We start from the raw sequence: 144179 nt of genomic DNA, 5'->3' as shown, positions 1-144179 counted from the left end.
AGGAGGACGGAGGGAGGTGCCTGGAAAAAAAATCTTTGGGTAGAGCCCTGGCAGGATCCAGACTCTCACTTTCAAGGATTTTTAAGACCAAGTCTAGATCCCATGATGGAGATTGTATTAGTTTCCTATAGCTGCTGTAAGACCCTACCACCAAATTGGTGGCTTAAAAGAACATTTATGCATATCCTCATCCTCCAAGATTTTTGTTCAGACTCCTAGACTATAAAGAAGTCTTCCAGATGATTCTGTTGCAGGTACCTGTAGAACACATTTACGAGACACATTATTGAGTGCTGATGGGCAGATTGACCTTTAGGCTTTCACCAGTCTTTGGAAACAAAACTTTCTAATTTAAAAAATATATGTCTTCCTTAAGAATAATTTTGAAAATAGCAATTAAGATTTCAAAAGCATAGGTCAGAATTATGCAGCATGGCTTTGCAGTTATCAGAAGCTGTGATAGGCACAGCTACTGCAATATGTGAGATAACACAAGGTGAACAGTGATTAATTACGTTTAAGAGAGGCTGGAATCAATAGGTCAGTTATAATGGCTATTCTCGCCATAATTACTGAGTTAGCATATGATTTACTGTTACTGGATAAATAAAGAAGAAGACAGTCCTTAAATGTTTAGGCAAATGTGTATGTGAAAAGAGGGTAAAACATAGGACCAGCTAAAGAGTAAATACAGTAGAAGATTTATCCAAGGACTGTTTTTTCTCAGAGAGATTTTGTTGCATCATTGTGATACCAATTGTTTTGAAAGCAAAAGCAAACTTGAAGCTTCTCACTTAATATACCACATACCTACACTTGTAAGTGAATTTTTTGAGTAGGATTAGCACTTGGTAAAAAATCTGAAAACTACTTGACCAGTGATTTGTATTGAAAAGGATCTTTTGCACTGAAAGGGATCTGATTTGACACAACAAAGACAGTGAAGGCAATAGGTTAGAACATTTTGAAAGAATGGACAAGATTGGCATGAGAAACATTTATCATCTCTGTTCCGGAATCTTCTACAGTTTGAAAAAGATTTTGTATTGATTGTTATAGAGGACAAGCAGTGAGAAATGAAATCACTGCTGCTGCTGCTGCTGCTGCTAAGTCGCTTCAGTTGTGTCTGACTCTGTGCGACAGCATAGACGGCAGCCCACCAGGCTCCCCCATCCCTGGGATTCTCCAGGCAAGAACACTGGAGTGGATTGCCATTTCCTTCTCCAATGCAGGAAAGTGAAAAGTGAAAGGGAAGTTGCTCAGTCGTGTCCAACTCTTCTCGACCCTATGGACTGCAGCCTACCAGGCTCCTCTGTCCATGGGATTTTCCAGGCAAGAGAACTGGAGTGGGGTGCCATTGCCTTCTCCGAATGAAATCACTATGTTGAGGCAAATTACATAAAGTCAGACTCCAAGAAGGTTGTTCAGGAATAGTTTTTTTTTTTTTTTTTTAATATTTATTTATTTGGCTGAGCCGGGTCTTGGTTGCGGCATGTGGAATCTAGTTCCCTGACCAGGGCTTGAACCCATGCCCCCTGCACTGGGAGCACAGTCTCAACTGCTGGACCACCAGGGAAGTCCCCAGGAATAGTTGTTTTTAAAAAGATGATAGTAGCAATCTGAATGGCAACCTCAGAACCTCAAGAAACAAAAGAGGGGTGCCTTTTATTTGTTTTACATACAGGACACTGTGAATGATTAACTGTTTATAATGAAACAGAGGGGAGGATATTTGAGGAGAAACTAGGTAGCTTTGAAGATACCCCACATTTGAATGCTGCTCTACTCGAAGTCCTCTTATTTAAAGTGGTCAGAACAGACCTGTAAGCTGAACAGCTCTATGTTAGGAATCATAAAATGTACATGTCATAAGCTTGACACTCACTTGCCAATCCTTTGCTGTAGGGGTCATGCCTTCTCCTTCTAGTGCAGGTCTGATTGGAATTTGTCCTACTTATGTCACGAGATGGTGTATACGTTGGCTGTGCCACACAGCATGGGGGATCTTAGTTCCCCAACCAGGATTCGAACCTGTGTCCCCTATACTGGAAGTGTGGAGCCCTAACCACTGGACTCCCAGGGGATTCTCAGTGTTAGGTGTTGAGTGGGGTTTTCTCCAGCTTTTTTTTTTTCTGAATCTTCAAATTAAGCACCCTAGCTGAAAGCAAAAGGCATGAAGTGGGCCACACCTTAAATTTACAGAAGTGACCATAAGTCTAGCTGGCCATTTGCCTCCAAGACTATGGAGAAGAGCGTACTGGCTCTTTTATCCTCTCCTCCCTAGCTTTTATCTACTAGCTTTTACCCACTTCTCCCTCGGCCTTGCTGCATTCAAATGGAAGACTGGAAAGAGGAAAGAGGTGAACTTTGGGAGAAGAGTAGTACTCAGGAAGAGAGGTGATCCCCTCTTCTCCCTGTGAGGGGAGGCAATACCCTGAATAATTGGGGAACATTTGCTGGAAAGAAGGCTGACCTGACATTCCTGGGTTGGACATCTGCTCAGCTTACTGACCTGCCCTGCTGAGACCCAGGTTGGGGGGGGGGCGGGGTGTGCATCAAGGAGTGATAAAAAGGGCAATCCTCTTGGAACTACTCGTGAACGTGGAAGACGGATTTTGATTGTTCCCAACGGAGGTATTTTGGTTTGAGACCATACTCAAACAAGATCTGTTCAGATCCTCATCCCTCTGTCCATGTTCAGCCTTTAAAGGCTTAGTTATGCCAGTAATGATGACCAACTGGGCTGAGAAGCACATCTTGCTGGGGAAAGGGACAGTGTCTATTTCTCCTCTCTTCTTTTTCCCATCCTCTCTCTCACCAGAGGGATAAATGGGGAGAACGGCAGGGAAATTGGAGAACCACAGAGAATAAAGAAGAAAATTTCAAAAGATTGAAGTTATAACAGGACTGCTTTAAAAACTGGAGTTAGATAGTTTTAAGGACCAAAAGTGATTAAGAAGCTTAACCATAAAAATGAAACTCCCAAAGGGGTGGCCATAGCACAGTTGGTGGCAGTTATTCCAAAATGAAAACTATTTCGCATTTGTATCCAACGAATAGAAAGTTTCACTTTAAAAAAACATACTTGAATAATCTACTCCCATAATGCATAGCCTTTTATTTCCAGTGGTGTTTTTTCCTTTTTCCCTTCAGTGAGAATTTAGACTCCAGGGATGCAATCTCAGTAAGGCATCCTGTGAAACTGTTTTGCTCCACCCACTCCATCTTTTCCCACCCATGTCTAATTTGGCAGCAATTTTGGAAACAATTTGCATTTATTGAGTTTTTTCCAAAGGGATTCAAGTTTTCATAACAACAGTGTTCTTCTTACACTAACTCCTTTGGTTCATGTAATATTTTAGTTGAATCAAAGAATTAGGAAAACAAGTAAAATGGCATAAACAAACTTGGGAACTGACACAACTGATTCTTTGGAGGTAGACGATCTGAATGGAGCGAGCAGAAGTGATGGGCATATTAGAGATGCTTTCCCCCTGACTCCTCTCCAGCATGTCTGCTCACTTGATCCTCCAGGTCAGACTAACTGGCCCATGGCACAGAGGGTGCTCACAGCTAGTGGGCTTCTACTGCATGTTTTAAAGCTGTGAGAGAAAACATTTTGAACTCCAGTAGGGACATCTGGGGCTTCCTTGGGTAAATGTAAACTATTTCCTTTAACTCATTAAGTATCCGCACTCTCTCTGCTTGGAAAGAATGCTTATTTGATGTAAATGACTCACTGCTGATGATTGCCAAGGTAAAATGCATAAAAACTCCCTGAATGTAAGCAGCAGGAAACACCACCCCACTCTAAGCAATAGAAAAGAACACCATCCCTCTCCAGAGATCCTTCAGTATCGCCCACCTCTGTTTTCAACTGCATTTTCTGCAGATTTCAAGCCCAGATTTAATCAACCTCAGGCAGTATGCAATAATATGTTAATGTCTCATTTTGTCTGCATTGATCTCTCTAGTAAAGAGAGCTGATATTAAGAGGGCATATTCAGATGCATGCCTATTATTTCTAGTCCCCATTCAAGAGTTTCCTCATTAGAGCTATTATCTTAATTTTACCTAGAATAGCTGTTTGTTGTCTCTAGGAATTTGGTTTCTTTTCCACTTCCCATTCTGTGGGAGTGACAGAAATCTAATCTCAGTGAATTCAAGGGTTTCCTCCAAAGCACACTTTTTCTGAGACTGAAGATTCTTCAATATCAAGGAAATGAAAATAGGAAAAATCTGATCCTGAAGTTCTTCTGTCCTGACTTTTCCTCGTCAGCAGATCTGCTACTTGTGGCTCATTGTTTAGGACATGGGGATTATTTTGCCCCATTATCACTCCACTGGGGTACAAAGATGGCACCTCCCTGTGAGGCTGCTGGAGCATCACCTGCCTGGACTCACCAAAATACTATTTCCTGTCTACACCAGGGGCAAACTTGCCAGCAGGGCTGCAGACACTTTGATTCCTATGTCTTCAAAGTATATGTAAAAACTAGGAAGACATTTGGCTTTCTTGGTCCAAGCAGAATTAGCCACTTTAAGTCACTTAGTTTTTGCAGCATTCATTCATCCAAAAATGTGTTCTATGCATACTATATGCCAGGCACTACACAACTCAGTGTGTTTCTGCTGACCTAAAGATGTGCTCACCTTTCCCTTTAAGATATGACAGCTATGAGAGACATCTTTCTCTGACCATTTCAAGAAGGGCAATGAGCTTAAAAACCAAGTCCAAGGTGCGGATTCTCTGGATGACAGTTTGCAGAACTAGACTGGAGTCTCAGTTCCACTGATTATGTTGAATTCTTTGTAAAGGGAAAAAAAGAGTTCTTTGTCATTTACCTTTGTGTTTCCCTGCTGCCACCCGCCTCCCACCCTGTCATGGTACCTAACACAGTTTTTGCTGCACATGGCAAATAATCAACAAAAAAGTTTTAAGTGAGTATAACTGAATATTTTATATGCCACTCTGTTTTCATAAAATTTGAAATATGCCATGCATTTTACTGGAGCAAGATAAAGCTCAGAAATATAGCTTCCTAGCTTTGTGCCATAACTACTGTTTCAAGATAATCAGGCTGTTGGTTTTGACAAATGCTTAAATAATTATATTCTAAAAATGCTGAGGCAGCTTCCAAAACTGACAAAAGCATTATGACTATTTTTTGAAAAATCAGAGCTTTCTGAATGAGACATGTAAAGAGAAAGTAACTTTTCCTGGAAGGAAGTAATTGTCCTGTCACTAAAAATGTGACCATTAAATGCTGACTTGAATTAACCAGTAAAGAAATGCCTTAATCTGCAGTCAGTAATCCTCATGCAGCCCATCTGCAATTCCAGTTATCATTATCTTCATGACCCCCCAATCTGCAGATACTCAAGAACTGCTTTGTCTATCAGCCAGGTAACATTCAAGATGTGGTTGCCATTGTGTATTCATGATGTGTAGCCTACATATGCATCTTAGTTATCTGCATAGCAAATTACCCCAAAACTTAGTGACTGATTACAACAGTGTTTATTACATGAAGCATTTTGTAAATCAGGAGATCAGGCATGGCTCAGCTGAGTCCTCTTTTTCCAGAACTCTCAGAAGCTGCAATCGAGGTATCTTCTGGGGCTGTAACTTTCTTAAGGCTCAGCAGGGTTAGATCTGCTTTCAAGGTCACTCAGGTGATATTGATTGGATTCAGTTTCCCATGGGCTATTCACCTGAGGTCTTGGTGTTCTTCATGAGCCATTGGCCAGAGATTTCCCTTGGTTCCTTGCCTAGTTGTCTCCAGATAGGGCAGCCCCTGATACGACAGGAGGCTTTACTAGAGTGAGAAAGCAAGAGTGAGAGACAGAGTCAGACAACCAGAAACAAGTTGGTCTTTTGTAACCTAATCTCAGAAGTGTCATCCCATCACTTTGCTGAATTCAGTTCATTAGAAGCAAGTCATTAGGTCCAGGCCATACTCAAGGGGAGGGTACTATACAAGGGTGTGAATACCAGAAGGTGACGATCATTGGGAGCCATTTTAGAAGCTGTCTCCCTCATTGCCTGTAACTATGGAACTTAATTTATTCCTAGGGCTATGACTAGCCTCAGCAATCCCTTGACATTTCAGTCAACAAACCATTTTTAAGGACAATATAAGAAAAGAAGATGATCCTAGTTAGCTGAAAATATTTTGTCCACACCTCTGGTAGTAGAATGGACATTATGGGCTTGGGAGAAAATTCAGAGATACTAGTATAACACACTTTGAAGAAATGCTTCAGCAACAATGCTGTTTTGCCTGTGTTCTCTTCTGGCAGTTTTAGGTGTCATGTCTTTTATATATATGTATATATATTTCTTTAATTTATTATTATTATTATTATTATTATTTTACTTTACAATACTGTATTGGTTTTGCCATACATCAATATGAATCCACCATGGGTGTACATAAGTTCCCACTCTTGAACCCCCCTCCCACCTCCCTCCCCATACCATCCCTCTGGGTTATCCCAGTGCACCAGCCCCAAGCATCCTGTATCCTGCATCAAACCTAGACTGGCAATTCGTTTCTTATATGATATTATACATGTTTCAATGCCATTCTCCCAAATCATCCCGCCCTCTCCCTCTCCCACAGAGTCCAAAAGTCTGTTCTGTACATCTGCGTCTCTTTTGCTGTCTCGCATACAGGGTTATCGTTACCATCTTTTAAATCTTTAAACCATTTTGAGTTTATTTTTGTGTATGACATGAGGGTGTGTTCTAACTTCATTTATTTACATGGGGCTGTCCAGCTTTCCCAACACCACTTGCTGAAGTGACTGTCATTTCTCCATTGTATATTCTTTCCTCCTTTGTTGAAGATTCACTGTAAGTGTGTAGGTTTATTTCCAGGCTCTCTATTCTGTTCCATTGATCTGTAGCTCTATTTTTATTCCAATAGTATGCTGTTTTGATTACTGTAGCCTTGCAGTATTGTCTGAAGTCTGGGAGGGTTATCCTCCAGGTTTGTTCTTTTTCCTCAGGATTGCTTTGGCAATTCTAGGTCTTTTATGGTTCCATATAAATTTTAGGATTATCTGTTCTAGTTCTGTAAAAATGTCCTGGGTAATTGATAGGGATCGAATTAAATCTGTAGATTGATTTGGATAGTGTAGCAACAGTGCTGTTGATGGGACAATGCTATGTGGGGAAAGGTGAACATGAATACTTCTGAACAGCAAATGACTTAGAAAATCTAGACCTTGAATGGGAAAAGGTTTTGGGAATATCTCAACCAATTTATTTCCTGTATATTTTTTCATTTTATGAACACACATTAGTAATATGTGATTAAACCCCATGCCTAAAACAACTCTTTCAATAAACTTAAAATTAAAAGCTAAATAATATTGAAAGCAGTACATCAGAGTTTAATTGGCAACATTTTTTTTCTTTATACTGTTATATGAAATAATTTCCTACAATTAAAGGCATCTTAAATTCAATGAGTCAAGAAACAATTACAGTGTACCATGATAAGTTAAAAAACCTGAGGTAAGTTTTCCCTGCCTATGGATTCTCTCACCATGCCAGGGAGTCTGCAGTCTAGCCAAGATATGTCTTCAGTGGATCACTCATCTGGACATTAATGTATTTCATTTGAAGTTCAATAAAAGTGAACAACTAAAACTTCTGAAACACTAGGGGAAAATTGTTAAAGATGATTTAAACAGACTCATATATTGTGCAATGGAAAGGAAGACTTGAAGGATAAGTGTATCCCGTCAGGCACAGTAGAAGTATTGAATAATTTTCATCAAAGTGAGATAACTTTTTGAAAGTCCCAGCTGTGGTTCCCAGTCTGCATTCATAGACCCCAAGAGTTAGGAATTATTGTACAGGGCCTGTGAACCCATATACACTTAAAACGTTTTATGTAGAATGGCTAAATAATATCTCAGACATTTTTTAAACCACTATTTTCCAAATGTATTAAAGGTGTTTTGTTTTTAATTAAATACACATAATTTTCAAGTAATTTTTGACATCATCCTAACATTTTTTATTGTGGTTTATTTAAGCAACAAGCATTAGAAAGATAACTATTATCCAGGATGGAAAAGAATCCATGAAATTTTTACAATGAAAATATAAGCCTCTATGACAAAAATTCTGGGAGCCACTGTCCTCAGGCTTCTTGAGTTGCAAACCTAAACATGTTCAAAAATGATTCATTTTCTGTGTCCCCATACCCTTAGGAAATCATTTATTTCCACATTACTGGATAAAGACCTCTCTCTTGCTATCACCCTTTCTATTTAAAATTTTATACCCATAGATAAAACTTGTCACCATTACCCTAAGAATGTTGGTTTAATTTTTTTCAATTTAAATGGTTGAGTCACAGTGCAATAATGATTGTATTATACAGTGAAGAAGCCAGAATACCAAAAATTAGCCAAGACAGTGAAACTGTTAGTGCTCTGTCACAGCCAAAAGGATTCATTTGTTTACCACTAGAGATTAAATTTATAATTCAGGTGTATACTTGAAAAAAAGAGAAAATTTTAGTAGGTATACTCTTATTAACATGTTTTCTATTCATAAGAGACTTCAAGTGTCTCTTGGTATGAGATCTAGGGTTAAGAAAAAATTAAAATACATGCTCATATTGTTCTACACATAGCTTGGGCACAGTTGCCATTTATTTGTAGGTTCAAGATCAAGAGAGTGATTCAATTTAAGCATAAATTGAATAAAGCAGGCTTGAAGACCATGTCCTACTGATATAAGACAAACTAAAAGACACTTTCCTCCACCCTGTTCATCTGATACTTTTCTCAAATATCCGCTTGCTAAGGAAAACAGAAGTAAGGAGCTCTATTTTCAACTGGCTATTCAGGTATAAAAAGTTAGGCATAAAAAAATAGGTCCAGGTAGGTGGCCAATCCATTATTTAAGTCATTAAACAACAAATATTTACTGAGTGACTTGTATGCTTCCAACACTAGGGTAATGCTGGGCAGATAGCAGTGAATGATACCTGATGCCCCCACTTTCAAGAAGCTTGGAATCTATTGGGGATTCACAATGAAATAAACTATTAGGTTGGTGCAAAAGTAATTGTGATTTTACATTGTTGAATTTGCCATTTGATATTGAAATACATTCTTTAAAAACGTGGTTATGTTATGCATCATTTTAATGAGCATTTCTCATTTTATGTGTTTTTGCTAATGACTTAATACTTGCTGTTTATTTTATATTTAGACTAGGGAAATGATGTTAGACAAAAAGCAAATTCAAGTGATTTTTTTATTTTTCAGTTCAGTTCAGTCACTCAGTCATGTCCAACTCTTTTTCAAAAATATAAATTTGTTTATTTTAATTGGAGGTAAATTACTTTACAATATTGTATTGGTTTTGCCATACATCAACATGAATCTGCCACAGGTATACACGTGTTCCCCATCCTGAACCCCTCCTCCCTCCTCCCTCCCCATTTGAGACCCCATGGACTGCAGCACACCAGGCTTCCCTGTCCACCATCAACTCTCAGAGCTTGCTCAAACTCATGTCCATTGAGTCGGTGATGCCATCCAACCATCTCATCCTCTGTCATCCCCTTCTCCTCCCACCTCCTTCAATCTTTCCCAGCATCAGGGTCTTTTCCAGTGAGTCAGTTCTTCCCATTAGGTGGCCAAAGTATTGGAGTTTCAGCTTCAGCATCAGTCCTTCCAATGAAAATTCAGGACTGATTTCCTTTAGGATTGACTCTCATCTCCTTTGTTACCAGTTCTGAGCCAAATGCATTGCTGATGTTGCAAACTGTCTCTGATGCTTTATGACCCATTTTGAACTTGAATAAAAAAATCACTCAAGGGGCTTCCCTGTGGCTTAGCTGGTAAAAAATCTGCCTGCAGTGTGAGAGACCTGGGTTCGATCCCTGGGTTGGGAAGATCCCCCGGAGAACGAAAAGGCTACCCACTCCAGGATTCTGGCCTGGAGAATTCCATGGACTGTATAGTCCATGGGGTTGCAAAGAGCGGGACACAATTAAGCAACTTTCACTTTTTATTTTTACATTTTATTTATTAATTTTAGCTGTGCTGAGGCTTTGATGCTTCTCAGGCTTTTCTTTAGTTTTGGAGAGTGGGGGCTAGTCTCTAGTTGCAGTGCTTAGGCTTCTGGTTGCAGTGGCTTCTTTTGTGTGGAGAACGTGCTCTAGGGCATGCAAGCTTCAGTAGTTGTGGCTCCTGGGCTCCAGAGCACAGGCTCAATAGTTATGGCCTGTAGGCTTTGTTGCCCTGAGGCATGTGGGACCCTCCTGGACCAGGGAATGAACCCATGTCCCCTGATGGGCAGGCAGATTCTTTACCACTGAGCCACCAGAGAAGACCCTTGAGCAATTATTTTACTTGAGTACAAAATAGGTCCTAAAGCAGCAGAGGCAGCTTGTAACATCAACAATGCATTTGGCCCAGAACTGGTAACAAACGTACAGTGGTGGTTCAAGAAGTTTTGCAAAGAAGACGAGAGCCCCGAGCATGCACACAGTGGCCAGCTACTGGAAGTTGACAATGACCAGTTAAGAGCCATCATCAAAGCTGATCCTCTTACAACTACATGAGAAGTTGCTGAAGAACTCAAAGTAGGTGATTCTATCATCATTCAACATTTCAAGCAAACTGGAAAGATGAAAAAGCTTGATAAGTGGTGCCTCATGAGCTGACTGGAAAAAAAAAGTCGTCCTTTTGAAGTGTCATCTTTTCTTATCCTACACAACAACAAACCAGTACTTGATCAGATTGTGATGTGAGACAAAAAGTGGTTTTTATACAACTGGTGATGATCAACTCAGTCATTGGACCAAGAAGATGCTCCAAAGCACTTCTGAAAGCCGAACTTACACCAGAAAAAGGTCTCAGGGTCACTACTTGGTGGTCTGCTGCAGTCTGATCCACTCTAGCTTTCTGAATCCTGGCGAGACCATTACACCTAGAAGTATGGCCAGTAAATTGATGAGATACACCAAAAACTGCCATGCTTGCAGCCAGCGCCCAAGTTTTCTCATTGACAATGCCCAGTCTGCACATGGCACAGCCAATGCTTCAGAAGTTGAATGAATTGGGCTACAAAGTTTTGCCTCATCAACTACTCACCTGACCTCTTACCAACTGACAACTGCTTCTTCAAGCATCTTGATAACTTTTTGCAGGGAAAACACTTCTACAACTATCAGGTAGAAACTGCTTTCCAAGAATTTGTTGAATCCTGAAGAAAAAGTGTGTTGATTGTAATAGTTCCTATGTTGATTAATAAAGATGCATTTGAGCCTAGTTATAATGATTTTAAATTCCCAGTCCAAAACCACAATTACTAATAATTACAAATTAGTGTCAATGGCACTACCAAAAGGGTTCATCAAGGATACTTTGGAACCATAGGAGAGGCTCCCAACCCAAAGATAACAAATTAAGGAAGACTTCTCAGGGAAAATTAACCCACCAGCTGGTGGGGTGATGGGTGAGGATGGGGTAGAGTAGTGTTCAAAATGGAGGGAAAATCATGAGACACAGCATGGGTGAGATTGGGGAACTGAAAGTAAAAGCTCAGTATATTGCTGTTGGAGAAGACTCTTGAGAGTCCCTTGGCCTGCAAGGAGATCAAACCACTCAATGCTAAAGGAAACCAGTCCTGAATATTCATTGGAAGGACTGATGTTGAATCTGAAACTCCAATACTTTGGCCACATGATGTGAAGAACGGACTCATTGGAAAAGACCTTGAGGCTGGGAAAGATGGAAGGCAGGAGAAGAAGGGGACGACAGATGAGATGGTTGGATGGCATCATCAACACGATGGACATACGTTTGAGCAAGCTCCAAGAATTGGTGATGGACAGGGAAGCCTGGTGTGCTACAGTCCATGGGGTTGTGAAGAGTCAGACACGACTGATCAACTGAATTGAACTGATTACTGTTACATGAAATAGGAAATAAAACACCCAAAAGACTTTACTGGCTTTTGTGTTAACCTATTTATGGAGCGTGGACCTGCCCATCAGAACAAGACCCAGTTTCCCCCTCAGTCAGTCTCTCCCATAAGGAAGCTTTGATAAGCCTCTTATCCTTATCCATCAGAGGGCAGACAGAATGAAAACCATAATCACAGAAAACTAATCAAACTGATCACATGGACCACAGACTTTTCCAACTCATTGAAACTATGAGCCATGCCGTGTAGGGCCACCCAAGACAGACGGGTCATGGTAGAGAGTTCTGACAAGAAGTGGTCCACTGAAAAAGGGAATGGCAAACCACTTCAGTATTCTTGCCTTGAGAACCCCATGAACAGTATGAAAAGGCAAAAAGACAGGACAAGGAAGATGAACTCCCAAGGTTGGTAGGTGCCCAATAGGCTACTGGATAAGAGTGGAGAAATAACTCCAGAAAGAATGAAGAGACAGAGCCAAAGTGAAAACAACCCCCAGTTGTGGATGTGACTGGTGATGTAAGTAAAATCTGATGCTGTGAAGAACAATATTGTGTAGGAATCTGGAATGTTAGGTCTATGAATCAAGGTAAATTGGAAGTGGTCAAACAGGAGATGGCAAGAGTGAACATCAACATCTTAGGGATTAGTGAAATAAAATGGACTACAGTGGGTGAATTTAACTCAGATGACCATTATATCTACTACTGTGGGCAAGAATCCCTTAGAAGAAATGGAGCAAGCAGCCCTCATAGTCAACAAAAGAGTCTGAAATGCAGTACTTGGATTCAATCTCAAAAACAACAAAATGATCTCTGTTCATTTCCAAGGCAAACCATCCAATATCACAGTAATCCAAGTCTATGCCCCAACCAGTAATACTAACAAAGCTGAAGCTGAACAGTTCTATGAAGACCTACAACAGCTTATAGAACTAACACCCCCAAAAGCTGTCCTTTTCACTATAGGGCACTGGAATGCAAAAGTAGGAAGTCAAGAGATACTTGGAGTAACAGGCAAATTTGGCCTTGGAGTACAAAATGAAGCAGGGCAAAGGCTAATAGAGTTTTGCAAGAGAACGCACTGGTCATAGCAAACACCCTCTTCCAACAACACAAGAGAAGACTCTACACATGGACATCACCAGATGGTCAACACCAAAATCAGATTGATTATATTCTTTGCAGCAGAAGATAGAGAAGCTCTACACAGTCAGCAAAGTCAAGACCGGGGAGCTGACTGTGGCTCAGATCATGAACTCCTTATTGCCAAATTCAGACTTAAATTGAAGAAAGTAGGGAAAACCAATAGACCATTCGGGTATGATCTAAATCAAATCCCTTACAGTTATACAGTGGAAGTGACAAATAGATTCAAGTGATTAGATCTGATAGAGTGTCTGATGAACTATGGACAGAGGTTTGTGACATTGTTCAGGAGGTCAAGACCATCCCCAACAAAAAGAAATGGAAAAAGGCAAAATGGTTGTCTGAGGAGGCCTTATAAAGAGCTGAGGAAAGAAGAGAAGCTAAAGGCAAAGGAGAAAAGGAAAGATATACCCATTTGAATGCAGAGTTCCAAAGAATAGCAAAGAGAGATAAGAAAGCCTTCTTCAGTGATCAATGCAAAGAAATAGAGGAAAACAATAGAATGGGAAAGACTAGAGATCTCTTTGAGAAAATTAGAAATACCAAGGGAACATTCATGCAAAGATGGGCTCAATAAAGGACAGAAATGGTATGGACCTAACAGATGCAGAAGATATTAAGAAGAGGTGGCAAGAATACACAGAAGAACTATACAAAAATGATATTAATAACCCAGATAACTCACCTAGAGACAGATATCCTGGAACACAAAGTGGGCCTTACGAAGCATCACTACAAAGAAAGCAGTGGAGGTGATGGAATTCCAGTTGAGCTAATTCAAATCCTGAAAGATGATGCTGTGAAAGTGCTGCACTCAAAATGCCAGCAAATTTGGAAAACTCAGCAGTGGCCACAGGACTGGAAAAGGTCAGTTTTCATTCCAGTCCCAAAGAAAGGCAATGCCAAAGAATGTTCAAACTAATGCACATTTGCACTTATCTCACATGCTATCAAAATAATGCTTAAAATTCTCCAAGCCAGGCTTCAATAGTACGTGAGCTGTGAACTTCCAGATGTTCAAGCTGGATTTAGAAAAGGCAGAGGAACCAGATATCAAATTGTCAACATCTGCTGGATCATCAAAAAAGCAAGAGTTCCAGAAAAACATCTACTTCTGCTTTATTGACTATGCCAAAGCCTTTGACTGTGTGGATCACAATCAACTGTGGAAAATTCTTCAAGAGATGGGAATACCAGACCACCTGACCTGCCTCTCGAGAAACCTGTATGCAGGTCAGGAAGCAACAGTTAGAACTGGACATGGAACAACAGACTGGTTCCAAATAGGAAACGGAGTACCTCAAGGCTGTATATTGTCACCCTCTTTATTTAACTTATATGCAGAGTACATCATGAGAAATGCTGGGCTGGATGAAGCACAAGGGGGAATCAAGATTGCTGGGGGAAATATCAATAACCTAAGATACACAGATGACACCACCCTTATGGCAGAAAGTTAGGAAGAACTAGAGTCTCTTGATGAAAGTGAAAGAGGAGAGTGAAAAAGTAGTCTTAAAACTCAACATTCAGAAACTAAGATCATGTCATCTGGTGCCATCACTTCATGGCAAATAGATGAAGAAACAGTGGAAACAGTGACAGACTTTATTTCTGGGGCTCCAAAATCACTGCAGATGGTGCCTGCAGCCATGAAATTAAAAGATGCTTGCTCCTTGGAAGAAAAGCTGTGACCTACCTAGACAGCATATTAAAAAACAGAGACATTACTTTGCCAGTGAAGGTCCATCTAGTCAAAGCTATGGTTTTTCCAGTAGTCATGTATGGATGTGTGAGTTGGACTATGAAGAAAGCTGAGCACTGAAGAATTGATGCTTTTGAACTGTGGTGTTGGAGAAGACTCTTGAGGATCCCTTGGACTGCAGGGAGATCCAACCAGTCCTTTCTAAAGGAAATCAGTCCTGAATATTCATTGGAAGGACTGATACTGAAACTGAAACTCCCATACTTTGACCACCTGATGTGAAGAACTGAGTCATTGAAAAAGACCCTGATGCTGGGAAAGATTGAAGGCAGGAGGAGAAGGGGACAACAGAGGATGAGATGGTTGGATGGCATCACCAACGTGATGGATATTAGTTTGAATAATCTCCGGGAGTTGGTGATAGACGGGGAAGCCTGGCATGCTGCAGTCCATGGGCTCACAAAGAGTTGGACATGACTGAGCGACTGAACTGAAAAAACTGAAAAAGCATATAAAAAAGTGATATGGTCAGTGTGATATTTTACATACTGCAGAGACTGAAGTGAGGAATAACTTGAAGTAACACAGGGGTGACGAGTGTGGCAAACTTTGAATACATGAACGCTGTTAAAGAGCTACGCATATACTGTTTTGGATTGCAAGTTCGAGTGACTGACATGGCCCTCTACCAGCTAAAGGAAAGTATTCTTTGTTGAAATGCTGAGATGCCTCTATGGATTTTTCTTCTTACATTTTCTGAAATAAATTTGTGTATATATGCTTAAGTCAGTAATAAAATGTGATCCAGACTACAAATGTTTTTTGATACAACAAATTTCGGTAAGTCATTTAGGGCCTAAAATGAGATTAGACTATGGTCAGGGAACTCAATCTAATGTTAGAACATCCATCAGTGATGCTTTCATTCGGGATAACATGTCAACCTGTCAAGATATCTAGTTGATTGACATTTGTGTGGAGATTTCAAATTTCTTCTTTTCCTACCTCTGAGTCCCCACTTCTATCATTATATAGACTTTAAATTAAAAACCCAGCCAGAAATATGACACCTTTCAACAGTCTGCTGGCACATTATTTCAGTTTCTATTTGTCAATTCTAATTCAAATGTAGCAGAACAAACATTACACTGCCGAGCCCCAGATTTAGTCTGGTGCTAGGGGCTTCAGAAAGCGAGATCAGGCTATGGGTTGTCAGCAGATCATGTATTAAAGATGATCGTGTCAAAACCACATGTTCTGTGCTTCAAAGTTTTAACACTTGGAAGAATAATTCAACATATAAAGCATAAAAACTAATGATATGCTAGAGCTATTTGACATGTCTGTTAGGATTACAGTTAAATTATAACTAAGGGGTCACTAAGTCCAATTAGGATATATATTCCTAGAATTCAATCTTAGGATGTCATTTGCATAAACTGCAGTGTTAACTGAACCCTAGAAGTTTTGTACTGTGCTTGTCCTATTACCAAGAATGTTTAGATGGCTGATGCTGGGCTGCAAAGCACTGCTTTCTAGCTTTGAGGGTGGTACTTATTTTTCCTTTTTTCCTAAGGTGGTATTTATGATACATTGACCCCTGGAGGAGTAGGGGAAGAATCAGTGGAGAGATAGAGATAAGTTTCACTATCCCTTTCTTCCCATGCCCTCCTACCCAAACACACTGGCCAGACAAGCTACTTTTGAACCTCAGTAGAGAGGGAAATTGGGCACATAAGCCAAAAGAGTTGGGTTGATGAGTTTATAGGACCAGGCTGTTCCTGATCCGAGTTCAGTGGAAAGAGATGGAAAAGACATTCACCTCGCTTCAGCACTGGGAAGCCTCAGCAGCAGGCGACGGAGATCGTGTGATGGTGGTTAGGCCCAGCTGCAAAGCCTCAAAAGCATGAAGGGCCAGAGTGGCTGCAAGGGACGGGGCCATGGTGAGGCCAGAGCCTATCATGGTCAGCTTTGTAAAACACTGTCCTCAAAGCTCATCCCAGAGCATGTGGAGAGCCTTTGAAAAAGACAAAAGGGCTATGAGAAGCAAGAAATTGGGGTTTTACAGTTAATGTGACCACAGACTTCAGAGTCTGGAGTGACCTGGGATATTTAGGTTTTAAAAACGTAACTTCTATTTGAAAAGTAAGCATATAAACCTGGAACGCTATTATTTCCTATTGCAGTTGTTTAGTTGCTCAGTTGTGTCCAATTCTTTGTGACCCCGTGGACTGTAGCCCACCAGGCTCCTCTGTCCATGGGATTTCCCAGGCAAGAATACTGGAGTGGGTTGCCATTTCCTTCTCCAGGGGAATCTTCCTGATACTGGGGTCAAACCCACAGCTCCCGCCATGTCTCCTGCATTGGCAGGTGGATTCTTTACTGCTGAGCCAGTGGGGAAGCCACTAACATACCATGAAAAAAACATAGTGATTGGAAAAAAATGAATGGAAAAGGCAAAAACAATCTTCAGCGTAACCTATTGCAACAGCTCTTTAAAACTCATAGCATTATTGTCACAAATTGAAAAACACTAGGATGGGGCTGGTGGGGACAGGGGGAATGGAGATAGAAAAAGAAATGGAGAGCCCCTGGATGGATGAAAAGAGGGAGGCAGAGAGAGGTCCAGTCTCTGCCTCCTGGGGCTGCCCCACATGTCTAGGTTACCCCTCCCCAAGTGCCGCCTCCTAAAATGCCTTTGACACCCATCTCCATTTGTCTCAGAGGCAAGCTGTGCAGCGCTGGTCTAAATATCTTGTACAGATATTTAGATATCTGTAGATATCTAAATATCTGTACAGAACCTTTAGTTCTGTAGGTATTTGCTCAGATCATCAGCAGCTTTTCTTAGCCTCCAGTACAGTTCAGACGCTCAAAAGTTATCCATGCATGAGATGATATTGCAGTGTCATAAGTAATTCCACCAGCCAAACTGAACCCCTTGGATAGCAAAGTGTTTATTTAGCTTCTCTTCCTGGATGGAACTGAGCCCAGGGCTTAGAGCTGAGAATTTCCTCTTTGTACCAAAGTTAAAACACCTGGCTGGGAGGTGATTAGAAACTTTAAACCACTAAGCAAGAAAGTAAACAAGCTAAAGCAAGGATGAGATGGCTGGCTCAGACAGTCACTGAAGAATAGGTCTCTTGTCAGTATTCTTGGAGTGGCCGATCCTTTCTATGTTTGCTTTTTCCGTTCTCTACATTGTAAAGTTTTTCAACCTTGGCACTACAGATATTTGGGGCCAGATAATTCTTTGTTGTAGATGCTATCCTGAGCTCTGTAGGATGTTTAGATGTCTCTACCCACTGGATTCCAGTAGCAATCCTTCTCCGTACTTATCCAGAGTCAAAGGTATCTCCAGATATTGCCTAATGTCCTTAGGGGCCAAATAATCCACAGTTGAGAATCAGTGATCTAAAATTAAAGGTCTTTCTAACTGACAGTGTATGCTATATCAACAGCACACACAAAAACAAAAATGAAACAAAAACAAAAAATCTGCCAGTCAAGATGATTTATGGGATTTTTTTTTTTTAATAAGAGGCCAAATGCCAGCCTACTGATTTTGTCTCGGTGTTTGGTTTTTTTCCTGTTATTTTAGGAAAACAATCAGGTGCTGCTGCTGCTGCTGCTGCTAAGTCGCTTCAGTCGTGTCTGACTCTGTGCGACCCCATAGACGGCAGCCCACCAGGCTCCCCCGTCCCTGGGATTCTCCAGGCAAGAACACTGGAGTGGGTTGCCATTTCTTTCTCCAATGCATGAAAGTGAAAAGTGAAAGTGAAGTCGCTCAGTCATGTCCGACTCTTCTCAACCCCATGGACTGCAGCCTACCAGGCTCCTCTGTCCATGGGATTTTCCAGGCAAGAGTACTGGAGTGGGGTGCCATTGCCTTCTCCAAAGAATCAGGCAGAAAGAGAAAAAATGTTATATCCTGTGTTGAGCACCTAACATATCCACATATCTTACATGTGTATATTTAGTCCACATTGGGAGCATATAAACGCAGAAGAAAGTAATTGAAGTGGAGAAGAATTTGCCATTCTAAGATATGCCCCTTTGGCATAAAGATTATTTTGAGCCGACTTTTTTTCTTCTAAGAAACAGCAGACATAGGAAAAGCTCTGGAAAATTAGTAGAAGTTACTCTTTTGTTAGAGACATTTACATTGATAGGTATAAGAGAAATTTTCATTTATAAGAGTGTCTCCCTCTTTGTACCAGGAAGAGAAGAATGATTCTAAATCTCTAGAATCTCTTACTAATGGAGAAGGCACGGACTTAGATTTGTATACAACTTTGTCCTGTTTACTGAGCTCTTCTTAGTAAAACTGAGACCACCCCCAAAATATCTTTTGTCTTTAGCTGGAAATGGTATTTAAGTTGATGGCTTGGACCATTTTGAGGAGTCAATCTTCCTGGGTCTCTCCCTCATGTAAAAGAGGTATACATGTTATTAAATTTCTTTTGGTTTTTCCTCCTATTAATCTGTCTTTTATTACAGGGAGTCTCAACCAAGAACCTAGAAGAATAGAGGGAAAATTTTTTTTTTTCTCCTACAAAATCTTATAATTCTAAGAATCAACCTCCAAATTTGTACTGGATTTCTTAAGAATGAGCCAAGAAGGCATCTAATACTGTTTTAGAGCCCCAAAACTAATATACAGTGAGAATAAAATTGATCTTCAAAAAATTCATTAAAACTTGTTTTTCAACAGGATTTCCAATTCTCTCAAAATCTAAGAAACAACTCCCTTAGTGCATGGACTCTGTAGTATCAAAATGACCAGTGACTGGAGGTTTTTGACCAAACTACTGGACAGAGGGAAGGAAGAAGGGATGGAGATGAGACAGAGCTGTTAAGGCAGCCCAGTCCATCATTCAGTATCATGAGGTAAGAAGAAATTGTTTGGGAGCTACTTTTTACTATCATCAAAGTTTTAAAAATAAGACTTGACTTTTTTTTCTTGACTGTAAAGTTACAAAGTTTATTGTAGAAAATTCTGAAAACACACAAAAGAATGTCCCATTTTGAGATAATGACTATTAACTTTTTTCTGCTAGCCTTTTTCAGTGCATATGAAGTAAACAAAATTGAGTTTATACTAGAAATTTAGAAATAATATTTTTTAAAAAATAAAATGTTGACCAGTTTTTGACTTGACTTTGCATTATGAGAGTGTCTTCAAGTCACTGAATTTATTTGTTCGTTGATATTAATTCTTTTATTATTGAATAGTGGAGTTTGTTTTTCACTTCACTATTCAATAAGTAGTTTTGAGTGCCTGTGACACACCAGGCACTGTTCTCATGGCAGGAGATACAGCAGCAACCTGACGGGGCATATGTTCCAAAGTGTGACATAAGCAAATGGATAAACACTATATTTTGCATGTAAGATAGTGATAAGAAAAATGGAGAAAATGGAGAAAAATAAGACAGCAAATGGCCAAGACAACAGTTAGATGTGTGTTTATGGGGGCTGCATTTGCATTAAAAAGAGGTCAGAAAAGTCTTCAGTGAGAAAGTAGCATTTGAGCAAAACCCTGAAGGAGGTGAACAAGTTATTCTTAAGGATATTGGGGAGCTCACTCCAGGCCAAGAGAATAGAACAGCAGCCCAACTCTTCCAGGGACCACAAGAGCTGACAGAATGGGAAAGGGAAGGGAGGTGGGGGCTGAACAGGAGGAAGACTGTTCAAGGCCTGAGAGGAGTTTTAAGGGCTTGGGCTTTGATGGTGAATGAGATGGGAGACCTGCAGTCCAGGGATAACTTACCATCTAACTAATTTAGATACTGCTTGAGGAAGAGACTCACCCTATGTAGGGGGCAAAACCAAGAATAGAAAGCCTGGTTGGGATGCTACCTCAAGGATCTCGGGAAGGCCTGATGTAGGCTTAGGCATAGGCAGAGGTGGATTTTGGATTTATCTTGAAAGTCAAAACAACAGGATTCCAGAGGCATCAGATATGCAGAGTACAAGAAGAGAGTCAAGAATGACCCAAAGGGATTGGGGCTTGAGAATATTGCTCCAAATTATAACTTTAGGAAGTGCATAATTTATAACAATTCTTTTTAAAGTATTCTTATTACGTAAGCAGTTTCAAAATTAAAAAGGAAATAATGAGGGGGGACTTCCCTGGTGGTCCAATGGTTAAGACTCCATACTCCCAATGCAGCAGGCCCAGTTCTATCCCTGGTCAGAGAACTAGATCCCACATGCTGCAACTAAAATCAAAGATCCTGCGTGCTACAGCTAAGACTCAGAGCAGCCAAATAAATAAAATAACTAGATAAATATTTTTTTAAAAAATAATGAGAATAAGCACAAGAATGTCATCTTTATTTGAATGTAAGTTTGAAAACCAGAAATCAAAAGTGTAAGTTCAAAAAATCAAAAGCATCGAACCCCTTGGAAATGAAATATAATTCATCTTTAAAAGTAGATTAAAAGAAACAGTAGAAAATTCGAAACCAAAATCATCAAAATCTAAAGGGTGAGATGACTCTGGAAAGATTAGATAAAGAGTGCACAAAGAGAAGAAGGGGCACTAAGATTCCAGGCCTTGCCTCCCACGTCAAAGCAAGACTAGTGAGAGAACATTGTGCCCTTAGGGAACGCTAAATGTTTAACGTGGGCTGGGTTAAAGGAGGAAATGAAGGATAGGCAGGCTCCCATCACCAATGACACTATATGCTTTGCCACATATCCATATTGCATCCTGAATACAGATGAATACAGTAATACAGAACCACTATCACATTTCAAACTGGGAGAAATATTTAAATATTTCATGTTGATGTTGTAGAAACCAATGCAATACTGTAAAGCAATTATCCTTCTGTTAAAAGTAAATAAATAAAAAAAAATAAGCAAACACACGGTTCAGTTCAGTCACTCAGGCGTGTCTCACTCTTTGTGACCCCATGGACTGCAGCACATCAGGCCTCCCTGTCCATCACCAGCTCCCAGAGTTTACTCAAACTCATGTCCATTGAGTCGGTGATGCCATCCAAGCATCTCATCCTCTTTCCTCCCACCTTCAATCTTCCCCAGCATCCGGGACTTTTCCAATGAGTCCGTTCTTCGCATCAGGTGGCCAGTGTATTGGAGTTTCAGCTTCAGCTTCAGTCCTTCCCAAAGTTCAGGACTGATTTTCTTTACGATGGACTGGTTGGAGCTCCTTGCAGTCCAAGGGACTCTCAAGAGTCTTCTCCAACAACACAGTTCAAAAGCATCAATTCTTTGATGCTCAGCTTTCTTTTTAGTCCAACTCTCACATCCATACATGACTACTGGAAAAACCATAGCTTTGTTGGCAAAGTAATGTCTCTGTTTTTTAATATGCTGTCTAGGTTGGTCATAGCTTTTCTTCCAAGGAGCAAGCGTCTTTTAATTTCATGGCTGCAGTCACCATCTGTGTGATTTTCAAACACACACACACACACAGAAATTCAAAATAGGTCACATCTGCTTTGTTTTCCAGAAACATTTCCACTAATTTTGCTCAAACTTACTATCATCTAACCAATTTTTTTCTTACTGTCTCTAACACATTTTTGTAATGTATATAAATAATTTCAAATTAAATATAATCATTGCTGCATTATTTTGGTTGACTATTTACTCATTTCTTCCATTAAGGTTGAAGTAGATAGAGGGCAAGAACCCCCATTTTCAGTTTTTGGGAAATGACAAAATATATGTTTTGTCAGAAAGAGATAATATTCTTGCAGAGCCCCCATGTAGGTGTTCCTCAGTAAATTGCTCTGAGAATCCCAGTCATTACATGATTCTTTTCATGTGTGTGTGTGTGTGTGTGTGTGCTAAGTTGCTTCAGTCATGTCCAACTCTTTGCAACCCCATGGACTGTAGCCCACCAGACTCCTCTGTCCATGGAATTCTTCAGGCAAGAATACTGGAGTGGTATCAAACCCACATCTCTTAAGTCTCCTGCATTGGCAGGCAGGTTCTTTACCACTAGCGACACCTGGGAAGCCCGATTCTTTTCATAGGCATTTCATTTATTTGTTAAGGATACACTGATTTCCCAAGAAATTTTCATGAACGAAGACTTCCTTAATTAATTCTGAGTATGCCAAAACATTCATTAAATATCTCTGCTACTTCAAAGCCTTAGTTAATTAAGCTTCTCTCACAATATTATCCCCTTTCACACAAGTAGCCTCTTTAAAATGAATATGAATGCATTTGTTATTTACCTATCTTTCTGGCTCCTGGTTCTTCATATTGCTTTATTATCCTTTTCCTGCTTGCAGTGACAGTATTCTAACATTTTGATACATATTCTCCTTTGAATTCACAGCCGTGAATGTATGTGTGCCATTACGTACTCATGTGTATATGCAAATTAGGGGCTTTATGCCTGTGTACCAACCAGAATTAGTTCATTTCTTCCAGCTCAGCTATAGAGTTTACTGAAAACATGTTCAAGTTTGTCTTTTGGTGATTATCTTATGCTTGAACTAGCTCTCCTTATTTTCAATATAGAAAAATATACTGAATTACATAACCCCAGTTAACTCCAAAATGGACAAAGCAAGACAAGCTAGTAAGGACATGTAATGTTTTGGAAAGAAATGCCCAAATATCACTCCCAAAGTTCAGGTCACCAGAGGTCCCTGCCAAGTGATTTAACCTGGGTTGCATATAAAGCAGAACCTTCTCCATTGATAAGAATTTCTAGAAATTTAGTCATCCTTTTCCCCATACTGGTAGCTCAGCTGGTAAAGAATCCACCTGCAATACAGGAGACTCTGATTCGATTCCTGGGTTGGGAAGATCCGCTAGAGAAGGGATAGTCTACCCACCCCAGTATTCTTGGGCTTCCCTGGTGGCACAGTGGTAAAGAATCTGCCTGCAATACGGGAGACCTGGGTTTGATCCCTGGGCTGGGAAGATCCCGTGGAGACAGGAACAGCTACTCACTCCAGTATTCTTGCCTGGAGAATCCCCATGGACAGAGGAACCTGGCAGGCTACAGTCCATGGGGTCGCAAAGAGCCGGACACGACTGAGCGACTTTCATTTTCAGTTCCCCATACCGTATGGTCAGGCCCCCCAAGATGGTGGTGTTGTTTCGCTGTCTGTACATCCCCTGCTGGGCCAGTCCCTGCTTCATCTGCACCCTACTCACAGGACTGACAAGCTTCCTACATAGTTGCCCCAGCTGGTGATTGTTCTAACCTTTAGATCAAACATCTCTACCTGACAGCTTTTCGAAGGAGTGATGAGGGTCGTGGTTCTCGGCTGGTCTCCCTGGTAACTAGTGAGCCCACCTGACATCAATTCCTCTATAACTGCTGATCTACCCTTCCCCCAAAGCAAAACCAGCCGCCATGTCCTGCCCGCCGTCCACTGCACACTATGGGGTGTTGCTCCGGGACCTTGCTTCAGAAGACAGGTAGGGCTCCCCCATCCATTAAACCACGATGTCTCTGTCTCTAACTCTGGGCTCTTTAGTCTTGAAGCTGAGCAAATGCAGAGCATAGGTCTGTGGGGTGCAGCCAAACAGGTGCAGAGAGGGTGACACTGTTACAAATTGAGGTTTCCCTCCTAAATGTAAATATCTATAACAAAAGGGTAATTTCTACTCAGCTTTTTGTTGTAGGGCCCAGCAGTAAGACCAGAGAAGAATCACAGCATTGAAGATAAACGAAATGGGGCCAATATTGAATTCACAAATTGCTTGGTTATTGCAAACAACATAGGTTAGTCAAAGTAGGGAGAGTAGAAAAGTAACGAACCACTCAAAGAAGCCTGGGAAGGAGGTGTCTGGTCTGGCAACAAAGTGGGAAGTCACCCTCTGCTCTGACTGGGCCTCCGGCGGTATCTCTTTTTAAAGAATAACAGTTACCCCAAGGGAGGGAGTCTTGGCTCTATCAGTTGCTCCCTGTGTTCCAGTGATGTACATTGCCAAACAAATTTCTCTTCTAAAATTGCCACTCTTAGTTTATCAGACACTCACCGTCCTACAGCAGACGTTTTAAAAACAGCTAATATGGAAGTTTACACTGGTCACTATGAGTCCATTTTGAACTACTTAGCATAGCTTAATTGGAGAAGGCGATGGCACCCCACTGCAGTACTCTTGCCTGGAAAATGCCATGGATGGAGGAGCCTGGTAGGCTGCAGTCCATGGGGTCGCAAAGAGTCGGACCCGACTGAGCGACTTCACTTTCACTTTTCACTTTCCTGCATTGGAGAAGGAAATGGCAACCCACTCCAGTGTTCTTGCCTGGAGAATCCCAGGGACGGGGGAGCCTGGGGTCTATGGTCCGTAGGCTCACAAAGAGTCAGACATAACTGAGCAACTAAGCACTCATAGTACAAATACACAGCCAAGTGTACTTGTCTCCTCGAATTTTTTCCTTAACATTTTATTATGAAAAATTTGAAACACAAAAGTTTAAAGAGTAGTACAGTGAAGAACTGTATACCCACCACCTAGATTCTACAATTAATTTTATGCTCTATTTGGGCTTCCCTGGTGGCTCAAATGGTAAAGAATCTGCCTACAGTGCAGGAGACCTGGATTCAATCCCTGGATTGGGAAGATCCCCTGGGTTGGAAAGATCCCCTGGTGAAGGGAACAGCTAACCACTCCAGTATTCTGGCCTGGAGAATCCCTATGGACAGAGGAGCCTGGCAGGCTACAGTCCATGGGGTCACAAAGAGTTGGACACGACTGAATGGCTAAACACTGTTTGCCTTAGTACATACATATCCATCCATCGATCTACCCTGTTTTCTTGTTCATTTCATTTCAGAGGGGGCTTCCCTGATAGCTCAGTTGGTTAAGAATCCGCCTGCAATGCAGGAGACCCTGGTTTGATTCCTGGGTCAGGAACATCCGCTGGAGAAGGGATAGGCTACCCACTCCAGTATTCTTGGGCTTCCCTTCTGGCTCAGCTTGTAAAGAATCCGCCTGCAATGCAAGAGACCTGGGTTCAATCCCTGAGTTGGGAAGATCCCTTGGAGAAGGGAATGGCTACCCACTCCAGTATTCTGGCCTGGAGAATTCCATGGAGAAGTCCGTGGGGTCGCAAAAAGTCAGACACCACTGAGCGACTTTAACTTTCATTTCAGAAGAAATTACAGGTACCACTACATTTCAAACACTTCTAAGCATACACATCATTAACTCAGTCCTCAAGTTTTAATGCTAAAAGGAAGATTGACATGGAGAGAACAAGCATGCTCCTTCCTTTGTGAACTAGGACTGGCTGAGTGGTGCACACCATTTTCATTTAAAACAGTAGATAAATTTTAAAGGCTGCTTTTCTTTAAAATATGGTGATTTCCAAGGTTAGACAGTAGCCACCAAGATCCTTGGAAATTTGTATCTATTAAGATGAAGAGAAATAAATTCCCATAGCAGCACACAAACCAAGGGTAAGCTGACACCTGTAACCTCCAGATTCATTCTAGAAGGCATTTCCAGGCTGTAGAACAATCACTGCTTGCAAGCTGGATAGAAATAACTGGGGTGGTTTTGGTTTTTGATGAAAAGGGATAGCGGACTAGTGTAGATGATGCCTCTGGAGAAAACTAGTAAGCATCAATAAAGTAAGAATAGCCAGGACAGGTGACACTAGGGAAGATTCTGCAACTGTTTGTGTCCAAGGAAAATCAACTAAATATGGTCCATTCTGAATCACAGTACACTGATTTTTAGTTCCCCAAAAGGCTTCATAAGAAAGCAAAATATGAATTTTATAAAGTCTATGTTTAATTTTCAATAGAACATTTAACTTGACTTAATTACAATCTGGTTTAATTTTTTTTTTACAGCAGTGTTTCATTTTGAAAAAAATGTCATGTAAGCACTATGGGTAAAATTCCCCTGAAATTTAATTTATATCAAAGTTCGAGTGTATTTTTATAACATCTGGGATACACCTTAACTATATTATAGTTTTTTAATACTGAAAACAATAGGCTAAACTATCTTAGTTCAAAGCATTATCTCAAACACTCGAAGGAATTGTGTTTGTGGATTCTAAGATACAATTAAATATTGAAACCTGAAGTTTGAAGTTGTTTTTGTAGACTTGATATTTAATAAGCAGTATTTTTCTGCTTGAACAGACTCCAATTCAACATTGTGGAATTTCAAGTTAAGATCAGATCTATTCACAAATGCATAGATGAGTGCTTTCTAGACGGGTTGCTAGATTTAGCAAATTAAAATACATGATGCCCAGTGAAATTTGCATTTCAGATGAACAGTGGATCATTGCTTAGTATAAGTATAACCCACTGAGTTTCAGATAAATTTTTATGTATTTCTCAAATACTGCATGGCACACTTGTATTAAAAAAATACTCATTGTTTATCTGAAATTCAGATTTTACTGAGTGTCCTGTATTTTATCTGGCAACCTTATTTCTAGAAGGAGTTTTGAAGGCTTCCAAGAGATTCACATAAAAATCTTTCCCTGTGAGACCTTAATTCCTCCTATTGGTGGTTCCATCTTCATTAAGCTAAGTGTTGATCTCTTTTCTGAGGTGAGGAAAGAAAATTTTTTCCTATTAAAATTCATAATCGCCCTAGAAAGTGAAAGTGTTAGTTGCTCAGTTGTGTCCGACTCTGTGACCCCAGGGACTATAGCCCAGGAGGCTTTGTGACCCCATGGACTGTAGCCCACCAGGCTTCTCTGTCCATGGGATTTCCCAGGCAAGAATACTGAAGTGGGTTGCCATTTCCTCCTCCAAGAGATCTTCCTGACCCAGGGGTTGAACCTGTGTCTCCCCCATTGCAGGCAGGTTCTTTACCATCTGAGCCACCAGGGAAGCCCAAAATAGGCTTCCCTGACCCGTAATCAGACCCGGACTGTGGCGGTGAGAGTGCAGAATCCTAACCAGGGAATCATGCTATGCAATACTTAAAAAAACAAAAACACAATTCTATTATATTTTCTGATGTAGCATTATCTCCAAATAAAGTAAGTGAAAAAAGCAAGGTTCAGCAATGCATTTTCTCCAGGGAGGAAAACTGTATGTGCGGTGGTGGGAATTGCGATAAGAAGTCTGCTTTTTCATCGCACTGTTTTGTTATGTTGTACATTTTGAATTTTCTGTCATGTGCATATATTATTAACAAAGACAAATATGTGTAAATGAACAAAAATGTTTCTTCTCAAGCAAAATAGAACAAAACATCAACAGAACAAAACATCCCAAGAGATGCCTAACATTTGGTGGAAATTCTTATTAGGTTGGTGAAAAAGTATTAATAACTTCTTTGATTCTCTGTCTGGCCTTATCAGGTTACCTTAAGAGCTTTGGGAATATGGAAGTAAACTTAAAATCTTGCATGAATTGCATCCTGTTGAAATGTATCTGATTTTTTATAGTGGAGGAAAAAACCTCCTTTTTATAAAGTTGTAAATTTTATCTGCTTTTATGTATTTCATTATCCTCATTTTCAATCTATTCCTCCTCTCTGTTTTTCCTCACCATGAGCTTAAGTAAGCACACACACTTCTCTATTAGCATAACATGAGAAAGAGCCCCTTTGTGAATGACAGGAGACATAGTAATCTGTGATCATTTAAATTTCTCCATTCACATTTTCAGCACAGACTTCCATTATAAAATCAGTTTTCAAGCTACATGAAAAGGGGTGATTTTAAAGGAAAGACCAAGTCTGTAATTAACTCTAAGTAAAACCAATGGAACACACACATATATACATCATTAACAACATTTCAGACCAATTAAAAATACACTGAGGTGTTTGAATAAATCCACGAAAGCCCCAATTATGAGTTGATTCAACTTCTCAGTTTACATAATGCAACATAATTTTTTTTTTAATCTGAGCTTTCTACTGGGCTGTGGAGGGAGTTCAGTACCTCATAGTTCTGAACCATTTCCTCCCCTTCCTGGCTCTTGCCACGTTTCCTTTTCACCCATCTCTGGTAGCTCCTGACATCCTGCTTTTTCCTTGAAATCTTTCCCAGGTAACAAAAGGGCTGTTTGCTCCTCCTTCCCCAGCTGAACCTGCTCCTTCTCCTTGATGTATTTGGTTATCCTTTCACAATCATTTACTGAGTATCTGTTATGTGCCAGGGACTACTCTTTGTAGAAACAAAACCTCTTGTGCTGCTTATAGTCTAGTCTGGGGAGATTCGGTGGGGAAGGGGACAGGAGCAAAGGAATCAAAAACAAAAGGATGAGGTTATATTTTAGAAGGTGTAGTCTGGAAAGGTCTTTTTGATTTTCCAGAAGGATAGAATGAAGCCCCATAAATATCTAAGGAGAGAGTTCTAGACAGAGGAAACAGAAAATTCCATGACATGAGTCAGACATGCTGGGTATGTTGTAATATTGTTAAGGGTGCTAAGGTGACCAGAGCACAATGAGAAGGGGAGTGGAAGTAGAAAAAGAGATGGAGTTAGAGAGGTCGCAGGTGGCCAGATGATGAAGGACTGAGCAATGAGAAGGACTTCAGATTGTGCAAATACTCCCCAAGTTCAGATATTTGAGAGGACTCACCAGACTCCATAGAACAGCCACAGAAGGCTTTTACTTCAAGGTGAAAGCTAGGTGCAGCAAGAGAAAGAGGGTGCATGTAAGCCTTAGGGGTCCAGAGATATCCCATGGTCAATGTGGTACAACCAGAAGCCATGGAGATGAGAACATGAACATGGATACGAACCCTGGAGGTGTAACCACAGTCATCGTCAGACACTGAAAATGACACTCTGGGTTTCAGAGCAGGGGAGTAGAAAGAGCCCAAACCATGGAAACATGGTTTTGTTGCCATATCAAAGGAAAGTTTCCTACCTCCAGTCTTTTTGTTACAGAAAACCAATAAACTTGTTTTCTGCTTAAGCTATTATAGCAGAATTTTCTGTTGAACATACCACTAGTTGATAATAGGTATAACCCTTTTAAAGATGCTTGCTCCTTGGAAGAAAATCTACAACTAACCTAGACAGCATATTAAAAAGCAGAGACTACTTTGCCAACAAAGGTCCGTCTAGTCAAAGCTATGGTTTTTCCAGTAGTCATGTATGCATATGAGAGATGGACAGTAAAGAAACCTCATCACTGAAGAATTGATGCTTTTGAACTGTGATGTTGGAGAAGACTCTTGAGAGTCCCTTGGACTGCAAGGAGATCCAACCAGTCAATCCTAAAGAAAATCCATCCTGAATATTCACTGGAAGGGCTGAAGCTGAAGCTCTGGAACTTTGGTCACCTGATGCAAAGAACTGACTCATTTGAAAAGTCCCTGATGCTGGGAAGGATTGAAGGCAGGAGGAGAAGGGGAGAAGGCAGAGGATGAGATGGTTGGATGGCACCACCAACTCAATGGACATGAGTTTGAGTAAGTTCTGGGAGTTGGTGATGAACAGAGAGGCCTGGTGTACTGCAGTCCATGGGGTCACAAAGAGTTGGACACAGCTGAGCGACTGAACCCTTTAGTGTCTCCTGTTGACTGAGAAAAATGCACAACCTAAAAGTTGAGAGTTAAGTTTTATTTGGTGGACAAAGCTGAGGACTTAAGACCAGAACACAGCATCTCCAGTAACTCTGAAAGCCTGCTCTGAAGAGGCAAGGTGGGGAGTCAAGATATATAGGAATTTTTGCCACAAAGACCAGGTAGTCAGAACATCAAAAAATTACTGTTAATTAAAGAAAACCAGGGATCTCAAGGAACTTAGCACTCTTCTATGTATGAAAAGATGCAAGAGTCTGAGCTCACTGAAATCATTCCTTTGATATGTATGTCAGCCATCTGGGGCCAGTATCTTTTTCTTCTCATCCTGAGTCTCCTCAGGGCCACTGTCAGGGGGTGGAGTGTCTGTGATTTGATGGCGGGCATTCTGTTTCTGTCCTGAGTTCCCTCAGGGCTCTCTGTCAGAGCTGCTGTAATGTGATAGCTTGATGGCCGCAACATCCTTTGTTTACTGATACAGCAGGCAAGATTTTTCATTCACACTCCACAGAGTTCCACACGCCACAGTGAAGCTCACACTTTTTCAATTTAATTAATTAATTAATGCCTGTGCTGTGTCTCTGTTGCTTTCCTTGGGCTTTCTCCGCTTGCATTGTGTGGGCTTCTTATTGCAGTGACTTTGCTTGTTGTGGGCTCTGGGCACACAGGCTTCAGTAATTGCTGCACGTGCGGTTGTAGTTGCAGCTCTCAGACTCCGGGGCACAGGCTCAGCAGATGTGGCGCATGGGCTTAGTTGCCCCGTGGCCTGTGAAATCTTGCTGACCAGAGATCGAACCTGTGTCTCCTACACTGGCAGGCGGTTTCTTAACCACCGGACCACCAGGGAAGTGCCTGGGGTTTATTTATTATTGCAGCATAGCCCCCCATCCTAATATAGATTTCTGTAGCTGAAACCTTTCTACCACTTCATGCTTTTGAAATTTCTTTAATAAACCTTTTACTGCCCACCCTAAGTCACTTTTTTAAGGGCCTCAGTTGCACAGAATTGTAATCATTATTCTTGGCTTATAATTCATCAACATTTTTAGTCCAAATGTAGCTTTCTGTCTATCTCTCTAGCTGGCTATCATCTATTTTTTGAAAAAATAACATAATGAATACAGTAAACCCAACAACAAGTAAAATACCTGAAACATTACAAATAACTTATATCAAACTGTGCATCCTTTCCCAATTCCATAATTCAGCCTCCTCTCCAAATAAACAGAATTTGATATGTTTATCTTTTTCTTGTCATCAGTGTGTGTAGTTATATCATTTTATCACATGTATTTGTGATATATATAGTTTAAAATAAAACTAGCCTGTATTTTCATGTGTCTGATTATTAATGAGATGGGAATACCAGACCACCTGACCTGCCACTTGAGAAATCTGTATGCAGGTCAGGAAGCAACAGTTAGAATTGGACATGGAACAACAGACTGGTTTCAAATAGGAAAAGGAGTACGTCAAGGCTGTATATTGTCACCCGACTTATTTAACTTCTATGCAGAGTACATAATGAGAAATGCTGGGCTGAAAGAAGCACAAGCTGGAATCAAGATTGCTGGGAGAAATATCAATAACCTCAGATATGCAGATGATACTACACTTATGGCAGAAAGTGAAGAAGAATTAAAGAGCCTCTTGATGAAAGTGAAAGAGGAGAGTGAAAAAGTTGGCCTAAAGCTCAACATTCAGAAAACGAAGATCATGGCATCCGGTCCCATCACTTCATGGGAAATAGATGGGGAAACAGTGGAAACAGTGTCAGACTTTATTTTTGGGGGCTCCAAAATCACTGCAGATGGTGACTGCAGCCATGAAATTAAAAGATGCTTACTCCTTGGAAGGAAAGTTATGACCATCCTAGATAGCATATTGAAAAGCAGAGTCATTACTTTGCCAACAAAGGTCTGTCTAGTCAAGGCTATAGTTTTTCCAGTAGTCATGTATGGATGTGAGAGTTGGACTGTGAAGAAAGCTGAGCACTGAAGAATTGATGTTTTTGAACTGTGGTGTTGGAGAAGACTCTTGAGAGTCCCTTGGACTGCAAGGAGATCCAACCAGTCCATTCTGAAGGAGATCAGCCCTGGGATTTCTTTGGAAGGAATGATGCTAAAGCTGAAACTTCAGTACTTTGGCCATCTCATGCGAAGAGTTGACTCATTGGAAAAGACTCTGATGCTGGGAGGGACTAGGGGCAGGAGAAGAAGGGGACGACAGAGGATGAGATGGCTGGATGGCATCACTGACTCAATGGACGCGAGTCTGAGTGAACTCTGGGATTTGGTGATAGACAGGGAGGCCTGGCGTGCTGCGATTCATGGGGTCGCAAAGAGTCGGACACGACTGAGCGACTGAACTGAACTGATTATTAATGAGGTTGAACATTTCTTTATATGTTTGTTGACCATATGTGTTTCTTTTCCTGCAAAATAACTATTTGCCAATTTTTCCACTGGGTTATTTGTCTTTAAAATTGATCTGTAAAAGTACCTCATGTATACTAGGTACTAATTCTTTATGCATTATAAGTGTGACAGTTATCTAACCAATTTCAATTTTATCTTTTATACTTTAAGATGTCTTTTGATGAGTAGAAATTTTTAATTTTATCTCTGATAAATTTGGGAGTGGGGATTAAGGAACAGATTAGACTTCTTTGAAGGTATAAGCCCAATTATTACACTACTGCCGTTTGCACTTCAAACTGGCAAAGTAAAACGGAAGCTGACTAGTTTCAAAGTAACAGCACACATGCACATAGATATTTACATAGGCACACAGCAACAAATTTTTGCTAGTAAAAACTAGCTAGTAAAAACTTCCTTAAAATGGGTAGGCAGTTAAAAAAAAAAGAAACAGCATTCTTATAATGGTTGAAATCCACTGTTAAAAGAAACTAGACAGATTGTGTGATTAGAATGGAAAGTCTTTTTATTAAAGATAGTCAAAGTAAAGTTCAGCATAGTATACCAGCCTGGAATCAGAAAGTAGTTTCTTTTAGCTTGTTCCACGTTAGAGGATGAAAAGAATCAAAGAATGAAAAATACAGAGGATAGTTTGTACATTTTAAAGGAGCAAGTAAGTGTGGCTCATCAAAATGTAAGATGAAATGACTAGTATTATTTAGTTGGAAGCTTAAGAAATAGGATGTTTTCCTGGTTTTTAGACCACTGTATGACCCAAGATATTTTTCCTACAATGCTTAATGTTACCGATAGAGAAATTTCTAACTGAACAAAAAGAGCAGCTATAATCAATATCTCTCAATAATTCTATACAATGGTTTTAAGAAAAAGCCTTCTTCAAAAATGCTTGTCATTTTTTTTACTTTACAATATTGTATTGGCTTTTTTTAATGCCACATACTTGTAAAATCTTAAGAAGTTCTTATTGGCAGAAAACAAGATAGGATCATAAACTATATATTGTACATCAGCATAAAATAGTATATTTAGCATTTTATCTGACTACTTTTAATCCATTTATTTGTACTTTGGAAAGTTTGCATCCCTTCGTGTCTGATTGATGTACACTATCAATAAGAGGTGAATGTTTAAATTGATTATATACAGTGTTTATAGATGACTCCTCTAAAAACAGAGCATTGGATCTCAGCTTTGAAATGTACCCTCCCATTGCCCACAATCCCCTTGTGTAGGAGGAGGGAAAAGAGTGCTGGGGGATGTGGCCTTCTTTCCTTCTGGGCTCTTTGGTTGATCTAACCATTAAATTGATATCAGATAAACAGGAGGCGGGGGGGGGGGCAGATAAATTTTGTACCTGTGCAAGCTCCGTAAAACTAGGAAATCCAAAGAGCAGTCAGGTAGTAGAGACTTCTATAACATCCTGAGCTTTTGGGAGGTATAAGCCCTAAAGTAACCTTTTTACCAAGAAACTTGTCTGCTTAACAGAGCAACATTTGTTTTTCAAACATCTCTGCCTGCTTGTGAATGGCCTTGCTTCCCTTTGTATCCTCAGACCCAGGTCCCCTTTCCATTGTACATTTGGGCAGTTGTGGTGGTTTAGTTGCTAAGTTGTGTCTGACTCTTGTGACCCTATGGACCGTAGCCCACCAGCCTCCTCTGTCCATGGGATTTTCCAGGCACAAATACTGAAGTGGATTGCCATTTCCTTCTCCAGAGGATCTTTCTGACCCAGGGATTGAACCTAGGTCTTGTGCACTGCAGGCAGATTCTTTACCGACTGAGCTACCAGGTAATTTGGTGGCGGGGGAGATGGGGGGAGGTAAAGAACCGTTCCTGAATCTGCTGGGTTTTTATTGCCTTTAGTTCAAAGTAATCCTCACACCAAAGTGGCATATTTTGGGGCAACAAATTTAGCTCCCTTTCACAGAGAATTTCATAGTTAAAACTTCTAACATTTGCAGTGGCTTCTACTTGAGAATTAGATACTGCTTTTTGTTTGGAGAAGATAACTTTGATAAGTTACTTTGAGTTAAAGACAACCCTCACATTCCATATCCCCACATCTCTCTCTCTCTCTCTCTCTCTCTCTCTCTCTCTCTCTCTCTCTCTCTCTCTCTCGCACGCACGCACACCCCCCTCCCTCCCTCCCTCCCTTTCTGTACTCCTGAGAGGCAGAGCTGAATTGTTCTGGATCATAAGGTAAGAGAGAATCCAAGTTTCTGTGTACTCCTCTAGCGAGGTGCCTGGGAGTGGGAAAAACAGATGAAAAGTCTTAAAAGAGAGGGGCTGAGCATCTTAGCAGAAGCCAAGGAGGCAGAGAAGAGAGGCCTTTACAAGCCATTTTCACAAGTATAGCAAAAGCATATAATCCAGAGGCAAATGTATTTTTGTCTCCCATTAGCCTAGTGGTTCTCAGCAGAGTGAAGTTTGCCCCTCAGGGAACACTTAATCTCTAGAGACATTTTTGGCTCACAGCGGGAGGGATGCTCCTGACATCCAGTGGTTAGAGACTAAGGGTGCTGCTAAAGATGACACACTGCACAGGACAGCGCCCACGACAGAGTGACGTGGTCAGAATATCAGTGGTGCCAAAGTTGAGAAACACTTTATTCACCCCTTAAATATATGCTCCTGTGTGAAAAGAACTCCATAAATTTTCAGGTTGCTCTCGGGAAATACAAGCAGTCTCAGTCTAACACTGTACATGTCCATTTACTTGCAGAAATTAATACTCCAAATTTGCTTTCAAGTTAAGCTTCTTACCCAGTAATCAGAGAACTGTACTAGATGATGTGTTTATTTTGATTTCCAGCCCATCTCCAGACATTATGTGTGTGTGTGTGTGTGTGTGTGAGGCAAGAATACTGGAGTGGGTTGCCATTTCCTCCCCCAGGGCATCTTCCCGACCCAGGGATCAAACCCATGTCTCCTGCGTCTCCTGCATTGGCAGGCAGGTTCTTTACCACTGCGCCACCTGGGAAGACATTGATTTCTTGTCAGTTATTGTCTTTTTTGTTGTTTTCATCATTGTCATTGTTTTAGATTTTGCCTCTTTTAGGCAGGCGGTGCTGCAGAGTGGTTAAAGGGTTAGACAATAGAGGCTTAGACATAGCCTTCGTATGAAGCCCACCTCTGCCATTACCTACCTTAACCTCTCTTGGCCTCAGCTTCTCATCTGTAAAAGAAAAATAATAACCCTACTTCACAAAGCTACTTTAAAATTAAATGAGTAAGGCATATTTTTTTCAAAAGGAAAAAACTGAATTGATATTTTAGTAGTCTGTTTTATGAATTTCCGATCTAACAGTCATTATTAACTGCTTAGACCAGAGGACAGATTGTCTATATATCTGTGAAACTCATCCAAATTCCACATCTCTATCCTGTACACAGTTGGCAGAAATTATATTTAATTTTTTGAGTTCAGTATAGTCGACCACCTTCAGATGATACAATTCCAAAGAAAAAAAAGAAATAAAAATATATCTGACTCCCTAGTCTTTTACTTCCTTTTCTATGGAAGGAAGTAAAAAGTTTCTATAAGTTTTATAATTATTGCAAGTAAATACTAAAATAATAAAGTCATGTCACTGAAAAAAATATTTACAAGATTATAAAGTACATGGCTGAAGATGTTGTTCCTGACTGTATTTTCCATCAAGTCTGTTCGTTAATTGCAGACCTTCCACTCTTTTACTAGTAGCCATTTCCTTGCCCATGTGTTAGTATAATCTAGTTGTGATAGATGTAATGTTACCAAATGCAGGGTTCACTGAGTTGCTATACCAGGTTATATAGATTCGTTCCTCCACATACTTACATTTAGGACACCTTGACTTCAGGAATTTTAGTGAAAAGGGTCATCATCCCAGTTAGAGGAGTCTGTTCTTCAGTTTAAGATACTCGTGACCTTGAAGTGCTTACTCTCCAACTTCAGCTTAATTGACCCCCACACGCTGTATTGCTTTCCCCTCTTAGCAAATCTGTTCTTACCCTTAATTGCAACCAAATACTGCAACAGTCCCTAACTGGCCCATTCCATCTCCTGGTGCCCATTTGGCACCTACTTTAAATCCTTGCTTGAATAAAGCATGCCATGGCCTTTTCTTTGTATTGCTTTATAATTATAATCTGCTTGCTGCAAATGTATGACTTGTGTTTTTACAAAGCAATTCAGCATATTTACTGAGTCCTGAGAAAGGGGGTGTATTTGTTCTCCAAAACTAATGTAATAAAATTTCAAAAACTGAGTGGCTTTAAAAAAAAGTGATTGTTCCTGAAACCTTAAAAACCACTGTCTCTGGATTCTTCTTTGATTTGAAACTTAGAAAATGAAATATTAATACATGAAAAAGCCTGTGGATAGTAGTTCTTTGGTTACCACTTACTTTGAAAAATACGGTTGTCGAGGATTGCTTTGGGTCATCACTGAATGAATGACAGAGGAGCAGTGGGTCTGCAGTTTTTTCAATCAGATCTACTTGCATTAAATTCCATCAGGAGGAGAGAGCCTATTATGAAAGCAAAAAACACTTTTCTGTAAAGTCACATTTGCCCCTTTGCTCACTGCTTATTTTCCATGTTTATATGAGTGATAAAAGTCTGGTAATGACAAGATCACCTATATAGCACCATTTTCTTGGAAACACTTTATGTAATTGTTCCATTTTGAATTATGGCTGATTCTAAGAAAAGCACTTCTTTTATTCTTCAGCAACTAAAAGGAACCTGCTAAATGTTTCAGTTTTATCCATCTTCACCTAGGTGGTATTACTGAACTGAACTTGGCTGAACAGATGGATTCCACTCTTCCACCACACAGCAAAGCCAGTCTAATGACACCAGATTGTTTTGAAGAACAGGCAGCCAGGGCTCAAAACACCCAGATACTCCAATGGCTTCCAGGGAAAGGTTTGTATTTATTTATTTATTTGATATGGTTGATTTACAATAGTATAAAAGTTTCAGGTATATGACATAGTGGTTCATAATTTTTAAGAATTTGACTCCATTTATAGTTATACTGGCTGTATTCCCTGTGTTGCACAGTATATCCTAGTAGCTTATATATTTTATAGAGTAGTTTATACTCCTTAATCCCCTACTCCTACCTTGCCCCTCTAGGGAAGGGTTTTTTAAGGCAACATATTTGAGGTGCAGGTTGCAGCTTGTAGACTTTGTTCTTATTGGTTGGTGGTGAAGTTAACAACCTTCTGGTTCTAACTAGTTTGTGATCTGCATGCTTTTGGTTAGCATGTGGTCACAATCTGCCACCTGGGGAGGCAGGTCTTAATTTCTGCAATGGTATATGTATATTCTTTGAGGAAGAACTAGGGCTCTGTTTCACTGCTGAATGTTTGTTTAAGCTGTGGTTGCAGGAAAGGGGGACCCCTTCCAGAGCCCGAGAGAGGGCTCTTTTCCAGCACTCAGAAATGAGTTGTCTGAGGAGACACATATGCTGACAGAGCAGGAGACTGTGTTGGGAAGGGGTGCCCGGGCAGAGCGCAGCAGGGTGAGGGAACCCAGGGAATTGCTCTGCCGCGTGGCTCACTGTCTTAGGTTTTACAGGGATGGAGTGGGTCTTCAGGCTGATTCTGGTCAATCACTCTCACTCGGGGTCCTTGGTGGCACGCACATCGTTCAGCCAAGATGGATTTCAGTAAGAAGGATTTTGCGAGGTTGGCAAGACACAGGCACTGGCGGCTCCTCACTCCATTTGACCTTTCCCGAAGTGTTCTAGTTGGTGGTAGCTAGCTAGTTCTGCATTTCTTACCAGGACCTCCTGTTGTAAGATACTCATGCAAGTGGTTGCTGTCGTGCCTGACCAGGGTGTGTTGTTTCAGTCAGTGGTTCCCCTAATAGTATCATTACTTTCCTTTCTTGACTGCTTTTTGTTTCTGCATTCACTGACTTCTGTGCTTCTCATCAACTGGCTATAGATTGGATGTTTCAATGAACCCCTCCATCTTAGGATGCCAATAGCAAGTCCAGGTTGCACTTCTGACCAACTGGCCATAAATCACAGGTTACCATGACCCCTCCTCTGATTCAACTAATTTGCTAAAGTGACTCAGAGGAACATTTTACCTAATAGATCAACATTTTATAACAAAAGGATATAACTCAAGAACAGTGAGGTGGAAGAGATATATAGGGCAAGCTGTCACGGTCTGTGCACAGGTTGGAAAAAATTTCCAGAAATGAGACAGAATGAGAGGAAAATAAAGTTTATTGAAGTGGGAGATGCTGTTAGAACAGCGGGCTGGCTCAAGGGAGAGCTGAACCCTTTCTCAGGCTAGTAGATAATTTTTATAGCCTCATGACAGAGAAAATTCCTACAGGAATGGTGGCATTAGGTGATTGGTTAGGATGCTGTAGGTGGGTGGTGGTGGTGTTCATTTGCTCAGTTGTGTCCGACTGTTTGCAACCCCATGGACTGCAGCATGCCAGGCTTCTCTGTCCATCACCATCTCCCAGAGTTTGCACAAACTCATGTCTCTTGAGTCGATGATGGCCACCCAACCATCTCATCCTCTGTCACCCCCTTCTCCTGCCCTCGATCTTTCCCAGCATCAGGGTCTTTTCCAGTGAGTTAGCTCTTCGAATCAGGTGGCCAAAGTATTGGAGCTTCAGCTTCAGCATCAGTCCTTCCAATGAATATTTAGCACTGATTTTCTTTATAATTGACTTATTTGATCTCCTTGCTGTCCAAGGGACTCTCAAGAGTCTTCTCCAGCACCACAGTTCAAAAGCATCAGTTCTTAGGTACTCAGCCTTCTTTATGGTCCAACTCTCACATCCGTAAGTGACTACTGGAAAAACCATACCTTTAACTATATGGACCATTGTTGGGAAAGTGATGTCTCTGCTTTTTAATACACTGTCTAGGTTTGTCATAGTTTTTCTTCCAAGGAGCAAATGGGTTTTTTTGTTTGTTTGTTTAAAGCATCTTTTACTTTCATGGCTGCAATCACCATCTGCAGTGATTTGGGAGCCCAAGAAAATAAAGTCTGTCACTGTTTCCATTTTTTCCACAATCTATTTGCCATGAAGTGATGGGACCGGATGCCATGATCTTAGTTTTCTGAATGTTGAGTTTTAAGCCAACTTTTTCACTCTCCTCTTTCACTTTCATCAAGAGGCTTTTTAGTTCCTCTTCACTTTCTGCTGTAAGGGTGGTGTCATCTGCATATCTGAGGTTGTTGATATTTCTCCCAGCAATCTTGATTCCAGCTTGAGCTTCACCCAGCCTGGCATTTTGAATGATGTACTCTGCATGTAAGTTAACTAAGTAGGGTGACAATATACAGCCTTGATGTACTCCTTTCTCAATTTTGAGCCAGTCCATTGTTCCGTTTCTGGTTCTCACTGTTGCTTTTTGACCTGCATATAGGTTTCTCAGGAGACAGGTAAGGTGCTTTGGTATTCCCTTCTCTTTAAGAATTTTCCATAGCTTGTTGTGATCCACACAATCAAAGGCTTTAGCATAGTCAATGAAGCAGAAGTAGATGTTTTTTCCTGGAATTTCCTTGCTTTTTCTACAATCCAATGGATGTTGGCAATTTGATCTCTGGTTCCTGTGCTTTTTCTAAATCCAGCTTATACATCTGGAATTTCTCTATTCATGCAGTATTGAAACTTAGTTTGCAGGATTTTGAGCATTACCTTGCTAGCATTTGAAATAAGTGCAACTGTGTGGTAGTTTGAACATTCTTTGGCATTGCCCTTCTTTGGGATTGGAATGAACACTGACTTTTTCTAGTCCTGTGGCCACTGCTATTTTCCAGATTTGCTGACATATTGAGTGCAGCACTTTAACAGCATTATCTTTTAGGATTTGAAATAACTCAGCTAGAATTCCATCACCTCCACTAGCTTTGTAGTGATGCTTCCTAAGGCCCACTTGACTTCACACTCCAGGATATCTGGCTCTAGGTGAGTGATCACACCATCATGGTTATCTGGGTCATTAAGATCTTTTTGTACAGTTCTGTGTATTCTTGGCATCTCTGCTTAATATCTTGTGCTTCAGTTAGGTCCATGCCATTTCTGTCCTTTATGGTGCCTATCTTTGCATGAAATGTTCCCTTGGTATCTCTAATTTTCTTGAAGAGATCTCTAGTCTTTCCCATTCAATTTTTTTCTCTATTCTTTTGCATTGTTCACTTAAGAAGGCTTTCTTATCTCTCCTTGCTATTCTTTGGAACTGTGCATTCAGATGGATATATCTTTCCTTTTCTCTTTTGCCTTTCACATCTCTTCTTTTCTCAGCTATTTGTAAGACCTCCTCAGGCAATCATTTTGCCTTATTGTATTTCTTGGCATGGTTTTGGTTACCGCCTCTTATACAGTGTTACAAACCTCTGTCCATAGTTCTTCAGGCACTCTATTTATATCTAATCCCTTGAATGTATTGTCACTTCTACTATATAATCATAAAGGATTTGATTTATGTCATATCTGAATGGCCTAGGAGTTTCCATACTTTCTTAATATAAGTCTGAATTTTGCAATAAGGAGTTCATGATCTGAGCCACAGTTAGCTCCCGGTCTTGTTTTTGTTGACTGTATAGAGCGTCTCCATCTTTGGCTGCAAAGAATAAGCTCTGTTTGATTTTGGTATTGTGTAGAGTCATCTCCTTTGTTGTTGGAAGAGTGTGTTTACTATGACCAGTATGTTCTCTTGGCAAAACTCTGTTAGCCTTTGTCCTGCTTCATTTTGTACTCCAAGGCCAGACTTGCCTGTTACTCCAGATATCTCTTGACTTCCTACTTTTGCATTCCAGTCCCCTGTAATGAAAAGGACGTCTTTTTTTTGGTATTAGTTTTAGAAGGTCTTGTAGGTCTTCATAGAGCCATTCAACTTCATCTTCTTGGGCATTAGTGGTTGGAGCATAGACTTGGATTACTGTGATGTGGAATGGTTTACCTTGGACTCGAACTGAGATCATTCTGTTGTTTTTGAGATTGCACCCAATTACTGTATTTCAGACTCTTTTGTTGACTATGAGGGCTACTCCATTTCTTCTAAGGGATTGTTGCCTGCAGTAGTAGATATAGTGGGCATCTGAATTAAATTCGCCCATTCCCATCCATTTTAGTTCACTGATTCCTAAGATGTCGATGTTCACCCTTGCCTTCTCCTGTTTCACCACTTCCAATTTACCTTGATTCACGGGCCTAACATTCCAGGCTCTTATGCAATATTGTTGTTTACAGCACCAGACTTTACTTCCATCACCAGTCATATCCTCAACTGGGCTTTGTTTTTGCTTTGGCTCAGCCTCTTTATTCTTTCTGGAGCTATTTCTCCACTTTTCTCCAGTAGCATATTGGGTACCTACTGACCTGGGGGTTCATCCTTCAGTGTCATATCTTTTTGCCTTTTCATACTGTTCATGGGGTTCTCAAGGCAAGAATGCTGAAGTGATTTGCCATTCCCTTCTCCAGTGAACCACATTTTGTTAGAATTTTACCTAATGTGGGGTCAGGAAACTGGCCAGTTTAGATCTGGAGGCTCATGCTAACAGTTGCTGTGGGGCTTGGTCAGTTTCAGAGATTTTTGTTCCGTGACCCTGGTACAGGGCTCCACACCTGTGACCTTGACATAGGACACACAAAATACATAGGAATGAGTGGGATTTCCTCTCTAGGTGCTACTCTTCCAGCAGTTCCACGTGTTCACCAAAATAGACCCTCTCAGAGCCCCATCCTTTTTTGGGTTTTGATGGAGGGTTCATTGTCACAATTGATTAAATCATTAGCCATTGTGGATTGATTCAACCTCCAATCCTTCTCCCCTCCCCAAGGGTCAAGGGAAGTGAAAGTGTTAGTTTCTCAGTCGTGTCTGACTCTGTGACCCCATGGACTGTAGTCCACCAGGCTTCTCTGTCCATGGCATTCGAGAGGCAAGAATACTGCAGTGGATTGCTGTTCCCTTCTCCAGGGGATCTTCCTGATCCAGGGATCAAACCTGGGTCTCCAGCATTGTGGACAGATTCTTTACCTGAACCACCTGGGAATCCTAGAGTCAAGGGGATGGGACCCTCTAATCACAGGGTTGGCTCCACTGGCAACTAGTCCCCACCTCACTAACATAACAGAAGACCTTTGTTGCTCTCATTGCTTAGGAAATTCCAAGGGTTTTGGAAACTTTGAGCTGTGGATGAAGACCAAATATATATTGGAAATATATTTTTTAGGAAATTCCAAGGGTTTTGGAAACTTTGAGCTGTGGATGAAGACCAAATATATATTGGAAATATATTTTGGCCATCTGAATGAATCTATATTTCTTCTAAATCACAATATCACTCAGTTGCTCAGTTGTGTCTGACTCTTTGCTACCCCATAGACTGTAGCCTGCCAAGCTCCTCTCTCCATGGGATTTTCCAGGCAAGAATACTGGAGTGGGTTGCCATTTCCTCCTCCAGGGGATCTTCCTGACCCAGGGATCAAACCCACGTCTCCTGCATTGGCAGGCGGATTCTTTACCACTGTGCCACCTGGGAAGCCCCACATCACAATATCACAAATACCTACTAGCACAGGCAACAAAAGCAAAAATAAATAAGATCACATCAAATTAAAAACTTCTGTACAGCAAGGGAACCAACACCAAAATGAAAAGGCAACCTACAGAATGAGAAAAACTTTTGCAAACCATGTATCTGATGAATGGTTAGTTTTCAAAATATATTAAGAATGCCTACAACACAATGACAAAAAAAGTTTTAAATAAAAAATTCACTTTAGAATGAGCAAGAAAACTGAATATACATTTCTCTAAAGAAGACATAGATACAAAAAAGTGCTCAATATCACTAATCACCAGGGAAATGCAAATCAAAACCACAATGAAATATCACCTCCCACAGATTTAGAATGGCTGTTATCAAAATATGTTATAGTATTACATACAACAATTGTGGTGAGAATGTGGAGAAAACGGAACCCTTGTATACTGTTGTTGGAAATGTAAATTGGTACAGTCATTATGAAAAACACCATGGAGTTTCTGCTAAAAATTTAAAATAGAGCTACGATATGATCCAGCAGTCCCACTTCTGGTATATATCTAAAGGAAATAAAGTCACTATCCCAAAGAGATATCTGCACTCCCGTGTTCATTGTAGCATTTTTCACAGTTGCCCAAGATGTGGAAATAACCTAAATGTCCATTGATGGGTGAAGGAGTCAAAAAATACGCAATATACCTACAATAGAATATTATTCAGCTTTAAACGAGAAGGAAATCTTGCCATTTGCTGCAACATGAATCAACTTGGAGGACATCTTGCTAAGTGAAATTAGCTAGACATAGAAGGAAAAATGCCACATGATACCACTCCTATGAGGATTCTAGTCACACTCATAGAAGCATGATGGTGATTGCCAGGGGTTGAGGGGGAAAAGGGAGATATTAAAGAAAGAGCACAAAGTTTTGTTTATACAAGGTGAATAAATCCTAGAAATCTACTGTATAGCACTGTGCCCATAGCTAACAATATTGTATTGTATACTTAAAACTATACTAAGAGGGTGCATCTCATGTGTTCTTATCACAAAAAAATAATAATAATGAAGGCAGGAGAAAACTTCTGGAGGTTATGGATATGTTTATGGCATAGATTATGATGATGGTTTCATGGGTGTATGCTGCTGCTGCTAAGTCGCTTCAGTCGTGTCCGACTCTGTGCAACCCCATAAATGGCAGCCCACCAGGCTCCCCCGTCCCTGGGATTCTCTACGCAAGAACACTGGAGTGGGTTGCCATTTCCTTCTCCAATGCATGAAAGTGAAAAGTGAAGTCGCTCAGTCGTGTCCGACTCTTAGTGACCCCATGGACTGCAGCCCACCAGGCTCCTCCGTCCATGGGATTTTCCAGGTGAGAGTGCTGGAGTGGGGTGCCATTGCCTTCTCCTCATGGGTGTATACATATCTGCAAACTCATCAAGTTGTACATATTAAATATCTACAGCTTTTGGTATGTTAGTCATACTTAATAAAGGGTTTTTTAAGTCCAAAATCACTGCAGATGGTGACTGCAGCCATGAAATTAAAAGATGCTTACTCCTTGGAAGAAAAGTTATGACCAACCTAGAGAGCATATTCAAAGGCAGAGACATTACTTTGCCGACTAAGGTCCGTCTAGTCAAGGCTATGGTTTTTCCTGTGGTCATGTATGGAAGTAAGAATTGGACTATGAAGAAGGCTTAGCGCCAAAGAATTGATGCTTTTGAACTGTGGTGTTGGAGAAGACTCTTGAGAGTCAACCCTGGGGTTTCTTTGGAAGGAATGATGCTAAAGCTGAAACTCCAGTACTTTGGCCACCTCATGCAAAGAGTTTACGCTTTGGAAAAGACTCTGATGCTGGGAGGGATTGAGGGCAGGAGGAGAAGGGGACGACAGAGGATGAGATGGCTGGATGGCATCACTGACTTGATGGACGTGAGTCTGAGTGAACTCCGGGAGATGGTGATGGAAAGGGAGGCCTGGCGTGCTGCGATTAATGGGGTCGCAAAGAATCAGACATGACTGAGCGACTGAACTGAACTGAAGTGACTGAAAGAGCACAAAGGACACTGGACATTAGAAGGATAAGAAAAGAAGTGGCAGAACATGAGAACTGGACACAAAATGGAAGTGAGAGAATGCCGGAAACAAGTGGCACCTGTCGCTTTACCAAGGTGTGTCTTAAAGCAGGGACAAGAAACATGTCCAGTGTCAGAGTTTCCCAACTGATATCAGTGGATTTATTCTCATAAATCAGTGAATATACGAAGAACTTACAATTGGTTTCCCCATTTTACACATGAGGAAACTAAGAAAGGTTAAAGTCACAGGGTTGCTAAGTGGCAGAGTTAAAACTCAAACTCAAGCCTTCCAGAGGAATTTTTTCATTTCACTTAGGAGACTGAAACATAACATTGAATGTAAAATATTTAAGTAGGCACCTGTTGCTAATGGCTAATACCTCTATAGCAACAAATTTTCCCTAAGACAGCTGCTCCCTTGGTGATTTAATTTATGCTCTACCATTAGCCATCTCCATTAGAAAGAAAAATTGCCGACACTTTGAGCAGGGCAAGTCGAACAAAATCAAACCTCAGAGAAATTTTATGGTGCTAGAAGAGACATGAGTAATCCTCTAACACAGTAGACTCCTTTCGAAAATAAGGAGAGTCTTGTCAGAGACTTCCTTGCTCCTCAAAGTGTGGCCCCAGACCAGCAGCACCAGTATCACCTGGGAGCTTGTTAGAGATACAGACTCATCCCAGACCTAGTGAATCAGAACCCCCAGGGCCCACTAAAGTTGGAGCTCCACTGGGCTAAGTGAATTATCTCATAATTAACTTGTAAAAATGCAGCTCTTCTAATTTCTGAATTCAGTGCTTTTTCCATGATACCAAATGGCTAATAAATATTAACATTCCCTCTTGGACTTCCCTGGTGGTACAGTGGATAAGAATCTGCAGGGGACATGGGTTTGATCCCTGGTCTAGGAAGATCCCACATGCCACAGAGCTGCTAAGCCATATGCCACAACTACTGAAGCCCATGAGCCTAGAGCCTGTGCTCTGCAACAAGAGAAGCCACTGCGATGAGCAGCCCACACACTGCAGCTACACAGTAGGCCCTGCTTGCTGCAGCTAGAGAAAGCCCTCGCATAGCAACGAAGACTCAGTGCAAAAAAAGAAAAAGAAAATTCCCTCTCATTCTCCATTCACTATTTCCCTAGGCAGATCATAGCTGGAAAAGCATTTATTTTCTATTATACCAAGAATGTAACAACCTCCCCACCCCAATAATATTTTATAGAAAACTTTCTGTCTCATAAAATCCTTTAGATACTGGTTTTGAAGTAGACTGGAAGGCATTCTCCTCTGACCATGTCAATCCCTGATTTTTTCTCTCTTCTGGATTGACTGACTTGTCGATAAATCTGTTTGACTCTGAAAAGTAGTTACACTTTGGTCCCCACATTGGGGAATTATCATGAGAACAATCCTAAAGTTGGAAAGCCTTAAAGTTTCTGGACAAGAATTGCCAATCTGTCTCTTGAGGAAGCCTGTGCTCCCAAAGGTGAACCAGCTGGTCTGCCTTATTTCAGTAACTAGTGAAGTCTGTCTGAAGTTTGCCATGCAGACCTAGAATAATGTCTGTTTTGGAACTTTAGATGTTTCCATATGGCTCTTTTGGAGTAGGAAATGGCAACCCACTCCAGTATTCTTGCCTGGAAAATCCCATGGACAGGGGAGCCTAGAGGGCTATAGTCCATGAGGTCGCAAAGAGTGAGGCACATTTGAGCACACAGATACACACATACACTCTCTGTCTCTCTTTCTCTCCTTTGGTTGTTGTTTTATTACCGTGAACCATTTTAGATGAGTTGTTCTGTTCAGGTTTGGATGTTATCCCAGGGAAGTCTCATCTGTGGGCTCATGGTCAAGGGAGGAGAGAATTGTGTCAGGAGCCCCAGATCTGACCTTTATTTTGAAAGCTGGGGATTGACATTTGCTGAGAAGAGACTGCCTGGAATGAAGGTTTGTCTGCTTCTAGCTGCTCAGTGTGTCAGCCCAAAGAACACTGTTAAAGTTCTTTCTGATGAAGGTTCCTGCTGCTCCACACTTCACTGGGTTTTGGAGACTGCTCTTTGATAGACTCTTTAAGATCTGGAAGAAGAAGGCAAGTAGATCTGGCCTAGGCTCCTATCAAATTACTGCTTTTGCCCTGGGTCCCAGAGCATAGGAGATTGTGTGTGACCCTTTAAAAGTGAAGTCTCTGTTTCCCCCAGTCCTGTGGGACTCCTGCTGTTAAGCACTGCTGACCTTCAAAGCTGGCTTCTTTCAGGGCTCATCTTCCTGGTGCAGGACCTCGAGGCTGGGGAACCTGATGTGGGGCTCAGAACTCTCCTGTGGGAGAACCTCTGCAAGACAGTTATTCTCCAGTCTGTGGGCCACTCATGGGGGCTGGTGGTAATGGGATTTGATTATATCAAGTCTGCCCTTCCTCCTTCATATCTTTAGTTGTAGATCTTTTCTGGTAGTTTCCAGTCTTTTTCATCAACGGTTGTTCTCCAGAGACTTGTGATTTTGTTATCGAATTGAGTCATCTGGACTCTGCTCGAGCCCTGGCACAGCCAAGGCTCTCTGCCTCAGCAGGGAATGGGTCTTTTTTATGTTTGGGTTCAAGTAGGTGAAAAACCAATGCTGAGGTCGGCACAAAACTTTATTCAGTGGCCAGAGAATGGAGGAGGGGAACTAAGTTCACAGATCAACTTCTTACCCACCTGGTGAGAGAGACTTGATTTTAAAGAGTAAAGACAAAGGGAGGAGGAGTGAGATTAATAATGGGGAGACATGTGCATTATTTTACTGGGGAAGGGGCAGGGCTTTTTCAAGGGAGTAGGGTGTCACCTCCTCTTTATCCTTTTTTGATCCTTAATGTCTGGTCATGGCTGCTGGTGGGTGTGTCATTTAAAGTGCTAATGTAATCAAAGTGAAGTTGCTCAGTCGTGTCCAACTCTTTGCGACCCCATGGATTGTAGTCTGCCAGGCTCCTCTGTCCATGGGATTCTCTGGGCAAGAACACTGGAGTGGGTTGCTGCCGGGGTCCAGCCCCGGTGGATCCAGGGAATTTGAAGCGGGGACGGAGTTGGAGTCTGGGAAAGGACTATTTAATTAGAAATATAAAGAGATTAGAAAAGAATAGTGTAGTAGGAAAATTAGTGGAGAAAAGAGGCTGAATAACTTGGTTTACATGGAAAACTAATAAAACCTCGAGACAAGAGGTTTGCACCTACGTTAGGCCACCAGCACCCACTTGAATAGCGGAGGGTGCCCCGCCTTGGGCTCCCTCTCGCGTGGATCTTAGAAGCCAGGGCAAGTAAGTAGACTTGGTGAGCCTCCATGCTCCAGATGGGAATTTAGCCGGAAAAGGGGAGAAAAGAACGACATGGGGGAGGCCAGCATCAGTGCAAGACTCACAACTTTATTTTCAAAATCACCTTATATACCCCAAGTTGTACATAAAGAAATAATGGAATATGCGGAGTTATGCAGGGCAGCAGTCCTGACGCTCATTGAGACCAGGCTTTCTTTTTGCATACCTTCCTGTATACAAAGGTCTCAGGTGGTTTATATTATCTTCTGGCCAAGAGGCCTATTAACATTTTTATGGCTCTCTTCCTAGATAAATGTCTATCAACCAGAAAAACTTTTTTCCCTAGAAGAGTTTTTTCTTTACTCTGCATCACCCTCAAAGTGCTAAATAAAGTTACATTCCTGTAGAACAAAGGTGCAGTGGGTTATAACAAAGAAAGTACTTAACTCAAAGATCTAATGTTGCTAATACCAGGTCTACTACCTGTTTTTTCTATATACCAACTATATCTACAAATAAAAGATATGAAAATTTGGCAGCAAGTATTGGCTCAACAAATGAAACCTTTAATCAGTCCTATGCTAATGATTTTGACTCCTCAGAAGTCCCTACATTCCTAGGATGTTTTAAGCTTCCTGTGCCTCTCGCGGTCGGGAGGCCACAAACAATCACATGTGCAGCTGTAAGAGTCCAGCAGGCAGGCTAGAAACCCATCCGAGGGGTTTTTGGATTGAAACACTCTTATTATGCCCAGGAGATTTATTATCTAAAAGCTCTAAATTAACTTTTTCCAGAAAAAGGTGGTGGGGGAACAGCCCCCTGTTAATGACAGAAGAGTAGGTGGAAAGCATAACACAGTAAAGCAGGCAGACTCTGGTTTTGGGGGGTGGATGCTCAGGAAATTCCAGGGGGAACCCCTGAAGCCTGATCACACCCTTACATTTTGTCAGGCTTCCTTCCTCATGACCTTTGCCATGGGCAGGATTCCTTACGCTGGCTCCCGGCAGGTTGCTATTTCCTTCTCCTGGGGATCTTCCCTACCCAGGGATCGAACCCAGGTCTCCTGCACTGCAGGGAAACTCTTTACCCTCTGAGCCACCAGGGAAGCCCAGTGTAATCAAATTAGTGTATAATGAGACTCAGAGTCTGTTGGAGGTCAGATTCCTTGCCGTCTTGGTCCACCTGGTTTCATCTGGTTTTTGTTTTGCTTTCTTTCTTATCTCTAGACTGTTTAACTTAAAGATTTATGTTAACTTCTGCTAAAGGAGGTGGCAGGGGCATGTCAGGTTTTGAGTGAGGACTCTGGCTAAAGGTAGGGGTTGATTTTTGTGGGGAAGACCCGGAGCAGCTCAGGGACAGCAGTTCTGGTGTGCTTATGAGAGGAGGTGAGCCCAGGGTCTCTCTACTGTGCCATCATGGTCACTCTTGGGAAGTGTTCCCCTCCTTTTTCTCTTTTCCTTTGCACTTAGTCTAGTTACACTTGCTCGTAGGGTATAGGGGCCTTGTCCCTAGCACTTCAAACCAGAGTACCTCAGCTCACCAGGCCAGTGTGCAGAAACACTGTGCCCGGCCCTCCAGCCATTTTTTCCCTGAGACTCCTTAAAGCAGAACTATTTCTGTACCTTCACCATAATTCTTCTTATGGAAGATCTTTAAATTTTGACACTTTAAAAAACTAAAAACACTTCTGTTAAACACTCTTATGATTGAACAAACAAAACAGACAAAAATTGTAAACTAAATTCAGAAGCAGTAAGGCACGTAAAAATGAATCCTGAAATGATATCCAAGTAAATGCCCATGTATAATAGCTGAAACTTTCAACTAATTAGTTTGCTGACCTTGGGTGAGTTACTTATCTTCAATGGGGACAATAAGACGCCCAGCTTTACCATTTAAGATTTATTGTAATATGGTATATGTGAAATGTTCTCAAATACAGTAGAGAAGTTCTGGGTGCAAACTGTCTTATTAGTATTACAGTCCAAAAGCCATTGTATTCTCATTTATATAACATCTAGGTTATACCCGAGAGGTCAACCTAGGCTGCACCCATGTGCTTTGGAAGAATTGGACGATTCCCTGACACTGCAAACCACCGTTTTCTTTTCCTGTCACTAAATTTAAACTTATTTTAAAAGTCACATTTTTTTCATCTTTTTCATATTTTTATTAAAAAGTAGGCAATTAATGTCATGATCTTCTTGTGTATCATGCCAGGTTCACAATTTTATGCTTTTTCTACATATAGACATGTCCATAAAACAATATAATGTTTAAGTATGTTTTTTTTTGAACCCCCCTCCCACCTCCCTCCCCACAACATCCCTCTGGGTCATCCCCGTGCACCAGCTCCAAGCATGCTGTATCCTGCATTGGACATAGACTGGTGATTCGATTCTTACATGATAGTATACATGTTTCAATGCCATTCTCCCAAATCATCCCACCCTCTCCCTCCCCCTCTGAGTCCAAAAGTCCACTATACGCATCTGTGTCTTTTTGGCTGTCTTGCATACAGGGTCATCATTGCCATCTTTCTAAATTCCATATATATGTGTTAGTATACTGTATTGGTGTTTTTCTTTCTGGCTTACTTCACTCTGTATAATCGGCTCCAGTTTCATCCATCTCAACAGAACTGATTCAAATGTATTCTTTTTAATGGCTGCAATGAAGTCAAAGAAATAGAGCTATGGCTATCTTGTCTGGAAGTATAAAAATGTGACTTTTAAAGCTGCTGCTGCTGCTGCTAAGTCGCTTCAGTCATGTCCGACTCTGTGTGACCCCATAGATGGCTGCCCACTAGACTCCTCTGTCCCTGGGATTCTCCAGGCAAGAACACTGGAGTGGGTTGCCATTTCCTTCTCCAATGCATGAAAGTGAAGAGTGAAAGTGAAGTCGCTCAGTCATGTCCGACTCTTGGCGACCCCATGGACTGCGGCCTATCAGGCTCCTCCACCCATGGGATTTTCCAGGCAAGAATACTGGAGTGGGTTGCCATTGCCTTCTCTGGACTTCATTGCTAGTGCTACCTAATAAACACGTAAAAACACATTGAAGCCATTTTCTTCTCTTTTTGTATCATGCTTATATGGCAGATCCAAAGTGAATATGTCATTTCTTATGGAAACAGAAAACACGACTATAAACCTCCCTGTGGTTGACTCTGCACATCCTGCATCTTTGACAAAGAAAATTTGGATTATACAAATATTGTTTTTCTCACTTAGTGAGTACTACAAATGCTTGATTTATTGTGATTTTGAGTTAGAAGGAAGCTTAGTAACTATTTACTGTAATCCTCTCAGTTTACCATTGTGGGGACCGAGCCTCAGAAAAATAAGAATTATCCAAAGCTGCACAACTCGTTAGTGGCAGAGTCCAACTCAACTAATCCTACAGACCATGAAGGAAAGGAGCTTATTTTATTCTGCTGTGCTTCTTCTCAGTTCAGCTGTTTCTTTTTAATCAAGGATACTTTTCAGAAGGCTTGATCTCACCTAGGAGAATCTTCACTACTGATTCTTTTTTATTTCATTTTCCATTTTGGCTGTGCTGGGTCTTCTTTGCTGCATGCAGGCTTTCTCTAATTGGTTTGTGAGCTTCTCATTGTGGTGACTTCTCTTGTGGAGCATGAGGTCTAGACACGTGTTGCCTGAATTGGCAGGCAGATTGTTAATCACCAGGGAAGTCCACTGTGGATTCTTAATTTCTTTAGTGCTCATTGAATTGTACTAGGGCTTGCTTATCTTCCTAAGGCTTTAGTCTGGAATGCTTTTTTTTGCCACTTGTCTCTAGTAAATATTAATAGTAACTCATATTTCAAAATAACCCTTCTTTTTCTTCTCCTCAGCAACCAGTTCTTTAAATCTTACATGAAAACTTCAGGGGTATTTGTTACGAGTGGATGTTCCAGGGTCAGAGAACCCTGGATTGAAATCCTTAATCTGCTCTTGACTCTGTGATGGGGTAGTACTTGGAGCTATTGGCAGATTCCCTTTTCTGGTACTTCTTGACCTTTTCCTGCTTAAAGAGATGAATGTTTGTCAAAGGAAAGATATGATATAGCAAAAGAGCATAGAAAAAGCTTTTGAATTTCAAAAATTCAGGCTTTTGGCTACAGAGCCCTAAGCTTTGAAGGACCTCAAGGAGTAGGTAGACCATGATGATTTAAGGGTGAGATTTAAAATATTCCTGGGATCTTAAAGACCTGCTGTTGAGTGGGGAAAAAAAGGCCAGACACAAGAGTGTATGCTATATGATTCCACTGATGTGACATTCCAAATCAGGCTAAAACGAATTCATCTGTTAAAAATCAGAAAAGTGATTAGGGTGTGGATTTTTTTAAATATTTATTTTTATTTACTTACTTGGCTGTGATGGTTCTTAGCTGTGTCACACGGATCTCTGATCTTTGTTGCAGCATGTGGGATCTTTAGTTGTGCCATGTGAACTCTTAGTTGTGCTCTGTGGGATCTAGTTCCCCAACCAGTGATTGAACCCAGGTCGCTTGCATTGGGAGTACAGAGTCTTAGCCACTGGGCCACCAAGAAAGTCCCTAGGGGATTGATTGTAAAGGGGCACAAGGGAGCTTTCTGGGGTGATTGAAATGTTCTATATCTCAATATAGATGTGAGTTGAAAGTGAAAGTGTTAGGTGCTCAGTTGTGCAACTCTTTGTGACCCCATGGACTGTAGCCCTCCAGGCTCCTCTGTCCATGGGATTTCCCAGGCAAGAATACTGGAGTGGGTTGCCATGTCCTCCTCCAGAAGATCTTTCCCACTCAGGGATTGAAACTGGGTCTCCTGCATTGCAGGCAGATTCTTTACCATCTGAGCCACCAGGGAAGCCCCAGGTGTGAGTTACACAATTATAAACATTTGTCAAATCTTATTAAACTATATACTTATGATTTGTGTACTTTAATATATGTAAATTGTATCTCAACAAAAAAAAATTTAATGAAAGAATCCTCAGGACATGACTGAAAATATAGCTTGAGTACTGATGATGGATGTGTTCCCTGGAATGGGAAGTGTCTGTGTCTGAGTCCTATGCCTGCCCCTTCCTGAGGGACGGTTTGACAAAAGGGAAGGATGGAAACCACAAGATAGACTTGAGGAGTCTGAGAGCATAGGTATCATTGTGCTACTCTCCCAGGTAGAACCATGTAAAGTGGCAAAACCCCAGGTTTTGTTTTGTTTTTTTTTAAAGGCTACATGGAATGTCCGGGCAGATGCTACAAGAATAATAGAATGTTCTCTTTGCGATTAAGAGCAGCTGAAACATGTATTGAGAGCTAGGGCACCTGGAAAGACACTTGAAGGAGAGATGAGGCATCCTGCATGCAGCAGCCTATATGGACCAATAACTGAAGACCAAAGGGTGTGTGACCCTATGGATTGTAACCTGCCAGACTCCTCTATCCATGGGATTTCCCAGACAAGAATACTAGAGTAGGTATCCATTTCCTCCTCAAGAGTATCTTCCCAACCCAGGGATCGAACCCATGTCTTCTGCATTGGCAGCTGGATTCTTTACCACTGTGCCACCTGGGAAGCCCTGAAGACCAAGGGGACACAAGCATATCTCAGCAGATGCCAGCGGGATAGATGCTAACATGGGCGATCACATTCCCTTTCCCCACCAGCATCTTGACCACCGTGTAGTCCCCTTCCCCCACTAAAATAAGATGCAACCTTGATGAATAGAAAGGTCTGGCCACTTTAACACAACTGGGGACAACTCTGAAGGGCCATTTTGGCTCTAGAGCTCCTGGTTGGATGAGCCAAGGCTCTGGTTGCTTTTGCATTTCTGCTTCCTTCCCCTCTTCTTCCCTTCCCTTCCATAGGCAGTGGGTCCCAAGGGCACCCCTTAAAAAGCATCCTGCATCCCAAGCTCCATGTTAGAGTCTGCTTCCAAGGCAAATCGACCTTTGACAGTTATAAGAGATGTATCTTGGGCTAGAGGCTGCCAAACATCAAGTTGATCCTAACTGTAAAATTTTAAAAGCTACCATAATGGTCATGGACTTACCTTAAGCTTTACCTTGTAGGGTTAGGTTTAGATCAGAATGAATATAACCATCCATGGATGTTTTGACAGATAATTCTCCAAGGTGCTCTCACATTTCCACATGTCTTGTGGGCAGAGACCCTGACTGCCTTTATGCCAGACTGTTCTTTTCAAGGACAGTTGTGTACTCAATAGCCTTGGAAAATAGAATTAGTATTACCTCTGGAGGAGATAGTGAATTTGTTTCTTAACTAATATAATAAAGATAATATCTCTGGGGCAAAGGACACGCAAGTTTGCTTGCAGCCCATTATTTTAAAAATGGAGGTTTTGAAACTTGGGGGTTTTCAGCTGTGACACAAACCCACTGCATACACAACATCCACTTAGGTTGTTCTCTGTTGCCCCTGTGGGCCTGGGAGGGCAATCTGCTTGCTGTGCTGTGAGTAATATAGAAAGGATAGTTAGAAGCCCAAACCTCACCTTTTTTATAAACAGAAGCCAGTGTGAAACAGGTAGCTTGTTGCTGGGGCTAAATGAACCTGCTAAATGAACTCAAGAAGTAGATATATTTCTCCACCTATTGTGGGCATGATGGGGAAAATAAGACATGGCGGGAAAGAGAAACAGATGAAGATGGACCACAGGCAGGCCCCTGTCCTCCTATTTAGGTGTATCTAATAAAGGCAGGGCTCTAGCCACTGAAAGCACACATTAGAAGTATACTAAAAAGCAAAGATTAAAAATCTAGAGTAGAGGTTGGATTTTCAAAAATACAATATTAAAGAAAAGAGAAAAAAAGTCACAAGAATTATTAAAATATATATATATGAAGTTTGCTTTAAAAATATAGTATTTTTTTGAAAAGTAATAGTAGGTTATAAAAATGAAAATTAAAGGAGAAATAGAGGACTGTTTTCGAAGACAATGAGCTGCTTTTCTGGGTGCCTGCTGTCCTCTGCCAGCATTCAGAAGTTGTTTTGTGGAATTTACTCAGCGTTGAAATGTTCTTTTGATGAATTTGTGGGGGAGAAAGTGGTCTCCCCATCCTATTCCTCCGCCATCTTAGGACCGTGCCTCGAAAGCACACATTAGAAATAAACAAGTCTTCCCTTTAGCATCTTGTCAAGAACTGTTCAGGGTCTGACATTTCACCATGACTGCAAACTGACAAGTTAGCCAGCCACAGTTTCCTGGATGCTGGTAGAAAACATGAAACCCCTGGATCACAGATGAAGGCTTCTATTAATAAATGACACAGATTTTTCAACTCTGGCTGGAATTATTTAGACATATTTTGAAAAATATGATTGCCTGGGACCCAGCTCTATAAGTTCTGTACCTGGATATCAGAACTTTTTTTCTTTTTTTAAAGGCTCCACTGATGATCTTATAGTAAAACCAGAGCTGAAATACTTTAAGCTACATTCATATATCCAAATGCTCAGAATTTCTTCCTATGCCAAAACTGATAGCTCTCATGTCAAAACTTCAGACTGAGAGAAATATACATCCTTTCATTTTCATCGTCCACAACTTAGTGGTAAACCTCTGACAGAAGAAATAATATCATCTAACATTAGCATAGATGTTTCATAGATCAGAAAACATTTTCCCTTATTTTAGAGAGGAGAGGGTGGGACTGGGAGAACATAAGTGACTTGCTTGCGATAAGCCCAATGAGTTCATTACTGTGGACTCAAAGTTAACATGTACTAATGGGAGAGCTTTAGGTGCCAGTTGGGCTGCCCAAAGTGAAGAAACTATGACTTCCTATGAGGTGTGCAGTAAAGTGCCTCACATTTCCTTTCAGCCTTCCTCACACTTGTTCATTGTCTATCTTCCTGGGAGCTGTAAGCTTTGTGATGATGAGTTTATGCCTGTCTCATTCATAGTGGATCCCTAGCACAATTGCAGGCACATAGAATCTCAAATATATTCGGTCATTTACTCATTTCAGGGGCTTCCCAGGTGGTATAGTGGTAAAAAATCCAGCTGTCAATGCAGGAGGCACAAGAGATGCCCATTTGATCCCTGGGTTGGGAAGATCCCCTGAAGTAGGAAGTGACAACCAGTTCCAGTATCTTTGCCTGGAAAATTCCATGGACAGAGGAGCCTGGTGAGCTACAGTTCATGGGGTCTCAAAGAGCTGGACACGACTGAGCATGCACACTCATGCATCCTCATTTCATGCTTTCCCTGTAATTTCACAACTTTTAGTGCAATTGATCAAATAGCACCTTTCCTCTCTCAGAAGCCTTGTTCTTATTTATGAGAAAATAGCTTCAGAAAACTCTACCACACTATAAAAGATAGTTTGAACTTGGCTACTTGAACAGTTTCTTTCTTTGTTAGAATTTATTTATTTGGTTGCACTGGGTCTTTGTTGCTGCACACCAGCTCTCTCTAGTTGGGGCGAGGGGGGACTACTCTTCATTTCGATGCACAGGCTTCTCATTGTGGTGAGTTCTCTTGTTGCAGAGCACAGACTCCAAGTGTGCGGGCTTCAGTAGTTGCAGTACGTGGGCTCAGTAGTTGTGGCACTTGGGCTTAGTTGCGCCAGAGCAAGTGGGATCTTCCCAAACCAGGGCTGAACCTGTGTCCCCTGCATTGGCAGGTGGATTCTTAACCACTGGACCACCAGGAAAGCCCAACAATTTCTTTTTTTACCCCCTAGTTTTATTGAGGGAATATTGACAAGTAAAAATTGAATATACATATATATTGTGAAATGATTACTACCTCATGTAGTTCCAAAGCGTAATTCAAGTCCAGTGTTTCCTTGTCTTCTGTCTGGTTGATCTAACTGTTGTGAAAACGAAGTAGGAAAGTCCTCTAATATTATCACATTGCTCTCTGTTCCTTCGGTTATGTTGGTATTTGCTTAATGTATTTAGGTGCTTCAATGTTGGATGCATATATATGTAGAGTTGTTATATATACCTAATGGATTGACCCCTTCATCATTACATAATGACCTTATTTGTTCCTTGTTTCCTTTTTGGCCACACCTCATAGCTTGCTGGATCTTAGTTCCCCAACCAGTGATTGAACCCGTGACCTTGCAGTGGAAGTTTGGAGGCTTAACCACTTGACCACCAGGAAATTCCCTTATTTGTCCCTTGTTACAATTATTGACTTAAAGCCTATTTTGTCTTATATAAGTATAGGTAACTTTGCTCTCTTTTGGTTACCATTTGCAGCAAATATCTTTATCCCTTTATTTTCAGCCTATGTATGTCCTTAAAGCTGAAAGGAATATCTTGTAGGCAGCGTATGGTTGGGTATTGTTTTTTAATCCATTCAGTCACTTTTTTTTTTAAATTTTATTTATTTTTTTATTTTTTAAATTTTAAAATCTTTAATTCTTACATGCGTTCCCAAACATGAACCCCCCTCCCACCTCCCTCCCCATAACATCTCTCTGGGTCATCCCCATGCACCAGCTCCAAGCATGCTGTATCCTGCATCAGACATAGACTGGCGATTCAATTCTTACATGATAGTATACATGTTAGAATGTCATTCTCCCAAATCATCCCACCTTCTCCCTCCCTCTGAGTCCAAAAGTCCATTATACACATCTGTGTCTCTTTCCCTGTCTTGCATACAGGGTCGTCATTGCCATCTTCCTAAATTCCATATATATGTGTTAGTATACTGTATTGGTGTTTTTGTTTCTGGCTTACTTCACTCTGTATAATCGGCTCCAGTTTCATCCATCTCATCAGAACTGATTCAAATGAATTCTTTTTTACGGCTGAGTAATACTCCATTGTGTATATGTACCACAGCTTTCTTATCCATTCATCTGCTGATGGACATCTAGGTTGTTTCCATGTCCTAGCTATTATAAACAGTGCTGCGATGAACATTGGGGTACATGTGTCTCTTTCAATTCTGGTTTCCTCGGTGTGTATGCCCAGCAGTGGGATTGCTGGGTCATAAGGTAGTTCTATTTGCAATTTTTTAAGGAATCTCCACACTGTTCTCCATAGTGGCTGTACTAGTTTGCATTCCCACCAACAGTGTAGGAGGGTTCCCTTTTCTCCACACCCTCTCCAGCATTTATTGCTTGCAGATTTTTGGATCGCAGCCATTCTGACTGGTGTGAAGCAAAACCACAATGAGGTACCACTTCACACCAGTCAGAATGGCTGCAATCCATTCAGTCACTTTTGATTCAGTTCAGTTGCTCAGTCATGCTACCTCTTTGCAACTCCATGGACTACAACACGCCAGGCTTTCCTGTCCATCACCAACTCCTAGAGTTTACTCAAACTCATGTCCATCCAATCAGTGATGCCATCCAACCAGCTCATCCTCTGTCAGCTCCTTCTCCTCCTGCCTTCAGTCTTTCCCAGAATCAGGGTCTTTTCTAATGAGTCAGTTCTTTGCATCAGGTGGCCAAAGTATTGGAGTATCAGCTTTAGCATTAGTCCTTCCAATAAATATTCAGGACTGATTTCCTTTAGGATTGACTGGTTGGATCTCCTTGCAGTCCAAGGGACTCTCAAGAGTCTTCTCCAACACCCAGTTCAAAAGCATCAATTCTTTGGTGCTCAGCTTTCTTTATAGTCCAACTCTTGCATCCATACATAACTAGTGGAAAAACCATAGCCTTGACTAGACGGACCTTTGTTGGCAAAGTAATGTCTCTGCTTAGGGTTAGGGTTAGTATGCTGTCTAGGTTGGTCATAGCTTTACTTCCAAGGAGCAAGTGTCTTTTAATTTCATGGCTGCAGTCACCATCTGCAGTGATTTTGGAAAACCCCCAAATAAAGTATCTCACTGTTTCTGTTGTTTCCCCATCTATTTGCCATGAAGAGATTGGACCAGATGCCACGATCTTAGTTTTCTGAATGTTGAGTTTTAAGCCTACTTTTTCACTCTCCTCTTTCACTTTCATCAGAGGCTCTTTAGTTCCTCTTTACTTTCTGCCATAAGAGTGGTGTCATCTGCGTATGTGAGGTTATTGATATTTCTCCCAGCAATCTTGATTGCAGCTTGTGCTTCATCCAGCCTGACATTTCACCTGGTGTGCTCTGCATATAAGTTAAATAAGCAGGGTGATAATATACAGCCTTGACATACTCCTTTCCCAATTTGGAACAGTCTGTTGTTCCATGTGCAATTCTAACGGTTGCTTCCAGACCTGCATACGGATTTCTCAAGATGATCTGGTATTCCCACCTCTTGAAGAATTTTCCACAGTTTGTTGTGATGCATACAGTCAAAGGTTTGGCATAGTCAATAAAGCAGAAATAGATGTGTTTCTGGAACTCTCTTGCTTTTTCTGTGATCCAACAGGTGTTGGCAATTTGATCTCTGGTTTTTCTGCCTTTTCTAAAACCAGCTTGAACATCTGGAAGTTCACGGTTCACATACTGTTGAAGCCTGGTTTGGATAATTTTGAGCATTACTTTGCTAGCGCATGAGATGAGTGCAATCGTGCAGTAGTTTGAACATTCATTGACATTGCCCTCTTTGGGATTGGAATGAAAACTGACCTTTTCCAGTCCTGTGGCCACTGCTGAGTTTTCCAAATTTGCTGGCATATTGAGTGCAGCACTTTCACAGCATCATCTTTTAGGGTTTGAAATAGCTCCACTGGAATTCCATCACCTCCACTAGCTTTGCTTGTAGTGATGCTTCCTAAGGCCCACTTGACTTCATATTCCAAGATGTCTGGCTCTAGGTGAGTGATCACAACATTGTGATTATCTGGGTCATGAAGATCTTTTTTGTATAGTTCTTCTGTGTATTCTTGCCACGTCTTCTTAATATCTTCTGCTTCTGTTAGGTCCATACCATTTCTGTCCTTTATTGTGCCCATCTTTGCATGAAATGTTCCCTTGGTATCTCTAATTTTCTTGAGATCTCTAGTCTTTCCCATTCTATTGTTTTCCTCTATTTCTTTGCATTGATCACTGAGAAAGACTTTCTTATCTCTCCTTGCTATTCTTTGGAACTCTGCATTCAAATGGGTATATCTTTCCTTTACTGCTTTGCCTTTAGCTTCTCTTCTTTTCTCAGCTCTTTGTAAGGCCTCCTCAGACAGCCATTTTGCCTTTCTGCATTTCTTTTTTTGGAGGATGGTCTTGATTCCTGCCTCTTGTACAATGTCACGAACCTCTGTCCATAGTTCTTCAGGCACTCTGTCTATCAGATTGAATCCCTTGAATATATTTGTCACTTCCACTGTATAATCATAAGGGATTTGATTTAGGTCATACCTGAATGGTCTAGTGGCTATCCCTACTTTGTTCAATTCAAGTCTGAATTTGGCATTTTGGCATTTGTAGAGCTTCTCCATCATTGGCTGCAAAGAATATAATCAATCTGATTTCGATGTTGACCATCTGGTGATGTCCACGTGTAGAGTCTTCTCTTGTGTTGTTGGAAGAGGGTGTTTGCTATGACCAGTGTATTCTCTTGGCAAGACTCTATTAGCCTTTGCCTTGCTTCATTTTGTACTCCAAGGCCAAACTTGCCTGTTACTCCAAGTATTTCTTGACTTCCTACTTTTGCTTTCCAGTCCCCTATAATGAAAAGGACATCTTTTTTGGGTGTTAGTTCTAGAAGGTCTTGTAGGTTATCATAGAACCATTTAATTTCACCTTCTTCAGCATTACTGATTGGGACATAGACTTGGATTACTGTGATATTGAATAATTTGCCTTGGAACTGAACAGAGATCATTCTGTCATTTTTGAGATTGCACCCAAGAACTGTATTTCGGACTCTTTTGTTGACTATGAGGGCTACTCCATTTCTTCTAAGGGATTGTTGCCCACAGTAGTAGATATAATGGTTATCTGAATTAAATTTGTCCATTACAGTCCATTTTAGTTTACGGATTCCTAAAATGTCGACGTTCACTCTTGCAAGCTCCTGTCTGACCACTTCTAATTTACCTTAATTCATGGACCTTTCATTCCATGTTCCTATGCAGTATTGCTCTTTACAGCATCAGACTTCACTTCCATCACCAGTCACATCCACAACTGGGTGTTGTTATCGCTTTGGCTCTGTCTCTTCATTCTTTCTGGAGTTATTTCTCCACTCTGTTCCATGGGAGGGTATCAAAACTGATGTTCTGTGGAGGAATGGTGGCTGAAATCTTCTATTCTGACATCTTACTGATGTCACTGTCCTTCAACAATTTCTACTTGGAGCAAAATTAGAGACTTAGCTGAAATCTCCTATTCTGCCATCTGGCTGATGTCACTGTCCTTGAACAATTTCTGCTTGGATCAAAGTTAGAGACTTATGTTAGGCTTGTTGGATTTAGGTAAAGAACAAGGGCAGAAAGTAAATCAGCAGCTGTTGTGCCAGTGTCGGTAGGAGGAGATAAAGACAGTTACATCAGTGAATGATTGCTCTGCTGTGCTCCTATTGACATTTCAACATTTTCCAGTCAGGCACTTGTCATAGGAAAGAAAAAAATTAATTGGTGTCTTAAAGCTGGAAGATAACCTGTATAAGTCAGTATGTTCCCAGTGGCAGATGACTTAGAATTTGATTAAACATCTAAACAAGTCTTATGTCCAAATTCCTGTGCTCTGCATTTTAAAATATGATAAACATATCCAAACAGACAGTGCACATCTCTTACCACCTGCTTCAGTGTGGTGTTTTATAGCATTATTTTACATCGGGGGCATAATAAATAGTTCTGGATAAGGTTAGTGCTAGGGAACTTCTTTATGAGTGTTTTTAAAATTAATTTTAATTGGAGGATAATTACTTTACAGTATTTTGATGATTTTTGCCATACATTGACATGAATCGGCCACAGGTACACATGTGTCCCCTCATCCTGAACCCCCCTCCCACCTTCCTCCCCACTCCATTTGTGTGGTTGTCCCAGAGCATCAGCTTTGAGTGCTCTGCTTTATGCATTGAATTTGCACTGGTCATCTCTTTTACATATGGTAATAGATGGGGAAACAGTGGAAACAGTGTCAGACTTTATTTTGGGGGGGCTCCAAAATCACTTCAGATGGTGACTGCAGCCATGAAATTAAAAGACGCTTACTCCTTGGAAGAAAAGTTATGACCAACCTAGATAGCATATTCAAAAGCAGAGACATTACTTTGCCAACAAAGATCCATCTCGTCAAGGCTATGGATGTGAGCATTGGACTATGAAGAAAGCTGAGCACCGAAGAACTGATGCTTTTGAACTGTGGTATTGGAGAAGACTCTTGAGAGTCCCTTGGACTGCAAGGAGATCAGTCCTGGGTGTTCTTTGGAAGGAATGATGCTAAAGCTGAAACTCCAGTACTTTGGCCACCTCATGTGAAGAGCTGACTCATTGGAAAAGACTCTGATGCTGGGAGGGATTGGGGGCAGGAGGAGAAGGGGACAGAGGATGAGATGGCTGGATGGCATCACTGACTCGATGGATGCGAGTTTGAGTGAACTCTGGGAGTTGGTGATGGACAGGGAAGCCTGGCGTGCTGCAATTCATGGGGTCACAAACAGTCGGACACGACTGAGTGACTGAATTGAACTGAACTGAATATACATGTTTCAGTGCTATTTTCTCAAATCATCCCACCCTCACCTTCTGCCACAGAGTCCAAAAGTCTATTCTTTTCATCTGTGTCTCTTTTGTTGCCCTGCATGTTGGATTGTCACTGTCTTTCTACATTCCATATATATGCATTAATATACAGTATTTGTATTTCTCTTTCTGACTTACTTCACACTGTATACTAGGCTCCAGTTTCATCCACCTCATTAGAATTGGCTCAAATGTGTTCCTTTTTATAGCTAAGTAATACTCCATTGTGTATATGTACCACAGCTTTCTTATCCATTCATCTGCTGATAGACATCTAGGTTGCTTCCATGTCCTAGCTATTGTAAATAGTGCTGTAATGAACATTGGGGTACATGTGTCTCTTTCAATTCTGGTTTCCTATAAGAGTTATTTTATTTTATTTATTTTTAAAATAAGAGTTATTTTAATTGAATCTCCAAAGTCTGTAGAAAGGAAATCTAAGCCACCATGCAGTATAGGTATGAATCCTTAACCCATATCTTTTATTAATTTTAAGTTTCCAAAACAATGATTTATGATAGTAGAAGAGAAAGTCCAGCCTTGGTGCTTTGTTGGCCCTCAAGGAGAAGTATCACAGAATTTTCAGAAACAGATAGACTTATAATTATGCACATCTTTGCCACAAGTTGAAGGAAAATGGACTGGATTAGTTTGTTTTATCAGAAGCTTGATCAAAGTACAAGTAGAACATATATGATATATGGCATGTGAAAATTTCACTGTTGTTTAGATCTCAATTTTCTACCAAATTAATCTATAAATTTCATATAACACTAATCCAAAGCTCAAGAGTGGTCACTTGACCATCTAGTTGAGAAGATAGTATGTTAGTCACTCAGTCGTTTCTGACTCTTTGCATGGAGTGCAGCCCTCCAGGCTCCTCTGTCCATGGAATTCTCCAGGCAAGACTATTGGAGTGGGTTGCCATTCCTTTCTCCAGGGGAACTTCAGAAGATAATGCTACCAAAAATAAATATGGACATAATGTACAATTACCAGTTTATTCTATTTCTGGAAATATATCATGGAAAACTCTTGTACATGTATATACTAGGAGACATGTTGTTTAGTTGCAAATCATGTCTGACTTTTTTGTGACCCCCTGGATGGTAGCCAGCCAGTCTCCTCTGTCAATGGAATTCTTCAGGCAAGAATATTGCAATGGGTTGCTGTTTCCTTCTCCAGGAGCTCTTCCTGATCCAGGGATCGAGCCCATGTCTTCTGCACAGACTGGTGGATTCTTTACCACTGAGCCACCAGGGAAGCCCCCAGGAAACACATATGATCATTTAAATAGAATCATGTTTGTATTAACAGTAAATAAAAGAATCAATCCAGATATCAGTCATTGGTAGACTGGATACATGAATCTTAATACAGTGGAATGCTATTCAGCAGTGCAACAAATGCTGTATCTCCTGTCTGCAGACTCTACCCCAATCCTAGAGAGTGTCTTATGAATGCCTGTGACAGGCCATAAGGAGGTTCAGACTAGAAGAAACTGACCCACAGAACTCCAAACCTAGGAAGGAAGCATGCTGTGATGGCACCCTCACAGACAAAGGACTGCACATATTTTTATTTCTCTGGGTCTCTTCTCTAGAGTTTGAATGTATCACTACATAATGACTCCAAAAGAAGAAACTTTAACATTCAACTTTATATCAAATGCACAAAGTATGGAGTTAGATTAAATTGTTTCTTAGTGCCCTCAGTCTTTTGATCAAAATAGAAGTGGTTCTTCTTTCTTTGTGATAGATAGTAGTTGTGTCTTATCCTGGAATTGGGCTTCAATTTTTCAATAATAATTTTGCTTTCCTTTCAGCCTAAATAAAAGCTCACTGTTTCAACCTTTGTGCACACTGCTTCAAATAAGGGTCACAAGCCTTCTAAAAGACTAGGATTTGTTAACATCTAGTTAGCATTGACATTATTATTCAACAGCACCCTTCTCCCTATTTAATACATTGTAAATATTCTTAATTTATCCTAGTATGTTTCTCCCCTGAAAGCTAAAGTTAAGACCCAGAATGTTATTAAAACACTTCAGAGATGCTTCTTTTTTTCAGTCACACAAAACTGAGCCGCTCTTCTTCTCCCACACTCAGCCTCTGACATGGCCTCCTTGAGTTGAAAGTAGAGCACAGACTGGCAGCAAGGACTTCACCCTGATCCTCTAAGCCAGTGAGTTAGTGAGCTTGGGGTGTCATAACACAGTACCACGAACTGGGTGGCTTAAACAAAAGAGATTTCTTTTTTTCCCACCTAAAGTCTATAGTTTATTGAGATTTCACTCTTGATGTACATTCTGTGGGTTTGGGAAAATGTAAAATTACATCTATCAACCATTATAGTGCACACAAAGTAGTTTCACTGCCCTAAAAATCCTCTGTGCTCTACCTGTTCCTTTTCTCGTCTCCCTAACCTCTGGCTGATCTTCTTACTACTGGCTCCTTAGTTTCACCTTTCCAGAATGTCATATAGTTGAAATCACACAATTGTAATATCTTCAGACTAGCTTCTTTCATTTAGTAATATGTGTTTAAGGTTCCTCCATGTCTTTTCATAGCTTGAAAGCAGTTTTCTTTTTACTGCTGAATAGTATTCTATTGTATGAATGTACCACAGTTTATTTATCATTCACTTACTGAAAAAAATCTTGGTTATATCCAGGTTTTGGCAGTTATGAATAAAGCTACGGTAAATATCCATATGCATATTTTTGTGTGGACATAAGTTTCAACTCCTTTGGGTAAATACAAAGTGCAATTGCTGGGTTGTATGGTAGAGGTATGTTGAATTTTGTAAGAAAGTGCCAAACTATTTCCAAAGTGGGTGTACCATTTTGCATTCCCACCAACAATGAATGAGAGTTCTAGTTGCTCCACTTCCTTGTCAGCATTTGGTGGTGTCAATGTTTTGGATTTTAGTCATTATAACAGATGTGTTGTCATATCACATTGTTTTGATGCGTGATTCCCCTAATGACATGATGTTGAACATCTTTTCACATACTTATTTGCCATCTGTATATCTAATTTTTGATGAGTGTTTGTTCAGGTCTTTGGCCCATTTTTTACTTGGATTGTTTGTTTTCTTAATATTAAGTTTTAAGACTTTGTATATATATACTTTTTTCATTTTCTATTTTTAATTTTGTTTTAAATTTAAAATTTTTTATTTTTTATATAAAATGTATCTATTCTTTTCCAAATTCTTTTCCCACTTAGGTTATTACAGAATATTCAATAGAGTTCCCTGTGCTATACAGTGGATCCTTGTTGGTTATCTGTTTTAAATATAGCAATGTATTCATGTCAATCCCAAACTCCCAATCCTCACCTCTACCCTTACCCCTGGAAACGATAGATTTGTTCTGTAAGTCTGTGAGTCTATTTATGTTTTGTAGATAAAGTTTGCTTCTATAATGTTTTTTAGATTCTACATATAAGTGATGCCATATGATATTTGTCTTTCTCTGTCTTACTTCACGTAGTATGATATTCTCCAGGTCTACCCATGTTGATGCTGCAGATGGCATTATTTCATTCTTTTTTTTTTAATTGGAGTATAATTGCTTTACAGCATTGCATTAGTTTCTGCTGTACAGCAAAGTAAATCAACTATATGTATACATATATCTCCTCCCTTTTGAACCTCCCTTATCCCCCATCCCACCCATCTAAGTCACCACAGAGCATCAAACTGAATTCCCTGTACTATACAACAGGTTCGCACTAGCTATTTCACACATGGCAATCTATATATGTCAGTTCTAATCTCCTAATTCATCCCATCCTCCCCTCCCCACCCTGTGCCCACATGTCCATCCTCTATGTCTGTGGCTCTGTTCCTGCCTTTCAGATAGGTTCATCTGTACCATTTTTATAGATTCCACATATATGCATTAATGTATGATTTTTTTTTCTTTTTCACTCTATATGACAGATTCTAGGTCCATCCACATCAGTACAAATGACCCAATTTTGTTCCTTTTATGGCTAAGTAATATTCCACTGTATATATGAACCACATCTTCTTTATCTCTCAATGGACATTTAGGTTGCTTCCATGTCCGGACTATTAGAAAATAGTGTTGCAGTGAACACTGGGGTACATGTGTCTTTTTGCACAATGGTTTTCTCAGGGTATATGCCCAATAGTGAGATTGCTAGGTCGTATGGTAGTTCTTTTTTTTCTCCAGTTTTATTTTATTTTTTAATTGGAGGATAATTGCTTTACAATATTGTATTGGTTTCTGCTGTACAACAATGTGAATCAGTCATAATTTTATATATGTCCCCTCCCTCTTGAACCTGCTTCCGTCCCACCCCTCTAGGTCATCAGAGAGTGCCAGGCTGGGCTCCCTGTGTTGTACAGAAGCTTCCCACTAGCTATCTATTTTACACATGATGTATATATGGGGCTTCCCTGGTGGCTCAGTGGTAAAGAATCTGCCTGCAATGCAGGAGACACAGGAGATGTGGGTTCAATCCCTGGGTTGGGAAGATCCCCAGAGGAGGAAATGGCAACCCACTCCAGTATTCTTGCCTGGAGAATCCCGTGGACAGAGGAACCTGGTGGGCAACAGTCCATGAGGTCACAGAGAGTTGGATACAACTATGCATTGGACACAACTAAGCACGAGCATGAGTGTGTATATGTCATGCTACTTTCTCAATTCATCCTACTCTCTCCTTCCTCCACTGTGTCCACAAGTCTTTTCTCTACCTCTCTGTCTCTATTCCTTCCTGCAAATAGCTTCATCGGTACCATCTTTCTAGATTCCATATATATGCATTAATATATGATATTTGTTTTTCTCTTTCTGACTTACTTCATTCTGTATAAAGGCTCAGGGTTCATCTGCTTTACTACAACTGGCTCAGATTTGTTCCTTTTTATGGCTGAGTAATATTCCATTGTGTATATGTACCACATATTCTTTATCCATTCATTTGCTGATGGACATTTAGGTTGCTTCCAAGTCCTGGCTATTGTAAATAGTGCTGCAATGAACATTGGGGTATACATGTATCTTTTGAATCATGGTTTTCTCAGGGTACATGCCTAGGAGTGGGTTTGCTAAGTCATATGGTAGTGCTATTTTTAGTGTTTTAAGGAACCTCCATACTGTTCTCCATAGTGGGTATATCAATTTACATTCTCACCAACAGTGCAAGAGGGTTTCCTTTTCTCCATACCCTATCCAGCATGTATTGTTTGTGGATTTTTTTTTGATGATGGCAATTGTGACCAGTGTGAGATGATACCTCATTGTAGTTTTGATTTGTGTTTCTCTAATAATTAGTGATGTTGAGCATCCATTCATGTGTTTGTTGCCTTTCTGTATATCTTCTTTGGAGAAATGTCTGTTTAAGTCTTCTGCCTAGTTTTTGAAAAATTATTTATGTATTTATTTATTTGGCTGTGTTGAGTCTTAGTTGAAGCACACGGGATCTTCATTGCAGCACAGGCTTCTGTAGTGTGACACACAAGCTCCAGAGGGTACGGACTCTAATTGCAGTGCCTAGACTCCAGAGAATGTGGACTCTGGAGCACATGGGCTCTATAGTTGCATCACACAGGCTTAGTTGCTCCCACAACATGTGGGATCTTAGTTCCCTGACTGGGGATCAGACTTGCATCCTCTGCATTGAAAGACAGATTCTTAACCACTGAACCACCAAGGAAGTCCCCTTTCACCCATTAAAAAAAATATTTATTTGGATGTGCTGTGTCTTAGTTGCAGCACATGAAATCTTTGCTGTGTCATGTGGGATCTTCTGTTACAATTCACAGACTCTAGTTGTGGCATGTGGGCTCAGTAGTTGCAGCATGTGGGGCTCCAGAGTCTGTGGGGTTCAGTAGTTGTGGCTTGCAGACTTAGTTGCTCCATGACATGTGGGATCTTAGTTCCCTGACCAGGGATCAAACCTACGTACCCTGCAATGCAAGGCAGATTCTTAACCACTGGACCACCAAGGAATTACCCTATCCATTTTTTGATTTGGTTGCTTATTTTGATACTGAGTTGCATGAGCTGTTTGTATATTTTGAAAAATAATCCCCCAGTTGCTTTGTTTGCAAATATTTTCTCCTGTTCTAAGGGTTGTCTTTTCATCTTGTTTATGGTTTCTTTTGCTATGCAAAAGCTTTTGAGTTTAATTAGGTCTCATTTGTTTATTTTTGTTTTTATTTTAATTACTCTAGGAAGTGGGTCAAGAAAGTTCTTGCTGTGATATATGTCAAAGCATGTTTTCCGCTAAGAGTTTGATAGTATCCAGTCTTACATTTAGATCTTTAATCCATCCTAAACTTACTTTTGTGTTTAGTGTTTTTGTGAAGGTGGGCTTCCCCACCTTCTTTACTGCTGGTGGCTCAGCAGTAAAGAATCCACCTACAATGCAGGAGACACAGGTTTGATCCCTCGGTCAGGTAGGTTCCCCTGGAGAAGGAAGGGGAAACCCATTCCAGTTTCTTGCCTGGGAAATCCCATGGAGAGAGAAGCCTGGCAGGCTACAGTCCATCGGGTCACAAAAGAGTCAGTTACAACTTAGTGACTAAACAACAGCAGCATGGTGTTAGGTAGTATTCTTAAGTTCATTCTTTAGTTCTTTAGTGGGAACTAAGATCCCACATGTCATGGAGCATGCTGCTGTCCAGTTTTCCCAGCACCACTTATTGAAGAGACTGTCTTTTCTCCATCGTATATTCTTGCCACCTTTGTTATAGATTAGGTGACCATAGGTGCATGGGTTTATCTCTCGGCTTTCTATTCTGTTCCATTGATCTATATTTCTGTCTTTGTGCCACCAGTACCATACTGTCTTGATTACTATAGCTTTGTAGTATAGTCTGAAGTTGGGGCACCTGATTCTTCCAGCTCTGTTTTCTTTTTTTCTCTCAAGATGGCTTCAGCTGAAAAAAAAAGTGTACTGTGAATCTTAACTAAGAATGTTTATAGTTGAAGATCTATAAACTGAAAAATTATTTTCTAATGTTTGGAAGTGTGTGTGCATGCTTAGTTGGTCAGTCATGTCTGACTCTTTGCAACCCCATGGACTTCAGCCTGCCAGGCTTCTCTGTTCATGGAATTCTCCCAGCAAGAATACTGGAGTGGATTGTAATTTCCTTCTCCAGGGGATCTTCCCAACACAAGGATCAAAGTCATATTTCCTATATTGGCAGGTAGATTCTTTAACACTGAGCCACCAAGGAAGACAGTTTCTAATGTTGGATTTAATTAAATATAACTTTTATCAAAAAAATTCTATTAGAAGATGTTTGTTAGAATTACATTAGATGAATTATAGTAAATGTCTTTAATCTGTTTAAAACATTAAGGAGAATCTAACACTTATGAATAAAAGATAACACTCTGATTTGTGAAAAAAGATTGCTTTGGCTATTTGGGGTCTTTTGTGTTTCCATACAAATTATAAAATTTTTTGTTCTAATTCTGTGAAAGGTGCCATTGGTAGCTTGATATGGATTTCAATGAATCTGTAGATTGTTTTCAGTAGTATAGTCATTTTCACAATGTTGATTCTTCCAAACCAAGAACATGGTATATCTCTCCATCTGATTGTGTCATCTTTGATTTCTTTCATCATTGTTTTATCCTTTTCTGAGTATAGCTCTTTTGCCTCCTTAGGTAGGTAGGACAATGTACTTTATTGTTGCAGTGGTAAATGAAATTGTTTCCTTAATTTCTTTTTCTGATCTTTCATTATTAGTGTATAGGAATGCAAGAGATTTATGTGCATTAATTTTGTATCCTTTGCCAAATTCTTTGATCAGTTCAGTTCAGTTGCCCAGTCGTGTCCGACTCTTTGCGACCCCGTGAACCGAAGCACGCCAGGCCTCCCTGTCCATCACCAACTCCTGGAGTCCACGCAAACCCACGTGCATTGAGTCGGTGATGCCATCTAACCATCTCATCCTCTGTTGTCCCCTTCTCCTCCTGCCCTCAATCTTGCCTAGCATCAGGGTCTTTTCCAATGAGTCAGCTCTTCGCATGAGGTGGCCAAAGTATTGGAGTTTCAGCTTCAACATCAGTCCTTCCAATGAACACCCATTCCTTTAGGATGGACTGGTTGGATCTCCTTGCAGTCCAAGGGACTCTCAAGAGTCTTCTCCAACACCACAGTTCAAAAGCATCAATTCTTCAGCACTCAGCTTTCTTCACAGTCCAACTCTCACATCCATACATGACTACTGGAAAAGCCATAGCCTTTGACTAGATGGACTTTTGTTGGTAAAGTGATGTCTCTGCTTTTTAATATGCTGTCTAGATTGGTCATAGCTTTTCTTCCAAGGAACAAGCGTCTTTTAATTTCATGGCTGAGGTCACCATCTGCTATGATTTTGTAGCCCATAAAAATATAGTCTGCCACTGTTTCCTCATCTATTTGACATGAAGTGATGGGACCAGATGTCATGATTTCCTGGTCAAGGACTTCAAAAACTGTTTTGAATAATAGTGGTGAGAATGCACATCCTTGTTGTGTTTCTGATCTTAGAGGAAATGCTTTCAGTTATTCACCATTGAGAATGATGTTTTCTGTGGGTTTGTTGAATGTGGCCTTTATTATGTTGAAGTAGGTTCCCTCTGTATCCAGTTTCTAGAGAGTTTGATCATAAATGGGTGTTGAATTTTGTCAAAGCTTTTTCTGCATTTATTGTGATGATCGTATGGTTTTGAGGGCTTCCCTGGTGGCTCAGTGTAAAGAATCAGCCTGCAATGCAGGAGGCAAGGGTTTGATCCCTGGGTTGGGAAAATACTCTGGAAGAGGAAATGGCAATCCAGTCCAGTATTCTTGCCTGGGAAATCCCATGGACAGAGGAGCCTAGTGGATTACAGTCCATGGGGTCGCAAAAATGTTGGACGCGACTTAGCAGCTAAACAACAACAGTGTTTTTTATTCTTCGTTAATGTGGTGTATCACATTGGTTTGTTTGCATGTGTTGAAGAATCCTTGCATCCCTGGGATAAGTCCCACTTAGTCATGTTGTATGATTCTTTTAATGTGTTGTTGGATTCTGTTTGCTAGTATTTTGTTGAGGATTCTTGTGTCTGTTTATCTGTGATATTGGTCTGTACTTTTCTTTTTTGTGATATCTTTGTCTGGTTTTGGTATCAGAGTGATCGTGGCCTCAGACAGAGTTTGGGAGTTTTCCTTCCTCTGCAGTTTTTTGGAAGAATTTGAGAAGGATAGATTTTAGCTCTTCTCTGAATGTTTGGTATAATTTATGTGTGAAGTCATCTGGCCCTGTACTTTTGTTTGTTGGAAGATTTTAAACTACAGACTCAATTTCATTACTTGTGATTGCTCCGTTTATATTTTCTACTTCTTCCTGGTTCAGTCCAGAAGTTGTACCTTTCTGTGAATTTGTCCATTTCTTCCAGGTTGTCCCTTTTATTGGCATATAGCTGCTTGTGGTAATCTCTTATGATCTTTAGTATTTCTGCTGTGTCATTTGTAATTTTTCTTTTTCACTTATGATTTTATTGATTTGAATCTTCTTCCTTTTTCTCTTGATGAGTCTGGCTAAAGGTTTGTCAGTTCTGTTTATCTTCTTAAAGATCTAGCTTTTAGTTTTATTGATTTTTTTCTATTCTTCATTTCTATTTTATTTATTTCTGCTATGATATTTATGATTTCTTTTACTAACTGTGGGGTTTTTTGTTCTTTCTCTAGTTGCTTTAGGTGTAAGTTTATTCTTTTTTGAGATTTTTCTGGTTTCTTGAGATGAGATCGAATTGCTATCAACTTCCCTCTTAAAATTGCTTTTGTTGTGTCCCATAGGTTTTGGGCCCTCATGTTTTCATTGTCATTTTTTCCTATGTATTTTTAAATTTCCTCTTTGATTTCTTCACTGATCTCTTGGTGATTTAGAAGCATATTGTTTAACCTCCATGTATTTGCATTTTTAATAGTTTTTGTCCTGTAATTGACTTCTGTTCTCATAGCATTTGTGATTAGAAAAGATGCTTGATATGATTTTCATTTTCTTAAACTTATCAAGTTTGATTTGTGACCCAGTAATGCTTGATCATTATGTAGTGACATTCTTTGTCCCTTGTAACAGTCTTTATTTTTAAAGTCTATTTTACCTAAGTATTGCTACTCCAGCTTTCTTTTGATTTCCATTTGCATGGAATATCTTTTTCCATCCCCTCACTTTCAGTCTGTGTGTGTCCCTAGATCTGAAGTGAGTCTCTTGTAGGCAGCATATATATGGATCTTGTTTTTGTATCCATTCAACCAGTCTGTGTCTTTTGTTTGGAGCATTTAATCTGTTTACATTCTAGGTAATTATCGATATGATTGTTTCTAGTATGATTTTCTTAATTGTGTTGGATTTGTTTTTGTGAGCCTTTTTCTTTAGTGTTTTCTGCCTAGAGAAGTTAATTTAGCATTTGTTGTAAAGTTGGTTTGAAAGTGAAAGCAAGTGATGTCACTCAGTCGTATCTGACTCTTTGCAACCCCATGGATTGTAGCCTGCCAGGCTCCTCCGTCCATGGAATTTTCCAGGCAAGAGTCCTGGAGTGGGTTGCCGTTTCCTTCTCCAGGGGATCTTCCTGACCCAGGGATCGAACCCGGGTCTTCCACACTGCAGGCAGACTCTTTACCATCTGAGCCACCACGGCCGCTTAGCTTTGAAGTCAAGTGAAGTCGCTCAGTCGTGTCTGACTCTTTGGGACCCCATGGACTGTAGCCTATCAGGCTCCTCCGTCCATGGGATTTTCCAGGCAAGAGTGCTGGAGTGGGTTGCTATTTCCTTCTCCAGGGGGTCTTCCCGACCCAGGAATCAAACCCGGGTCTCCCACATTGTGGGCAGATGCTTTACCGTCTGAGCCACCAGGGAAGCCTTTAGCTTGTCAGTAAAGCTTTTGATTTCTCTGTCGAATATGAGTGAGATCCTTGTTGGGTAGAGTAACCTTGGTTGTAGATTCTTCCCTTCACGTTTATCCTGCCACTCCTTTCTGTCCTGCAGAGTCTCTGCTGAAAAATCAGCTAATCACATTATGGGGATTCCCTTGTATGTTATTTGTTGCTTTTCCCTCACTGCTTTTAATATTTTTTCTTTGAATTTAATTTTTGTTAGTTTGGTTAATATATGCCCCAGTGTGTTTCTCATTGGGTTTATCCTGTATGAAACTCTCTGCACTTCCTGGACTTGGTTGACTATTTCCTTTCCCACATTAGAGAGGTTTTTGACTATCTGCAAATATTTTCTCTGACCCTTTCTCTTTCTATTCTTCTGGGACGTCTCCAATTTAAATGTTGGTGCATTTAATGTAGCTGCAGAGGTCTCTGAGACTGTTCTTATCTCTTTTCATTCTTTTCTCTTTATTCTTTTTGGCAGTTATCCCCACCTTTCTATTTTCCAGCTCATTTATTCATTCTTCTGCCTCAGTTATTCTGCTATTGATTCTTTCTAGTGTATTTTTCATTTCAGTTATTATGCTATTCCTCACTGTTTGTTCTTTAGTTCTTCTAGGTCCTTGTTAAACATGTCTTGTATTTTCTTGATCCATGCCTCCATTCTGTTTCTGAGATTTTGATTGCCTATTTCCTTTTCATAGTCTTATAGTTTTTTACCTTGTGGGCTTCAGTGTTGGCTCAGATAGTAAAGAATCTGCCTGCATTGCAAGAGACCCAGATTCGATCCCTGGGTCGGGGTGATCCCCTGGAGAAGGAAATGGCAATCCACTCCAGTATTCTTGTCTGGAGAATCCCATAGACAGAGGAACCTGGTGGGCTACAGTCTATGGGGTTGCAAAGAATTGGACATGACTCAGCGACTAACACACACACTGTCATCTGTACCATATTTTTTGTCGTCTCATTTTTTTTGTTGTTTTTTTGATAGGCAAGACTGTGTTTCTGCCTTGCTAGTTGTTTGGTCTGAGGCATCCAGCGTTGGAGTTTGCAGGCAGTTGGGTGGAGCCAGGTCTTGGTGCTAAGATGAGGACTACTAGGAGAGCTCACACTGATTTATATTCCTTAGGGTCTGAGGTTCTCTGTTAGTCCAGTGGTTTTGACTTGGCCCTCCCAGCACGGGTGCTCAGGTTTGACCCCTGTCCTGGGAGCCAAGATCCCACAAGCTGTTCAGCAAAATAAAAAAGCAATAAGCAAAAAGGAAAGAAAGAATAAAATAAAAATAAAATTAGAAAAATAAATAAGAAAAAATGAAAATGAAACAACAACAAAGCAAAACAACCACAATGACAGGAAAAAAAAAAATGACCATAAAAAGCCCTTGAAGGGGGTGGGGCTTATGCTTAGGGCCCTTGTGCCCAGAGGTGTCCCCAGAGGTATGGATTCAAGCCAGAGACCCCAGCAGGCTCATTGGAGCCCAAGCAGACAGGAGAGACTCCAGCCGATTCCCCTTCAGTTCCCCAAAGATCTCTCCCTGNCCAGTCCCGTAAATTCGTGCTCCTGGGTTAAAGGCTTTGCATTTACTTCAGACTGCAGACGTGAAACTCCAAAAATAGGAGAAATCAGGAAATAATAGTGTTATGGCTTTGTGAATAAACCTGGGACTTGAAAAGGATGTTTTGGTTATGAAAGTTAAGATGAGCTCACTGTAGATGGTTTGGAAAATATAATGAAATACAAAGGAAAAAAATCTCACTGATAATTGTCATTTGAATGTGTCTCCTCCAGGTTTTTTTTTTTTTCACTGTATTTTAAAAAACATATTTCAGGTCATATGGTATGCATATAGTGTTTTCATTACATAGCATTATAACTTAAGCATTTCTCCCATAATATTAAAGGTGTTCATAAACAATTTTAGTGACTTTACCAATGGATATTCCATAATTAAACTATTCCTTTATTCTTCTGTTTACCTTTCATAACTGTATTGCGATACAAACTTTGACCCTCATATCTATTTGCTTCCTTCTCTTAGTTTGATATCATTCAAAGGCTACTTATACTCATTGCCAAATTGTTTGCAGAACAGTTTACCAGTTTGGAGAAGGAAATGGCAACCCACTCCAGTATTCTTGCCTGGAAAATCCAGGGACAGAGGAGCCTGGTGGGCTAAATAGCCCATGGGGTCACAGAGAGTTGGACCTGACTGAGTGACTTCACTTGCATTTTCTTTTTTACTTTAACCACGCACCCCCCCCCAAGTGATGTAAGAGTATGTATCCTACCCACACCAGTTTCAAGAATTCACACTTTACATGTATTTGTCATAACCAGCTGTACACTCAAGCTTGCTTTCCTGGTTATTGCCTGCTTCAGTACATGGTGCACCTCCTGGGCAGGTGCTGGGAGCTGGCGTTTCCATGAGTTGAAGAGCCGTTGCCTGTGGTTGGGGGCACTCCTTTCCCAACCTGGCCATTGGGGGAAAATACCCACCCTGCACTTTACTCAAGGATAAGACAGTGGTTATGCTGGGCTAAAATGCTGGCTCTGTGGAATCTTTCTGCACAAATCCCACTCTTATATGAAGGCCCCACATCTCTTTCAATCATTTCTCCTCCTAGGCACACAGACAAAAGTGGAGCCATTCTTATCTTCCATCCTTCCTTGGCTCCCTCCTTCATTCCCTCCTTTCTGTCCTCACCCTTTCCTTCCCTCCTTCCTTTCATCCTTCCCTCATTCCTTATTTTCCTCCCTACTTTCTATCTTGCCTCTCTCCTTCCTTTCTACTCTCCTTCCTTCATCCTGTCCTTCCCTCCTTTTCCTTCCTTCCTTCCATCCCTCCTCCTCTCCTTCCTTCCTTACCTCCCTCATTCCCTCTTTCCCTCCTTCCTTCCCTCCTTCCCTCTTTGCTTCCATCCCTCCCTCCTTCCATCCATCCATTCTTTACTCTTCCACTTCTTCCCTCCTTCCTTCTCTCCCTGCTTCCTTCCTCCCATCCCTCCCATGTTCCTTCCATTCATCCCTCCTCCTTTCCTTCTCATTTCTTCCTTCCCTCCCTTCTTCCCCTTCCATTCTTCCTTCCTTCCCTTCTTCCTACCCTCCTCCTATCCTTCCTTTCCTCCCTCCTCTCTCTTCCCTTTCTTCTTTTCCTTCCCTCCCTGCCTCCTTTATTCCCATCCTCCCTCCTTCCTTTCTAGCCTCCTCCCCATCCTTCCCTGCTTCCTTACTTTCATTTCTCCCTCTTTCCTTCTCCCCTTGCTTCTTTCCTTTTCCCACCTTCCGTTCGTTCTTCCTTCCTGCCCTCCCTCCTTCCTTCCTTCTTTCCATCTTTCCTTTATATCCTCTTTCCCTCCTCCTCTCCATGCTTTCCTCTTTCTTTCCTTCCTGTCTACCATCCTTCCGTCTTTCCCTGCTTCCTTCCTGCATCCTTCCTTCCCTCCCTCCTCCCCTCCTTCCTTCTGTCCTCCCATGAGCCTTCCCTCCCTCCTTTCTCTTTCCCTCTCTCACCCCGTTCTCGCTCCCTCTTTCCTCTCTACCCTCCTTCCTTCCATCTTTCCATCCTTTCCACTTTGTGCCCTCCTTCCTTCCCTCCCTCCTTCCCTCCCTTCTTCCCTCCCTCCTTCCCTCCTTTATTCCCTGCTTCCTTCCCTCCCTCCATTCCCCCTCCTTCCCTCCCTCCTTCTCTCCCACCTTCCCTCCATCCCTCCCTCTTTCCTTCTCTCCTTCTCTCATTTCTTCCTTCCCTCCCTCCTTCCATCTTCCTTTACCTTATTCCTACCCTGCTACCATCTTTCCTTCCCTCTCTCCTCCTCTCCCTCCCTCCTTCCATTCCTGCCTCCTTCATTCACTCCCTCCCTTCTTTTCTACCCTCCTTCCTTCCACTGTCCTGTCCTTCCCTCTTTCTCTCCCTCCCTCCCTCCCTCCTTCCTTCCTTTCCTCCTTTCTCCCTGACTGCTTCCTTCTGTCCTTGCCCTCCCTCCTTCCTTCCCATCCTCCTCCTGTCCACCCTTCCTTTCTTTCCTTTCTTCCCTACTACCCTCCTTCCCTCTCTCCTTCCCGCCCTCCCTGCCTCCTTCCTTCTTTCCTTCCCCTCCTCCCCCTTCCATACCTACCTCCATTTGTCTTTCTTTCCCTTGTTCCCTTCTCGCCTCTTTCCCTCTCTTGCTCTTTCATTCCATCCCTCTCTCTTCCCCTCGCCCTTCCTCTCTCCTTCCCCCTCTCTCTCCTTCCTTTCATCACTCCCTCTTTCCCTCTCTCCTTCCTTATTTCCCCTTCCCTCCTTCCCTTCCTCCCTCCTACCTGCCCTCCCTCCCTGTCTTCTTCCTTTCTAGCCCCCTTCTTCCTTCCATCTTGCCCTCCTCCTCTCACCTTTCCTCCTTCCTTTCTGCCCTCCTCCTCCTTCCTGTCCTGTCCTCCTCTCTTCTCCTCCCTCTCTTTCTCCCCTCCTTCCTTCCTCCCCTCTTTCCATCCTTCCCTCTGTCCTTTCTTCCCTACTTCCTCCCTTTGTTTTTTCTGTCCTTCCCTCTCAACTTCTTTCCCTCCTTCCTTCTCTCCTCCCTTTCTTCCCTCCCTCCTTCCTTCCTGCCCTCATCTTCCTCCTTCCTTTCCTTTTGCTCTCCTCCTCTCCCTTCTCTTTTCACTCCTTTCCTCCCTCCCTCCCACCCTCCTTATTTCCCCCTCTCCCTCCTTCCTTCCTATCCTTCCCTCCTTCCAGCCCCTTCTCCTTCCTTTCTACCCTCCTTCCCTCCATTCTCCCTTCCTGCCTCATCCTTCCTTCCCTCCATTCTCCCTTCCTCCTCTCCTTCTTTCCCTCCTCCCCTCCCTCCCTTCTTCTCTCCTTCCTTCCTACTCTCCTTATTCTGTTCTTCCCTCCTTCCTTCCTTCCCTCCCTCCCTTATATCTTTTTTCCCTTCTGTCCTCCTTCTTTCCTTTTCTCATTCTTTCCTTCTTTCCCTCCTTTCTTATCACCTTCCTTCCTTCCCTCCTTCCTTTTGCCTTTTCTCCTTCCCTCCCTTATTCACTACCTCCCTCCTTCTTTCCCATCCTGTTTCCCTCCTTCCTTCCTTCCTTCTGAAAGGTTGTTGTTGAATTACGACACCGGGATTCTTGGCCCCCAGAGGAGAAGAATTCAATCCGGTGCCAGAGACGAGGCTTGATCGCTCAGAGCTTTTGTGCAATAAAGCTTTATTAAAGTATAAAGGAGACAGAGAAAGCTTCTGATGTAGGCATCAGAAGGGGGCAGAAAGAGAACCCCCCTGCTAGTCTTTAGCTGGATGTTATATAGTCACCAGCAGTCTGTTAATGAGAGAAAGGAATGTCTCAAAACTGAGAATGGCACCAGGCCCCTCACCCATAGGATGTATTTTGGGATAATCTTGGCTCCAAATGGTTCATCTTGGGCCATAAAAGGATTAGCTTGAATCTTGAAGAAGGGCAGAGCACCATGAGGAACGATATCGGAGTATAACATACTGGTTTATCAAGTAGGTTCTGAGCCAAAAGGTGGAACCGATTTGAAGACAGAGTTTGGGGTAAATGCATAGTACATTACCATAGCTTAAGATAAACATTTCCATAAGAAAAAGGCATTGGTTAACTTCAGGTGAAACCAGGTGTCATGGCAACACAGAATTTTAAGAGAAACCTCCTTTTAAATTTGTATAGAGAAGGAAAAAAAATATCGCTAGTTTGTTTCTTCCTGCCGCTTAAGGGAGATAAAAATGCCTGACACTTGCAGGCTATTTCCTCCATTTGGAGACCCCTGGCCTTCCTGCCTGTTACCCTCTCACTTCCTTCCTCCATCTTTCCCTCCCTAACCTTCTCTCCCTGCTTCCTCCCCTCTTTCCTTCCCAAATTAGACATTAACTGTTATGACTGACTTCATACTTAATTTTTGATGCCCTAGTAAGAAAAATGCAAATGAGGGTATATAATTTATTTTCTAGTATAAGATTTGTCATTTGTAATTGGCAACTCTCTCTTTACAACATAACTCCGTAAACTGTTTGTTTTTCTTTTGTAGGCTTACGTATTATTTTCACTCTTGACGAGGTGGCCTTCATACAGAATCTTGTTTTTTACATAGAAGCTGCGTATAAAGTTGCCGTAAGTTCAAATCCAGTGTTTATTTTCCAGTGTTTTACAGTGTCAGGAAGGATAAAAATCACACAGCTGTTTGAGGGCCAGGTCGTCTGGGGCTGACCTGAAGGTTAGCAAGATTAGAGGTATAAGATTATGTCACCTTTGCACATAAACTGCACATTTGTGTCCAGGAACTCAGTTGGGGAGCTTTTGTTGTTGAAATGTGCCATATGCTCTGTTTGAATTCATTAGGTTCATTTTAAATAAGATCCTCAAATACCCTGTGGCATGTGTACTGGGAGCCTGAATCAGGGTGAAGGGCAACACCAGCGCCCGAGGCAGCGCACAGGGAGAGAGGCTGGACCCAGACAGGTGCCCCAGGCTAGGTGATGGGTGGAAATACCTACACACTCAGTTCCTCCAGGCTGCTGTCTACTACCGAGAGCTGAGCCTCACACACTTGTAGAGAACAGCTAAACTGCAAAGCTGGCCAGAAGAGCAGTAATGAAAGGCTAGAGTTTGCTTTTTGTTTTTAATAAAGAGCTACCAACAAGGATCAGCAAACTTTTTCTGGAAAGGGCCAGAGTAAATCTTCTCAGCTATTCCAGTCTCTGTGGTCTCTCTTGCTGCTATTTAACTCTGCCATTGTACTGATACCACACAAATAGCTATAGACAACCTTTGACCTCGTGAGTGCAGCTGTGGCCCAAATAGACCTTATTTCTGGATCACAGGTGTAGCAGACCGGATTCGGTGCCAGGGCAAGCGCTTGCTGACCCGAGGTCTGAAGCAGTAATCGTCCACCAGGAGCAGTCTTTGGCTCTCCCAGGGAAACCAGGCAATGTCTGGAGACATTTTTGATGTTGACAACAGGGGAGCGGGTACTATTGGCATCTAGAGGGTGGAGGCCAGGGATGCAGCTGAACACCTTCCAGTGCACAGGACAGCCCCCCTACAACAGAGAATGAGTAGGCTGCAAATGTCAGTACCGCCGAGGTTGACAAAGCCTGGTCTGAAGAAACTGGGGAAGGCTTTGTAGAAAGGGTGGAACTTGAGTTGGATGTTGGTAGATGAGTAGGGCTCAGATAAGCAGGAGGAGGGAAAGGGGTGCGAGAGTATCAGGAATGGCTGTGAGTGTGGGGGAAGGGGAGGGGTGGTTGCGGAAAGAGAGGATGGAGTAAAGGGTGTCTTAGGGTGACAGCTGAGTGCTCCAGAATAGTAGGAATTAAAGTCAGCTTGTGGACAGGCAGGAAGTGTGGGGCTGGATCATAGAGGTAAGGCCATCAGAGAGAGAGATTTGAACATGATCCACTAGGGAATAAACAGGTTGTCAGGTTAGAGTCTCATGCTGTGGAGCAAGCTGATCAAAGCAGTTTCTAAGGATGAGTCAGGCAATCGGCTCCAGGGTTGGAATGAGGACGGGTTGGAATGGAAAGGCCCCACTGTGCAGAGGACTGAAGGAAGGGGTCCTGGAGTCAGCCACGAGGCCTGCATGGCAGGGAAGAGTCTAAAGTCACTCTAGTGTGTCTGAGTCTGAAATGTCTTATTCTGAAAATGTTCATCTTTCTCTAATAATGATAAGTGCCAGAATGTTGGCATTGGTCCTGTTCTTCTTGGGTTGTAAAATACTGTATATAGCATTATTTCAAAATGGTATCCAGTGCCTGGATTTCTTCAGTGAAAATATGAGCTATAAAAGTTAAGTATGTATGTATCAAGTCCTCTATGTGGACGGGCTATCCTAAGCCAATTCATATTAATTCATTACAAAATACCAGGCAAGTTTAGTGTTCTGAGCCTCAGTTTTGACTTTGCACCCATTACTGCTGAGCATTTTTTTCTCAAAAGGTAATCTATTATTTTAAATAGTTTGGTTGATTTCGCCCAGTTATAACCCATTTCTTCTTTATTCCATCTTACAATTTAATGCAAGTTTAGACGTATTACGTGAATAAAGGTCAGCCTTTTAAGATAAAATATTTTGTTCTCTATAAATCATGAGTTTCTTACAAATGATTAACTTTTAGAAGTAAGAAAACTGAGTGTCTTCGCATGCATTTTTTGTTCTACGTGAGTATTTATTTCCAGAACTCTAACCAGAGGTCAAATAAACTGAAATCAAGAAAGAATACAGCTTGAGTGTGTAAAGGCATGAATTTGGTACCCTTTGGGAAGAGATAGTCACATTTCATGATGCCTACAGTGACATAAAGGAGTCATTTTTCCATAGTACTTGTCATCTATTAATACCTCTTTTCACCTTTTTCTCCAACAGGATTATGGAATGTGGGAACGTGGAGATAAGACTAATCAGGGTATTCCAGAATTGAATGCAAGCTCTGTAGGAATGGCCAAGGTGACAGTCTGGTCTTGTTTGTTCTTCCTCCTATGCCTCTTTAATGGCTTTGGTTTGGTTCTTATCCTTAGGGGTTTGGATTTGATCTGGTTAGCTTATTTTTCAAAAGTCAACAGCAAGTATGAAATTCAAGTGGTCCATGTACCCCAACCAACTGAAATTATAGGTAAAGAATGGAGGTTTCCTACACCTAAATCTGCATGTGCCTGAAAATCGGTGCATTTCCCTCCTTATTATCCAGTATCATCACCCATGCATCTAAGCTCTTGCTATTATCTACAAAACTGGATATATGATGTCCAGTCTTGTTTCCTGGGTCATAAAGAGGGCTGAAGAATATGAGCATTTTGTAGGGCAGGGCTCACATGTTTAAGAGTCTACAGGGTCAGGTCAGGCACATAATATAAACAAGTGAAGCCAGCGAGATAGAAAAATAATGGGGGGGGATGGCATGTATTGAGGACACTGCAGACTTTGTAAAGGTGTTCTAATTTAAGATCATTTTAAAAACTTCCTCAGGCCAAACCAAACATGACCATGGGGCAATTTCAGCCAGCTGGCCATCAGTTGACGTCTCTTGCCTTAGATATTTAGCATGCCTCCTCCATTCCTTCTTCCTCAAGGCTGAAGCAGAATTTTACAGAGTAAAGACTCCAGAACTATAATTTTTAAAGCAACAATAAATATTCTCTGTTAAGGTCAACCGATGGAAAACATACTTAATACTAAAAAAGTTTACTTTCTTAAGGGCCAAACATGCTACTGTTAGAAGTTAACCACTGAAATAGGTGAATTTAGCCCCCCACCCCTTACACGCACGATGCTATGTTGTTAGTATTTTGCTTTTTGGTAGAATACTAACTTCATTTTGGGAAATGGTTTTCTATTTTCTCTATCTTGTTCCTGCAACAAGGCAAAACACAGGAAAGCTCTGAAAATAAGGATAGAACATGAGTATAGGATACTTTAGCTGGATTTTAAAGATGAATTTCATCACCTGTGGGAAAACATATATGCTCAGTTGCTTAATGAAAAAGAAGTACAAGATATAGGAGTGTATGTGTACTACCCATACTCAGTAATTCGTACTTGTGCTTGTAGGCAGCCCTTGAAGCAATTGATGAACTGGACCTTTTTGGAGCCCATGGAGGTCGCAAGTCTGTAATCCACGTCCTGCCGGATGAGGTGGAACACTGCCAGGTGATGGCTCAAGGTTCTCACATCCAGAGAGTAGAGACGGAGACTCATGGCAGAGAGGACTTGGGCTCCAGTTCAGATTCACCAGCTTCCTAGCTTGGTGGCTCTTGGCTTCTTTGAGCTTCAGTTCCTTCATCCATAAAATGGGCATACTAGGACCTACCCCCACAAGGTAGTCACGAGAATCAGAATTAATCAGCTTAATTTGTCACAGTACTTTGTGAGCCAGAAAGGACTGTGCAAACATAAGATACAGCAGTGGTGTTTGTATGGAGTCAGCAATCAAGACAACTGTGTTCTGTTGGAGGCAAAGTCAATTTTACGTTTTTTGGAGCATGTAGATGGTTTTCTCTTAGGTTTATTTCATGAGGTCCCCAAATTTGACGATTGACAAGCAGTAGTTCACTTGGGCGTGTAGTGGAATCTTGTTAGAGGGTAGTGGCAAAATGAATGGTGGAGAGATGATATGGGGGAAATGGCAAATCAGTAAAACCTCCATGAAACACATGTTAGAGAAAGGGGTGATTTGGGGCAGATTAGGTGGCTCCATTTATCAGACAGTAGGTCAGCAGTTGCTGGCAAATCAGCAAACTCTTATTTACTGGGGGCTCACTGTGTGCAGGCACTATGCTAGGGCTGTGTGAGTGAGAGGCATACAAATTTGTATGCAGAGAGCTTCCAGTGGTAGTATTTGTTTCAGGCAGAGAGCGCCTAGGGAGAGTGACTAGTTAAAGAACTGGGCTTGGGGGTCAGTTGGCTAGAGAAATTAAGCTTTGTTCTGAAGCTGAAGGGTTCCCCCCATATTTAGCCCCCTTCTAGCTCATTCCATTTTCCCCCATTAAATAGTCCTTAGTGGGGAATCTGCTGTTTCTTGGGGTGTGGTTTAATAAAGTTAAGCTGGTATGCTTCTTAATAGATGTGTAGTCCCCAATGGAGATGGCATGAGCTCCGTAGCTAGCTGGGCCTGGGTTAGAATCCCAGCTCTGTTGCAGACTAGCTGTATGCCCATCAGCATGAGTCTCTACGTCTCCAAGTCCTCATGTGTGATTTGGACATAGTTCTCGAATTCCTTCTTCACATGGAAGAGTTAATAAGCTTGTGCTTGCAGGAATCTAGTCCCATGTCTGTACATGTTAGATCACAGGGTTAGCTCCCTTTCCTTCCCAAACTGTTCCTTATAATTTCACCTTGCTTTAGTTTACAGTGCCTAATCCAACCACCTTATAATTGAGGCCATATTATAGTGCCACTAAGTAAGCCATTCTTTCTAGGACTAAACTAATTCTGTTTGGACTAAAGTGTTTTGCCTGTTGGTGTGGTCTTCTGGATTTGACTCCTTTAAGTGGTTTCTGAGTTATCCAGTCCAGCTGGTCACCTCCACAGAAGCCAGGCATTTCTCTCTGCCAGTCTTGTATGTGTGTTCTTCTTTGTCTTTGCAGTCAGGACATGCTAACCTGCTGATGAGGTAGTCCTTAGTTCTCCCCTGCGTGCCCTAAAGGCCCAGCAGTATCAACAGAAGGTACAGAAGGAAGGGAGCCAGTTCTCAGCACGGGCTCTAGGCATAGCACTGTTCTCCCGCACCCTCTTCTCCTGTGAGGAGCAGGACACATGGGCTGGGTAGGTGCGGTCGCCCAGCAGGGGCCATGTTGGTAGGCAAAAACTCTAAAAACTGGTAAACTCATTCATATGTTCCCTTGGGGTCAAGTCATAGTCTCCAGATGCTGTACGTAACTGTTAGTGCTTCTAGGGTTAACACCTGTTTGTTTTTTGTTCAGTCTATTCTGTTCTCCATGCTGCCAAGAGCCTCGACGTCAAAAGAGATTGATGCTGGGCTTCTTTCCATTATTTCTTTCCCGGCCTTCGCAGTGGAAGATGTGAACCTTGTGAATGTGACCAAAAATGAAATTATTTCCAAGCTCCAGGTAAGCATTGGTCACACTGGTACCCTTCTGCCCTGTGTTAAGTGCCCCTTCCAGATAGTGACGTGGAGCAGCTCACTCAAGCCTGGGCTGTCCCTGCAGTCGATCTCTCAGTATCAGAGTGGACTGACAGATGGAGGTACCCAAGGCTGAGAATGGAAGGGAGAAAACAAAGTCTCTGAGCCACCAATGCCCAGGTTCTTTTCTTGTGCAGTAGAGTTTCAGTTCCAGCTGGCACATTTAAACCTCAATTCGTATCATTCCTGTGCTTCTAAGACAGAGCTTCTGAACCCTTTAGAGATCCTAGACAGACTCCCTTAAGAATCTCATGAAAGCTACAGTCCCTGTCAGAAAAAAATGCACATGTCCCAATATCTTCCAACTTGACACACGATTTCTGGGGACTTGAAGATCTCCAAGTTAAACTGAGATTAAAAATTCCAGGGACATCCCTGGTGGCCCAGGGTTAAGACCTCGCCTCCCAGTGCACGGGTGCAGTGTTCCTCTCTGGTTGGGAAACTAAAATCTCACATGCCTCATAGCCAATAAACCAAAACAGAAAACAGAAGCAATATTGTGACAAATTCAGTAAAGACTTTAAAAATGGTCCACATTAAAAAAAATAATCTTAAAATCCCTGCTCTGAGGTCAGATGCAGAAACTATGACACATCACACCAAACTGAGAAGGTTATACAATACTCTAGCCAACTGAAGTTATCAGTGAAATGCTAACTGCAATCTGCATGTTGATGATCCCACTTAGATTTGGTGAAAAATGCTTTTAGCGTCTGGAAACCAAGGGGTAAAGGGTCTCCAACCATATCCCCAGAAGGCACTGCCTCAATTAGCCAGTAGTAAAAACAGAACCTGTTTAGTTTGTATAAGTAGGCAGAGAGTTCATGTAGAGAATGAAGCATTTCAAGGGGAGCACGTTCCAGACTGGGCTTCCAGGACACCCCAGACCCACTGGGAGTGCACTTGCCTCCATGGCCAGTGCTAGAACAGCCCCAAATGCTAAACTGAAGAATGGACACCCAAAACTGCAATCCAGGGATAAGGGAGGCAGATTCAGATAGCACTGCCACTGCCCTTCTTTCTTGGCACCCGAGAAGCTGGAGAGGAACACTGAAGCCTGCAGCAGGAAACCCAGCAGCCATGGCCTTAAGCCACAGGAAGCCCTACCGCCTCCCTCCTCCACTTCTTGCAGGATGCAGGTTTCTTTGCATCCAGAGCCTAACTGCTATGAGTCTGGAGTCACCTTGTGGCCTTCCGGTCTTTCAAGTAGAAGCAGTCCAATGGGTGCCTTCTCCAAGCAGTGAGGGTCCCTTTGTATCTTTGCACAATACAGCAAATCAGAATGAAAGGATAGTCATTCTGTGAACCATGGAGTAATTAATCTCTCAGCCCTGACAGCCACTCTAATGGAAAGTTTTGGCATTCCCTTCCAAGTACTGATCAAACCTTATTTTGGTTTGCTTATTACTTAAAGATGAGTTTTTGTACTGATAGCAGTGAGCACTTTGTTGTTACAAAAAGGGCTGACTTGAATCAAAGAGATAAAGAAATTCTTCTGTTTCATCAAATGCTTCTTTTTGTCTTCTTAGGGGCGTTATGGATGCTGTCGCTTCCTTCGAGATGGTTATAAAACCCCAAGAGAGGTTGTATTTAAAGATTGTTTCTTCTGATTCCTTAACTGCTTCATGTCTAAGTTGCCACTGTGGATTATAAAACTTACACATTGGAATATTGGAAAGAACAGTCTTAATTTTGGAGTCAGCAAGCTGGAGTTAGGCAATAGAGTAGTAAGATCATTAGGAGAGCAGCAAGCTGGTGATTTAAAACCAGCTTGCTGACAAGGACAAACGGTTCTCTCGCTCACATGTTTTTTAAAAGGCCACCTGTAGCCTCCTTGGGTTCCTTTGCCATAGTGACTGATAAAATGATGTCAATAAAACAGTCTGCCCAGCACTGCGAGAGTCAAATTTCTTCGTATTTGTTATAGAGATAGAGAAAGCTTAATCTAATAAACTACCAAGTAATGTGTACATTTGATTTACTTTTCTGAAATTTTACCATGGATAACTGGCAAAAATAGCATCTCCTCATTTCAGCAGAATCCTAATCATACCAGTCTCAAAGCTGCCCTGAATCAGAAAGCAAGGGCCACCCAGTGAAGCACAGTGGTATTATGTATGTAATCTGACACTACCTTTTAGAACATTTACCTGTTTGGTTCCAGGACCCAAACCGATTGCATTATGACCCTGCTGAACTCAAGCTCTTTGAAAACATTGAATGTGAATGGCCTGTGTTCTGGACTTATTTCATAATAGATGGAGTCTTCAATGGTGATGCTGTTCAGGTGAGAAAATGCTGGGCGTTGTGTTGATAATCAGCATTTTCATGGCAATGGTATGCTGATGGTTATTAGAACATAGGGTTATGTAAAAATTCAGGGGCACTGTGTCAGTTACCTGTTGCTGCCAACAACCTTTCCTAAAACTTCGTGAATTAAAACAGCTATTGTGTTTGCTCAGTGCTGTGTAATTTGGGTAGCGCTCAGCAGGGACGGGTTTCTCTGCTGCTTCTAGTGTCAGCTGGGATCAGTGGGGCTGCAGGAACTGGCCTCCCTCACGTGGTTGCAGCTTGATGCTGCCTGTTGGCCCGGAGCTCAGGTGGACTGTTGGCCTGGGTCTTCATTCTCCACTTGGGCTTCTCACAGCATTGCAGTCTCTGGACAGTAAAGCTTTTTACATGGTGGTCATCTTTTCCCAGAATGCAAAAGCAGAAGCTGCCAAGCTTTCTTAAGGCTTTAGGCCTGAAACTGGCAAAGTGTCACTTCTGTTGCATTTGGTTTTTTCAGGGCTAGTGTTGCCAAACCAGGTTTGTTTTGCCAGAGCACAGCAAGCCAAAATGCTGAAATGCCGAGGTTTGCAACAAAGAAGGTTTATTCGCAAGGAGAACAAGTCTCAGGTCTGCCTGCGTGAAGACTAAGGCTCAGGGTATTTATGGGATAAAGAATAAAGCAGCACAGTGGCCTGAAGTTGGGGAGAGGTGGCTGGAAAAAGGAGTGGTAATTCTCATTCTGCCCAACTGTAACTGGGCCACAGGTCTCTGCACATTCCAAAATGGAGGTGCTTAGCATGCTCTGAGGGTGCAGTTTTCAGCCCCCTGATGCCCCAAAGTCACCAGACAGTCGCCCATGCCTTGTTGGAGAGTGGGTGGTCCTAACCAGTCTTAACCAGCTCAGTTGGAACGAGACATAGTTGACTCCAAGTTCCTGGAAAACAACTCGAGCAAACATGGTTTAGGCTATGCGCTGCTTGGAGGACATGTGAGTCTTAAAAGCACCTTGATTAGTGAAGGCCTGTTACAGGTAAAAATAGATTTGACTAATGATTACCCTTGGTTTCAGTCCCTGCTATGTTTTGATCATTTCTCCATGTCGAGAGGAGGAGGACAAAGACCCCTCTGGATACTTCCTGCCTATAAGGGGGATAGACGCAACTAGGACTTGAGGAATGAAACTGCTTAGCATTCATTTGAAAATATTCTCGATCCTGGTTTCAGGTTAACACTGTGATCTGAGCAGTTACCACCTATGCACCAGCTGTCAAGGCATTCACAGGCCCAAGATTGGTAAACTACAGACAAAGATGTAGCCTGAGGGGGCATGTAGAATGGCAGACATTGTTAAAATTTTTATTCTTTTTTAGCAGTTTTATTTAGAATAAGCCAGGAATCAAGCGGGAGAAGGCAATGGCACCCCACTCCAGTACTCTTGCCTGATAAATCCCATGGATGGAGGAGGCTGGTAGGCTGCAGTCCATGGGGTCACTAGGAGTCGGACACAACTGAGCGACTTCACTTTCCCTTTTCACTTTCATGCATTGGAGAAGGAAATGGCAACCCACTCCAGTGTTCTTGCCTGGAGAATCCCAGGGACGGGGGAGCCTGATGGGCTGCCGTCTCTGGGGTCTCACAGAGTCGGACACGACTGAAGTGACTTAGCAGCAGCAGCAGCAGGGATCAAGTGAAAGTGAAAGTCACTCGGTCGTGTCCAACTCTTTTTTGACCCCATGGACTATACAGTTCATGGAATTCTCTATGCCAGAATACTGGAGTGGGTAGCCTTTCCCTTGTCCAGGGGATCTTCCCAACCCAGGGATAGAACCCAGGTCTCCAGCATTGCAGGCAGATTCTTTACCAGCTGAGCCACAAGGGAAGCCCCAGGGATCAAGTGTCTTACCTTTTTCCATATTGGAGTGTCTCAATCATTATCTGTTTGGCTGAAACACTTAGATATTAAATGTGGAAGGGCCACAGGCTGGGAGAATTAAGTATGGTTTCTATAATATCCTGACCATGTAGAACCTTGGCAAGAGTAGATGCCAGGGTCTTTTTTTTTTTTCCTCTTTAACCTGAGGACACGAGGAACAAATTTCAATTTAGTATAGAAAAAAATAGGTGACAGGAAATTCTCTGTTGATCAGCTTAACCCAGTATCTACATCTGAGGGCTTTCTATTGTAAGTTATTCAAGGGGAGGACACAGCATAAAGGCTTGAGAACTAGGAGGTGGGGTTCTCTGGGGTGGGGGGCGCCAGTCTCCCACAGATGAGTTTTGTTGTTGCTGCTGCTCTTTTCTGGCCAGCTGTGGTTTTGCCATCTTTAAGGCTACTCTTAGCTAGTGTGGTAGTGCTCAGTGCTTAAGTCAGCTCTTTGCAAGCCCGTGGACTGTAGCCTACCAGGCTCCTCTGTCCATGGGATTCTCCAGGCAAGAATGCTGGAGTGGGTTGCCATGCCCTCCTCCAGAGGAGCTTCCTGACCCAGGGATCGATTTTGCATCTCCTGCATTGGCAGGCAGATTCTTTACCACTGAGCCCACCTGGGAAGCCCTCTCTTAGCTAATATCTTATTTAATGTATCAGCCACATAACGGATGTCCCAGCCCATAGCCTCGCTTCCTGCTATTTCTCCACACCATCACCAGAGTGATCTTATTAAGAAAAAGATGATGCTACTGCTTGTCTTAAAAGCTTTGAATGGCTTCTTGATTACTTTTGTGATGAGATACAGGCTCTTCACGTTTTATAGGGTCCCAGAAGATCTGGCCCTTGTTTTCACCACTGTAGTCCAATTTCTAATTATTTCCTTTCTTGAGTTCTGTGATCCAAGCAGATGAAAACTTGTTCAGGCCTTTGGGCAGGCCAGGCTGTCTGTCCTGTCTGCTCAAATACCCAGCAACTGTCCTAAATATTCATTGGAAGGACTGATGGTGAAGCTGAAACTCCAATACTTTGGCCACCTGATGCAAAGAACTGATTCATTTGAAAAGACCCTGATGCTGGGAAAGATTGAAGGCAGGAGGAGAAGGGGAGGACAGAGGATGAGATGGTTGCGTGGCATCACCAATTCAATGGACATGAGTTTGAGTGAACTCCGGGAGTTGGTGATGGACAGGGAGGCCTGGCGTGCTGTGGTTCATGGGATTGCAAAGAGTCAGACACGACTGAGCAACTGAACTGAACTGATGCTTTCCACCCTCAGCTTCCCCTCCCCCTTCATTTGATTCATTTTAAGTGTCTCTTCTTTCAGAAAAACTGAAAGCTTTTATATACGCCCCATAGCTCTTATAACAGCCTGGCACCTATCAGTGTATTTCCCACTTAGCTGTCAAAGAACCCTGCTAGAGATGGTCTCTATCCATCTGGGGCATATGCCCCATTCCTAGTATATACTAAGTGCTAAATGAATATTTATTAATACAGTGTTCATTTGTTCAAGGCAGATTTCTTTTATTATTTATTGAAGTATAGTTGAGTTACAATCTTGTGTTAATTACTGCTGTACAGCAAAGTGACTCAGTTGCACATATATATATACATTCTTTTTCATATTCTTTTCCATTGTGGTTTATCATAGGATATTGATAAAGTTCTCTGTGCTATACAGTAGGACCTTATTTTTTTAGTTGGAGGATAGTTGCTTTACAATGTTGTGCTGGTTTCTGCCGTACAACACTGCAAATCAGCCGTGTGTGTGTGTGTTCTGGCATAGGAGACACAATCTAAGATTCATTTTAGTTTTTTAGAGCTGCCTCTGTTGAATGCTGAAGTGTTTCAGAAGTGGCAGTAAGCTTGAAATATTAATATTCCCTCTTTATTGACTTTTATGCTTTAGTGATTTTCTTGGGTCTTTTTTTTTTTTTTCCTTGGGTCTTATGTTTTCTGTCTTTTTACCCCAGGACTGACAGATCTTAAAAAGATTGAGTTGGAATTTCAATTATGAACAAGTTTGACAGTTACCAGAAACAAAAGGCCAAGGAGACAGAAAATCCTGTGCTTAGTACCTTATTTTGTAGGTCTCACAGGATTTATTATTCTTACCCCCCCATGCTGTCTCTTCCACTCATTTTAAAAGTGATGCACCCCATTATGCTTTGCTGTCCATAAATTTCAGAAGAAAAGAACATCAGATCTGAAAGGCATTTGACTCTCCAAAGATGAAATGTTAAATAGCTAGGTGGCTGGTTAAGGGTTTTTTCCTCACCATTTCCCTTTTAATGCATAGGTTTTTGTCACTGCTTTTTAAATTTAATAGAAGCGTTTACATCAAAAGCTTTTCCTGAGTGGCACATCCTAAGTATTGGGGTACATGGATCATAATACACACACTTTCTTTCCTTCACATCTGATTCGTTCAGCAAACATTTCTTGAGCAAGTTTGAGCGTTTTTTCAGTAGAAGACTACCAACAGGTGGAAATAGGATGTACTGCTTGAGATCTGGCCTCCACTCCAAAAAGCTTATAGTCTAGCTGATGAGACAAAATTGAACTATGTGAGAAGTTAAGAGTGAACTATTTAAATCATGAATGAAAAACAACACATAGAAGACCAGTTGCTTCTCGCTCCTCCTCATGTTTGATATCAGCAGCAGTCCAGGCTCCTCTTGCACTCCATGAGCTGCAGGTGTTTGTGCATTTCTTAGCCCTGTGTGCTACTTCTAATCTGTTTGTTGCCCAGAGAGCTGTTTTCTGTCTTGCGCTGTCTTTTCACCCTATGGGTCATGCTGCTGTTTTCTAGGTCCAAGAATACCGTGAAGCCCTGGAGGGGATACTGATCAGAGGCAAAAACGGGGTCCACTTGTTGCCCGAACTCTACGCCATCCCGCCTGACAAGGTAACCATGTACTTCATTATCTAGAATGAAGTGAGTTGGGCTTGGCCATTTGGTATTTTTCATTCCTCTTTCAGACCTAACACTTTTTCTCCAGAAGTGGTTTCTTGAGTCTTGGGTAGCACTGCTGTTTATCACAGAAGTTACGGATTTGGAGCCATGCTCGACCTGGAGGTTGCCCAAGGGAGGTGTTAGTTGAGGACCTTCAGAGGGTACCTGTCCTTCTTCCGAGCTCAGGACCAAGCAGGCCCTAAAATCACAGAACACTGTTGGGCACCATGTTGTTACACATTTCTATGGAAAAAGAAACCAGACAAAATCTCCCTGGGAGAGGGGAAGAGATGTACAGCCATACCTTGCTTTACTGCCACTTTGCAAGTAACTTTGCATTTTTTTTTTATTTTTTACTTTTACAAATGGAAGGTTTGTGGCAAGGCTTCATTGACTTTTTTGCAATAGTATTTGTTCATTTCATGTCTCTGTCACATTTTGGTAATTCCCACGTTTCAAACTTTTCCATTATTACGGTAATGTGTGATCAGTGATCTTTAATGTTACTACTCATGAACTTGATGAAGGTTTGGGTCATGGTTAGTATTTTTTAGCAATAAAGTATGTTTAAATTAAGATAGGAATATTTCTTTTAGACATAATGCTGTTGCACACTTAATAGATTACAGTATGTAAAAGTGTTAAGTCGCTCAGTCATGTCCAACTCTTTGTGACCCCATGGACTGTAGCCTGCCAGGCTCCTCAGTCCGTGGAATTCTCTAGGCAAGAATACTGAAGTGAGTTGCCATTCCCTTCTTCAGGGGATTTTCCCAACACAGGGATCTGAACCCGGGTCTTCTGCATTGCAGGTGGATTCTTTACCATCTGAGCCACCAGGGCAGACCTTGGTATATAGTGGTATAGTGTGAACATAATTTTTTATGCAGTGGGAAACCAAAAGTTTTGTGTGACTCCATTTATATTCATTTTATTGCAGTGGTTTGGAACCGAGGTCTGCCTGTACAGGGGTAGTTCAGAATCTCTTCCTTTCAGTTACACAGTTCCTGAGCTAGAGCTTGAGTGATCACTTAGAAGCCATTCTATATCAGGAAAAGAGAAACTGACCAGTTCCAGGAAGATGCCCAAAGGTAGTTTTGTTCTATTCACTTTCCTAAATTGGGTCATGATGGATTGATATATCTTAATGGGAAGATTTCCCTGTACATATCTCATGTTAAGCAGAGAAGAATTCTCATTTCAAGGCTTATTCTCTCTTGAATGTTCCTGTTGCTTTAAAGCTTCATTAAGACATTTTGGGGCAGAAGAGACTTCAGAGAGCAAGGTTCACGCCCCAGCTGACAGGGCCTGCACTAGAGCATAACCCTGCAGTCACATAGCAGCTTGGGTCTAGGAGTTTGTGGTAGAATCAGGCCCACAAGCACCTGGTCAGGGGACTGGTAAAGGCCTTGGAAATTATCTGCCTCAGTTCAAAGAGGCTGTAGAATCTGTCAGAGCTCAAACAGCACTGGGGTCTGTTTGGAATTAGACCCCGATTCAGGGCCTCCCGACAACTGCACCCTGCTTCCCAATGGGTGGTGCATTTTCGGGGGGGGGGGGTGGAGAGTCCGTCATTGTATAGATCAAACCATGGAGCCTGCAGGGGCTGTTTTCTTTCTGACTGTTCAAGGCCTAGATTTCCTGCAAATGTATTCATTTTACTATGTGTGATGTGGATGTGTTGTTGGGGGTCTGAGTGCAGCTGACGGTGGGAGCTGGGTAGTTACTTCCTAGCAACTGTGTGTTCAGGTTGTCCCTTTTCCAGAACTGAGGTACTTGACAAGACTAAATTAGTCATGGAGGTAATTTGGAACCTGGAAGCAGAGCAAGGGAAACTGCATAGCTTCAAGGGTATTTTACCTATTTTATAGTAGAGATAACCATCCATCCATGTGCCACTAAAAGGCACATTTCCTGACTGTAGTAAATGCTAGGTGTTATATGCTTTTCTTGCGAATATTAACAGTTCTGGCTGCACGGTGTAAAAGGTTACTCTGCAGCTTTTTCTCATCTGACCTCCATGCTTATACTTGTCATTTCAGCGTCCTCGTTTAATCCAGTGTATTTACACATCGGCTAGGCACTGATTTTGAATATTCTTTTGAGCACAGTTCGTATTGGCTGCTTCCAGATGACAGCTGGGAAGGTTCATCCGTCCCATCAGTAATATGGAGAGACTGCCGCAGACAGAGCCACCCAGACCCCTATGGCACCTTTGTGCAAATTAGAAAAAGGGCCTCATTCTTGGAGCAGCCACAGCCCTGGGCCTAGGCGGCATCCGGCCTGGGTTCCAGCGTCACTCATTTCCACAGCCGGACATACTTCTGCAAGGCACCACTGACCAACGGGGCCTCCGTTGAACAGCCTGAGACTCAGGCAAGCGTGCCCAGCAGATGTGCTTGGAGCAGCTGCTCTGGGTCGGGCAGCACGCTAGGTGCTGGGGCACAGAGGGGTCATGATGCTAGCTCTCCCTCTGCCGGCTTGCAAGCTAGGGAGGTGGGAGGAGCAAGTACACGGACTGAGGGCAGATACCAGAGTGCCGTGCTGGTGGCAAAGGCTTGGTGCATTAGAGGACCTGCAAGCTGATTGGAAAGACTGAGGTGGAGAGAGGGAGACGCACCTCCACGGGGAGGCAGGAGCTGGCCGAGGGTGGAAGAAGGGCAGAACTGGGCTGTCTTCTGTTCTTTGCATCGACCTGTTCCATTCCAGATCTGCGCAGTCTTTCTTAACACTACTTACATTTCAAAAAGTTTTAATGTACCATGTGACTGTAAAAGTAATCCTGCAAACTGCAGAACATTCAACATTCTATAGAAAGAAAATATTTCTCTCTAATTTTACATTGCAGTGTTTTGGAGAATCTCCCTCCACTTTTTATCCTATTTGATTACTCATAACAGTTACTTCTGTTCAGTTGACAAGCTTAAGTTTGTCTTAGTTAACTACAGTAAAAGTTTAAAAATTTACTGAATATATTCACATGGGCTTCCCTGATAGCTCAGTTGGTAAAGAATCCGCCTGCAATGCAGGAGACCCCGGTTTGATGCCTCGGTTGGGAAAATCCGCTGGAGAAGGAATTGGCTACCCACTCCAGTGTTCTTGGGCTTCCCTGGTGGCTCAACTGGTAAAGAATCTACCTGCAATGCGGGAGACCTGGGTTTGATCCCTGGATTGGGAAGATCCCCTGGAGAAGGGAAAAGCTACCCACTCCAGTATTCTTCGGCTTCCCTGGTGGCTCAGCTGCTAAAGAATCCGCCTGCAGTGTGAGAGACTCTGGTTCCATTGTCCATTCCTGGATCAGAAAGATCCCCTGGAGAAGGGAAAGGCTACTAACTCCAGTATTCTGGCCTGGAGAATTCCACGGACTGTGTAGTCCATGGGGTTGCAAAGAGTCGGACACGACTGAGCAACTTTCCCTTTCAGTTTCATATTAACATCACTGATGTTATTAATCTACAAGCAGAGAATAACTCGCCTAATGTTGTTTTTCCTTTGGAGGAAGATGTGTTTTCTATTTCCTTCAACTGGTTTGTTTTCTAGAGAATGAAATTCTCCAACCCCCAACCAAAAACATTGTAATAATCAAAAACCCAAAGGTCAGCATGGACTTGACAACAGAGAAGGTTCCAGACCGACTTTTACAACATATAGCCAGCACTGCTCGTCAGAGAGAACTGTAGCTTGTTTTAATGAGTCAAAGGCCCCCAGTGGATTCAGTGTTTTGAGTCCCTGATGGAAAATGAGTGATCTAATAAGACCCTGACGCTGGGAAAGATTGAAGGCAGGTGGAGGAGGGGACAACAGAGGATGAGATGGTTGGATGGCATCACCGACTCAATGGACATGAGCTTGAGCAAGCTCTGGGAGTTGGTGGTGGACAGGGAAGCCTGGCGTGCTACAGTCCATGGGGTTGCAAGAGGTGGACACGATTGACTGAACTGAATAGTATAATTGTTTTTCCTCAATAAATAGCGCCACCTTCTGGTAATTTTCTTACATAGGCACACGGAGTTCATGAACACCTGAGGAGAGCAAGATAGAAAGCTGACATAGCATCCAGAACTACACTGCCACGGCTGTTGACTGATGTTTTGGATTATTGTGCCCATAATACAGCCAAACATAAGCATGAGATCTGAAATTTCTTGTCGCCCAGAGCTGTGCTTAAAGAAGGCAGGCCTGACTTTCAGAGCCTATCTCTCTGCCTTTTGCCATCAGTGTGCTTGTGGGCAGAGCATTGCTGCAACCAGGCCTGGCCTGGAGTCCCACCTCTGCTGCTTTTAGCCACATGGCCCCCACGAGCCTCAGTTTTCCTGGCCTCCCTGTCCCAGCTCTTGCACAGAGTTGGTCTGGAGAATCAAACGAGTAGCACTTTTAAATCCTCTGTGCACTCCCCATGTACAGGGCCACTGGCTGTTTTATCCTCTGACATTCTAACTTGGGGTTTTCCTCTCTTTGCCAGGTGGATGAAGAGTATAAGAATCCTCACACGGTGGATAGAGTTCCCCTGGGGAAGGTGCCCCATCTGTGGGGTCAGTCCTTGTACATCCTCAGCTCCCTCTTGGCAGAGGTAAGGGACTTGAGGGCTTCATTGCCTGGAAACTATCTGATTGGAAGTTCAAAGGACCCTGGAGGAGCACAGGGGCTCTCTGTTCAGTGTGGCTGTGAATGTCCTTTGCATCTTCATGGCGGTAAAGTCAACTGATTGGGGTTGGCTCTGAGGCTGAAGGCCTGGACTTGGATTCACCCTTACAGTAAACAATTTCAGGGTCACCTGCAAGCCAAGCACTCCCTGTCTCTCCCCCAACACCCCTTGCCACTAGCATTTCCCATCTGTGGCTAGAACGTGGGTGAGTGGACAGTCAGGAGGAGGCTGGAAACTTCTCGGCCAAGGTCCGCACATGTGAGAGAAACAGGGTTTGGGAAGCTACTGCACGTGGTCTTGACTCTCCAGTGCTCTCTACAGGAAGGGGCGGTGGCTGGTTTTCTGTAGTGAATTTTGTGTCAGATGTTCCCTCAGGCCATAATACCCCTGCTGCCTCTGACTCATTCCTTCTTGTGAAACAACTTTTTACCCCCAGGCTTACGTTTTTAAAATACAAATGCTTTTGTGACAGTCCTAAGTGTGAGTGCTTTTTATCACTTGGCTCCTCATTCCTGGGAGGATCCTGCTCAGCTGAGTGTCTGGACCCCTGGGGAGGGGTGCGGGGCGGCCAGGGGTGGGGGGGGGGGAGGTGGTCGGGGGAAGCCTGGGGAGCAGTGGATTGGATGTCACTGGAGTCCCTGGTATGTGAGCGAAGACCCAGGTAAAGCTGTCACGGTGCAAGTGGCCCTTAGGTGCTGAGATGGAGTAGTAGTTTCATGGATACGATCATCTCTGCAATGTCATGGACATATCCTTGGGAATGCAAGCTGTGTCTTACACTTTTTCTTTATGAGTAGGGGGAAATCATATACCTCCTTTGGAAAGCCAACCCTGCCTCTGACTACCTCTGTAAACTTGGGCGGGTCTCTTGACTTCCCTGAGCCTCACTCTTTTCATCTTTATTTACTTTTTTATTGTTCTACAACTTTTGTTTAAATGTAGATTTTTTTTTTTTTTTTTTTAGTTTCTTTGTCTTTAGAGTGAAGAGGTTGGGTTTGATCATCTCTGATACAGTCCAGCTCTCTGATTTCTGTATCAGTGAGATCGGGAACAAATCCCTCTGCTTTTGTTTCCTCCTCCCACAATGAGGGCCCTCATGTAGGCCCAGCATAAGGTCCACCTTGTCCTCAGGACTCCCAGAACACCTTGGTCCCCTGTCTTAGGGTACCTGTCGTTTATAGATCATGTGAGGAAAGCCACATTCAGAGAGTACTCTGCCAACGGGGGGAGGGGGGGAGTTTTTTTGTTTCAGGACAGTCAGCTCTGGGCCAAGTCCTCATTCTGCCCCTCATCCTGAGCTCAGTGCCTTGGTTTCCTGGTTTCTCAGTGCATTGGTTTCTCAGGCCAAGGCACCCAGTAAGGTGGTGTGAATGGTGGTGCCTACCCGTTAGGAGGACTGTGCGACAGTGTGTGTACAGAGCTCAGCACTGTGCCTGGTGCGGGGTGAGGGTCAGGGAGCACGAGTTACCCTTATTCTCCCACTCATACAAGGTTGGCGTGTTTGACTAGCCCTGGAGAGTTGGCTGCTGTAAACATGATAGAGTGCCATCTAAATGCTATAGTGTACAATGTGTTCAGAGAAAAGCAATTGCCTTGGAAAAATATAAAGGACTAAAATACTGAAGATCTTGAGCCTCCAGATATTTTATTTCCAAACTTAGGTTCAAGGTGAACTTTTAGTTTATCAGTGTATCATGGCATTAATACTCCTGTTTTCCTAGGGATTCCTTGCTGCTGGTGAAATTGATCCCTTGAACAGAAGATTTTCCACTTCGGTCAAACCTGATGTCGTCGTACAAGGTTTGTGTGTTTCCTATTCATATTTAACTTTGTAAAACCAATGCGATTTTTACAGCACATTTAATTTTTATTTAGTTTTTTATTATTATTTTTTACTTTATTTTACTCTACAATACGGTATTGGTCTTGCCATACAAAGGATGCTTGGGGCTGGTGCACTGCGATGACCCACATTTAATTTTTTTAAAGACTGTGTATGGATATACTTTAGCATATATCAGTTCTGTGAAGTATGTTCTATAACTCAGCAGCTCCTAATCTCAGAGTTGGTTTCTAGCCAGCAGTTTTCTTGAATCTAAACCTTGATTGCAACTGGGGCACAAGTGATTCATTGAGCATCATTTTTCATAACTGCTATCCTTTATAAAGTAGAATGTGACCTTGCTGAAAACTCAAAACCCAAGTGAGAGTTCACTCATTCCTCCCTTGGAGGTCTGACTTCTTTCCAGAGCCACTGGTCCATGTTCTCACCTGCCTCCCCTCCTCTCCAGCCAACACTTCCATGGAAGTGCAGGGCCAGCCTGACCACTGCTGCAGTGCTGGCTCTGACTGCCCTGTGACTTCCCCTCTCTGTGCCTTAGGCTCTCCCTCCCAGGGGGAACTCTCCCTCCCAGGGGGGACTGTCCAGGAGTGCACACGCCTCAGAGAGCGACCTATACACCAGCTAGTATCAGCGCATTGTATCTATGCCTGTGTACCCTAGTGTACACTGTACATTTCTGAAGGATAGCAGCCTTATTTTTGTAGCTTCTGTATTGCTTGATACACACACACTCAATATAACAAAAGCAATTATTGAGAAAATGAAAGGGAACCCTATCTGTGGCCACAGATGCATTTTGCTGCACTTGCCCGGGTTACAGCAAAGGTCGTGTGCAGGTAGGTCATTACCGGTCAGTGCTGTGTCCCAGGCCTACCGAGACATGCCCAACCATCACAGCATCCTGATGAGGTAGAAACTGTGATGATCATGGTTATCATCCCCTTCTTACATGTGAGGGACCCACAGCTGACCCCACTGTCTCTGCCTGTCACTGGAGCACATGCTGCCAAGTGATCCCTTCAGTCCACAAGGCCGCTTTTCCAACTGCGGGCTGGCACAGCTTAATGGAGCCTGAGCACCGTTTTTTGTTTTTTTTTTTTTTAATGCAACAGAAGAAAACAGAGTAGGAAATATCAGAGGCTGTGGCCTGGAGGAATGGGCAATCCGGTCTTGGAAACTTCTCTGCGTGTGGCTCTGTCATATCAGCAGGCTCACAGGTCTCCTCTGAAAGAGTCACTCTCACACAGTGACCGCTGTGTGGCTGTGATCCATGTGGACCTCTGCATGGTGTTGGAAGCTTCCAGAGAGATGGATGTGAAGGGTAGCTGCTGGCCCACTCCTGCATGGCCAGTGTCCCCATGCTGGGGCCCAGGGATTACCTTACCATCTCTGCTTGGCTGTAACTGCAGGTTCCCCTCACAGCCTTGTTGTGAGGCTCAGATGAGGTTATGGGTATTAACATACTTTGGAGAAGTCTCACATGCTATGTAAGTACAAGGTTTCAGCCGCATTTGTAGGTATCATAGCTTCAGGAGTCACTGGCCTCAGGGTTCAGTGGTAGGGCTCAGGGGGCTACATCAGCAGTAAAGAAGTCTTTCCTCCGGCCTCAACACCGCCCCAAACGACTCCAGTTCCTAGCAGGCTCTATGCAGCTGGACCCGGCAGTGGCCACTCTCTGTGTGGCCAGAGCTCCCCTTTTCTAGCCCCTCCCTGACACTCCTTCCCTTTGTCAATGCATGATCCCTTCTCTTAAAAGCCGGTGGTACTGGTACAGCAGGAATGGGGTCTAAGCCCATCTCAAACCCCACATCCGAGAGCCCTGCCTGCCAGAGAGCCAGATGCCCAGTCTCGCTCCCTGCAGATGGGCCCCAGCCCGGCCCATTGGGGTGTGCGACCCACCTCTGGGGTGGCTCTTGCCCACCAGCGGGGTCCGTGCGCTCTGCTTCCCAGTCGGCCAGGCTGCCCCACTACCACCAGCCCACAGGTAGGTCCACCCTTCCCTCTCTCCTGAGTGTATAAAGCTCCTCCCCATCAGTCAGAGAGGCAGGACATCGGTAATTTGGCTTGTGACCTGTTGCAAGCCATTTCTACTGGTCTCAGACTATCTCGTACATTCAGGGCACTTGTTAAACATGCATTGTAGGTGTTGAGGGGAGATGAGGCCAGAGAGAACTGGAAAGAGCGACAGGACAAGTGCTGTCCATTTCAAAACCTCCCAGCCTATGGCAAGCCTGCTCATGTGTCTAAGACAGATCAGAGACAAGAGCAGACAACAGCAAGTGTCTGTGAGGGGACAAGGGCCACCGTCTAATGCAGACACTATGTTCTTGTTCACAGTCACTGTTCTGGCAGAAAACAACCACATTAAGGAGCTGCTGAGGAAACATGGGGTCAACGTCCAGAGTATCACTGACATTCATCCAATCCGAGTCCAGCCAGGACGCATCCTTAGTCACATATATGCCAAGCTTGGTAGGTTTGGGGAAGTAGCAAGGTGTTTTTGGGGAGGTTGCATCTTGGTTCTAGGTTTGGGGTCTGGGGGAAACTATATGTGTAAATTCTAAAGATTTGGGCAAAGCACCAAAGTAGTTTGATTGCTTTGATGTGAAGAGAAATGGCCGGACAAGCACATTCCTCTCATGTCTGTTCAGGAGATGTCACCACAGGTGGCCAGTGATTTGTCAGATATGTGATAAAGTAAGGAGCCATCTTTGGAAATTCACAACTGAAGCAGTCATTTGCATCTTGATAATGTTTCTAAATTTTTTCCATGGTCTAAAAAATGCTCATTTACCCATTAAAATGGGAGGTGTATTCTCTTTATCTCAAATCTGACTGTTTAGGATCATGGTTCCATACTAAATAAATAAAAAGTAAACAATAAACTCCTCTTAATAGTTTTATTCCATATAGATGTTTTACTGGGTGCTGTTCTTATATATGCATGAAAAGAAGGGAGTGGGATTCTTTTCTTAATTCATCCTTGTCCCAAAGAAGGATAACAGTATTGGAAAAACCAAACCCTAGAGTGAGTTGTTTAAGATATCAATAAGTTCAGGCTTAGGCAGAATCACTTGGATTAGATGTCACTGTGCCTGCTCTAACTTGAATTTTTCTTTTACTTTCTACATAGGACGGAATAAGAATATGAAATTGAGTGGGCGACCGTATCGGCACATTGGTGTCCTTGGGACATCGAAACTATACGTGATTAGGAACCAGATCTTTACTTTCACACCCCAGGTGAGAAGAGCAGGCCAGTAGCAAAGCAACAAGCATTTGTTTATTAAGCTCTCTTTTTCTGTTTGGCGAGCTACTTTGAATGCAGCAGGATGTGCATGCAGGTGTTCAAATACAGACAAAAGATGACATCCAAGACCTAATACAGTCCTTTACTCATGGTAGGTGCTCAGTAAATGCTGCTTAGCTCTGAGTATACCATCGCTTCCAGTATGAAGTGCACACACTTTAAAAATTGGCTAGTGCATGCCACTTACGGCCCTCGTGCCCCCTAACACTCTCTCAGCTTGTCAGCAGGGCCTCTGTCAGTGGACTCCCACACTGGGAGTCTGAGTTTTCAGGCCCCAGCCCCCTTGATGAGATTCTGAATATATTGCTTTATGGGTCTTTAGAGTTTTTGTTTCCAAAGGAAACTAGCCCTGTGGAACGCAGATGAAGCCTTTTTCATCCATTCAGCAGCTAGAAAGGCCAAGGAGGCACAGCCCCCCAACTACTTGGGCACATAGTTGGCCGTGGGCTCATGGGTCAGTCACCTCAAGTTGCTCTTTCTCATCCAGCCTGTGCTGCTTGCTCAAATCTTGGGAGTTATTTCCCTTCATAACGAATTTTAGACCAGAGTGGAGTGTGCATGGGTCCAGAGGCCAGGGCAGCAGTATGATTTTCCTGGACACGATGCAACAGTGCCCATAGTTCATGTTAACCAGGCCGTCAGTCAGGTAAACAGTCTCCATGTCTCACCTGCTCTCAGCGGCCCCACTAGGAAAGCATCTCTGAGCTCAGCAGCCCTGGACCGCAACTGGAATTAAGGAGTTATTGATTTCCTTTCAGGGACAGCAGTGCTGGGCTAGGTCCTTAAATCCCCATCTGAGGAGCTATAAATAGCCCTAGCCTAGCGCCCTTTCCTCCCACACTTAGTGCTAATGGAGCCCTGGCTCCAGGCTGGGGCAGATCGATGGGTGTGTTCACAAGGAAAGCCCCACGATGGAGCCAGGGTTGAGTCTCTTCTCTGGAAACAAAATGCAAGGATTAGTGCTGCAGTGAATGACAGCTGAGGTTGTGTGGAGGGGAAGGCAGGACAGTGTTGAACCTGGCCTGTTGTGACTTGCAGTTCACCGACCAGCATCACTTCTACCTGGCCCTGGACAACGAGATGATCGTGGAGATGCTGAGGATTGAGCTGGCCTACCTGTGCACCTGCTGGCGGATGACGGGCAGACCCACGCTCACCTTCCCCATCACGCATACCATGCTCAGTAAGTCCATGAACTTAATCTGCCCTGACTCATGCCCCATAGGTGTTTAAAATTGCAGAATGTTTAAAATGAGTCCCATGGACAGAGCTAGGTACCAAAGAGGGTTCTGAGCACTTAGGGTTCTGAGGTTGGGAATCTCCTATGCTATACATATTTTAATTGGTTGGTGTTGATGAACACGTTTCAGCACATACCCAAACAAAGTATTCCCAGATGAAGTGAACTAATTCATCTGTTTTTTTTTTTTCTTTTCAGCAAATGATGGCTCAGATATTCATTCTGCTGTTCTTGCTACAATTCGCAAACTAGAGGATGGATATTTTGGAGGAGCTAGGTAATTTGTGATTTTTTCTAGAAAACAAAAGTAACATTGACCTTTCTTAAAGCCTTTTACTGCCCTTCTCCCATTTTTCATATCCACTGCTAAACATAGAAGTGTGGAGCTTTCGAGTAAAAAGGAAGTTAAAACATCTAATTCGGTTTACCCATATGAAACTGGAATTGTCTCTAAGCAGTATTTGCTGTGTCTTTGTGAAGCTTTTATGGGCGCCAGGAGGCCTGGAGCATAGAGCTGTGAGCGAATCAAGTCTCTCTGAAGTGTCCCCCTTGAGATGCATGTGTGGAATGTGGAGTCTGTTTCTGAAAAAGGTGGGCTAGCAAACCCCCAAGTGCCTTGGGGCTGGTAGGTGCTCAGTAATCAAATCACTCCTTGAGTGTGCCAACACCTTAAGGTATGGGGGCTCACCTCCCAGGGACACCCCTGTCACAAGGTAGAGGATTTCTCTGTAGCCTCTGTGTCTTGATCTCTGTGAAACTCCTGGAATATGAAAGAAGGGCCCCAGGAGAGCCTCAGCATGCAGCCAGCTCAAGTCACATGTGGCCTTTCCTGAGGTCGGGGAGGCTGCCACTGGGTCCCTGATGGAATGCCAGTTGCTAGAAGTGTTTGGGAATTGAAGTTTGCCTTTCTTCTCACATCCTCCCATGCCAGGGACCCTGCTGCCATGGTAATTTTTTAAATTGTAAACTATATGTAATATAAAATTTGCCACCTAAACCATTTTAAGTGTACAATTCGGTTGCATTAAGTACATTCACATTGTTTGCAACCAGTCTCTTAGAGCTCTTTTCATCTTGTAAAACTGAAACTCTGTACCCCTGAAACCACTCTCCATCTGCCCCACCCCTGGCCCTGACAACCAGGGGCTTTCTGCTTTCTGTCTCTAGGTGTCTCTCCTAAGTGGCCTCATCTAGTGTTTGCCTTTTTGTGACTGGTTGATTTCACTTAGCCTGATGTCCTCTGGGTTGAGTCACTGTATTATTTCTAGGCACCAGGGCTGGCACCTCTGCTCACTGAACTTGCTGTGGGGTTTGCTGTACACTTGAAGTGGCCCTTGCTCCACGCTTTTCCTGGCCTTTCTCATGAGTGTCAGCGAGGTCCTCCTCAGCATTCTGCTGTCAACATCCCAGGGCTGGCGCCATGACTGCAGTTGGCATCCACTTGTGTACAGTTCATCTCCAGCTTGGATAAGTTACCACCTGGCATATGGTGTCATAACCGACAGACAATACCACTCGCCTGTAATTGACTGTTTTCCAAAATGAATTCTTTTTCTGAAATCTTATCATCATCAAAAGGATACTGTGTACAATTGTTTGAGCATGCAGTGTATTCTTTGTCTCTTTATGTGTCATCTCACGTTGTCCTTTGCTTTGACTCAAGCAAATATTCCTGTTTTGTATGCAAGGATCTGTAGGCTCAGAGAGCCAGGGGCACAAGATGAGTAGGTGCCAAAGCGCCGTGTAAATACTTTAACCACCGTGTCAAGCTGGATGGGGGCTTACAGGAGTCGGGAGGGGGTCCTGGTTACAGAGTATGGCAAACAATTCATAGATCCATGGAAAGAAAGAGGGATGCCTAGGCTCCACGATTCCTACTAAGTAATTCATAATTAAAGTTGAATCTCATTTTGGCTCTTTTTTAAGTCTGAGGGTATTTGAAAAACTGAACTCACTGTATATGCCAGACTCTATCCTGTGGACCCACCTGGTTGTTGTTCAGTTGCTAAGTTGTGTCTGACTCTTTGCAACCCCAATGGACTGCAACACGTCAGGCTTCCCTGTCCTTCACCATCTCCCAGAGCTTGCTCAAACTCATGTCCATCAAGTCAGTGATGCCATCCAACCATCTCATCCTCTGTCATCCCCTTCTCCTCCTGCCTTCAATCTTTCCCAGCATCAGGATCTTTTCCAGTGAGTCGGCTCTTCACATCAGGTGGCCAAAGTATTGGAGCTTCAGCATTAGTCCTTCCAATGAATGTTCAGGACTAATTTCCTTTAGGATGGACTGATTGGATCTCCTTGCAGTCCATGGGACTATTAAGAGTCTTCCAGCACCACAATTTGAAAGCATCAGTTCTTAGGTGCTCAGACTTCTTGATGGTTCAGCTCTCACATCCATACGTGACTCCTGGAAAAACCATAGCTTTGACTATATGGCCCTTTGTCAGCAAAGTGATGTCTCTGCTTTTTAATTTGCTGCCTAGGTTGGTCATAGATTTTCTTCCAAGGAGCAAGCATCTTTAAATTTCATGGCTGCAGTCACCCTCTGAAGTGATTTTGGAGCCCAGAAAATCTGTCACTGTTTCCATTGTTTCTCCATCTATTTGCCATGAAGTGATGGGACCCAATGACATGATTTTAGTTTTTTGAATGTTGAGTTTTAAGCCAGCTTTTTCACTCTCCTTTCACCCTCATCAAGAGGCTCTTTAGTTCATCTTCGCTTTCTGCCATAAGGTGGTGTCATCTGCATACCTGCGATTATTGATATTTCTCCCAGAAATCTTGATTCCAGCTTGTGCTTCATCCAGCCTGGCATGTCACATGATGTACTCTGTATATAAGTTAAATAAGCAGGGTGACAATATACAGCCTTGACGTACTCCTTTCCCAATTTGGAACCAGTCCACTGTTCCATGTCCAGTTCTAACTGTTGCTTCTTGACCTGCATACAGGTTTCTCAGGAGACAGGCAGGGTGGTCTGATATTCCCATCTCTTAAGAGTTTTCTACAGTTTGTTGTGATCTGCACAGTCAAAGGCTTTAGTGTAATCAGTGAAGCAGAAGTACGTGTTTTTCTGGAATTCTCTTGCTTTTTCTGTGATCCAACAGATATTGGCAATTTGATCTGTAGTTCCTCTGCCTTTTCTAAATCCAGCTTGAACATCTGGAAGTTCTCAGTTCAAACACTGTTGAAGCCTAGCTTGAAGGATTTTTAGCATGACCTTGCTAGCATGTGAGAAGAGCACAGTTGTGTGGTAGTTTGAACATTTTTTAGCATTGCCCTTCTTTGGTATTGGAATAAAAATTGACCTTCTCCAGTCCTGTGGCCACTGCTGAGTTTTCCAAATTTGCTGGCATATTGAGTACAGAACTTTCACAGCATCATCATTTAGGATTTGAAATAGCTCAGCTAGAGTTCTATCACCTCCACTAGCTTTGTAGTGATGCTTCCTAAGGCCCACTTGACTTCACACTCCAGGATGTCTGATCCTAGGTGAGTGACCACACAATCATTGTTAAACAGGTCATTAAGACCTTTTTTGTACAGTTCTGTGTATTCTTGTCACCTCTTCTTAATCTCTTCTGCTTCTGTTAGGTCCTTACTGTTTCTGCCCTTTATTGTGCTTATCATTGCATGAAATATTCTCTTGGTATCTCTGATTTTCTTGAAGAGATCTCTAGTCTTTCCAATTCTATTGTTTTCCTCTATTTCTTTGCACTGGAGACCCTGGTTCCATTTTCCATTCCTGGATCGGGAAGATCCACTGGAGAACAGATAGGCTACCCACCTACTCCATTATTCTTGGGCTTCCCTTGTGGCTCAGCTGGTAAAGAATCCACCTGCAATACGGGAGACCTGAGTTTGTTCCCTGAGTTGGGAAGATCCCCTGGAGTAGGGAAAGGCTACCCACTCCAATATTCTGGCCGAGAGAATTCCATGGTCTGTATAAGTCCATGGGGTCCCAAAGAGTTGGACAGGACTGAGAGACTTTCACTTTCACCTTTACTCGATTAGAAGGCTTTTCTCACTCTCAGGCAGCGCTTCTTGCCTTCTTGAGGCTCACATACTTGTGAATTCATTTGCATTGCTTCTGTTTACTCTTCTCCAACTAAGCCATTTAAACCAGCCATAATCTGACCCTGGTAGCTCTGAGGCAGCTTATAGTTTTCTGCCTCCAGATCTAACATTTTAAGAATAATGTTAGAGAGCCACATAGTGCTGGCTCTCTTTCTGCAGGGTAGACATCCCAGGCTTGGGAAGCAAGAACTTGGAGACTGCTACCTTTGTAGAAGAACCCCATACTGCCAAACCCTGCTCCCAGAGGTTTTGTGGAACTTTTCCCAGACTGACGATAGGGCAACTCTGGGCCAGTGTCCCCTTCTGGAGATGGCCCTCCCATTACATTCCTTCTAGAGAGAACTTGGCTCAGAGCAGTGACTCTCCCAACATTTACCCCCACTCTCCTCCCTGGGCCTTGTGTGACAGGGACTCATAAAAGCTAGCACTAGTGCACCCAGAGAATCATTTCTTGTGATTTTGTTCTGGTCTAGTTGTTTCAGGGCAAAAAATCCTCAAGGGTTGGCTCTGTTTAAAAGTGGTTCTCTCAATATGTTTTGTAAAACTTCGGTTCAGTAAAATAGATTTCTATTTGTGTTGGGTTTGGGAATAAGAAATCAGTATGATTCATTTTGGCGTCTAATATGCTGTGTGCTTCCACTTCATACTTGCTATTGAATTTTCATTTTCGTTTCTTGGCTGGACTACTTGTATGGGGCAGTCTGCAAGTGACGTATTTATGGATTCTGGCAGAAACGCCACTTAGTTATTGAAAATCGTCTCTGGATGATTCATCATGGAAGTTTGTCTGCGTCCACCTATATCTCTAACAAAGTATCTCCTTGGCAGAGTAAAATTAGGGAGTCTTTCGGAATTTCTCACCACCTCTTTCTACACGTATCTGACCTTCCTGGATCCAGACTGTGATGAGAAGTTATTTGATGATGCCAGTGAAGGGACCTTCAGTCCTGATAGTGATTCAGACCTGGGAGGATATTTGGAAGACACCTATAATCAAGGTATGGCTTGGAATGCCTTTGCAGGCAGTCCCTGAATTTATTTAAACCTTGGCATTGTGATAAAGTTGCCCTAAAACTCAAGCACAGAAAAATGATTGGTAACAAATGATTAGTACAACAAAAAAGTCTTCAGAAACTTTGATGTATTAAAATGAATAAAAGAAAGTTAGTTGCTCAGTCATGTCAGACTCTTTGCAATCCCATAGACTGTATCCCACCAGGCTCCTCTGTCCATGGGTTCTCCAGGCAAGAATGCTAGAGCAGGTTGCCACTTTAAAAACCTAAACTGCGAAAGTGAGGCTTTCTTTTAAACCTAGAGGGACAAAGAGTTTTAGGAATGGAGACTTTTCACAAAATATAAAGAAACACATTTCCTGAATTTTCAAAGGAGTGGTAGAATGGTCTTGGCTCGATTGGATGTAAGTGATGAAATCTTATGTATATAACATTTCTCAAACTGAGAAAAGTTTGGCCTGTTATTCACTTCTAGATAGGACTTGGGATTGGGTCTCTGGGGCATACCATAATGTGTAGCTCATTCAGGACAAATGAAAACCATCCAAAAGATTGGATGTTGACTGCTGGCCCTCAGATTGTCTACATATTCAGCTCATCCTGGGATGATGTGATGTAAACACCATCTTGACCTGTATTTTTCTTTTTTTAGAATGAAGTTTTTCCAAACAATAACTTTATAAACACATGCATCATCTAGGTAAATCTCTTCCTTTCTAGAGGCAGAGTGGAAGTCAAGTATCTATATCAAAATGTTGTCTTCTGCTAAATCTGTTCAGCACTTGCAGCTACACATAATCACTTTTATGCATTTAGGTTGTTTCTGCAGCTTGTTTTCATTGGCTCTTTTTCTTACCTGTTTAATTACAGAAAGCCAGGATGAGCTTGACCAGTATATCAACCACCTTCTGCAGAGCACATCGTCGAAGTGCTATCTGCCAGCTCTCTGTAAGAAGACAGAGGACAACCAGGTTTTCAGTGCTATCCATTCCACTCGGGATATACTTTCCGTGATGGCAAAAGCAAAGGGTTTGGAAATTCCATGTATGTTATTAACTCTTCTCTGCCTACTAAAATAACCTCTTTTATGAAAGTAATGTGTGAGCATAATGTACAAGTCAAAGGATCCTAAAGGCAACAAAGTGCAGCTGTTTACTGCCTTACCTTTCCCCTCCTAACTTCCCCCAGTCCTTCTACTTAGGGACCACCACTTTTCAACTCTTAGTTGTTTCTTTTCATATTTACATATCTTTGAATGACCTAAATCAAATCCCTTATGATTATACAGTAGAAATGAGAAATAGATTTAAGGGACTAGATCTGATAGAGTACCTGATGAACTATGGATGGAGGTTCGTGACATTGTACAGGAGACAGGGATCAAGACCATCCCCAAGAAAAAGAAATGCAAAAAAGCAAACTGGCTGTCTGAGGAGGCCTTAAAAATAGCTCAGAAAAGAAGAGAAGCAAAAAGCAAAGGAGAAAAGGGAAGATATACCCATTTGAATGCAGAGTTCCAAAGAATAGCAAGGAGAGATAAGAAAGCCTTCTTCAGAGATCAGTACAAAGAAATGGAGGAAAACAATAGAATGGGAAAGACTAGAGATCTCTTCAAGAAAGTCAGAGATACCAAGGGAACATTTCATGCAAAGATGGGCTCAATCAAGGACAGAAATGGTATGGACCTAACAGATGCAGAAGAGATTAAGAAGAGGTGACAAGAATACATAGAAGAACTATACAAAACAGATCTTCATGACCCAGATTATCACAATGGCGTGATCACTCACCTAGAGCCAGACATCCTGGAATGTGAAGTCAAGTGGGCCTTAGGAAGCATCGCTACAAACAAAGCTAGTGGAGGTGATGGAATTACAGTTGAGCTATTTCAAATCCTAAAAGATGATGCTGCGAAAGTGCTGCACTCAATATGCCAGCAAATGTGGAAAACTCAGCAGTGGCCACAGGACTGGAAAAGGTCAGTTTTCATTCCAATCCCAAAGAAAGGCAATGCCAAAGAATGCTCAAACTACCGCACAATTGCGCTCATCTCACATGCTAATAAAGTAATGCTCAAAATTCTCCAAGCCAGGTTTCAACAGTACGTGAACCATGAACTTCCAGATGTTCAAGCTGGTTTTAGAAAAGGCAGAGGAACCAGAGATCAAATTGCCAACATCTGTTGGATTGTGGAAAAAGCAAGAGAGTTCCAGAAAAACATCTATTTCTGCTTTATTGACTGTACCAAAGCCTTTGACTGTGTGGATCACAATAAACTGTGGAAAATTCTTCAAGAGATGGGAATACCAGACCACTTGACCTGCCTCTTGAGAAGCCTATATGCAGGTCAGGAAGCAACAGTTAGAACTGGACATGGAACAACAGACTGGTTCCAAATAGGAAAAGGAGTACGTCAAGGCTGTATATTGTCACCCTGCTTATTTAATTTCTATGCAGAGTACATCATGAGAAATGCTGGACTGGAAGAAACACAAGCTGGAGTCAAGATTGCTGGGAGAAATATCAATAACCTCAGGTATGCAGATGACACTACCCTTATGGCAGAAAGTGAAGAGGAACTAAAAAGCCCCTTGATAAAAGTGAAAGAGGAGAGTGAAAAAGTTGGCTTAAAGCTCAACATTCAGAAAACAAGATCATGGCATCTGGTCCCATCACTTCATGGCATATAGATGGGGAAACAGTGTCAGACTTTATTTTTTGGGGCTCCAAAATCCCTGCAGATGGTGATTGCAGCCATGAAATTAAAAGACACTTACTCCTTGGAAGAAAAGTTATGACCAACCTAGATAGCATATTAAAAAGCAAAGACATTACTTTGCCAACAAACGTCCTTCCAGTCAAGGCTATGGTTTTTCCAGTAGTCATGTATAGATGTGATAGTTGGGCCATAAAGAAAGCTGAGTGCCGAAGAATTGATGCTTTTGAACTGTGGTGTTGGAGAAGACTCTTGAGAGTCCCTTGGACTGCAAGGAGATCCAACCAGTCCATCCTAAAGGAGATCAGTCCTGGGTATTCATTGGAAGGAATGATGCTAAAGCTGAAACTCCAATACTTTGGCCACCTGATGCAAAGAGCTGACTCATTTGAAAAGACCCTGATGCTGGGAAAGATTGAGGGCAGGAGAAGGGGACAACAGAGGATGAGATGGTTGGATGGCATCACTGACTCAATGGACATGAGTTTGGGTGGACTCCGGGAGTTGGTGATGGACAGGGAGACCTGACGTGCTCTGGTTCATGGGGTCGCAAAGAGTCGGACATGACTGAGCGACTGAACTGAGCTGCTGTCTTTGATGCATCAAGTTTATTCAGTATCTGTGACCTTTCTCTTATGCAGGTGAGGAATTCACCTGTCTTAAATCACCACTCCTCTACTTCACTTCCTCTAACCTGTCCATGCAGTTGTATTCAGGTTTAGTTGAATCAGTATTCTGTCTTTGTATGTATGTAAATATTATTCCCAACTCAGTATTATACTACATTATAATTTTTGCTTTTCATTTTTTTCTAAAAATAACAGTTGCCCTTGTAATTAGCTTCACTTCCCTCCAGTGGCCACACAATAGAAACTTCCACAAGGTCAAGCATATGTATGAAACTCATGGTCCCACTACTTACAGTCCAAAAGTCTCCTCCTGACTGATTGCTCTGTAGGCCTTTTGGATACCTGGCATCCTGGGACTCTTCTTTATTATAATCCTTGGAATCTCCTTTGCTTATCTCTTCAGTTGGGTTCCCTGTTTCTTGATTCTGGCATATTCTCCCTTCTCGATTTATTCCTTTGGTGGAATACATCCTAGAATAGTTTCAATAGTTTCACTGGAACAGGGCCCAGTGATGGTAGCCCTCAGCGTGCGTGTTTCTGAAGTTCACTGACTGTTTTGGCCTGACTGCCCTCTGTGTCCAGGATATAGATTTTTTATTTCCACTTGGCTGCATGCAGCATGTAGGATCTTAGTTCCACAGCCTGAGATCAAACCCATGCCCCCTCCAACGGGAATGTGGAGTCTTAACCACTGGACCTCCAGGGGAAGTCCCCAGGATGTAGATTTTATCCTGAAATCTTCCTTCACCATCATACTGGAGAATTCCTTCTTGACTCTCCTATTTTCTGTATCTCAGCTTTTCCTCTTGGTTAGCTTACTGTCTTATTTAGTGGAAGACATCCAGTAGTTCCTAGGAAACAGTTTATGTCAGGTAAAATTGTTGAGACCTTTGAAGTCTGAAAACTGTTGTTCAGTCACTGAGTTGTGTCCAACTCTTGGCAACCCCATGGACGGCAGCACGCCAGGCTTCCCTATCCTTCACTGTCTCCTGGAGTTTGCCTGAAAACTGTTGTTCATTCACTAAATTGTGTCCAACTCTTTGCGACCCCATGGACAGCAGCATGCCAGGCTTTCCTGTCCTTCACTGTCTCCCGGAGTTTGCTCAAACTCATGTCCAGTGAGTCAGTAATGCCATCCAACATATCATTCTCTTTGTCCCCCTTCTCCTCCTGCCTTCAATCTTTCCTAGCTTCAGGGTCTTTTCCAATGAGTCAACACTTTGCAGCAGATGGCCAAAGTATTGGAGCTTCAGCTTTAGCATCAGTCCTGCCAATGAATATTTAGGACTGATTTCCTTTAGGATTGACTGGTTTGATCTCCTTGCTGTCCAAGGATCTCTCAAGAATCTTCTCCAGCACCACAGTTCAAAGGCATTGTTTGACACTCAGCCTTCTTTATGGTCCAACTCTCACATCTGTACATGACTGCTGGAAAAGCCATAGATTTGACTATATGGACCTTTGCTGGCAAAGTGATGTCTCTGCTTTCTAAGATACTGTCTAGGTTTGTCATAGCTTTCTTCCAAGGAACAAGCGTCTTTTAATTTCATGAATCCAGTCACTGTCCGCAGTGATTTTTGGAGCCCAGGAAAATAAAGTCTGTCACTTTTTCCATTTTCCCCCATCTATTTGCCATGAAGTGATGGGACCCGATGACATGATCTTGGTTTTCTGAATGTTGAGTTTTTAAGCCAGCTTTTTCACTCTCCTCTTTCACCCTCATCAAGAGGCTTTTTAGTTCCTCTTTACTCTGTGCTGTTGGAGTTGGTATCATCTGCATATCTGAGGTTGCTGATACTTCTGGCTATCTTGACTCCAGCTTTAGCTTCGTCCAGCCCAGCATTTTACAGATGTACTCTGGATAGATTTTGAACCAGTCCATTGTCCCATGTCCAGTTATAACTGTTGCTTCCTGACCTGCATACAGGTTTCTCAGGAGGCAGGTAAGGTGGTCTGGTACTCCCATCTCTTGAAGAATTTTCCACAGTTTGCTGTGGTCTACATTGTCAAAGGCTTTAGTGTAGTCAATGAAGCAGTAGTAGATGTTTTTCTGGAATTGCTTTGCTTTCTCTATGATCCAACAGATGTTGGCAATTTGATTTCTGGTTTCTCTGCCTTTTCTGAATCCAGTTTGTACATCTGGAAGTTCTCAGTTCAAATACTGTTGAAGCCTAGCTTGAAGGATTTTGCTAGCATGTCAGATGAGCACAGTTGTTCAGTTGTTTGAACATTCTTTGGCATTGCCCTTCTTTGGTATTGGGATGAAGACTGACCTTTTCCAGTCCTGTGGCCACTGCTGAGATTTCCAAATTTGCTGGCATATTGAGTGTAGCACTTTTACAACATTATCTTTTAGGATTTGAAATCGTTCAGCAGGAATTCATCACCTCTACCAGCTTTGATCGTAGTAATGCTTCCTAAGGCCCGCTTGACCTCACACTCCAGGCAGGATGTCTGGCTCTAGGTGACTGACTACCCCATCGTGGTTATATGAGTTATTAAGACCTTTTTTGTACAGTTCTTCTGTGCATTCTTGCCACCTCTTCTTAATCTCTTCTGCTTCTGTTAGGTCCTTACTGTTTCTGTCCTTTATGGTGCCCATCTTTGCATGAAATGTTCCCTTGGTATCTCTAATTTTCTTGAAGAGATCTCTAGTCTTTCCCATTCTATTGTTTACCTCTATTTCTTTGCACTTTCACTTAAGAAGGTTTTCTTATCTCTCCTTGCTATTCTTTGGAACTCTGCATTCAGATGGGTATATCTTTCCTTTTCTCCTTTGCCTTTCATGTCTCTTCTTTCTCAGCTGTTCGTAAGGCCTCCTCAGACAACCATTTTGCCTTGTTGCATTTCTTTTTCTTGAGTATGGTTTTGATCGCTGCCTTATGTACAGTGTTACAAACCTCTGTTGATAGTTCTTCAGTGACTCTATCAGATCTATCCCTTGTCACTTCCTGTGTATAATCCTCAGGGATTTGATTTAGGTTATACCTGAATGGTCCAGTGGTTTTCCCTACTTTATTCACTTTAAGTCTGAGTTTTGCAATAAGGAGCTCATGATCTGATCCACAGTCAGCTCTTGGTCTTGTTTTTACTGACTGTAGAACTTCTCCATCTTTGCTGCAAAGAATATAATCAATCTGATTTTGTTATAAACCATCTGGTGATGTCATGTGTAGAGTTACCTCTTGTGTTGTTGGAAGAGGGTGTTTGCTATGACAGGTGTGTTCTCCTAGCTACAGATTTTCCCTATCCATATAAGAGAGTGGCTGAGTATAGAATTCTAGATTGAAATAAATTCTCCTTGATAATTTTGAAAGCCTCCCTTCACTGTCCTCTTGCTGTCAGTGTTGCTGTTGATAAATCTGAACGCATTCTGATTTTTGATTCTTTAAATGTAAACTGTTACTCTCTTTCAAAGTTTTTAGTTTTTTCTTTACTCTCAGGTTCTGAAATTCCAGTGGTGTGCCTTGTTCTGGGAGTATTTTCATCCACTGTGTTGGCTGCCCAGTGGATCTTGTCTGTCTGGAAATGTGTGTTTTTCAGTCCTGTACAGTTCTGATAATTTCTTGATTCATTTCTTTCCTTACATTTTCTCTGTCCTGTCTCTCTGGTACTTTGTGATTCTAATATTGACCTCCTGGAGAAGTCTTTTATCATTTCTGTCCTGTCTTTCATTTCTCTGTCTTTTGCTCTGTTCTGAGGGCAATTGTTTGAACCTTTTGTTCCACCTGCTCAATTGACTTTTTCCTATTTTGCTGTCATGGTTTAAATCTTTGTTCTCTGAATTGTATCTATTCTTGTCTCATGCATGCAGTACAATTTTTATCACTCTAGTAAAGTTAATGGCAGAGATTTTTGGTTTTGTTTTTACATTTTCTTCTCCCTAAATGGTCTCCCATTTTCCCCAAGTCAGTGTTTCCTGTTGCTTTTGGTCTCTCTCTTTCACATTAGTCTTTCCTCCAGTGCTGGGTATCCCTTGGTTATCTGCTCAGCATGAGGCCCTCCAAGCCTGTGAGTGGGGCCTGTAGAGTTTATGGGTGTAGGCAGGGCAGATTTCCCAGAGATGTTCTACAGTCTCCTTCGCAATGTCCTTCTTAACTGATAAAGGTCTGATTGCCTATACAGTCACTTATTCCCCCAAGGCATTTAGCCATGGCCTCAGACATGTGGGTCAGCATCCCCTCCAGAGACTCACATACCACCCCCTTTATACCCTCTTCAGAGAGACCCTTTAATCTTCTATCAGGGTGAGCAAGGCTGTTATCAAGTTATGTGGAGTTGCAGAAGGCATCTAGGGAGCTCACTGCCTCTCACACAGCTTCTTCTCTGTCTTCCTTCTTTTGGATACCCTCCCTCGACCCGCAGGTGCTAGAGGTCCATGGTGCAGCAAGCTCCTTAAACTTCTGAGGACTCTCTGGTAGAAATTTGACTGCTGCTTGTTTTCCCCGCTGTAGTCTTGGGGTTTGGTTGCCTTGGGTCTACTAAACCAATTGTCTTTTATCCATTGGCTTTCCAACTCTATTATTGTCTTCTGCTCAGCTTCCCTATTTTTTAGGATTTGCCTTTTTAAAAAAATTATTTTTGTACTGTTATTGGGGGTTTCAGTTCAGTTCAGTTGCTCAGTCGTGTCCGACTCTTTGCGACCCCATGAATCGCAGCACGCCAGGTCTCCCTGTCCATCACCAACTCCCGGAGTTCACTCAGACTCATGTCCATCGAGTCAGTGATGCCATCCAGCCATCTCATCCTCTGTCGTCCCCCTCTCCTCCTGCCCCCAATCCCTCCCAGCATCAGAGTCTTTTCCAATGAGTCAACTCTTCACATGAAGTGGCCAAAGTACTGGAGTTTCAGCTTTAGCATCATTCCTTCCAAAGAAATCCCAGGGCTGATCTCCTTTAGGATGGACTGGTTGGATCTCCTTGCAGTCCAAGGGACTCTCAAGAGTCTTCTCCAACACCACAGTTCAAAAGCATCGATTCTTTGGCACTCAGCCTTCTTCACAGTCCAACTCTCACATCCATACATGACTACTGGAAAAACCATAGCCTTAACTAGATGGACCTTAGTCAGCAAAGTAATGTCTCTGCTTTTGAATATGCTATCTAGGTTGGTCATAACTTTCCTTCCAAGGAGTAAGCGTCTTTTAATTTCATGGCTGCAATCACCATCTGCAGTGATTTTGGAGCCCCCAAAAATAAAGTCTGACATTCTTTCTACTGTTTCCCCATCTATTTCCCATGAAGTGATGGGACCAGATGCCATGATCTTCATTTTCTGAATGTTGAGCTCTAAGCCAACTTTTTCACTCTCCTCTTTCACTTTCATCAAGAGGCTTTTTAGTTCCTCTTTCTGCCATAAGGGTGGTGTCATCTGCATATCTGAGGTTATTGATATTTCTCCCAGCAATCTTAATTCCAGCTTGTGTTTCTTCCAGCCCAGCGTTTCTCATGATGTACTCTGGATATAAGTTAAATAAGCAGGGTGACAATATACAGCCTTGACGTACTCCTTTTCCTGTTTGGAACCAGTCTGTTGTTCCATGTCCAGTTCTAACTGTTGCTTCCTGACTTGCATATAGGTTTCTCAAGAGGCAGGTCAGGTGGTCTGGTATTCCATCTCTTGAAGAATTTTCCACAGTTTATTGTGATCCACACAGTCAAAGACTTTGGCATAGTCAACAAAGCAGAAATAGATGTTTTTCTGGAACTCTCTTGCTTTTTCCATGATCCAACAGATGTTGGCAATTTGATCTCTGGTTCCTCTGCCTTTTCTAAAACCAGCTTGAACATCAGGAAGTTCACAGTTCACATATTGCTGAAGCCTGGCTTGGAGAATTTTGAGCATTACTTTACTAGCATGTGAGATGAGTGCAATTGTGTGGTAGTTTGAGCATTCTTTGGCATTGCCTTTCTTTGGGATTGGAATGAGAACTGACCTTTTCCAGTCCTGTGGCCACTGCTGAGTTTTCCACATTTGCTGGCATATTGAGTGCAGCACTTTCACAGCATCATCTTTCAGGATTTGAAACAGCTCAACTGGAATTCCATCACCTCCACTAGCTTTGTTCGTAGTGATGCTTTCTAAGGCCCACTGACTTCACATTCCAGGATGTCTGGCTCTAGATTGGGGGTTTAAGAGAAAGTAAAATTAAAACTTATGTTTAATTCACTAGTATAACCTGGAGGTTTATAGATGATTTTTAAATACACCACATCTTTACCTTGAAAACTTATTTTCTCTAGATGATGCAATATAACCTGGCAGAAAAAGACAGCTTAATAACTAAATATTGATAATAACATCTCATTGTTGTTTAGTCACTAAGTAGTGTCTGGCTCTTTTGCGATCTCACGTACTGTAGCCCGCCAGGCTCCTCTGTCCATGGGATTTCCCAGGCAAGAATAGTGGAGTGGGTTGCCATTTCTTCCTCCAGGGAATCTTCCCAACCCAGGGCTTGAAACAGGGTCTCCTACAGTGCAGGCAGATTCTTTACCGTCTGAGCCATTGCATTGTAAGTAGATTCTTTAATGTCTGAGCCACCAGGGAAACCCCTCAATGATAACATCTAAAGGTGGTAAAAAGAGGGTTTCCCTGGTGGTCTAGTGGTTAGGATTCAGTGCTATCCCTGCCAGGGCCCTGGTTCAATCCCTGGTCAGGGAACCAAGATCCCACAGGCTGTGTGGTGTGGGCTTCCCTCCAAGTAAATAAAGGTGGTTATAAACCAGAAGCACCAACACCCTGCGGTGGCACAGGGACACACAACAGTGGCCAGGACCTTGGGCAAATGGTCTACTGTCTCTGGGCTTCGGTTTCCACATCTGAAAGAAAAAGAAGTTGGAGTTGATCATTTCTAAGGCCCCTTCCAGTCCTACATGCTATGTAGTTTTCTCTGAATTCTAAGAGAGAAGAGTGAAAATAACATTCCTTAAGCCAAGATCTCTGTCCTATTCATTGCTTGTTTCCACATTTAGCACACGATCTAGCCACATGAAAAATTCTTTTTGAAATTAAGTAAGTAATCATTCCTTATTTGGTTTGTATTGAATAAGGAGTAGCCACCTTAGCTCTTGAAAAAAAAAATTTTATCCTTCCTTCTGCTTAGAAGAGCTCTTTATTCTTTTTTTCTCTAGTTGTTCCCATGGCTTTGCCAACTAAAGTTCTAAGTGTCCACCGTAAATCGCTGAATCTTGTTGATTCTCCTCAGCCACTCCTAAAAAAGGTAAAGTATTTGGGATCACTTTTTCAAGTATAATGTTCTTTGGTGCTGGTGTAATCCCAGGAGCTCTTGTAAATGGTTTGCCTGAAGAGAAAGAGCATATTTCTTGATATGTAGGACTTGTAGGGTTAGAAGCTGGGTTTTCGTGTACACCCACTTTGGTGTCTGGATTGTGGTTTATGTCTGTATGCACATTGAACTTGACCCAGACCTTAATATGTTGGTGTGAAGAAGGCTCCTGACATTCTGCCACTCACCAGAATCTGTGCCGCCGAAAGGAAACGCAGCAACTTGCTACCAACCCTGGCCTCTCTGGGACCACTAGCCAAGGCTGGGTTGCTTTCAGAGCAGGGCAGGAAACTGGAAAAAGATTCCTCTGGAGAAGAAACTCTCAGAATATTCCCCACTAGTTCCCATAATTTGTTACTTTATTCCAAGTCTCCTTTGCTTTTATCAGAAAGATTTGGTGTCTTTTGGAGACTATTTTAACCACAATTTTATGTTGTTTGAAACTCACATTTTGTTTTTTGCCTTCAAAAAATATTCTATTGAAGTTTAACATATAAAAAGTATATAAAATATAAGAATAGGGCTAAGTGAATTATCACCAAGCCAAGAGACCCATGTGAGGGACAAGCGCCCTTGGTGCCCCTCTTGGTCGCCTCCTCTCCCTCCACAGGTAACTGCTGGCATGCCTTCTAACACCTGGGTTGGTTTTGCCCATTTTTGACCTTCACATAAATAAAATTTACACAGATTTTAACCCGTTCAGTCTCCTGCAGACAACGACTGACATAGTGATTCACTGGTCAGGAAAAAAAAAAAAAAATCACAAAAGATCCCATGAAAACCTGGAGCATGGCACAGCAGCAGAGTGCCAAGACCAGGTTGGTGTGTCACTTTCTCATCTTCTGGAAGTGCATGCCCAGCCCCCATGCCCTGCTTTTTGTCTTTTGTATGGACAGGCCCCTGAAGATGACTTCCAGTTTCCCAGAGATGACCGTGGCGACGTGGACTGTGAAAAGCTGGTTGAGCAGTTGAAAGACTGTTCGAACCTACAGGACCAAGCAGACATTCTGTACATTCTGTATGTAATAAAGTAAGTGCAGGGCCTTGGCGAGGTCCGGCTTTCTGTCTCCTCCGTGCTTTGGCCTGGCTTCTTGGCCTGGCAGCCAGCTGCATCATGGTTGTAGTCACCCAGAGCACCCAGGCTCCATCCCCTTCTGTGCCTGCTGAAATGAGAAGGCTGGCTGAAGCCAGGATCTCACCGTTTCCTGATGTCAGGCTTCTGTTTCAAATGGACAGAAGACAGTATGGTCCCGTGGCCCCAAGTGAGGCTCACAGGCCGTGGGAGGGCCCAAGCACTTGGCACAATGCCCACTGATGCATTCCCTTCCCTGCCAAGTGAGCTCCACTGCGAGAGAATCTGGCCTGTCAGCCTTCTGGGCCATACTTGGAGGGTTTTCCATCTCTTGACAGGGGTCCCAGCTGGGACACAAATCTCTCTGGACAGCACGGGGTCACTGTTCACAACCTCCTCAGCGAGCTCTATGGGAAGGCTGGCTTGAACCAAGAGTGGGGCCTGATCCGCTACATCTCCGGCCTCCTCCGGAAGAAAGTGGAGGTCCTGGCTGAGGTCAGAGCTGCTGTGCGTGTGCGGGCTGGCTGTCTATCCTTTGTAGCCCCGTGCTCCCTTCCTATTAGGCGAGCTGGAGGCAAGCACCTCATATTTGTAAAGGAAACACAGTATTTATTACACAGATGGAGAGAGCATTTGTCTCCTGATCTCCCACAGCTCTTGGAAGGTGGACAGGGCAGTTGAAATTCAGACTGATTAGTTTTGTTGTTTCTTAGCTGCAGAAAAGGATTTACTTAGAAATAAAATGAAAATGCTCTGTGGTCCAGCACTCTCCTAACCAGAACACTGTTATTTCTGCACATCTGTAGTATAGTCATCAGGGATATTTTAACCCTGAGGTCCTGCAAATTCCAGAACTGCTTTCTATGACACTCAAGGTCATTATTATAGTATTTATTATATGTGAATAATGGGGAAACTGGCAATTTAGGACTATAATATGGTCATTAAGTCTTAAGATCGGTGTTTTAGAACTCAAGACTCACAGGCCCTGCAGAGCCAGGCCTGGGGCCACATTTTGGGGACACAAAGACCATAGGGACCCAGCTCAGCCTGGGTTGCTCAGCCTGCAATCTGTATATGAATTTTCAAATAAATGACAGCATAGGTCAAGTTTATAAAGGAAAATTTATTGCCAGTGACCCTTCCCCACCAGCTTTGCTGATCTTTCTCCCCCTCGCCCTCTCCCTGACCATGCAGGCGTGCACGGACCTGCTGTCACACCAGAAGCAGCTCACAGTGGGCCTGCCCCCAGAACCCCGGGAGAAGACCATCTCTGCGTAAGTCTTCAGCTTGCGGGGGACTCAGGTTCGGGGTGGGGAGGATACCTCAACACCATCTCCCGTTCAGGAAAAGTCTTTTAAGAGACACTGTCCCTTGAGCCTTGCCAGCTGGAAAACGGGGCTCTTCACAGAGGGCTGGAGGTGCTCGTAAGCGCCATGCATGGTGTTTCTGTGCTGCTGCTGTTTCCTAGGCCTCTTCCCCCTGAGGAGCTCACGAAGCTCATCTACGAAGCCAGCGGGCAGGACATCAGCATCGCCGTGCTCACACAGGTCAGTGGGCCGTCTCTGGGCAGCAAGGGTGTGTCCGCCACCACCCAGCCTCTGAAACCCCGTCTCCTCCTGTGTCTGTGTCAGGAGATCGTGGTGTACCTGGCGATGTATGTCAGGGCACAGCCCAGCCTGTTCGTGGAGATGCTCCGGCTCCGAATTGGACTGATCATTCAGGTGATGGCCACGGAGCTGGCACGGAGCCTGAACTGTTCAGGTGGGATTCTCAAGGGCGGCTCGCACTGCTTGAGTCCACCCAACTCTCCCTTCTCCTGCCACCAGTCCTGTATCTGGGAAAACTTAACATGTTTGTTTTCAGGAGAAGAAGCTTCTGAAAGTTTGATGAACCTCAGCCCTTTTGATATGAAAAATCTCCTGCACCACATCTTAAGTGGCAAAGAATTTGGTGTTGAAAGAAGCAGTAAGTTAGTCTTTCTTTCCTTTTCTTTCTCAGTAATCCTCACCCCCACTTCCTTCCTCCTATACCTAACTCTAACACATGAAAATACAAATGAATCTCACAACTGCACAAGAATTACCATATTGCCTGATGTCCATGGGGATCTCCTTTACGCTTGTTGGTGTGGGGCCACTGCAGAGAAACCTAACGCAGCCAGGCCACTCGCACCACAAATAAGGAAGATGCACTAGAACAAGGAGGAGAAAAATCATCACCAACCAGTACAACCACTGGGAGAAATGAGAACACATTTCTCCCAATACTGAACTCGTTGGGTGCAGTCAGTAGACCACAGCAGCAACAAGGGAAGACTTGGAACTTTGCGGTTCCCTCTTAGGAAGGATGTGGCTGAGACAGCTCTCCCTTGTCCAAGGTCACAGAGCTAGCTGGTAACAGGGCCTCGTGCACCTCAGTTCCACACTTACCAGAGTGTCTGGATGCTCTCACAGGCCACTGCATTAGAACTCTGTACTAAATTCCCTTTATTTTATATAATAGATGGACTGTAGAACATCCGTTGCTACAGGAAGTCCTTTCTCAAAAGGAACCAGGATCGTTTCATGATCCTGTGAAATTACTAAAAAGCATTAGATGCACCCTTACTACATTTACAATACCATGAGCACCAGCTTAGTGCCCAGTGAACCTGATCGAATGCTCATTTCCCTCTAGTCTTGTTTTTCGTCTGTAAGATGCATAGCTGTGCTGGCTGCAGGAAGAGGCCTCAGTGCACTGCCCCACGTGTTGCCATAGGTGATTCCACCAGAAACAGAATCGTTTTGCTTTCCTTTCTTCCTGACCTGCTTGGACTGCTGGTTTTCAGACAGCTTTTGAGAAGGCTGTTTCCAAAATGTTGTGGGTTTAACATATTCCAAAGTGTACCCACCTGTCATCCTGTCGCAGTGCAGCCTCCTTCTGTGCTCACTCTTCACCTGGTTCTCCTCCCCTCTCTCACTCATCAGGAGCTGACCTTGCCTCCCTCCCTCCAGGCCAGGCCCCACAGCACTGGAGACCTGGCTCTCCCCCGTGGTCCTGTCACCCGAGGCCTTTCCCCATCTAGCCCTTGTCAGCTCTCCATAGCAGCATCCTGTCCCTTCTCCAAGCTCCAGCCTTCCCTTCCCACCAGGCTGCGCGCCTCTTCTCAGGGCTGGTTTGTTCAGGCTGCTTCTCCTCCCTGGTCCCACATGTGGCCATCTCCGCCCCACTGACTGTGCCCCTCACCCCTGGCCGTGTGTGCATAGCTCTGTCGCCATTTGTGGGAACCAACTGCTAAAAATAAAGCAGCAGCACTTGGTCTAGGATCTCCCAGGATGAGCAGCTGCTGGAGAGGCATCCACTGGGGAAGCAGTGCACCTACCTTCATACCCGGGCTCCCCTCTGGTCACAAAGCAGTAGCCACAATCTCTGTGCCTCCTTTAAGGAGGATTTTTATTAACACTGGGCCCTCCCTGTCTTCCAGGACAAACTCTGAGTCCTTACCTCCTGACAGCAGAGAACTTAGGCAGTGCCCACCAGCCCTGCAGCCAGAGTAGTTATCTTCTTCCTCAGCCAGCCTGGGCTTTTCTGCCTCCATTTGACAGCATCTCTCTCAACTCCCCAACTATTTTCTTCCTATCTGACCATGTTTTCAAATGCCAACACAACCAAATGCTGGGCATAGGTCATTATAAACTCCACTTCAACACCCCCCCCCACTCCTTAAGTGCCTCTTTCCCACCTCTCCCTCCACCCCTGAGTTTCCTTTTGTGATACCCTACTTTCTCTTACCAAGTCCCTTCTAAGCTCTGTCCTCCTCTAGACCAGAGGTCAACAAACACTGCCTGTGAAAGGCCAGAGGGAACCAGTCAGGCTCCATTTGGTCACAGGCCTCAGCTTTGCTGTCACAACATGAACACAGACACAGACCACACGTTAGCAAAGAGAAGCCGGGTGCCAAAAAATAATCTTAGACAGAAAAACTTGAACTTCATATCATTGTGTGTGTCCTAAGATACTATTCTGAGAAGGAAATGGTAACCCACACCAGTATCCTTGCCTGGGAAATCCCACAGACACAGGAGCCTGCCCGGCTACAGTCACGGGGTCACAAAGAGTTGGACACAACTTTGCAGCTAAACAACAACAAAGATACTATTCGTTTGTTTTCTTCCCCCAACAATGTACAAAGTCATTCTTACCTCATAGGCTGTGCCAAAACAGACAGTGGGTCGCCTCTGAAGTTTGCTCACCCCTGCCTTTCAGCTTTCTTTCCTCTGTGGGGAGGGGGTCAGGAATGGCTTCAGTGAGGGTTTGACTGGTGTATCCACTTCTATACAAACAACATCAGTAATCACTGATTCGGGACATACAGTTTGGGTGTAAGGTTCCTACTTCCGTGACATTGACAAGAGTCCTAGGTTTAAGGTTGTGACTTGGAGGGGTCTGTGACTCTCTGGCAAGCTGCTGGGAGAGCCATGGGGGCACGTGGACATGGTACACCCCTCCGCACCCTGGCCTGCCTCTTGAGCACAGGGCTTGAAAGGGGTGAGGTGACCAGGGGTTCCGCACGTGAAGGCTGTCTTTGCAGCACCTGAGTGCTCCACCTTTAGTGTGGGTGAGTTAGTTCTCAACCAGACCCCTGTTACCCTTTGTAGGCCTGGAGAACAGCCCTCTGCAGCCTCACAACACCTTGCTGACTTTGCTTCATCTTCATCTTGCTCTCTCCCTTTTTCTCTGTACCGGAACCCTGTCTCCAGTGTTAGGAAATACAATCGCCCAAGTCCTGATGGAATTCTGGTCTCAAATGCTCCCTAATTATAATTGAGGCAATTATCATTTATCCTCCTCATAATAAAGTGAACTGATTTGCAGACACATTGGTGAATTTATTTCATCAAGCCAAAGAAATGCAGTGTGGGCTGTCCTTTTTATTTAATAAGGACACTGGGTACTTCAGATCTTTTTCTTTAGAGTGGGTGCCAGCAGGCAAACAAAGGCAGCATCATGCAATCAGATGTGTTTTGGTGGTTTTTCTCCTTTCCTGAAGGAGGAACGCTCAGGATCCTTTTCCAAAAGTAATTTTCAGTCCTTTCAAATGCACAATCCTTGAAATGTAAATATACAAGATAAATATTTAATGTGTTCTGCTCATCAAAATAATATACGTGGTTTGACACAGATAATTACTGAAAAATTGCTACTAGATATAAAGCTATAGAAGCTTACAAAACTAGGAACAGAGTAATGTCACTTGAAACCATATGTACGTCAGATTGCAAGTAAGGCCAGAAGAGGTCCTGTCTTTTTGCATATAACATTTGTTAATTGTCCTTTATAATCGTTCAGTTTTTTTAAGCGGCCCTACCTGTAACTGTTCAATTTTTATAAATAAGAAAACTCAATTTTTATTAAACCCTGAGATGTCTGAGATTAATGTTTTCAGCTAATGCCCAGTACAAACAGGCCCCTTTGGCTTCTGTTTTCCACTCTCCCCGTGTCCCTCCTCCCACTCTGGCTAATCTTTGTGGGTCCTCCCTCTCCGCTGTCCTTGGGCTCCTGGTTTGTCTCCACTCCTCTGGGCCGGGAGGGAGCCACCGGTGCAGCACCCAGCACTGAGGGACTGCCTCGGAGGGGACGGCTGTGAGGGGCGGGTGGGTTCCAGTTGGTAGGGCTTCATGTGCCCTTGGGAGGCTTAATCCTGAAGACTGGGCTGGGCCTGAAAGGAGTCTGAGTGGACAGTGACATGGTCCCCCATGTGCCTTTTAGAATGATCGCTGTGCGCACAGCGTGGAGCACCAGGGAGTGGGGCAAGGCCATAGACAGGCCACTGCAGCAGGGTGGAGCCCCCCTGCCCCTTCTGGGATGGCTGCTGCTGTGTCTTCACCTTTGGTTGGCTTGTTCTCCCAGGTCTTCCCTCTCTTGCCCCAAGGCTGGACCTTTATTGGGTGGGCTCAGGTTTCTACAAGGAACGGGTACATCTGGAGACGTAAAAAGTTAAACAACATACTCAAATCACTGAAGGGGCTTCTGGCCACTCAGTGTTGCCTGCGTGCTGCTTAAGTCATGCTCACTGTGTCCCCCATTCACTCAAATGCGTGCTGAGCCCATGTTGTGTCGCAGGCCCTGCTCCAGGTCCTGGAAACGGGAGTGCACAGTTGAGTGGGGGGCATAGACAAAAACGAGCACACGCATGTGTCCCTCTGAGGGCGGACACGATAGAATTTCTACAGATCCCATGTGTGTTTCCCTTGCAGTGCGGCCCATTCATTCCTCCACACCCAGCCCCGCTGTCTCCATCCACGAGGTGGGCCACACTGGAGTCACCAAAACCGAGAGGAGTGGCATCAACAGGCTGAGGAGTGAGATGAAACAGGTAAGACGAGCTCTCTGTCTGGGCTCAACTGAGAGCATGAGAAGCCCTGGGCATGCAGACCACAGCCCTCTTGGGAAAGGATGAGAGAGCCCTCCTGTGCTCAGACATCCTAGAGCCACTCATGTACACCCACAAGCACTTGTCTTTAGCGTTAACCATGTTAGGTGAGCATTCCAGAAAATACCCTGCCCCATGATTGCCTGTTGCCAAGAACCAGTCTTTCGAGAGGACCGCAACCATTGCAAAAGGTCTCTGAATCCTCTCTCCATCCAATGTGTCCTTCAAGTGCAACAGTGAAATGAAGGAGTGTAGAAATATACTGGAATGCTTGTGATCTCCTTATTTTCCACCATCCATAGGTGTGTTTTTTTGGTGCTCACCTTTAATTCATAATAAATCCCTTCTCGACTGATCCGCAGGACTGCAAGTCAATAGCCTTTCAGTCCTAATGGGTTGGGTACTATGCTAGGACTTGACAGTGATCTACAGTAGGAAATAGTTTCCTGCTGACTGTAACCTGCAGTGAGAAATGCACTGGGATTTTCTCCATTTCAAATGTGGCCTCAGTAGATTGAGCCTGTGAGGCACTAATGGTCACGCCCTGTAGGTGGACCAACATGTCCTTGGATGTTCTAGAGGGTGATATAAGTAGTAAGGCAGCCTTGATTTGAAACTGGTTTTTATTTTCTGATGTATTTTTGCTTTCAGATGACTAGGCGGTTTAGTGCTGATGAACAGGTGAAACATCTCTGTCTTCTTTCCTCCTTTACTGTGCTTTCTGTTCTTTCTGGCTTGAATGTGGGAAGTGAGGCTATGAGTACAGAGTGTCAAGCCATGGAGAACAGTTCTGCCCATCATCCAGGCTTGGGTGGAGGCGACTCCACAGGCTGTGGCAGGCAGCCCTTGGGACAGGCCGAGCACACTCGAAAACAAGAGAAGTGGCCTTGCCCCATGCCTTGAGGAAAAAAAATCCATTTATCAAACTCTTGGGTTTCATAAGATACTTTGTGAAACAGATGGATGGAGATGGGTTCTGCCTCCGCAGGAGTATCTGTTCAAAAAACGGAACTGAATAGGGACAAGTAGACTGTGGTCACTGATTGTAGCAATAGAAGAAAAACTGGAGACCCGTCCTAACAGTGTCCTGTGACTGAGCACAGAGTCTCTACTGACGTGCAGATTCCCTGTTCAGTCCCAGGGAAAAAGCCACGTGCCCTCTCATTGGATTTATGCTCTTTCCAAGTAAGGAACAGACTTTTCAAATGTCTTCCTGTGCCAGCCACTCGGTGGCACCGTCCCTCTGGCTGCCCACATCCTGATGGTAGTTGACTGGAGCTGAATCTGAGGGCTTCCTTCCGTCTGTTTAATGCTGTCATAGCTTATTATGGGGACAGAATGATCACCGTTTCTCTTGCATGGGTTTAGGTTCAGTTAGCCAGTGTAAGCATTGTATTTGGCCACTTACTTACATCAAGGAAATACATTTTTCTCTTTCCAAAATTAACATAAAAGACTAGCATCTCAAGGCTGTGACTTTGGAAAATAAGTTGTATCCTAACTTGACAAGCTGCCTCCACACTGACTAGACATGGGGAAGCTCCACACTCAGAGAAAGCGGAGCTCTGCCTCTGCCTCGGGGGTGTCTGAGAACTTCCGCTGCCCGCATCCTCCGCCTCTTGCTTCCTCGGCGGTTTTCGGGGCTGCTCTATGCTCCTCCTCTCTGCATGCATCCTCTGGTGTCAGTGCACGTGACTGAGTGGACTCTCTCTGTTTTGTAGCTCATTTCTGTGAGCCAGGCCGCGTCCAGCAGCACGCGCTCCTCCAAGTCTGCGGTAAACTATGCATCCCCGCCGCCTCGTTTGTGGTGTCCACATCCTCTCCTTGCCCTTCTCTCGGTCCCCCAACCTGCCCCCCACAAGCTGTGAACAGGTTTAAGTGTTAGCATGGGACTGTCACCATGAGAGAGGAGAGGCTAGAGAGCAAGCAGAGTTGTGGAACTGAGAGCTTTGTTTTTCCATCTTGAGTTCTCTGCTTATGCTCTCCTCGGTGGGCTGTGAGTGAGCAACACTCTTCTCACCGATCCCCAGGAGCTTCTGGAACCTTCGGGGCAGTGGTTATGCATCTTTCTATTGAGCCACAGGGGTGAATCACTGCCCGCATGAGCCGATGGGCACTTTGTACGTGCTGTGGCCCCAGATGAGCTGGAGGAAATATTCTGATTGCACAGGCAAGTCTGAATCTTCCTCCTAAAACTAGAGGGAGAAAACCAGCTGAGTCACTGATGAGTATGGCTGTAATTACTTTTATTTGTCTCTAATTGTTGCCGTATTTAAATGGCAGTAATGAGCCCAGTGGAATAACCCAGCCTAACAGCCTTTTCAAAATAAGATCCGATGAAGTCAAAACGTGTGCTCCAAGAAGCCTCCAGCTCTGCAGAGGTTTAAATTTGAGGTTGCACACTGAGAAAGGAAAACTGCCAGGTAGTCCAGAATTCAGATCATGTACAAGGATGAAGGTTATTCCATCCTCAACTGGGAGGTCGCCGGCACAGTGGACACACGCTTGGCCACAGGGAGGCTGCACCCAGGGAGCCTCGTTCTAACCTCAGGCCCCCGGAGCCTCTCCCGTGGCCTCCACATTCGTGGGCGGGCCTGTGGCTCCCGAGGCAGAAGCCGAACTGCTGGCCCTGCCCCAGCGCTTCCCTCACAGAGGCCAGAATAAATCCGGTCTCTGGGAGGAGGTGAGGAGGAGATGGTACCCCAGCTTGGAGGCAGTCATTGCCCCGAATGTGGAGAAAGCGCCATGCTGAGAACAGGCAGAATAGAAAGCCGCTGAAGAGGACGGTGGAAACACCATGGTCTGAGGCCTTCCTCCCAGGGCTTGCTGGGTGTTGTATTCCTGCAGCCCCGGCCCCACAGCGTGGCGACCACCAGGCTCCAGGCTCCGCAGGAGGACGCAGTCCCCATGCCTTGTTCTCCCTGGGCTGTGGGGCTGCCCGCGTCTGCACTCAAGGTGCCCACCTGTGCGCCGCTGCTTACAGGAGGCCGAGGGCACAGAGCAAGAGCCACTGGTGTGGAGTTGGGGTTCTCAGCCCCCCAGAGCCCTGACCTGCTGGGCCTCTCTCCTGGGCTTGGGGCCTCTACCAGTGCACCCCCTTGGCAGCTGGAGGAGTGCAGGGAAGAAAACCGGTGAAGCCAGCTGGTCTTTCTGACTAGTCCCCAGGCAGCCCTCCTGAGGCTTCTGAAAGCCACGCCCTTCTGTCTTGCAGAGGTCCAGCACCCCGTCCTCACCCACGGGCACATCGTCATCAGACTCGGGTGGGCAGCACATGGGCTGGGGGGAACGGCAGGGCCAGTGGCTGCGCAGGAGAAGGCTGGACGGTGCCATCAACAGGGTCCCCGTGGGATTCTACCAGAAGGTGTGGAAGATCCTTCAGAAGGTGAGCCTGGCTACTGAGCTGCATCACCCCCCACACCTAGTGTGACCACCCAAACATCCCCAGGCGCTGACAAGTGTCCCCTTGGGGGCCAAGTGCTCCTGGTTGAGAAATGCTGGCTGGAAACCAAACCAGTTAGATAAAGTGGCGGCCCAGGTTGTGTAGAGCCACCTCTGACCTATTTTCTGAACATAGCAAAGTCTGAAGGTAGGCAAGAGGCAGAGAAGGCCAGGAAGGCTCAGGGTAAAATGCTGTAACCCAGCGGACCTGGGATAGCCACACACCTTGGTCCCTGCAGCTACTTTCTCCCTCCTCCACCCCAGAGCACGCCAGTGTCCTGCCAGAGGGACTGTCGGCCTCCATCAGAAGCTTCTGTGCAAACCAAGAACCACACAGGACTGATTTTTTTTCCTCAGTTATTTTTGTTAGCTTATTTCACAGTAGGAGAGGCCAGGAGAGAAAAGTCACCCCAAAGAGGGTGCACAACACCCTCTCCCCAATCTCCTGCATTCTGCACCCTATGAGGTCTTCGTCAAAGCTTGGGCAACAGGGAGGCCCGAGGGCTCCCTGTCCTCTTAGCTGACTCTGGTCCCCACATGGGAGCAGAGGCCTTCAATGGTTCCTAGAAGACCTTCCCACTCTTCCTGGGGCCTCGCATGCTTCCATCCGGGCTCCCGCTGGCTTGATACCAAGATGCTTTTATTATGAAAAAGCGGCACTTTGTACAGAGCCAGCGCTTGTTATTTATACACACGGGTGTGCGTGTGCGTGTCTGTGCATGTGCTCTAGTCTTTTGTGATTGGTGCTTATTATAGAAACCTCAAAAATAGATGCCTGCGAAGGCATAGAAGTATCACTTTGCCAGCAGGAACCATGCACATCTCCCTTGCTCTGGCACCAAAGGGGGCCTCTCAGCCGCCAGGACTGGGCTGCTGAGTGAAACTCGGAGCTCCCACAGAGGACAACCCAGCAGGTCCCTGGGGCGTTGTTCGTGTGAGATCTGAACAACGCCTGCCGGCTCCTTAGAACTGTTCCATCGAAAACACAGCCTGTGGGCAGTGAGAACAAGCTCTCTAAAAATAACTCACAGTCTGGCGTGTTCCAGTCCTCGCGCTGGCTTCCAGGGCAGCGCAACGTGAGTGTGTGTGCACACTTTTTAATTGGGTTCTGACATGTGCAATGTGTGTTCTGCCTCCAGTGCCATGGTCTGTCCATCGACGGTTATGTGCTCCCATCCTCGACCACGCAAGAGGTATGACAGGAAAAACCCACATGCCGTGAGTTTTCACTGAGTGCTAGATTTCTTGGACTCTTTCCACTCACCTGTGTTTCAAGCTCATTACATACAGGCCATTTGCAGGCCCTATATCAGGGCTTCCCAGGTGGTGCTAGTGGTAAAGAACCTGCCTGGCAATGCGAGAGACACAGGTTCAATCTCTGGGTCAGGAAGATACCCTGAAGGAGGAAATGGCAATCCACTCCAGTATTCCTGCCTGGAGAATCCCATGGATAGAAGAGCCCGGGGGACTACAGTCCATGGGGTCGCAAAGAGACATGACTGAAGCAACGTAGCACGCATGCATCTTTCTCAACACTTAACCCTCAAGTTTTACAGTTTTTTCCCACATATATTAGCATCACCTTTCTTCCTTCCCCTCAGAAACAGCATATCTGGACTCTCCAGATCTCTAGATTTGCTCCTGAAAACTCTGGTAAGGGAGGAGCTCCCTGGACCCATACCAGCCTCCTCTGACAACAGTCATCTTCCCTGGTTTCTTTCCCCCTCTTCATTCTTTAAAAAAATGATTTTTAAATTTTTACCCCACCAAAGGCACCATGCTATATGCCACGAAGAATAGTGAAGAGAGAAAAAACAAGACATGGTCGTGTCACTAGAAGTCACAGTCCATGGGGATGGGTGACTAATGCTAGGACAGGGCTGGCTGGCTGGCTCTCGGCCTCCTGCTTCAGAGGATTCCTGTGAGCAGGATGAGCCAAGTGGCCAGCAAGGAAGCCAAGTTTTCTGAGTCAGTGGGTGCTGCGGGTGGCATGGGTGACAGGGCTGTCTGTCCTCAGCTTGTTCCTGACCTGTCTTGCCTGGTCCCTTGGCAGATGACCCCTCAGGAGATCAAGTTTGCTGTCCACGTTGAGTCAGTGCTGAACCGAGTGCCACAACCTGAGTACCGGCAGCTGCTGGTGGAGGCCATCATGGTGCTGACGCTGCTCTCGGACACAGAGATGAACAGCATCGGGGGCATCATCCATGTGGACCAGATCGTGCACATGGCCAACCAGCTGTTCCTACAAGACCAGGTGGGTGTGCCTAGAGGCAGTGTAGCTGCGTTGGCTGCCATTCACCTCTGTTGAGGCTGGAGATCCTGTGTCCAGTAGGAAAGGTGGTTCTCAAACAAAGAAAATGTCCTCACAGATGGTGAAAAATGTCAACCATTTGGTTTGAAAATGGTTTGTGGCCACTGGGAAATCTTCACCTTTGGAGATAGACAGGCCCCCTTCAGCATAGGTTTTAGAGCCAACACATGTCTGGCCCCGTGTAAACCAAAGTCGAGCTGGGAGAAGCCCTCCTCTCCTAGAATCAGTGCTACACTGCCCACGTCCGGCTGGGAGCGCCGGCTCTGCTCACACATCGCCTCTGCCTTTTTATCCTGCTGCAGGTGTCGAGTGGAGCCACGGACACACTGGAGAAAGACCAAGCCACAGGCATCTGCCACTTCTTTTACGACAGTGCTCCAAGTGGGGCTTTTGGGACGATGACCTACCTAACGAAAGCGGTGGCTTCTCATTTGCAGGAACTGCTGCCCAATTCAGGTTGCCAGATGCAGTAGGGCCTCGGTGCTCAGTCTGTCCCTTTCTCGTGGGCACTTCCTTGTGTTCCCCAAGATTCCCTGTGCTTTCCCCAACAAAGCCTTGCCCATCAGAATCCTGGCAGGGAGGGGATGATAGTGACACACTTGAAAGCAGTAGACATCCAAACCCCAGAAAGGGCCACCGACTTCCGTGCTCCCCTGAGGAGCACTAGGGGGGTCATCGTCTACACTCATCTCACTGAAACTTTTGTCACAGCATCTGGTCTTCTGGAGTCTGAGGACAGATTGGAAGTGGGTCTCTCAAGTGCAGAGTGAAGTGAAAAGGCAGCTTAAATCAGCTCTTCTGGAGTTCCTGAACAGGTTCCGTGAGTGAGTGACATATCCTCACGATGGAAAGATCCTCCCAGCAGCTGCAAACCTTAACAAAGGGAACATCTTAACACAGGGTATCGTCTGTCTGTGGGTCAGATTGTTTACTGAATAGAACAGCTCTTTCTGTGGGGCCTGGTTTTCTCGTGCCTGGCTGGCTTTCTCAGCATCTCGTCCTATGGGCGTGGTTATCTTCATGCGACAATTCTCTCTCACCCAGATTTAGAAAATTGCTCCCATTTCACTTTGGCTCATAGTCTTCAAGGATTTTATCTTGGCCACCCGTGGATTAGGGTTTTCTCCTGCCTTGTGAAAAATCCCACATCTTTCAATCTAACCAGAAAGAAAAAAGGCAGAGGGGGCGCCAGCTGCTGTTTGGGGGCTGCTGTGGGCAGGGGGTCTGTGCACAGGCCTGTGCCCCACCTCCACCCTCCCACATGAGCTGATGGCCAGCAGAGAGCAGCACGACCCCATGTTCTGGGGAGCCGTGTCATGAGTCTGCAGCATCAAATGCCACAGAAATGCAAGATGTGCTCACGCCTTTCTCCCAGCAGCACTTTCACCGTAAGGCCCTCAGGTGGCTGGGGCTGGAGGCCGTGAGCACAAAGAAGCAAGTATGTGAAACCTTTCTCCACAGATTACTAGATGGTTCCTTCTGTCATTCATTGGCACGCGTGGGAAGCTGTGTCAGGTGTGCAAATACAAAAACACAGGAGACATGCCTTGGCACTCAGGGTTGGGGCAGTGGGACAGGGGGGGATAAGGCGTGAGACAGGAAGGTGGGACCACCCCGAGGCCTGCCATTGGTGCGGCAGATCCCAGAGATGGTGTGGGGAGGTGGAGCCGTGCCCCCCTGAGCTCCCATGGTGCCCAGAGCCTTCCTCTCTCTGCCACTTTCTTTGGAAGCCTGTTTGCTCCCCTTTGCCTCAAAGGGTCCATGGTGGGGGCCACAGGCCCCACATTTCATAGGAGCGTTTTCATAGCCTTTAGTTTCGGTGTCTTTAACACGCTTCCCTGGTGGCTCAGTCTGTAAAGAAAAGAATCCACCTGCAACGCAGCAAACCTGGCTTCAGTCCCTGGGTCGGGAAGATCCCCTGGAGGAGGGCATGACAACCCACTCCAGTGCTCTGGCCTGGAGCAGCCCATGGAAGAGGAGCCTGGTGGGCTGCAGTCCACAGGGTTGCAGAGAGTCAGACGTGACTGAGCGACTAAGCTCACACACAACACGTGCTTAACATAAGACTCGTGTCATTGACCAGATAACCTCCCTGGTGAACAATTTCAAACACGGAGAACGTAAAGGTACAAGCTGCTAAAGGCCCGGTCGCCTCTCGGGCAAAGGCTCAGGAAGAATTACAGCCTTCCAGAATGAGCCAGGTGCTAATTTAGAGCCGTCACCTGTCTGTGGATGACGTGCAAAGCCGCAGATGCTGTGTTTGGGCTCACCAACCGAGACGCGGCCAGGAGAAGAGCCATAATAAGCAATTCAACCGAGCCTCGATTCACTCTTTTGAAACCTCTTTCAAATGAAATCCTGAAATAGTACTGCATTTCCACAGGCATCAAGCTGTCAGCTTCAAAGAACAGGCTTCTGAGGCTTGATCCCTTTCACAAGCAGCTGAGGCCCACGCCACCAAGAAGGGGAACAGATGTTGGAGGGGGATGGGAGAGGCCCGTTCTGCCACCATCCTGGCCTCGGCAGACAGGTTCCCACGCCAGGAGCCCGGGTGCCTGAGGGGGCTCGTTCTCCACACACAGTGGCGGGGGGGCAGGGGCACTCTTTCCTCTCCCCCTCCTCAGAGCAGAGAGGCCAAGCTCAGGCCTTTGCCACGGCTGGGGTTTAGCAGGTTCTGTGACATATTTGTCAGACCGTCAGCCGAGAAGCAGCTGGCCGCCCACCTGCTGCTCGCTCTGGCCCTGACCCAGGGGACCCCAGCAACACGGACGGCTCCGTCTCTGAGTCAGACAGACTAGCATCCCCAGCCAGCACCACCGCCACCACCGGCAGCTCCGTAACGTGGGCCATTGTTTAGCCTCTGTGGGCCTCAGTCTGCCCATCTGGCAGCCGGGCAAGAGGCCCACAGACGAGCACGGGGCTCAGTGGGAGGGAGTGGCAGCTGCTCCCCCGCCTCCGGCTTCCCTGCAGCCGGGCTGGGGGAGCTGCGAGGCTCTCCAGTCGAGCTGGTGACTCCCGGGGCATGTTGGTCCGGAGGTCACTCAGAGCATCAGCAACTCCTCTGAGGTGCGGGGAATGGAAGGGAGAGATTGTTGTACAATGACTGCCTGGACAGAGAGGATGTAAATGCTCCTTATATACAAAAAAGATCAGGAGGCAAGAGAAACAGTTTGTCACTTGATTGCTACCACTTGTTTCTGGACAAGACAGGCAGCCAGGCCTGCCTTGATGTAAATTACGGCAGATCATCTCAGTTCTGCTGACTTGCACGCAAGTCTGGCAAATCACTTGTCTCCGCTGCTTCCTTGTCAAAAGGTACAGAAGCCTCCCACCCCCTCCCTCGGTGCCATTATCTTTCAGGTGATTCTTAGCTTTTGAAGCCCCTGCCATCTGTTCTGTACAGTTCTGCACTGTGTATGTTCCCACAATGCCTTCTGATAGCTCTGCTGGTGAGGGGAAGGTACAGCCACACTGCCACCTTCTTAGAGCCTTGGGGGCCCCTTGTTCCCTCAAAGCTGTTCAGGAAAAGCCATATCCTCAAGTTACCAAGACACTTCTGAGGAACAAGACCACCTGAAACTGCAAGAAAGACTATTTTCAAACCAAATGCACACAGGGTTTAATGGTTTGAGAGGGGAAAATTCCATCAGAAAACTGTTTTTAAGGAGCATATGTGCAATTTTGGCAAAAATGCCTTCTTAGAAGGACGGGAATCATTGGAGCCAATGAACTCTAAAGTCACGATTCATCTCTCTGCCTTGTTATAGTATGTCAACTATTATGAAAAATGAATTGCTCAAGAAGGCACTTACTGGGGGTGGTTATCACTGGACTGGTGCAGCAAGGATGAAAAGATGCCAGCCGCGTTTGAGAAGACCCAAGGAGGCACACTGTCCAGCCTCCCATGCCCCAGGACAGGACCACCTCCCAGCAGGGTGGCTGGCAGATGCCTGCAGCTGGTGGCTGGCGAGACAGGCTTCCATCTGAACTGGGCATGGGGCAATGGTTACACCTTCCTGTTTTCCTTTTTGGAAGACCTTTCCAGCTACACACCCAAGAGGGCACACTCACCACTCTGTCAGAGTTTTTAGTTGCAGACTACAGACAGCAACTCTAGCTGGGTAGGAAACGTGTGTCTTAAAGGATATTGGCTAAGTCACATGATCACAGACTTGGCGGCTCCCCAGTCCTTCCCGTGCTCACACCCTGTGACCTACACCACTGTCACTAAATCCACCTCCTCTGCTTTTTCAGAAACTAAATATTGAGGCTGCCACGGGTCTCCAGAGTAGATTTCACACAGTTACTAGTGGTAAACTCAGGCTCTGGCAGGTGTGTTCCATTAGCTGGGGTGGGAGGTTGGTGGAGCTGGCTTCATAATGGGGAGAACCACCCCCCCAGACCCAGGAAGGGGGATCAGATGCTGAGCATCTAAAACCAAGTGTCCACTACAGCCAGGACCCTTGGCTTGCATGCCTTTGTCCAAAGGACAGGTGCTCCCCAAGGGGGTGCCTTTTTGAGGCTTGGGCAGCAGGAGTGAAGAGGGTATGCATCATAGCAGGTGGCCCACCGCCCCCTCTTCACTCAGGCTAGGCCAGTCCCAGGTTCTCTCCTCTAGTAGAAATGGTACTGGGTCAGGCAGGGTCGCTGCTGCTACCTGGACCACCTGCTGCCCCTCAGCTTCCAAGGAGTGTGGCAAAGCTCCTGGCACACCCGCCTTTTCCTGGACTCTTGAGTGACAGCCCGCCTGGGACAAGACGCAAATGATTGTCTCATCTTTCCTTCTAAGTCTTTAGCCAGCTGGGGGATTTAAAAATAAAGAGTTGGAACTGATTCGAAGTGTAAGCCTGTATCCTGACAGTGTGCATAAATTCCCCCAGCTGTCACCAAGAAGCCACCCCCTAGTTCTTTCAAGCATCTGAGCCACTGTCTCCTGGGCTCCAGGGAGCCCACCGTGGAGGTGAGTTGGCCTCTGGTGCTCCTCTCTCTCCCTCAGCGCCAGCTCCCGCCCAGTGCTCTCTCCCTTATTAACCACAGAGCTCCATCTGGAGTGAAAACGGCCCAGCCAGCTTTGGCAGCCCTGGTGGCGCGCAGAGTACTGGAGCCCGAGTCTCCAGAAACGACTCTGGGCTTTTCACCCCCAAAGCAGTGAGCTGACGTAGGCTGCAGTGATCTCACACACACCCACCCCATGCTTCTGTCCCCAGGTCCCAAGTGAGGCCAGAGATGGCTTCTGTGCTGTCAGCCCACATTTATGTGGCCGGCGCTGTGCTTGGCAGGCTGTGGAATAGCCTAGTTAAAAGCAAGAGATAAAACAAGCAGGTGAGCAGGGAGAGGGGTCAAATCAGAGTGCAGAGCAAAGGTTCCCTCTGAGCATGGCACCAGCAGAGGCTCTGCAGAACACACTCGCCACCCTTCACCAGGACTACCCTGTTTTCTCAAAGATGACGCCAGAGGACAACGAGAGGGCAGCCCTGAATGCTCCCCTGGGTGCCACGGGCCTCCCTCCCTGCGCGGGTCAAGGGAGAGTAAGATAGCTGCCAGGGAAGTGTTCTGGGTGACGGGGCAAGAGCTTGTCAGGAGTGTAAGGATGTCATCTACCAAACAGTACTGGACCTTGGCCTACAGCTGGCCAAACCCTAGGGGGATTAGGGGAGGGCTCGAGACCAAGCCCATCTCTCTGTCTCCATGGAGCTTGGCCAGGGGGGGCGGAGAGTCCTCCTTCCTGTCCTGGCCCAGACAATAAACCAATGAGCAAACATGCATAATTTGTCAGGATGATAAGAGGCTGGACAAGATTGAAGCAGACAGAGAGGGCAGGGAGGCCTGGGGGCAGTGGGGACTGTCCTCTGGGATGAGCAGGGAAGACCTCTGATAAGGTACAATTTGATCAGAGACGTGGAGGAAATGAGGGCCAGAACATTCTTCTGAGGGAAAAAATGTGCCAGATCAGGGGAACAGCCAGCTGCAAAGGTCTTGAGGCAGGAGTGCACCCACCACGTTTCTGGAACAGGAAGGGGGCCAGAGGGTGCAGAACGGCACTGTCAAGTGTTGGAGCACGGACTTTGACCCCAAGTCACTGGGGGGCTGAGGCAGAGGAATGCCCGCCTTTCCAGAGAAGCGACATGTGAGGGCAGAGGGGAGAAGGGTTTCATTTTACAGCAGGTTTGGAGAGACGGGTGGGGAGGATGAGAGGAAGGAGGCAAGTGCCCAGGACAATTGTACTTCCTTCCACTCCTTTTGGGAAGCACACAGCCTCCTCCTGGAGCTGGAAAATGGGGCAAACAAATGAGTGAACGGAGGGAAACTATTCGTGCCCCCTTCCTCAAGCCTCCTCACCCTCAGGCTTGAAACCCTGTATGGCCATTAGACCATTTTCGAGCAAATGTACACACGTGCACCCAACCATCTGCCCACCACTGCCACGCTTCCTGTGCCAAGGCTGCGAGTCCTGCAAGGGGCCGCCAAGGGGACCAGGCTGGACCTCGTCCCTGGGGCTCTGCCCGAGGCTCGCAGCCTCCTGCTCTCCCTACCCCAGCAGAAGATTCTCCCAGTCCGCACCCCAGGGGACATCAAACCTTGTCTCTACCATCTGCAAGTGCCCAGCTGTCTTTCAGGTCGGGTCTTAGAAAGCATGAGGAAAATTGGGGGCCAAGGCCTTCCAGGCTCTAAAGGGTTCATGCTCTGAACTTTAAATAGCTGTGCTATGCTTTTAAATTTGACACATTTCTTTTTCTGAACCTAAAAACAGCACAATGGAGCAAGCAAGAAATGTAGTGAGTCATCCTCGGGAGGAAGGGAGCTAGGAGGTGGTGGTCAGGGGAACATGGGGTGGGGGGCAGGATAAAGAGTGCAAACAGCAGTGGGAATACTGGCTGTGAGTCCTCTCTGGAATAAGTGACTGTCCTCTGGGTGTGACATGTGGTAAGCCTCGGGTATATTGGAAAGACAGAGGAAGGTGGCAGAGATTTAAACCCAACATCTGCTTGAGCAGCACACCCCTCAGATATTAGTAAAGAACACACTTTATCGCCGTACATCCGCTTGCTTAGATGACCCTTCTCAGCACCAAGATTTTCCAGTTGAGGAAACTGAGGCACAAGAGGCTGGTGAATTTCATAAATTCTCCCACATTAGGTCAGGACTAAAGCCTGGGTTTGAAGACTCCATGTTTACCTAGATTTGGGCAAAGAATACTGTGTTTCCTTTATAAACTTCTCTCAGAACACAGCCTCACATTTTCTTGGATTACATAAAATTTGGACCACAGGTATGGAGTGAACTACTGCAGGGGAAGGGAATTCTTGGTTTAGCATATAGGGATTAAAAGCCTACTGCAGCCTAGGATGATCCAAATCATGCTTGCAAACAGGCAGCCCGGATGCCTTCCAGCCAACTTCAGAACCAGTTGCGCCTGGAGGGGCGAATGCCAGACAGGCCTCCCGTGGGCACAGAGCTCGGGGCTACACTGACAGTGCTCTGGGCATGGCCCGCAGTAGGCCCGGTGGCCCTTAGCTCCCAAGCTAAAGAGGGGAGGCCATGGCCTGCTCCACTTTCTCCAAGCATCATTTCAATTCAGAAGAATCATGGTTAGTGCTTTGGAAACTGCAAAGCTCTTAGAGTATCTGTTTTAATGTAGACCCTGCCACCCAAGAGACCTTGACCACATGGTGAGCCTTTGACAAAACTGGGAGATGGAGGCAGCAGTTGTCTTTAGGCATCAAATCTGGCTTGACTGCATCCTGGGGCCCTGGCTTTCTCCACCGGGGCACTCTGGGGTCAGTCAGGCAAGAAGTCAGATCCCCACATTGCTGCTTGGAGCTGGGCATCCTTGGACTGTACATAGTCTCTTGGTGCCTCTCAGTTTTCTTCTCTGTGAGATAGGATGGGGATTATATAAACTGTCCTCACTGGGAAGTTCCAGAGATTAGAAGGAAAATGTATGTAATAATCGTCTTCATGTACATATAATAATGTCATATGATAATGCATGTGAGCCACTGGCACATAGCAAAGGCTCAGTAGACAGTGGCTTAGACCCTCCCCCTGGAGTCCCCCCATGAGGCCGCAGACTCAGTCCCCATGGGAGGCAGCCCAGTGCTTTTGAATGTGGACTGTCAATTCAGACAAGGTTTTTAGCCGCATGCCTGTGGACAGCAAGTCCTTCCACTGAGCCACCTTTCCTCATGAAAGGATTCAAAGGACCATTAAAAATTAGATAATAGGAATTAAAAACTTTTTAAAAGAAGATCCATCAGGACGCAAGTTTGGCAAATCTTGGGTTAAGCCCAATTCAGGTGTTACTCATACTCTATAGAGTCACTGCCCTCTGCTCTGCCCTGGCAGGGCTCTCTGCTGTGGACCAACAAGCAAGCCAGGCAGACAGAGGCAGGAAGGGGGTTGGCACTTTGGGGCTAATCCAGGGAGCTGGCAGGACAGGGTGTTGTTTTGCCAAGACCATGAGAGATGCCTGGTCGTGAATGGATCAGAGCCCTGCCTCGGAGCTGGCACCCATGTACCTGGTCCAACACCTCTGAGAAGTGAACTCATGGGAGCACCTCCACCTTCTATGATTGTTACAAGGACTAAATGCATTTACTTCTTACAGTGCTTGCTATCACTTGGGTACCACAGTAAGTACTAAGTAAATGTTTGACTTCTTTCTAAAAAATCAGATAGTGAGGATAAAGCTCCTGGAAACTAGCAAACGTTCAATAAATTCCTGTGTAAAATCAGCCCAAATGCCTTCTCTCTGCCACTGTCCTCACTCCAGCCAGTCTTTTGTTTCTCCTGAGAGGGTCCATGTTGCAGATAGTTGTTAGAGGAAATAAGCCTTGATGGGTCATCGGTCATTCCCAGCCCTTTCAGGGGTATTTACCTTTCACAAATCACATTTAGCCTCAGTGAAAACAACAACTTGTGGAATTTTCAGCCTCTGAGCTTGACAGTGTGATGCAGAGTGAAAGGCAAAAAGAGATGGGAGAGTAAAAGGCTTCAACCCCCACCTGTCATGGTTTCTGCTTAAGTATGGACTGGCACTACGGTGCGCAGGTGGTGTCCTCTGAAGACCTGTTTCCAGAACTCTAAAAAGCAGGACAAGGACTTCCCTGGTGGTCCAGTGGCCTAAGACTCCACAACTCTCAATGCAAGGGGGCAAGTTTCGATCCCTGTCAGGGAACTAGATCCCACATGTCACAACTAAGTTTGCATGCCACAACTAAAGATCCTGCATGCCACAAGGAAGACTGAAGATCCTGGCATGTCACAACTAAGACCCAGTACAGCCAAATACATAAATATAAAAAAAAAACAGAACAAGCAAATAAAAGTCAGGATGGTAACAAGTGGACAGATTCCTCCATAATCTCTCAGGATACTTTCAGCTATGCATCATTAGACTACCCAACTATCAGTGGCTTAACAATAATCATCACTCATTTAACAAGAAGTCTGGAGCCAGGAGGTTGCAGGGTTGATTTGGTGGCTCAATAATGTCATGAATGATCCATGACTTTCTATCTTCCTTTTCTATCATCCTCAGAATGTGTTGCTTCCTCTTCTCCTGGTTACAGGATGGCTGCCACAGCAACCAAGCACAACACACTTAAAAGAGAACATCCCACCATGAGTCAGTCTCTCTCTTTTCCCACCCTCTTTCTTCTCTCCCTCAACCCATTCCAGGCAGGGAAATCTTTCCCACAAGCCCCTCATCAGCTTTCCCATAATTGGCCAGAACTGAGTCACATGCCTGTTTTAGACTGATCACTGGCAAAGACATATAGGATTAACCAGGATAGCTTTAGAGCTACTGTACGAGAGAATAAACAAGCATTTGTGGCCCTGGAGGAAGGAGCCATTTTCTGAGACATCACCTGTCAAAATGCCCGACACAAACTTGGTCCTATTAACAAGGAAGGAGAGGATGGTTGCTGGACGGGCAACTTGGAGCCTGGCCTGAAACTGAAACCATCCCCCTAATCTTCCTACTTCCCCACATGGGAGGTTAAAGCAGAAACATAGACAAGATGAGACAAACCACAATACAGGTGAAGGTGTTAGAAAAAGATCTACAAGAGAATCAATGATCAAATGTTCCAGACTCACCAGTTAAAAGACAAATGTTGACAAATCGGGTTAACTATGGAGAGATATGTGCTCTTTATTAAGCATATGGACTGAAAAGATTTAAAAGGAAAAGGATGAAAAAGGATGTGTTGGGCAAATATTAACAGAAAGAGAGCTACTATCACTGTGCTCATATCGAGGTAAAATAGATTTCAGTACACAAAACTTTTAAGTATTAAGGATGAAAAAGGTGACTATGTGATGGATAAAAGAAGCAAATTCACCAAAGAAGATATTTCCATGTTAAACATGTTATATACCCAACAAAATATTAGGAACTCCAAAATATATGAAGGAATCATTGATAGAACTACAAAGAGGAATCAATAAATCAATCTTCCTAGTGCGAGATTTCAACATATATCTTGACTACTGACAAGCACAGCATAACAAAATATCAAGGAAGAAGACCAAATGACACAATTAACCTTGATAAGAGGGACAGATAGCCAAGTTATGATAGAACAGTGAGAATACACACTGGGATTCATGAACATGTGGAGCATTAAAATTTGATTATATACTAAGCCATTAAGAGAAAACACTAATTTAAAAAAAAAGCTGGAGGAATCAGGCTCCCTGACTTCACAGACTACACTACAAAACTACAGTCATCAAAAGAGTATGAATAGGCACAAAAACAGATACATAGGTCAATGGAACAGAATAGAGTCAATAAATAAAACCTTTCAACCAATTAATCTAGGACAAATGAGGCAAGAATATATATATAGGAGAAAAGACAGTCTCTTCAAAAGTTGATGTTTGGCCTAAAGGCAACTGGAAAAAAGAAGGAAAAAACTCTAAATTTAGGGAAGGAAAGAAATCATAAAGATCAAAGCAGAATAAATGACAAATACATGAAGGAACAATATGCAAAGATCAATAAAACTAAAAGTTGTTCTTCGAAAAAGATAAACAAAATTGACCCACCCATTAGCCAGACTCATCAAGTAAAAAAAAGGGAAGAGATTCAAATTAACAAAAATAAGAAATGAGAAAGAAGAAGTTACAACAGACAACACAGAAATAATAAAGGATCATAAGAGGACTATTACAAGCAATTATATGCCAATAAAATAACACCTGGAGAAATGACAGATTCTTAGAAAAGTTCAATCCTTTCAAGAACTGAACCAGGAGAAATATAATTATGAACAAGGCAATTACAAACACTGAAATCAA

General features: G+C 43.6%; 1 protein-coding gene across 1 annotated transcript; it reads left to right on the top strand.

The window, feature by feature from the left end:
• Nucleotides 1-80113: 80113 nt before the first annotated feature.
• On the top strand, nt 80114-133841 carry PHKA2 (phosphorylase kinase regulatory subunit alpha 2; the record flags this gene model as incomplete). The annotated part of the gene is given in 29 exon segments (XM_018043980.1): nt 80114-80196; nt 82448-82528; nt 83630-83728; nt 85501-85647; nt 87251-87304; nt 87886-88008; nt 92732-92827; nt 97335-97442; nt 99239-99317; nt 101698-101832; nt 102494-102603; nt 103709-103853; nt 104109-104187; nt 108819-108988; nt 109874-110047; nt 119479-119567; nt 120530-120663; nt 121044-121200; nt 121903-121982; nt 122177-122255; nt 122340-122469; nt 122572-122673; nt 126945-127063; nt 127772-127801; nt 128842-128895; nt 130332-130502; nt 131698-131751; nt 132612-132812; nt 133172-133841. Coding segments are annotated over 29 exon segments (3254 nt in total), but the record flags the coding sequence as incomplete, so codon positions are not given.
• Nucleotides 133842-144179: the final 10338 nt, after the last annotated feature.

Source organism: Capra hircus (genome assembly GCF_001704415.2).
Source record: "Capra hircus breed San Clemente chromosome X unlocalized genomic scaffold, ASM170441v1, whole genome shotgun sequence".
In the NCBI taxonomy this organism is placed as follows: domain Eukaryota; kingdom Metazoa; phylum Chordata; class Mammalia; order Artiodactyla; family Bovidae; genus Capra; species Capra hircus.
The sequence above is the reverse complement of the archived record's forward strand: the minus strand, read 5'-3'. Positions and strand labels throughout refer to the sequence as shown.